This window comes from Caloenas nicobarica, chromosome 1 (assembly GCF_036013445.1).
Source record: "Caloenas nicobarica isolate bCalNic1 chromosome 1, bCalNic1.hap1, whole genome shotgun sequence".
In the NCBI taxonomy this organism is placed as follows: Eukaryota; Metazoa; Chordata; class Aves; order Columbiformes; family Columbidae; genus Caloenas; species Caloenas nicobarica.
This window is the reverse complement of record NC_088245.1, coordinates 87,877,875-87,995,584: the sequence shown is the minus strand read 5'-3', so window position 1 is coordinate 87,995,584 and position 117,710 is coordinate 87,877,875. Positions and strand designations below refer to the sequence as shown.

Genomic DNA, 117,710 nt, shown 5'->3' with positions numbered 1-117,710 from the left:
ACATTAGGACTTACACCCTCAAAGACTTCCAATATATTTCTGCCTCATTCTCAAAGAAAAGTGAGACTAAATGACTCTGCTGCCTAAAAATAAAGGCCGAGAAGGAAAGTATTGGACAAACAACTATAAAACAGATGATGTTGCATAGAACTTTGCCAGCTTGCAGGTTCATTCCCACATCTCCTTCCCACCTCCCATATATGCACAGCTTTTAAGGATGCAAGAGTATATAGTCATGTCAGCGCTGTAACTGAGCTCCAGTGTTCGCAAGATAGGGCCTGTATTTTTAAGGCTCTCTTCAAGTTCAGTGTTTCTTAAAGACTTATCACTAAATAAGAAATCCAGCTGGCAACCAAGCAAACCTTGTCATTTGACTGTCAGCCAATAGCTAATAAAAAATAAAGGTATAGTTGCAGCAGTTCTGCTTTCCTTATCTGCTTTTAAATGCTGTGTTACTACAGGGATGTTGCATTTAAACTTTTCTGAATACAACACTATGGCCAGAATCAATGGGATCAGGTATGCACCGCTGAAATGCAATTCACCTATAGAATCAATTCTAAAGGATCAGAAGGAAGGACAAAATAGGGTCACTGGATAGTTAACTGTCTCGTTCCTGAATGAGACACATCTTCACCCCCAACCCAGAGTGGTTTTAAGTGACACAACGTTCCCTATTTTAAAGAAAAAATGCAGAACTTAGTAACACAGACCAAAGGCCAGTGCACAACAGATGCTGCCTGTCAGCATTGTGGGAACAATGTCAAACCTGCATCTGCGTGCAACTCTGAACCAGTGCTGCTGGTGCTGAGTAGTTCAGAACAATACTGGCAGCTTCTTCCTTTCAGGTTGTAGTAGTTATTCCCACAAGCAGACCATGTTAACTGGTAGTTTAGCAAGCACCAGTTCAGAGAGAGTGCTGTCCTCCCAGCTCAGAGCTGGTTTTGACTGCTCCTTCCCCTCTAGGGCTGCTGAAGCTGTAGAAGTTCAAGAAAGATGCCAGTTTCTCATTGCATTTGAAAATTATTTTAATACTATTGTGGCAGTTGCAATTTCCCCCCACACGACCTGAGAACTGGTGTGGCAGTCGCACTGGTAGCTGGCCATGCCCCTCTCAGAACTGCAGCCTTCAATGGGGCAGTTAACGGCTCTTTGTGGAGACCCAGGGTCGCTGGGCAGGGTCGTTAGCAGAGGAGGGGCCCAGAGCGCCCACAGCCCAGAGAAGCTGAGAAGCTTCTCAAATGCTCACAGTTGGAGTGTTGGGGGGGCACCACAGAGAAGCCGAGAAGCTTCTGGAATGCCCACAGCCAGAACTGAACAGACTATAAATGGGGTTCCCGCCGAAGACCCCTTTGTGTGGTCTCCTTGGAGCTGCGGGTCTGCCATGCTGCCGGAGTCCCTCCCCTTAGACGGAGAAGCCGTCTAAGGTGACCTCCTGGGATGGGGAGCGCCTCACCTCCGTGTGTGGGTGAGTGATAAATTACTGAATATATGCTTTAATAAGTCCTCGCCTGGTAGGCAAGTGTGAATTCCACGTCTGGGACAGACGAGTGTAAATTCCTTGCCTAGCAGGCAAGCGTAGGTCCTGGCCGCAACAGGCTAGTGTTTCTCTCTTATGAGCAGAACGGGGCAGAGAGGGCTCTGGTTTTGTTTTCTTTTGAGTGCGTGTATGCACGCTGTGGATCCTCATTATTCTTATTTCGCTGCACCCCAAATAATGTCTTAACCTAATATCTGAACCTGTATCTTATGTTATCGGAGTGCTAACTAATTGTATAAACCCCGTTTCTAATCGGTTTATTGGCGGTACTTTTCCAGCCAGAATAAAGCTTGTTTTGGACCTTGCTGTCTGCCTAAATGTATTTTGGGGTGCCTCCGTGACAACTATAAAATTCATTTGTTCACATATTTTGTACAAAAAGATGAGTTCTTTACTCTTAATTACAGGAGAATCATTTCAACCTTGAGATCTCAGATAAGTAGGTCTGAAACAAAACAGGACTGGATTCTCCTGGTTCTGGAGGGTCCCAGTACAGCTCACCCAAGGTCTCCTTCCAGTTTGGCTCTCACAGTTATGGACCACCTTGATGGTAAATGCCCCACGTCATTGACTCTTCGGAGGCTTGTAGTGAATTCGGCAACGCTCATTGAATACCTGAGACACCAAAACAGAAAAGCAAAAGTGAATCAGCCCTTATCCAGGAGGTGAGCAGAACTTCAGAGATAGTTCAGGCAACCATCTCTTCACATAGCACCCATCCCAAGCTGCCCAGCCCTGCTCTACCAATAAATGGTACTTACCAAGGCATCTGTCTCCATTCACCCTCTCTCCTGGCTTTAGCGAATCCAAAGTCTGCAGCCTGATGCTGAGGGACTGCACAGCACTAAGTGTTCTCCCTCGGATACGGCAGTCTGTTATCCTCAAAGATGATGATGCCTTTTTTCTTTTGTTTTTTTTAAAGAGGGAGGGCAATTATCAGTGGAAGGCTCCTGACTGGCTGCACTCAGTAAGGTTCACTGTGGCACTGCAAGTTGGACACCGTATTCTTCTCTTTCTTGAGCAACCGCATTTTGCATTGTCATGCCAGCTAAGAAGAGGTGCAAGGGCTCTTGGAAGCCATGTTCACATTTTTAGCTATCTGACCGCAGATGGCGGTGCTGCCAGCACTCCTACGCAAAGGGCACACTGCTCTCGCCTCACTCGCCTCTGGCACCTCTCTGGGTGAAATTTAGCACACAGAACTAGAGCCTGAAGATCATGTTCATTTAGCTTGAACCGCAGGCCTTGTCAAGCAGACTTCTTGCCCTAAGGAGGACCAATAAATGTGACTATTTAAAAGAAAGCAATCTGAATCAGAAGTACAACACACAGGCTCACACCAAAGTTGCAGGTGCTCTTTCCAAGCAACTTAGTTATTTATCATTTTGGCTCCAAGCTCTGTCCAGTGCATGTCCTGAAAAGCAACACGAGCACCACCTAGCACCAAGTGGAGGCACTGGCAGATATTAGTGAAGTTTGCAGCATGCATTAGTTATAGCATTGATTCTTAACAATTTTGAGCCATTTTCGACTTATTTTCGAATGTAGCTTATCTGAAGAAACAGACACATACTACAAACTGCTTCGTATTGCAGAAAGAAAGCAGTTGTGATACAGTTTGTTTCACACACACAGACAGTCTGCCTCACTACATTACCACACACAATGGACAACTCTGGAAGAGTTAAGAGTATGTAAAGGTCTGCGATCTGATAAATGATAGAAGGAAAGTGTAGTAATTAAGAGCCACAAAGGGTTCGCCTTAAGAAGCATTTTAATACTAAACAAATTCTACCATTTTTGTCCATTGTCTGTCTAAGACACTTTAAGGGCATATATGTCTTCAAGGGTACTGGAAATACACTCTAAAACACTGCAAGGGTCCTTTGCATCAAACAGCACAAGAAAAAGTTGCAGCTTCCAGCTTGCTGTCATGCAAACTTTTAAAGCATCCTTAACAGTAGCTCTGCAGCCTGTGGCAAGAAAATCAATACTGCAATCTTGCTAATACTGCCTCCTACTGTTAGGACCATGGACCCAGAGATTTCAGGGTGTTAGTCAGGCCAGGTAACTCCATTGGTCTACTTGTGAAGTGCTCTTCTCATTTTTCAGACAGGGAAAACAGTGCCTGAGAAATGTTAACATTCATGTTACTGTGCAGGTGTCCTGGTTTTGTTAAAAAACAAGTTTCTCTTTTAGTGAATTTCCCTGTCAGCTAAAGCCTTCTAAATAACTGCAGTTTTCCTGAAAGCTAGATACATGTTTTGGTAGACATAGCAATGGAATGTGAGGTCATTGATGAGGATTGATGCACATCTCGTGAGAGCGGTGAACTGAAACAGGTGACCAAAAACCTGGCCAACTAAAGTATTCCATCCCGTTCACATCATACCTCATATAAAAGTGGGGGATCACGAGGATCTCGACCCTTTTTCCTTACGGGCCACATTGGGAGAGGACCTTGTGAGTTGTCCATGGGAACTGAGGCCTAATGACAGACTGAACACAGTTCTGGTTGGCTGCAGTGTCTAGTCCAGGACTTCAGGTGCCAGCCCTACACCTGCTGGAGCAGTTGCCGGGACTTCCAAGATTGGTTTTGTATATTTTATATTATTTTCTCTATTTTTATTAGTAGCATGAGTAAAACGTTTTTAATTTTTCCAACTCTCTTCTCTCTGTCCTTCTTTCCCTCCCAATTGCCTGTCCTTAGTGGGAAGTGGGGAGAGGGAGATGAGGCGCGGTAAATGACCTTACAACCTGTGAGATTGTAAAGCAGGTATGTTTATTCAGCGCTGGACACAGGGGAAATAATTTCCACCAAAGACATGTGCTAATTTCCAGTAGCTGAGAGCTTAGTTAAATACTGTGTTACATATTCATGTAACATATTCATGAAAGTTCTAGGAACGTCTATACATATTCATAACCTGTCCCCGAGAAGGCGGTTCTTATTACAATGAGTTCCGGGAAATCATTTCCATAGTCTCCACCTTTGGCCCCTCCTGGTTGCGCCTGCGCAGTGATCGTGAACTGGGGTCATCTTCTCTGTACACGTTCACCTCTGGCCTGGTGTGCTGAGTTGGCTGGGACTCAGACTGCTGAGTTGGTTAGAACTGGCGTATCTCCTGTCCTATGCCCAAGTTTCGGTTATCTAATCCACCCAAGGATGCACCAAGGATGCACCCAAGATTTTGTCTCCCTGCAAGGCCTGTAAAGTCGTCTATAAACTTTTGTTTCTCTTATACAAGGCTAAGCAAAGCTAGGCAATTGTAATGTGGGTTAAGGGTTTGCTCTCTAGGTGTTAGCTCCTTAAGTGTTAGTTCTCTAAGTATTAATTAGTTAATTCCCTGTATCAGTCACCCCTTTTCTAAGAGGTTAGTAAATTCTTTTACTAATATGATGATTCTTTATCTGTGTTTTCTCTGACCACAGGTAAGAAGGGTACTTCTACCTGAGAAAACCCATCTCTATCCTTCAAAGAACAAACAGATTTTAATGTTAATGCAAAAGTCAGGCTCCCGGTAGTTGTCCGCCATGCTGCTAAGCTCTTTTGGGGCAGTTGGTGATCATATGGCTGGTGCTCCGGCAGAAACGGCATCTTTTGGGCTGCGTCGGGAGCTTGCGTTCTTTGGCGTGGTGACCCCGCTCACTGCAGCTGTAGCATTTGTCTCTTCTTTTGGGTTTCTTCTTGCTGATGTAGTAAGTGCCCATGCCAATTTTCATCCCACCCGTGTGCTAAGGCTATGACCACAAGAAATACAATTTTCCAGGTTGCACCTGGATTACCCTTCATGGTGCTTTGCAGGCTTTCTTCACTTCAGAATGATGGATCCAGGCATTCTGTTCTTTAATCTTGATAGCAGTGAAGGATGTCAGGAGGACTTGAAATAGACCTTCCTATTGTGGTTCCAAAGTCTTTTCTGCAAGAGACTTCACATACACATAGTCTCCCAGTTGGATGTTATGTACTGGCCCATCCAAACTCCTGCTCCAAGTCCCAAACGTGTTTCCCAATTTTGTTAAGTTGTTTACCCGATGCCACCATGTAAGAAGTCATAATTTCATCCCCTATTTGTGTAGACATTCCCTTCTGTACACTATAGGGTCTCCCATACAGGATTTCAAAAGGACTTAACCCTTCCTTTGCTCTTGGCCTTGCTCGTATAAGCAAGAGGGCCAAAGGCAAAGATTGAGGCCAAGATAAGTTCGCCTCCTGCCCCAGTTTTACAATTTGTTGTTCAATTAGATGATTCATTTTTTCTACCTGGCCACTGGATTGAGGACGGTAAGGGGTATGTATTTGCCAGTCTATTCCCAAGTGCTGACTGACTTGCTGTATAACTTCTGAAATAAAATATGGCCCTCTATCAGAGGATATAACAGCTGGAACTCCAAACCTTGGTATTATTTCTTGTGCTAATGTTCTAGTAACCTCCCGAGCTTTTGCTGTTCTGGTAGGGAATGCTTCTGGCCAACCTGAAAAGGTATCAATCAGTACCAACAAATATCGATACCCCCCTTTTCTTGGGAGTTCCGAAAAATCAATTTGCCATTGTTGCCCAGGTCCATTTCCTTTCCCAATTTGACCCATTTCTGGCTTGGGTGTATTCTTGGGATTAGTCTGGAGGCAAAGATCACATTGCTGTGTCACCTGTCTTATGGTAGTACACAAATTTCTAGCTACCATTTTTTGATCAAATGTTTATATAGTGCTTCTGCTCCCCAGTGTCCCTTTCTGTGCTCTTCCCTTACTAAAGGCAAACTAAATAGGAGAGAACAATAAGTTTTATTATATGATCCCTCTAAATCTATAATAAGTTTCCGGTCTTCCTTAGTATACTCTGGCTTACCTTCCAAAGAGACCTGCCCATCGGGGACTAGGGCACTTTCTATTCTTACCTTTTGCTTAGCCGCCAATTTTGCCTCTCTGTCCACCAGCTCGTTCCCTTTTTCCAATTCTGCCACGGTTTTATTGTCACCCCGCAATCAAACCACGACAGCAGGAGTTTGACTTTGCTGTCTTTTATGCATTATTACAAACCACTGCAATGATAAACTCCAGCATGGAGGTGCTGTGCAGAGCCTAATGCAAGTGCCTTGTTTTGGAAGTCAATTCTTTTGTGGTATTTGCTATACAAAATTCTGCTGCCTGTATTTCTATAAAGCAGTATCTTTCTGTATGCCACTATTGTACAGCTACCCAGAGTGCTGGAAAATAACTTCCTGTTTCCTAATCAGATTTTTCCAATCAGTTTGCAATGGATTAGAGTTAAGTAAGTGCATAAGTGTTCTTTCCAAGTAAAAGTCTGCAACAGTAAAGAAGAGTGGAGGTCCTCTACTGCAAGCTAATAACCACTTCCTTGTAACAAATTGCATTTGGTCCACAATTATGACTGTGTCTAATTCCTTCAGTGAAATATTTTTTCAGGCAGCTAAATAAATGAGACTTGCATATAATAGCAGAGCTGGAGATAAAACCCAGAAACACTTTTGTCTTCAAGCCCCCTATAAATACCAGATGGCTAGGATGACCTTGTACTATGCATACCTCACTATGTATACACTAAATGCTCTACGTCTTCAGGAAATTGCACATTTCTGTCACTAGTAAAAGCTTAATGTAGCTACAGGAAAACACTAAAATCAGTGCTAACTTCGGTGCCAACTCTGGGCTCCAGAATGGACACAGTGTGGGGCAGGTCTTCCCCCTAGCCCTTTTAAATAAAACTGACAGCAGAGCTGCTATAAAATGTTTGCCACTGGTGGCCTGCAGCATGTTGTTAAGGCTGTGCGGTTGCTTAGTCATATCTGAGCTGGCTTTAAATTAATTAAGCTTAAGGACACACTTAGCTTTTTCAGACAGTACAGAGGCTGTACTGACAGCAAATCGTACCTTGAAAAAAGTGTAGATGCTCATCTGATCAACCTGCATTGAGCTGCACTGTGTTGACTAGACCTTGAAGAATACACCAGCTGTATAGCATTTATGCTGATGCAATCTAGAGGACTGAAATCCTGAAGCAGAGATTAAAAAGGGAGCTGCAGCTAGTACTAGCTCTTCGCAAAAAATTTTCTTTTGCATTTAAAAAAGGAGGAGGTTCTCTGTACAGAATTGAAAGATCTGAAAAGCTAAAATGAATGAGAAAACAAGATAGCATCTGGGACCATCAATCCAGAGAGTGATCTGCCCCCTCTGTTGACATAAGAGAGCCATGGCAAACCTGCCCCTTGTCACCTCCTGCATCCTGGTGAAAACCAACCGTGTCCTGCTTGTCTTTGAGGCAAAGATCCCCACGAGCCTCCACCGAAAGCAGTGGGGCCTCAACCTCCAGTTCCTCCTGGTTTTCTTGTGTACATTCGTGCAGATTGTCATCTGTGTGATTTGGCTTTACACAGCCCCACCATCCAGTTACCGAAACCATGAACTGGAGGATGAGATTATCTTCATCACCTGCCACAAAGGCTCCCTGATGGCCCTCAGCTTTCTCATTGGCTACACCTGCCTCCTGGTGGCCATCTGCTTCTTCTTTGCCTTCAAGTCTCAAAAGCTGCCTGAGAACTTTAATGAGGCCAAGTTCATCACCTTCAGCATGCTGATCTTCTTCATCGTCTGGATCTCCTTCATCCCTGCTTATGCCAGCACGTACGGCACGTTCGTCTCTGCCGTGGAGGTGATTGCGATACTGGCTGCCAGCTTCAGGCTCCTGGCCTGCATCTTCTTCAACAAAGTCTACACCATCCTCTTCAAGCCCTCCCGCAACACAATCGAGGAGGTGCGCTGCAGCACAGCCGCCCACGCTTTCAAGGTGGCTGCCAGGGCTACGCTGAGACGGAGCAACATGTCACACAAGCGTTCCAACAGCCTGGGGGGCTCCACCGGCTCCACACCTTCCTCCTCCATCAGCAGCAAGAGCAACCATGAAGACCCGTTTCCTCTACCAGCTGCCGCCGAGCGGCAGCGCCAGCAGCAGCGTGGCTGCAAGCAGAAAGTCAGCTTCGGGAGCGGCACGGTCACCCTGTCGCTGAGCTTTGAGGAGCCGCAGAAGAACGCCATGGCCAACAGGAACGCCAAGCGCAGGAACTCCCTGGAGGCCCAGAACAGCGACGACAGCCTGATGCGGCACCGGGTCCTGCTTCCCCTGCAGAACAGTGAGCCCCTCAGCGCCGAGCCCGGTTTCCAGGCAGCTTCTAGCCCGGAGAGCAGCTCACAGGAGTCAGTGGTGGGAGACGCCAAAGAAGAGGTACCAAGCGCTGAGGTGGACCCTCCTCTGCTGTCAGCTAACTCCCGAAATTTTATAGGCACTGGAGGTGGCTCTGTCACAGAGAACACGGTACATTCCTAACGAAAGAAGATCATGAGAAGCACATCAGCCCCCCGAGAGGAACTTGCTCACCTCTTGCTTCTGAATGGGAAAGACGACAAAGACATGCTCCTGTGACACAGCCCCACCACACTGCACTGTTAGCGCTGGCAGGGTCATACTCGTGCCTCCAGAGGAAGGAGTGTGTCTGGGGAGCCTTGGACTGAATTTGCATTTGCTTTCTTGAAACCGGGTCATCCCAGAAGGATGAGTGAAGATCTCCTCTGGTGGGGCTTAAGCAGAAGTCTGCATGCTGCCTTGCCTCTGTAAGCTTCTCCTGCCAGACTGCAACTCAGCTGACTATGGGAGGCATTAGGCAATCCACTATACTCTGCTTTTACATTTATGTATAATATTCCTCTTTCCCACTATGTATAATATTCCCTCTTTATCCAGTATATGTGATCTGTAACCATGTGCATCAGGACTCTCAGCTCTACAAAAGCAAGGTACACAGTTTCACTTGGGAAAAGTATGGTTGTGGGGAAAATTAAAAAAGCCCCAGCATCCTGCACATGTGTACAGCCGAGGGTGTGAACATGTAAAGTATTTATGTGACAGAGTGCCCTGCTATTTATATTTAGTAATGTCCCAATCTCTCCTTTCTGCCCAGCAGGAAATACTGGACAATACTCTTCATAGACTCCATTGCACTAGACCAAGCTACTAGGTTGCTACTGGTTTCGTCCAGCTGAGGTAGCTTTCCCTCCAGCCTACCTGCTTTGGTGGAGGGGGAACAGCTTGTAAATCCCCGCCTAGAGAACGCTGCGAGAGCACAATGAGATGTATCTGTGATTATGTCGCTTGTAGTTGTATGCTTAACAGAGTGTTGCTGCTGTAATATTCCACATGGCATACATGGCTAACCCCTTCACACCATAGTCAGTGTTGTGCTTTCCCATATTGATCTGCCTCACACCTGCACAGAGCATTGTGCTGGTCCTGATGACACTGGTGGGCCTGAAACACACCAAATGAAACAAGGTGAAATGCACGAGTTAGGGGTGGAGAAGTAGCCCCAAACGTGGTAACACAATTGCAGGAATGAGTGAGTATCTGAAGTGTGTGTGCTGACAGGCAACAGGAGGAGGAAAACACACAGGCCTGGGCTCTGAGACATGCACACACAAATGGGTAAATTGGATATGTTTTGGCTCCTACAGGCCACCTACCAGGTTATTTTCTTCTTGGCCCATCTTGAAGAGAGGGCGCCCAGCACAAGGAGGGCGGACTGTACCTAAAGAAAAACAGTATGAACTTCATCAAAGAAAACAGCAGAACTTCTTTATTCTTGACACTTTTTCTGCTCCCCCAAAAGCAAACATAAGTGCTCCTGGCTTTGCAAGGTATTCCCGCTTCTTCTCCATCCATGCTGGAAAGGTTGGAAGTAAGAGAGCCGTGAGAAGAGAGATTTATTTCCTGCAGCCTGGTGAGAGAAAAAGTGTCCCTCAACATCCTGGCAGGAGGGGGTACATTGCAGAATTTATTTCTCTCTTCCCAGATCTCATGTGCAAGAACAAGCATCTGGCACGAAGGCGTCAGTACCCTTCCTCATCAAACACAAAGGTAATCCAGACCGCTGCGGAAAGGTAGACGGGCCTGCAGCTTAGTGTGAGCAGAGACGGAATGACTGTGTGGATGCGTTGGGGAAAATGCCACAATTCTTTTGTTAGTGTTTTTGCTCAGTTTTTCTTTTGCCAGGGCAGGCAAATAAAACTTACAGGTGACATTGCTACATAAAAACTTGGTTTCACCACTTCTACTTGTTGCTGATGAGGAAGAGGAGTTTGGGCTTAAGAGAGCACAGTCAAAGTCCATAACCCCAAGGAGCATGGTGGTCGACAAGTTATTTTAGCCCTTTTCTTGACCTGTTATATCCAGCTCAGCATGGGCCCAAATTTTAATTACACCATGGAAGAACCAATCCAACTTTAACTGTAAGGCCTTCAGATTATAATATTTGATTAAAGCCATGGCACAGCTGGTTAAAAGAAAAAAAAAAAAAAGGGAGTTTGAAAACACAAATCCTGGTGGCCACAACTTTGGAAACCACATTCTACCCCTGGACCCAGTCGGAGTAGCTCATTGCTTCTGAAAAAACAGGTTCCTTCACCAGGCTGCTGAATGTGGCCTCTAGGTTTAGTTTAGGGGAATTAAGGAATTAAGACTCGCGGTCTCCTGAGTCTAAATGCATGAACAGAGATGGGCACTAGATGGCAGAAACGGCTAAAAAAAAAAAATACTTTAGTTATGGCCCGCACTTCCAAAAATAGCAGTAGCCAAATAGTTTTAGTGCTAGTGCATTATTCCTACGGGCCCAAACCAGAACAGTAACCCCTGAAGTGAAGCTGACAGCACTGATATCCTAGAAGCGCTTAATGAATGAAACAAAATGACAAAATGACACAGGATACAAACTGAAAACTCTGTGCTAACACATGCAACAAGAGAAACAAAGTCACCATCGGCTGCCTTGTTTGGAGAACAATATTCTCTGGCTATGCACACAGTAGAGAATGTTGACATTTGGGTGGTTTTCATTCTTTGGGCAGTTTTCATTCTTTGGGTGTTTTTTTGTTCTTTACATCTACTTAAAAGGAATGTGTGCCCTGGCACAGGATGAGGCTCCAACAGCTGCCATAGTTTTACAGCGACAGACCAGCTGTGCTCGATTTGCTGGGGAACCCTCACCCACCCCCACTGGACATGTACCCTGATCTCTGAGCCTGGAGCTCCACGCGCTGTGTGACAGCTGCTGCTGCAGCCTATTCTGGTGATGCACACGCTAGGTACAAGGGAAGCCCAGTGAAAAAGGACCCTCTTCGTTAAAGTGATTTGCAACCAAACCCTTTTTTCCATGCCCAGAGGAGAGTACATGTTCCCATCCTGCCAAGTCCAGGACAAGAGGAAGTTTGCTCAGACACCTGTCCAAAAGCCGGTCTGTGTTTCACACAAGACAATACTGACGAAGACAAGTTGGGTAACATCCTTCTTTCGAAAGCTCAAGCCTGCAAACTTCCACTGGCATGTCCCACCAGAAGCTGTCCACATGAACGGCTGTCCCACCCCATCCCCTGTAGCTCAAACCCCTACTGGAAAGCACCTGCCAATGTCGGTGTTTCCCAAACCACCCGGCAGAGAAGCAACAGCAGTGGGGACATGCGGGGAAGAACCCCACCAGGGATTCAGACCTGAGAAGGCGGAGGAAGAAATGCAGCCGACTCAGTATGAGTGATAAAGCATACTTCAGTTTATTAATAAGTGGCACACACTTATATAGTCCCTTAGATAATTATGCCTACTAGTCATTCAATAATTGGAGAGAATACCTAAGTAGCCCAACCCCCCTTGCGGTTTCTCTGGTATGCAAGCTCCTCTTCTTCCCAGAGCTAGTCCCTCAAGGTCGTTTACTGAAACTCCTCTTTGCCTGTAAATAACCCAGATTACCCTTGGTCAGTACTTTTCCATCAGCAGTTTCTGACTCTTGCTCACCGAGGCCTACCAAGGCCTACTCATGCTGACTAGAACAAGCTTTCCTGATACAGCAGATCACTGGACCCATGCCCCTTTTCCCGTAGCCATTCCCCAACAATTCCCCCTTTTTCTTTTTGGGCTAATAATACATCTTTGCGAAAAACAGATTAGATAACTTTGACACACATATTGCGGATACAAGATAAACAACAGATTCTAATACTTAATATAATAACGATAAAGATAAAACCGACCAACATTGGCCTTAAAAAGCTCAGTAACCAGCTTGGAAATCTTAGCGAAGCCCACCATGCTCTAAAAGGATCGTCCTCTACTTGTAACTTCTCCACGTGATCCCGCAACTGCTTTAGTTGTGACTGAATGGACTTGCTGTGATCAGAGATATTAAAGCAACGCATACCATCAAACTCTTCACACCCATGTCCTTGAGCTACGCAGCTGTCTAAATAATTCCCCCAAGCGCGGTTGCTTAACATCTTTGATCTGCGCATCTTCAATTCTCTGCAAAACGCCTGCCACATACAGAGAATCAGTCACCACATTAACAGCCTCATCCTTCCAAGTCCCCATAGCCCATACCACGGCAGCAAGTTCAAGGGTCTGCAGCGAATCCTCTGGAATTGCCTCCAGCAAGTGGTGGTGCCACTCACCGTTGACGTTCCAAGTAATGGCAGCCCTTCTAGATTTCTTGCCTGCATCAGTAAACACCGTCTGGGCCTTCTCAAGGGGCGACTCACTCCGGAGAGGCTTTTGCATCCACGATGGTTAAATCTGCCCCAGTGTCCAACAACATAGACAGTAATAAAAATTGGCCCCGACATTCCAGTCGCACGGTTGTATTCGGTCATCGATTCATGGGCATTGTCAGCAATGCTGCAGGTCCTGTAGATCCAAAACCCTGATCACCTCGCTCCTTCCGAGACGCTGTTTTCATGTCTCTTGTCAACTGCATTAGCGGTATCAATTGCGCAATTCTGCTGCCTCGAGGAATATGGATAGGTGGAAACAATGTCTGAATCATGATCTGTATGACACCCGTATAGTCTGCATCGATAAGTCCTGGAATAATTGTCAGTCCCTTCATGCTGCTTGAAGACCGCCCTATCAGTAATGCACCCTGTGGTTGACCGTTGATCACTAAAGGCGCTCTTACTGTTGTAGCTACACGTCGCGGTTTGGAGTCCGTTAAAGTTATTTCTACTGCGGTTGCCAAGTCCAATCCGAGGCTCCCTCTCGTGGCTGGCTGGAGGACACCTGCAGGTTGCGTGGCGCTGGTACTGGTTCCTCCCGACTCGCTGTTTGTCGCTCCGATGTCGCGACTGCAGGAGCTGCCATTTTTATCGGGGCGCGGTGGCTCGACGCGCTCATTCTCCCGTTTCCCGAGTAACATGCTTCTGAGCTGTGGTTGGTCGATCTGCAGTTCTCGCACCACACTCGAGTCGCTCTGCAGTCTCGACGGATATGACCCTCCCGTCCGTATGTGAAGCACTTATTACTTCTTCTCCCCTCAGTACTGCGAGGCCGGCTTCCAGCTTCCACAGCACCGGCACGGAGCGGAGCTAACGCAGCAAAGGCTTGTTCTTGAAACTGCGACTGGGCTGCTAGAGCTTGTTGCTGGGCCTGCAGGAGGTCTTTCCCTAACCTATCCATAGCTTCCACCAACATAGCCTGAGGCCCTACCGGAACCCTGCTCATTCGACCTAACATCAACTCAATCGTAGCATCTGCTGGCAACGTTATTAGAATAGACCGAGTCGCCTGATTCGCATTCTGAACTGCACACTGCCTCAATAACGCTGCTCTCATCCACTCAGGCACATCCGCCTGCTCTATGGCCGCGGTAACTCTATCTATAAATTGTGCGAAAGGCTCCTCTCTACCTTGCTTTATAGACATATAGGAAGGCGCTGGCTGTGCCGTCTTAACCTGTTCCACCGCTAGCCTCGCCGTTCGCATTGCCTCAATACACCTTTCCGGCCCCATCTGTAATTGGGCCCGTACTTCCAGGAACGGTCCTGTACCCATCAACTGCTCTACTGTAACGCCGTTCAACGGGTCATTGGGCCCCCTTCTTTGCTGCACCGATGCCTCGCAAAACCGCTGCCAGTGCGCCTGCCACAACAACAGCTGTGACTGCGTCATAATCATCCTCATGATCACCTTAAGGTCCTCCGGAACTAATACCGTACTTCCAAACACATAATTCAACATTTGCTTGGTCGGTTCACCATGCAAACCAGATTCCGATACCGTACTCCTGAGCTGAGATAACAACTTCCAGCTAATTGGACTGTACCCTGCTTGCATGTCCCCATGCTGATCCCTTTGAAACATCGCTGGAAACGCTAGAGGAGTAAAATCTCCAGCTTCTGCTGCATCTTCCATGATCCTTCTCCAGTTAAGCAACGTAGGACAACTACCCCGGTTTGATTTACCCGTTTCTACCTTTTTCTCTGGCTCCCTTGATTCGTCCCCCCTACGGCTATCTCCCTGCTCTCTTATTTCCGCTTGTCGCTTTAACTCCCCTCTTTCCGTAACTTTAACTGTTTGCCAACAAGGTGGATTAGGAACCCGACAACTACTAAACAACAAATCATTCGTCTGCGGCGGTGGTGCAGACCCCTCTGAAAAGGACGATATTCCAGCATCTAGTGGCGGAGCAGACGGCTCCATCCGACCTAACTTCTGAGACGCAACCGCCGCCAAATTTTTCTCGACCTTATGCCTCTTAATATTATTTATAACCTCACGCCACGGTTTCATTAACTCCTTCGCTGTTTTGTCCTCATCTATCACCATATCCCACAACACATCTCCTAATTTTCTCCACTCCGCTTCTTCAAATAACGACTCCGAATCCTGAAAACACCCCTTAGCTTTCCCTGTTGCTACTAGACCAGCTAGCTGTTTAACGCAACTATGATCCACCCCCCGCTTTTCTAAGAAGCTTTGCAATAAATCTAGGGCTACTTCTAAATCCATGCTACCGTTATTTATAGCCGAGCACGGTACCTCCTCCTGCGCTTTAAAGACCTCCTTGCAGCCCTCCTGTAGCCCAGTACGGCGAACTTCACTCGGTTCAGGCGTCGGAGACGATACACCGCAGCACAGTGTTCGATCGCTCTTGCCCGCCGGTCGCTGCTCCCGGCGCCGTTCCTTTCCCTATCCGCCACTCAGGTCCCTGTTTGGGCGCCAAATGCGGGGAAGAACCCCACCAGGGATTCAGACCTGAGAAGGCGGAGGAAGAAATGCAGCCGACTCAGTATGAGTGATAAAGCATACTTCAGTTTATTAATAAGTGGCACACACTTATATAGTCCCTTAGATAATTATGCCTACTAGTCATTCAATAATTGGAGAGAATACCTAAGTAGCCCAACCCCCCTTGCGGTTTCTCTGGTATGCAAGCTCCTCTTCTTCCCAGAGCTAGTCCCTCAAGGTCGTTTACTGAAACTCCTCTTTGCCTGTAAATAACCCAGATTACCCTTGGTCAGTACTTTTCCATCAGCAGTTTCTGACTCTTGCTCACCGAGGCCTACCAAGGCCTACTCATGCTGACTAGAACAAGCTTTCCTGATACAGCAGATCACTGGACCCATGCCCCTTTTCCCGTAGCCATTCCCCAACAGGGACAGAGGCAAAGAGCATTATCAGCTCCGTGGTGGGATTTCCATTGGCAAACATGGCCGATGGGCAGGGAACCATCCCAGTGAACAGCCCGATACTTCGCCTTCTGCTCACAAAGCCAGCTGAGCTCTGCCGGCCCAAAGCCCCAGCACAACATGTACTTGCTCTCCACAGAGGAGTGAGATGGTGATACCAAGGAAAAGAAATCCTTCTTCCCTGGTCTGTTTCATCCTTCCCACCATGCCCCCCTTACCAGTGCAGGAGGTTGGATCAGTATGGAATACCTGCTGTCCTTAGATGTAGGGCTATATTTACCAAATGTACCAAGGGCTGAAGGAAAGCAGGGGGAGGAAGGCAGGTTTTTGCTGTTGTTTTTCCAAGAAATCTGGGGGTGTGAATTGCAGCGAAGTTTAGCTAAAGACCTGAACGTTCAGAGTGCACTCTCACCAGGGGATTTCTCAAAGGCCGGGTGATTCACACAGCTTTTGGTTTGCTGGCTGAGAAACAGCAAAAGCAGCCCAGGAGAGGGAACGATGAACACGGCAAACGAGGGAGTTGTGTACCGGGAAACTTTGCACGTAGGCGACGGCTGCTGGAAAACACGACAGACTGGGAAAGAAAGAAGCTCATGAGAGCCCTGTCCTGACACACGCCTCTCCCAGAGGTGTCACCGCCGAGGACAGGCTGCAGACCTCCCGGGGGTCGCTCTGCCGGCAGCTTTTGTTGCACCTCTTGCTTTCAGCGTCTCTTCCTCCCGCTGGCGACCGCAGCCTGTCCTGGGGCGGGGCGCGCTCTGCCGAGCCCGGACAGGGCTGGTCCCGCCGCGCTGCGCTAAGACTTCCCCGGCCCAGGAGCGTCCCTGGGGACACCGCTGCTCCCGCCCCCCAGCTCGGGAGCCGCAAACGCCGGGTTTGAGTCACGCGTGGGGCCCGGCCCCGGCCCCGGTCCCGCCCCGCCGGCAGGCCCGGCCCCGCCTGAGCGGGAGGGCGGAGCGGGGCGGAGCGGGGCGGCTGCCATCATGTTGTGCGGGGGCGCCTCGGCGGCCCGGGCCGCCACCCGTGAGACGCAGCAGATCGCGGAGGAGGTGAGGGGGCTGCGCTGCGCCGCGGCCAGCCCGGGAGGGACCCCCGGTCTCCCGGGGCTTCTCCCGCCGGGCTGCTGGCGGTCGGAGCGGCCGGTGTGACCGGACGGCTGGGGCCTCGTCCCGGTGCAGGGGGTGGCGGGGACCCGGGCGTCGGGCCATTGCCCAGCAGCGCTGGAGGCGGAGACGCCTTTCCTCCCCGCTCGGCTCGAAAGCAGGAACAGCGACCGGGAGTGCGGTGAGCGGTTCCTGGCGCCCTCTGCCCGCTTGGCCTCGCCTGGTTTTATTGACCGCAGGCAGGGCAGGCTCGGGATTTTGGGGGGACGTTTGGGGGGATTTCGAGAGCAAGCGTGGGCCGCGTGGAGTGCTCGGGGTCAGCGCCGGTGCTCCGGCCCCGTTCCTGCTGCCGGTGTCTGTCCCAGCTACAAAAGGTGCGGGAGCTTGAGGAAGGAGCTCAGGAGGTTCTTGCAAAGTCTGAATCTTGTAGCCGCTTTTGTTGTTGGTGTTGGAGGACGAAGAAAACGTCTCCGCTGCTTCTGCTATTCCCCAAAGCAGAATTCGGCTCTACACGCTGCCAGCTCCAAACCCTGAAACTACTTCCAGGACAGTTAAATGACAGCCCATGTCAAGGAGCAGCGCGTGCTTTTGCTCTAAAAATGCCGATGTACAACTAAGTTCTTCTTTCAAAGCACGTGGTCCTGTTTCAGTCATGACTGAACTCAAGTTCCTTCTGCTTTTCGGTTTGATCAGCCAGGGTGCGTCAAGCCAGTGGAGAAAGACGAAAGACAAGCTCCCTAGACTGCAGCAGTTACTAAACATGTACAGAGCACCCAAAGGCACAGTCACTGAAATTAAAGTTTAGCTTGTAGAATCTGATGATCTTGCATTCCAAAAAAACCAAAGAGATGTGCATCTCCTCAGCCCTAACCTGAGTCTGCAGTAATGAGTACCCTACTGAGAATTGCCGAGAGAGTCATAGTAATTGTTTTGACCTGGAGAGGTCTACATGTCGTGTTAAAGATAACATGAGTGTGCAATTAGTGTTGCATATGGACTGAAAACTAGATTTGTTTTAAATCCTGAATTTCCGTTCTGTGGCGGGCTGTGGTGGTTTAGTAGTCCAAATATAAGATGAAGAGTAAAAACAAAACCCATCTGGAATCAGACGTGAAGGGAATTAACAAAAAATCTGGCATTTTCATTTAAATTACCTAAATATTTCAAAGTTTATCCAGCTTGTTTTGACTGCCAGCTTGTATTACTTTATTTAAAATACATAGAGAAACTCAAAACTGAAAGTTGCCTGTGCAGTTATATCTGTATCTGGATACGGACTGTGAAGGAAACATTCGTTTTCTTAAATCAAGGTAGACCTCTAAAATTACCTCGCTTGCTTAAAATCAAATCTTTGCAGAGATTTGTTAGAGCCTGCCAGTTTATTTGCCATAAATACATTTCCCATTCCTGCTTTTCCAGTTCTTGCCTCCATTTTACTGCTTTGTAAGAGCGACAGCGATGGCTGAGCATCCGTCAGATTCGTGGACCTGGCGAGTACTGCTGCTTGCCCAGAGCAGGTACAGCGGGAGGCAGAGCAGGACAGCTTCCCTCTGGCAGTGTCTGTGGCTCAGGAGTCCCACAGGAACGGCCTCCCCACAGCCAGGATTTCCACCCAGGCCTGTTCAGTCCTTGGCTTCTCGCTGGCACCTGTGGCAGAGGTCAGTCAGGGTGCTTTTTGAACCATCTGCTTTTCAGTAAGTGCTCTGGGAGTAAGCAAACAGGCCACGCAGAACAACAGAGAACCTTCATGGCATGATGGAATCACAGATTTTTGGGTGGGAAAGGACTGCACCTCCTGCCCAGCACAGGGTCAGCAGCCCCAGGCCACTCGGGGCTTTGTCCAGTCAGGTCTTGAAAACCTCTGTGGACAGAAACTGCACAAGTTCTCTGGGCAGGCTGCTGTACTGCCAGTGTGGCCTCATGGGAAAAGCTCTTCCTTATACCCAGTCTGAACCTCCAATTTCAATTTAGGACCATTGAGTCTCACTCTTCTGCTCCTCTGTAAAGATCCTGGCTTCTTGTAAGGACTGGAAAGCTTTTATCCAAGCCTTCTCTTCTCCAGGCTGAGCAAGCTAATTTTCTTCCTTTCCTCACAGCACGAGTGCTCCAGCCATCTGACCTCGTGGTGGCCCTCTGCTGAGCTGGCTACAGTTTATTGACATCTTTCTTGTACTGGGGGCCCAAAAGTGGACGCAGTATTCCACATGTGCTCTAACAAGCACAGTAATCGTTTGCCTCTCTCTTCTGGCGAGGCTCCTGCAGATGCAGCCCAGAATGCTGTTACCTTCGTTATCACCAGGGCACAGCGATGGCTCATGTTTGGTGCACCGTCCGCCAGGACCTCCAGATCTAGACTGACACGATGAACTAGTATGGTGGGCAGTACCGGGTCTTTCAGAGAGTATTTCTGGGCTCTCCCTCTCCGTACTGCATCAAGATGCCCATTGTCACGTGCTGCGGTGAGTCATTGTCACAATAACACCCTGACAAGCCGGCAGCCACGTGTCACCCCACGCTGCCTCCGGTCACGGAGCCCAGTGTTCGGCTTTCTGGTGGAAACACAAAATGTGCTGAGCCAGGGCAATTTGGAGACCTGAGAAACCAACCTTGCACAGCACCTAGGATTGCTAAAGGAGCACAGGACAGCATAGGGTCCGTGGGATACCTATGCCCACCCTCTCCCCTGCTGCTTAAAATTTGTAATAGTAGCTCTAGTGATGGAAACTGAAACCACTCAGGGAGGACGGAATCACTGCACTTTCTGGGGCTGCGCACTTCCTTGCATCTTCAAATGCAAAGTTGCCGAGTGCGCTTTGATTTCTATATGGAAAAAAAAAACATGTACAAAGGCATCCAAACATCATTATCGTACTTTTGATGTACTATCCATAGCCTGGAAGAAGTGTAGAGGGTATGACCTCTGAGGGATGATGTACAGTATGGCCACAGCTCTCAGCAACAGGACAATCACCGATCACCTGTCTTGGAAAGGCACCAGAGTTTAGTCCTGCGCCTTCTCAGTGGGAGGACATACCCTGTGGCAGACATTTTCTGTTCCTGCTTCACCTAGAGCACCTGAGCAGTGGCAAACTGGCACTTGTTTTCCTCCAAGGAAGCAGGTGGAGCTCAGGCAGGATAGCAAATATGTTCATTCCCCTTGAATTTAGGAAGAAGGCGAAATCCACCATGTAGCTGGAAAGAGAAAATGACTCACTGCTGGTACTGTTGCACTGGGAGTGGAGGGAGGGCTACCTAATGATGTGGTGCAGGAGGTAAGGCCTGGGTAGACCTGCGCTTGCAGCAAGGACTCCCAAGACTAATTCATATTGCCCTGATAAACGAAGCCTGAAATCTTCTGCTTCCCTGACCAAGAATTTTACCATATAGCCACAAGGTTCTAGAGAGCCAAGTGTGGGAAAGATGAGCTGCACCTCTGTGAGTTCCTGCCTCCCGCTGAGGTACTGGACAAGTTGTTCTGACTTCTTGAGCACAGGTTTTGCACTCTGGAAAGGGGGATGATAGCTCGGAAGCTTAATGGTGCAATTATTTTTTGGAAAATATTTGCAGTTTGAAAACATTCTAGATTCCAGCAGACGTGCTGGAAGAACTGTCCGATTTGTGTTGTGTTGTAGGCTTGGGTAGTTTGCTCTGAAAGCTTGATTTCTGGATGGCTGTCTGTTCTGTGATGCTGGGTCTGTAACAACTTGTTCTGAATTTGAAAAGGGAGCTAATGCTGAAGATGGGCCTTTTTCTTGTAAGAATGATAAATGTTAAAAACTTCTCTTTAAAAAGATGTATAGTCTTGTGCATGTGGGTACTGAATCACTTCCCATTTGTTGTTAGATATACAGAACAGAAAGGGAAGCTGAGACATCAATAGAGGAAATAATTTGTCAACATAAACCTTCTAGAATACCCACACAGTTCTCTGTTGGAGGCTCCAGATTCGGTGTCAGTCTATGATGACTGAATCACACCACTCTCTTGGCTTTGCTGCCTCTTTAGATTTCTCGTCTTTCTTGAACACAAAACTTAACATGATTCATTTTGATAATTTAGTAACTTGGAAAAGCAGCAGCTCTGTGTCTGGGAATTCAGCAGTAGTGACCTAAAGGGTGCAAAGGCACTCTTATAGTGTGGGCCTTAAGTCCTAAGTAACTTGAATCTTGCATCAGTCTTAAATACTCTGTTGTTTTGTTAAGGTGAAACCTCAGCTAGAAGAAAAAGAAGGGAAAACCTTTGATGTCTTCACTGCAGTGGAGTTTAAAACTCAGGTGGTTGCTGGAACAAACTACTTCATCAAGGTAGAGGACACTGGGCAATGTTGGTTGGTTGTTTTTAATTAACACGTATAATATTTGGAATGGTGGGTTTTTTTCTTTCCTTACCTAGACAGGGATGCTTATGATTTGGCCTTAATAAGAAAAAAATCTATACATTAAAAAAAAATCCACCCCCCACCTCCCAGCCCACCTCCCTGTATTACATGGAGATGAGAGTACTTCCCTGTTTTAATAATGATTTTTACTTTTCGGTTCTTTTATGAAACTTAGATTTGGGGATAATTACACATCCGTGATGCTGAGCACTAACATTGCATTAAGTGAAGTCCAGGTGTGTGAAGATACAGTGAATTGTCAAACCCGCTGTGATTCTGCCTGTAGTGATGCCACACACAAAACCAAGCACCTGTGATGAAAGCATTGAAGTGCTGCTTGTGCCAGACAAGATTAGAGCATTTTACATGTATTTAATAGATTACTCACTTCTGTGCAGCCCTGGTTCCCTAGATGTACATTCCCTGTCTCAGGCATAGGGAGCATTAACAAGCATAGAAGGATTAGAGGGTCATAAAGTCATAACTCCACAAAGTCAGAACTCTCAGTCTGGTTTTTTCTTACCACCTCTCTGCTTCTACCATCCTCAAGACACACCAGTCTGACCACCCCTCTTGCTGAAGGTTGCTGTTACTCCGTGGAACTCACAGGTTTTTATGTTTTGCAGGTCCATGTTGGCAATGATGAGTTCATGCACCTGCGGGTGTTCAGGAGCCTTCCTCACGAGAACAAGCCGCTGAGTCTCCACAGTTACCAGAGCAGCAAGACTAAGCAGGATGAACTGGCTTTTTTCTAGCAAGCTTCTGTCTTGTGCATTTTCCTGATTGGTTCTGATGTGCATTTTCTATAGGGTGCAAAATGTTGATTCCTGTGCCTACAAAGGAGCAAAGTAAATGTGTTGGGTTTTTTTTAACTTCCCGCTGGAAAACATCAGTTGCTTTTATGCCATTCCATTCCTGTGCAATATCTAAATTTTAGAGTCACACGGTTCTCCTTTCACCTACACTAACGCAAATCCAAGTAGCTGCACTGACTTCAGTGCAACATAACTGGAATACTGCGGCTGAGTCCTGTTTGTGGACTTCCCTGGTTTAGAAACTGAAAGGGGAGTGACACTGGCATTCTGTATTTGCAGCAAGGAGCGAGAGGAAAACCCAGATCTCTTCTGTGCTATTTTGCAACTGTGAATATATCTGTAGATTTAAATTGTGCTATGTATTTTCTTGGCAAAGACCTGAAGAGAGATCAGAGCCAAAGTGGTTTTGAAAGCAAGAGGAGGATTATTGTCTTTTGAAACAAACATTCCCGTGGTGATCATGTTGATCCTCTTGCAGCAGCAGGATATGATGTCCAGTAGAGGGGGTATGCGTTTAAAACCAGAACTGAACTCAGTTCTCAGTCCTAAGGAAAAGTCCTGGAAAGGAACTTAAGCTGGACAAGCATTTCTGCATTAATAACAATAAACATTTCTCTTGAATCGAAAGGGCATATTTGACTTTGAGTAGTGTTTCACTGTTCTCTTTTCTGGTTTTCAATATTGGTTATGTTGCTCAGATGTTGTTTTTTTTTTTTCCATGAGTGTTTTTCATATTCCTTATAACCTTAGGTTTATTCCAGTCTTTTAGTTAGAAATTAGAAAGGAACACCAAGGAAAATGCAGTCCCTCTGTGCTGCGTGGAGCAGGGCACCTGCTAAGAGAGGGCATGGGAAAGGCTGAGGCACTCGATGCTGCCTTTGTCTCAGCCTTTATTGGTAGGACTTGCCTTCAGGAATTTGAGGTGCCTAAGATGAGCAGGCAAGTCTGGAGAAAAGAAGACTTTCCTCAGCAGAGCTGGACCAGGCATGGGGCACACCTAAACCAGACTTAGGCAATGCCATGGGGTGTGAGGGGATGCATCCATGGATGCTGAGGGCCAGTGTCATTGCAAGGCCACACTCAAGGACCTTTGAAAGGTCATGTGCACTGGGGGAGGTTCCCCAGGACTGGAAGCAAGAAAACATCACTTCTATGTTGAAGACGGGCAAGAAGGAGAACCTGGAGCACTACAGGCTCATCAGCGTCACCTCAGTCCCTGGGAAGGCGCTGGAGCAAATGGTTCTGGAAGTCATTTCCACACATATTAAAGACAAAAAGGCAATTGGAAGTAGTCGGCATGGATTTACAAAGGGGAAGTCATGCTTCATCAACCTCATAGCCTGCTATGATTAGATATCCATCCTCTCTCAATTTGCCAAGATGTTTGTTGTTTACTTTGGTAAGGCTTTTGATGCTGTTCTCCATAACACCTCATAGATGAGCTGCTTAAGTATGTGCCAGAGAACTGGACTGCAAACTCGCTGAACTGCTGTGCTCAAAAAGTTCAGCAGCACAAGGTCCAGCCAGAGATCAGCGACCAGTGGTGTAGAATGAAGAAATGGCAAGCAGCTTTGAGAGGAGAGAGCATGGTGACCTTACCTGTGTGTTACTGGGCTTTTTGTTGCAGGTGTGCTCTGTGGGAGTGTGTAACCAGCATTGTTTAGAAGGAGCATGTTCTGTCTCCTGAATATTAAGGGGTCTTACATGCTTTTTCTCATAGCAGCCCAGAGAGTTCCCACGCAGACCCCCCCCAAACAGGGAAAAATTGGAGACCCTAAGTCTGGCTTATTATAGCACTTCCTCTGCCTGTCAGCATTTTGGAAAGAGGAGCTGAAATGCGTGTGCTCTGTCTTACAGCTCTAGTACCTCAGGTGGCACAAACAGCCTTGAATACTATTTCAGAGCCCACTTGAGCTTTAGCCAGGCAGCAGACCTAGACATGACACGCAGTAGATGAACAAATAGTTTTCAAAACTTATTTTATTTCCGTGCATTTACTGACACAGGTAGAATCCACACACATATTGCAGAAGTGAGGCACCATTCCTCATTGTCTCTCAGAAGTAGGTCAGAGGATCATCTCTGGTTTTCCCGGTCTGAAAACTGACAAGGCTGGGACAGTCGTTCTCAGCAGGGAGGCCCTGAAACACCCTTAAGTGGACATAGTTGTCATCAGAATCTTGGACCTAGAAACCAAAACAGTGGGAAAGTGAGGATCATGGGTGAAGCAGGTTCAAACAACAGGAAGAATATCTTTGCTCAGGAGCTGAATTTTAGGTTTCTCTCCCCTTTTACTTCAACAGCTCTTAACCCATCTGGATAGTAACTAAGTGGTGCTGGAAACTCTATACACCTGTAGAGAACTGTAATAAAAACCTTCAGACTCATGCAAATGGAAAATGGGCAGCACTGCTGGAGTGTGGAAGCACCAGCAGGCACAACGGGAGAAAGGTTTGCAGGGCACCCTATTCAGGTCACAAAGATCCCAGCACATCAGCTGACAGCTTCTCCGGACACTCAGAGTAGGAAACAAGAGACACTGAGTAAATTTTAATGACTCAGGGCTGGGGCAAGGTGCAGAGACAGTGTCATCTCCCAGAAGGCACAGAAAGATCTAGCCACAGCCAGCACACGGTCCTAAGAAACCTGAAAGCCAGGATCTCTTGTCTGCAGAATTACTGCAAACACATCGGTGCCTGAACAGACAACTTGACACATCCTGGTGCCTCTCAGAGTAGGGCGAGTGGCTGAAATAAATAATTTTTAAAATAAACTCACCTTCCCCTCCAGCAAGTCCTCCCACTAAAGCTTGCTACTACAGAGCTGTGCATGATTTCATACATACAGAGCCAAGCACAAGTTTTCTCGCTGTTTGAGGCATTAAGGGAAAGTTTAATGCCTTAGGCTCCAGGAGGTTTTTGCATGCCTTCTGGAGGCTGCACTGTTTCTCTTGGTCTGGATTATATCTCATCTGTAAGTCTGTTGGTAAAATTTAGCAATGTGGAGAATTCAGAAGGATAAAAGAAAACAATCTTGTGAAAGAGGTCATTCCAGCTACCGCTAAAGTGAATAACTGCTTCCTGCCACTTGCAAGATTGGGAAAACGAGACCCATCATCAGTTTTCAGTGCTATAAAATGGATTTCTTCCAAGTTCACTAACATGTCAGTCTTTATTTCCGAGTAGTTTGCTCATGAGGCTCAGCATGGACAGCAAACAAGTATCTTATATTGCCTGAGTCAGCAACAGGATGGCAGTAAGTGAAGAAATGCAATTAGACGTGACTTCTGGTTTCACTGCAGCCTTCCTGTAAATTGTTACTCTGTATCACTCAGTACCTTGTCCACAAAGCGAAAGCGCATCTCAGAGGAGCTAGGGAAGGATAAACGCCATTTATGTAAGTAAGACTTGCATTAGCCATAGAATACGTACTCGGTCAGTACAATCCCCTGGTGCCCAGAGAGCAGAAATAACTGTTCAAGAGTTGTTTTAGCAGTGTCTGTCCTTCCTGGGATCAACTAAGTATGAGAAACTTAGAGCAAATGCTCATAATGTCTCTGCAGAACTACTAAATCCCAAACCGACTCTTGTCGAGGGAGCACATCCTACCAGGTGTAAGTCTGTGCACATGTGCGGTTCAGATACAGCAATCGCATCCAGTGTTTGCTCTGCTGCCAGAAAGCCAGCCTGCCACTAAGCAGTGCTTTCCGGCCTTCACTTGCAAAATAGGCCCAGCAATTACTTGGAATCATTTGAGCTGATAAGGCAATCTACAGTCTTTGACTGTGATGATCCTAAGAAAGTTATCATTCACATCCGAAGCAGCACAGTGCATGTTTTATAAGTTTCTATGTTCCTGTTGTACAGTAGCGCCAAACAGAAGAGTTTTATAAGCACCTGGAGATAGTCCGTAACTCTATTAGTCACATCAGATGGTTTTCTACTACAAAGCACTCCTTCCTATAACATATACAAACCTTAATAAAGTAGTTTGTCCCAGCAACCACCTGAGTCCTATATACTATGGCTTTAAAGATTTCACATGTCTTGTTTACTCTGCTTTCAAATTGTGGCTTCACCTGTAAAAAGAAAGGGAAGAATGGTTGGCAGGTTCATATTTAGGCTCTACTTTCACAGCTACCACTGTAATTTTCATCCTTTCAAACACACACCCTTAATGAAGTAAACGCCGGAGCCCCAAAATAATTCCATTCACACCAAGACCCCCCAGCCCTCTTTCCTAGCATTGCCTCCAGCATTCTTTAAAATCCTGTTAGAGTTCCTAGCTGATTTCCCCCCAACCCAAAAGCTGTCCAGTTAAACTGTCTCCTGCTCGGTATAGGGAAACAGCTACCTGCTGCCCTTTTAATTTGTTGTCAAAGGAGCAAAGTACCACACCATGCTCCACAGCATGTCAACCACACTGTCACACAGAGGTGCCAGTCAGCCCCCCTCACCTGGAACACCTGCGCCCACACCAGCTGGCCTAGGAGGCTGCAGCCCCGTTTTGTTTTGCAGCCTCAGAGCTGCACTCCATCTGGTTTTCTTTAAGGACTTGAAATAAGCAGGGTTATTTGAGAGCATCAAGACAACCACCTGATCAAGTAGCTCCTGTAAGTTATTCTAGTGCTGGCGGAAGGCCTACGGCTAAAGCTATAATTTAAACTAAGTAGGCCCTTCAGCATCTAGAACCATGTAACATACAAACAACTGTAATAGTTACAGTGGTCAAGGACTAAACTCAGTACTTCCACCTCCGAAAGTGGAAGTACGGCCTTTAAATTGTGAGCCAGAAATCAACTCCAGACCTGCATAAACATAATCAGTCTTTCACTATGTAGCAGCTGCAGGTAATGTAGTTCCAGAACAGACAACGCTCTGTACTGGCAGCATTCACACTCACAGCTCAGGTAGATGTGTTTATGCACAGTATCCACTTTAAGCCCTGTGGATCTTAAAAATATGCACAGCTCAGACACCTACAGACCGTTCACATACATATTTTAAATAATTTTTTTTAAAGTGTAACAGCTTTTCCTGAAACAAACAAAGTGTAGGGCAAGTTTGAAGTTCAGCAGCAATCACAGTGGTACCGTGTCCTCTCAGAGATGAGGTATGGGTATAATTACAAGGCAGAAAGGGCAGGGAGGTAGTGGAAGTCTGGCCAGGTGTCTGAGGCATCATAATAATGTAATAATAGTGTAATAGTGGTTTACTCTAGACATTGGCATCCAATGACAGGAATTCCCTACAGAAGGGCAGTGAATGTAACCCAACAACTCCTTTCTGTCATCTAGAAAGCATAAACCATCTTTTGCAGGCTGGGTAACAGCCTCACCTCTGCATGTGATGCCCATGCCATCAAGGCAACAAAGAAAACTTTGTGGTGGTGTCTACTGCAGGCCACCCAATCAAGGGGATCCTGCTGACAAAGCCTGCTCACTCCAGCTACAGGAGTCATTGCACTCACAGGCTCTTGTTTTGCTGGGGGATTTCAACCACCTGACATCTGCTGGGAAAGTCACACAGTGAGCTGTAGGCAATCCAAGAGACTCCTGGAGTGCATTGAGGATAACTTCCTAAGCCAGGTAACAGACAGCCCTACCAGGGGAGATGCGATACCGGACCCGATAGTCACTAACGAGAGTGAGCTAATTGGTGACATCAAGACTGGAGGCAGCCTGGGCTGCAGTGATCATGTGTACATGGAGTTCACAGTCCCGAGGGATGTGGGATGGCTGAAGAGTAAAGTCAGGACACTGAATTTTAGGAAAGCCAACTTGCAGTTCTTCAAGGAGCTGGTCAGCAGGACCCCCTGGGAAACTGCCCTGTCGTGGTTGAGACGGACAAATGACATAGACCAAGTTCTTCCAGGATGAAAGTAGTAGATGCCATTTATTGCCACAAGTGCATTTTTATACAGTTTTACCAATTCTCTTCACTATTGGTTACAAGTTACAGCAGTAACATCTCATTGGCTAATTTTGCTATCATCAATGTTACTCTTCTGCTCTCATCTCTCTCACGGGTACACCTTAATATCTCCAGATACTCCTTTACTCCCATCTCTCTCACGAGTAGGCCTTAATATCTTCAAGCCTGATCTCTGTTCCCATGCCCTCTGTCAGGGAATCCACGGACCCATCGTAGTCCTCCACACTGTCCTCAGGGACAAGGGAGCAGAACACAGCTGGCAGATCTTTAAGAACGCTTTCCATAGAAACAAGAGATCTCTCGATCCCCAGGTGTAAGAGTATAGGGACACTGCCCCGCTGTGCAGAGATGGGGTCAGGAAGGCCAAGGCACAGCTGGAGCTGAACTTGGCAAGAGACACAAAGAATAACAAGAAGGGCTTCTGCACGTCAGCCAGATAAGGAAAGTCAAAGAAAGTGTGTCCCCCCTGATGAGCAAGACTGGCAAACTGGTAACAACAAACAAGGAGAAGGCCGACGTACTCAACAACTTCTTTGCCTCAGTCTTCACTGGTAAGCTCTCTGCCCACACTTCCCGAGTAGATGAACTGCAAGAAGGGGACTGGGGAACAAAGTCCCTCCCACTGTAAGAGAAGACCAGGCTTGTGACCAGTTGAGGGACCTGAACATACATCAATCTATGGGACCTGGTGAGATGCATCCCAGAGTCCTGAGGGAACTGGCTGATGTAGTTGCCAAGCCACTCTCCATGATATTTGAGAAGTCATGGCAGTCAGGTGAAGTCCCTGGTGGCTGGAAAAATGGAAATATTGCACCCATTTTTAAAAAGCATGGAAAAGAGGACCCCGGGAACTACCGACTTCTCGGCCTCACCTCTGTGCCTGGAAAGATCATGCGACAGATCCTCCTAGAAGCTGTGCTAAGGCATATGGAGGACAAGGAGGTGATTCAGGACAGCCAGCGTGGCTTCACCAAGGGCAAGTCCCACCTGACCAGCCTAGTGGCCTTCCATGGTGGAGTGACTACCTCACTGAACAAAGGAAGGGCTACGGATGTCGTCTATCTGGACTTCTGTAAAGCTTTTGACGTGGTCCCTCACAACATCCTTCCCTCTATGTTGGAGAGGTATGGATTTGATGGGTGGACTGTTCAGTGGATGAGGAATTGGCAAGATGATTGCATCCAGAGAGTGGTGGTCAAAGGCCCAGTGTCTGGATGGACACTGGTGAAAAGTGGTGTCCCTCAGCGATCCGCACTGGGACCAGTAACTCTTTAACATCATCATCAATGACACAGACAGTGAGACTGAGTACACCCTCAGCAAGTTCACGGATGACACCAAGCTGAGTGGTGCAGTTGACACGCCTGAGGCACAGGATGCCATCCAAAGGGAGCTGGACAAGCTTGAGAAGTGAGCCCATATGATCCTCATGAGGTTCAACGAGGCCAAGTGCAAGGTCCCGCACCTGGATTGAGGCAACCCCTGGTATCAATACAGGCTGGGGGATGAAGGGATTGAGAACAGCCCTGCAGAGAAGGCCTTGGGGGATACTGGTGGATGAAAGATTGGACATGAGCTGGCAATGTGCGCTTGCAGCTCAGAAGGCCGATTGTATCTTGGGCTGCATCAAAAGCAGCATGGCCGGCAGGTTCTGGGAGGGGATTCTGCCCCTCGCCTCCACTCTGGTGAGACCCCACCTGGAGTCCTGTGTCCAGCTCTGGAGCCCTCAGTACAGCAAAGACATGGACCTGTTGGAGAGGGGCCAGAGGAGGCCACAACAATCATCAGAAGGGTGGAACAGCTCTCCTGTGAGGAAAGGCTGAGAGAGTCGGGGTTGTTCAGCCTGGAGAAGAGAAGGTTCCAGGGAGACCTTATTGCAGCCTTTCAGTACTTAAAAGGGGCCGATAAGAAGGATAGGGACAGACTTTTTAGCAGGGCCTCTTGCGACAGGACAAGGGGTAATGGTTTTAAACCAAAGGAGGGGAGATTCAGACTAGACACGAGGAAGACATTTTTTACAGTGACAGTGGTGAAACACCGGCACAAGTTGCCCAGAGGTGGCAGATGCCCCATCCCTGGAGACATTCCAGGCCAGGCTGGACGGGGCTCTGAGCAACCTGATCTAGTTGAAGATGTCCCTGCTAATTGCCAGGTGGTTGGATTAGGTGACCTTTGAAGGTCCCTTCCAACCCAAACTATTGTACGATTCCATGCCGATGGCCCGAGGCAGGGCAGAGGCATCCAGCAGCCCAGCAGAGGAGCGCAGCGTCACTCAGGAGCCTGCTCAGGCAGCCCCTGGGAGGGGCCAGCAGCGTGTCAGGGCTTCTCACCACTCACCTGTTCCACAGAAACACACAGAATTACTTGGCTTTCTCAGCACATACACCTACAGCTGGCTGCCACTCCCAGGGCATTCCCTCCCAGCAGGCGAGGCCCAGAAATTGCCCTAGAAACATCCAGATCCACTATGTCCAGATAGCCAGAAATGATCATCTTACTCAGGCTCTTCATAAACTCTTACTCTGCTCTTCTTCCCAGCAGCTTCCGTGGGTTTTCTATCCCAGGGGAGCAATAGCAATACTTTTAGCTCGGGAGCTGCTAAATCCAGCAAACCAAGGAAAGTTCAATTTCCAACCTGCTCCAGCAGGCTGGGTCTGAGGGCTCCTAGGATGATCCTAAGCGGCATTTTTTGGTACATATTATTTCTCCCTCAGAACAAAACCAGGCCAGTTCTCTCCCTTTTTACCATCTCTCCCATCCTCTGGCCACTACATCCCCCACTTGTTATTTATGGACAGAGCCTTCAGTAAAATCAGGCAGGCAGACAGCTCCTTAATCCTCAGATGGAAAAATGTAAGATTCCTAAGCTCTTATCTAGCAGCTCCTTAAACCCAAAACCTTCCTCCATTTTAGGCAACAGCTGCGTAACAAGGAGACTGAATAAATAACATGCCCCAGCTCACTGACTATAGACAAGGCACAGGTATAATCCAAAGAGCAGAACAGATGTTGGGCATCCCAAGGTCTGCAGATGCTCTTCACAACTTCACTCAAATCACATGAATTGCTCCTCTGCTTTGCAGAGCATAAAATCCCACAGAATTGCATTATGAAAGGGTGACACTGTTATCTGGTGGGAAACACAGATAAGGTTTGTCTCCCTAAGAATATTTTGCTTAGAGAACTATACCGAAGGCTCTGTGGAAGGGAAAGACAAGGGGGAGTTCTCTCTCCTGCTCTCAGCACAAGGCAGAGATTTTACCTTGCGGAAAACAAAGAGCAATGAAATAATTTGTTTTCATTTTCTTGAAGTTACAGAGAATGGATGAACACCAAAATTAAGATTGCCCTCTTCTGGAATCACCACAAATACTTTACAAAAACAAACAAAAGAATTTGGAAGACAACAGCGGGCTTGAGCTAGCCTCAGCATGTTATCTTTCCTGGTGACTGAGAACGCCCAGCGTCATGACAGTGAGCTTATTCTAAAGAACAGTAATGGAGATCATATCTGTATTGTGATTGAAGTGTATTTTGCAATTGCTTTATTTTGCTAAGAGGAACCTAAATCAGAAACCTCATGTAACACCAAATAAGTCTGATATTAAACATTATACCCTCCATGTGTGGAATATCTAAAAGAACCTGGTCAGAGAATACTGACTCTGGCATCAGCCTCCGCAGCCCCTTTACAGATCTCTCCTGGTGGCTCAGCCCAGCTCACCTTAGCCTGGTTTTATCATTGCCTGGTCTCAGCCTGCAAGCTCACGGGAGACGCGGATTGGTACTTGTCCTGGTTTTGGCTGGGATAGAGTTAATTTTCTACCCAGTAGCTGGTACATGGTGCTGTGTTTTGGATTTAGTATGAGAACAGCATTGACAATACACTGATGTTTTAGCTGTTCTTAAGTAGCCAAGGACTTTTCAGCTCCTGTGCCAGGTGCACAAGAAGCTGAGAGGGCACACAGCCAGGACAGGTGACCCAAGCTGCCCAAAGGGACATTTGACACTATATGACGTCATGCTCAGCATACAGTTTGGGCAAAGCTGGCTGGAGGAACTGCTGCTTGGGGACAGACTAAGCATCAACCACCAGCTGGCGAGCAATTGTATTGTCCATCACTCATCTTGTATATTCTTTTATCTTTGGGGTTTTTTTCTCTTCTGCTGCCTTAGTAAACTCAACCTCAACTCAATTGCAAACCAGGGGGTTTACTTTTTTTCCCTCTTTCTCCCTCCCATCCTACTGCACAGAAGGGGGAAGCAAGTGGCTGCATGGTGCTTAGTTGCCAGCTGGGGATAAACCATGCCAGTGCTGGTGCAAACTCTGTCCTCTGTGGCGCAGCAAAGGAGGGACATGGGAACCCTGCACACACAGGAGTGTGCAGCAGTATTGGCCAACATGTTCAGCCCCACGACTTCCTATTTTTGTTTCCTCAAGGAGGGTTTAAGTTCAGCTTTCTGCAGTTGCCAAAGGGGGTAGAGCCCATCTTTCAGAGCTGGGAGGGTGAAGGGGATTAGTCGGGTGGGTAAGAACACAAGATGGGAGACACAAAAGCAGCTTTCCCATGCCATGGTGTCCCCCTCTGGCTTCTCGGGATGCACTTTATACCCTTGGAAGAGCTGCTGCACTGCAGGGCTCTAGAGGATCTGCAGAGGTGCTGTTTACAGAGCTACTTCCAGGACAGGAAGTGATTTACCCATAGCCTCGTGCTGTATATATCTTGTTTTAGTGCCTACTACCACATGGTTTGTACCATCCATGACCTTCAGTGAGGAATTAATTCTACCAGGTACAATCTTCTCCCTGCAAATACACCACCTTTAATTTCAAACAAGCAGCCTCAATGCTGGCATAGTAGAGTTGGCCTTCCAGCTGCACCCAAATGTTAACTGGAGGTAGCCAGCTATGGTTATGGACAAGGATGAGACAGAGAAGTGCCTTGTCTCAGTCTTACTGGCACACTGCCTATGCAGAATGCTGAGAAATACTGGCTGGCAATCAAAGGGATTCCCATTTTCCGCACAAGCTTCTTCAGTTTAAATGCTGGTTCAAAATCACCACCTGGTCTCCCAGCCTTTGCACAAGCTTCAAGACTCGACCCTTTGCACACAGAGACTTTATCTTTTGATAGGCTGCAACTCACCTTGTCAACAATTTCCTGCACTTTTGGAGTAGCAGGCTTGGTCTCAGATAAGCCCCCAGGCACTGGCATCATAGTGGCAGGAAACTTCTCCGAAGTGATGGTGGTTCTGAAGAGGGAAGTTCAGCGCAGTCTGAGCAGAGTCACCAGACATCTCGTACATATACATATACATGTGTCATGGAATCATGTGACTTGTAACATATGGAACGTACCATTACTGAACTAGAGAATGAGAAAAACAGGGAAAACGGGGAAAAACTATGTAAAGCACTGAAAGTAATACTAAATGTAAGAAGCACTTTAAAAAATCTTAAGTGCATGTAGTAAATCTGAAGTGTATATAGTCTTCATGTTAATAAGAAAAGCCAGCAACAGCCTCCAGCCACCCACATCTTAAGATAGTTGGTTTGGGCTGAAACCAGAACCTCTTGCTTCTCCACCCATGTGCAGATGACTAGTCTGTGTGTTAAGGAAGTGGATCAAAATCACATCCAGTGTTTCCCAACACTATTCAAGATCAGAAGCAAGCAGGCAGTGATTTCCTGGTGCAGATCCCATTCAACTTAAAATTGCATTGTCTCCATATCCTTCAAAGCGGGAAACAGAGGCGTTTTACTTTCAATGACTTTCCTTCCCTCTGCCCGACCAGACAGGTGCCAAGGTAAACACCAAAACCAGAAGGGGAAAAAATAAATCCTAGGTTCAGGTAAGTACTGCAAATAAGTTATTTCTGCTTCTTTCCTATCAAACCTAGAGTTGTATTCAAGCAAGCAGAATAACAACTGAATATGAAGTACCATTTACTTTTTTGTTGCAACTCCAGTGCCAGTTTCCTGGAAGACAAAGTACGATCCCTTGTACTACAGTAGTTGTGTGTGCACAATAGCTGTTCTAATTTCAAGGTACTTGTATATCACACACTGCTAAAATATCTAACATGCAGAGTATATAGTCAGAAGTATTCATTCTGCAGTTAGAGTTGAACAGACAACATAGTCACGTTCCTGACCATATACGAATGTTCACAGCTCAAAACACACGCAACCTACTGAGGAAAGACCAGCAACTGTTAGCAGCCCGACCTGGTAAGGGAGAGCTAACACTTCAAGACCACAAAAAAACCTGCTTCCCTTCAGTATTCCTGCCATCTCCCTCCTCCAGCAAATGGGAGGAATGTTGTTCCAGAGAGGTAGCAACAGACCAGACAATTTTTAGTCCCTAGGGATGACTACATGGGAGGGGGTGAAATGACAATACGTGCAGCACACAGGCAACAGGCATTTCTGCTGGAATCAGCACAAGGAATTAGCTAGAAACAAGCCTGTTCACAGGCACAGAGATGGTGACTGTGTAGCGCAGATTTATCAGTGTCGTAACTAGCCTACTGACGCTCCTCACAGATGACAAGTGATGCAATAGACAGCGTGGCGCCTTGAGATAACATCTTTCTGAAGAATAACGTCCCCAGTTCTTGGGAATAAAGGGAATGGGAGGTGTTAAAGCTAGAAGTCTGCCATTTTCTCCAAATTCAGCACTCCAGATGCAGAGTTCCTCACAGCTCAATTCGTGGAGTTAAGAACAATTCAAGCTGAAGAGCTCGCACTCCTTTTGCACAAGACCCTGCTGATTCACTCAAATGCTCATCATCTGCCGCCACGTTGCTACCATGCCTCCTATTCACACGGCAGGACAGATGAGCTGACTGGAAGAGCCAGCTCACCTTACTGAAGCCAGAATTCACAGAATGCATCCAATAATCATACAGCACTAGTGCTAAACCCAGATATTTTATAAACTCCTCCACTCACCAGGATGCAGATCTCACTAACTCCTGTGGCAAGAGATGTTGCTAAGATCCCCGAAACAGCATTACCCCTCTGGAGAACTCTGGCTTCTGATTAGTAAGAAATACCCAGAGGAGCAAGTCTAGGAGGGTTAAGTTGTAATCTTTAGAAAACTCTAGGTATGAAACTAAAGACGTTAATGTCATGCGGAAATCATTCATGGGACTCCATATTTCTGGGTTTGCTGTTTTTTTTACTTCAAAACATAAGAACTTTTTTCCCCCTAGACTGCACAGAGTTGTGCAGAAGGGAAGGAATATTAACACCCATTGTCAGCAAGCTGATGCTAGAGTTTACACAGGCAAATCAGTCTGTTCTCTTTCTGTGGGAGTGCTAATGGCTGTTCCAAACCCCAGTGATATTTGTAAGACTGGGATCCAGCACTCATCCTGCATACATAGTTCATGAAGTCACCTTGAAATGCTGATGTTTCACAGACCTGCTGTCAAAGATAATCAGTGGCAACAGACTGTCCCAGGCAACCCTCATCTACACCTCTCTCCATTTAAGCTTTGCATGTAATCAAAACAGCATTTGGCCGCTGCCTTGACAAGAGCAGCCATCCCCGTGCCTTTCAAAATGCTGGTCTGCAAAAAAGGTTTCCCCTCCTGCTACCCACCCTGATTTCAAAATCACAGATGAGGCATGATGCTAGAATGGACAGGCGTCAGCATACACAGAGGTTTTACCTGCCTGCGTTTAGTATGGCCCACAGCTCACACTAATGCTGCTTACCTACCATCGCAAACCATCCCACTTCACAGGCGGCTCTTAATTCCTCAATAAATGGCAAAGCCTTTTTCTCCTTCCCCGTGCTCCAGATCATGGCATGCAATTCCAGTGACTCACCTTAATGTTCCAGCAAGTTCAACAGCAGGATTCAAACAGCCTCTGATTCATGTAGCTTGCCGTGAGCTGAAAGAGATAGTCCTCTGTGTTCAGAGCAAACTCAATAGGAGTGATTCAACCTCTTAGTGCAACCTTCTGTATACAATCTGCAAACACCTGAGGAGGGCATGTTTGGGACTTGGAACTGTCTACTGTCTTCTTCTGGTGTCAGAAGCTTTTCATATACAGGTGTGTATAGATCTACTTGTTTGGCCTTATATTCAAATGAAAAATGGTGCTACGTTGGGGTTTGGTCCTTTTTCTTTTTACAGAGTTTTCTCATAACAAATGCTAAGCTGGGCTACTGTAAAAAAATAAAGAAAAATCTGCATATGTATCACATCCATTTCACAGGTCATTTTTCACAGCATCTGCTTAAGTGAAGAAGTTTTCTCACAACAGCTGAGCAAACATCTGGATGGATAGAGGACAGCGATTAATTATCATTACAGTCTCTAATTTCTACAGAAATACAAGATTAATTATTTCAAGACTATTGAAGTTGACTCTATACACACTGGCAGGCTTGTATCATACAATTGGCTTAAAAGGAGAATTCATCTCCACAGTTTTAGATCCAGGCCCTGGAGATAACAAATATTTTAGACACCTATATTAGAGGTCAGTATTAGAGCACCAGCTTTGAAATCAAAACTAACTGTTCTCAGCATCCCATCAGTGGACCTTCTCCTGTGAAAATTAGGTTATAGCAACTCAGCCCACAGTTCTGAGCAGTATTTGATTTCCACTTTGAGGATAAACAATTATAAGAATTTAACAGTTGAAGAACAAACATGTTTGCTGCTTTCAGACTTGCAGAAAAACAATGAGTGCTCCAACTGCAGTAAAGTTCTGCTTAGAGTAGTTGCAGTACTTTGGGAAAAACAGAAAACCAACAAAGTTTGAACATTAGGACTTACACCCTCAAAGACTTCAAATATATTTCTGCCTCATTCTCAAAGAAAAGTGAGACTAAATGACTCTGCTGCCTAAAAATAAAGGCCGAGAAGGAAAGTATTGGACAAACAACTATAAAACAGATGATGTTGCATAGAACTTTGCCAGCTTGCAGGTTCATTCCCACATCTCCTTCCCACCTCCCATATATGCACAGCTTTTAAGGATGCAAGAGTATATAGTCATGTCAGTGCTGTAACTGAGCTCCAGTGTTCGCAAGATAGGGCCTGTATTTTTAAGGTTCTCTTCAAGTTCAGTGTTTCTTAAAGACTTATCACTAAATAAGAAATCCAGCTGGCAACCAAGCAAACCTTGTCATTTGACTGTCAGCCAATAGCTAATAAAAAATAAAGGTATAATTACAGCAGTTCTGCTTTCCTTATACTTATCTGCTTTTAAATGCTGTGTTACTACAGGGATGTTGCATTTAAACTTTTCTAAATACAACACTATGGCCAGAATCAACGGGATCAGGTATGCACCACTGAAATGCAATTCACCTATAGAATTAATTCTAAAGGCTCAGAAGGAGGGACAAAATAGGGTCACTGGATAGTTAACTGTCTCGTTCCTGAATGAGACACATCTTCACCCCCAACCCAGAGTGGTTTTAAGTGACACGATGTTCCCTATTTTAAAGAAAAAAATGCAGAACAAGTAACACAGACCAAAGGCCAGTGCGCAACAGATGCTGCCTGTCAGCATTGTGGGAACAATGTCAAACCTGCATCTGCGTGCGACTCTGAACCAGTGCTGCTGGTGCTGAGTAGTTCAGAACAATACTGGCAGCTTCTTCCTTTCAGGTTTTAGTAGCTTATTCCCACAAGCAGACCATGTTAACTGGTAGTTTAGCAAGCACCAGTTCAGGGAGAGTGCTGTCCTCCCAGCTGAGAGCTGGTTTTGACTGCTCCTTCCCCTCTAGGGCTGCTGAAGCTGTAGAAGTTCAAGAATGATGCCAGTTTCTCATTGCATTTGAAAATTATTTTAATACTATAAAATTCATTTGTTCACATATTTTGTACAAAAAGATGAGTTGTTTACTCTTAATTACAGGAGAATCATTTCAACCTTGAGATCTCAGATAAGTAGGTCCAAAACAAAACAGGACTGGGTTCTACTGGTTCTGGAGGGTCCCAGTACAGCTCACCCAAGGTCTCTTTCCAGTTTGGCTCTCACAGTTATGGACCACCTTGATGGTAAATGCCCCACGTCATTGACTCTTCGGAGGCTTGTAGTGAATTCGGCAACGCTCATTGAATACCTGAGACACCAAAACAGAAAAGCAAAAGTGAATCAGCCCTTATCCAGGAGGTGAGCAGAACTTCAGAGATAGTTCAGGCAACCATCTCTTCACATAGCACCCATCCCAAGCTGCCCAGCCCTGCTCTACCAATAAATGGTACTTACCAAGGCATCTGTCTCCATTCACCCTCTCTCCTGGCTATAGCGAATCCAAAGTTTGCAGCCTGATGCTGGGGGACTGCACAGCACTAAGTGTTCTCCCTCGGATACGGCAGTCTGTTATCCTCAAAGATGATGACGCCCTTTTTGTTTTGTTTTTTTAAAGAGGGAGGGCAATTATCAGTGGAAGGCTCCTGACTGGCTGCACTCAGTTAAGTTCACTGTGGCACTGCAAGTTGGACACCGTATTCTTCTCTTTCCTGAGCAACCGCATTTTGCATTGTCATGCCAGCTAAGAAGAGGTGCAAGGGCTCTTGGAAGCCATGTTCACATTTTTAGTTATCTGACCGCAGGTGCTGGTGCTGCCAGCACTCCTACGCAAAGGGCACACTGCTCTCGCCTCACTCGCCTCTGGCACCTCTCTGGGTGAAATTTAGCACACAGAACTAGAGCCTGAAGATCGTGTTCATCTAGCTTGAACTGCAGGCCTTGTCAAGCAGACTGCTTGCCCTAAGGAGGACCAATAAATGTGACTATTTAAAAGAAAGCAATCTGAATCAGAAGTACAACACACAGGCTCACACCAAAGTTGCAGGTGCTCTTTCCAAGCAACTTAGTTATTTATCATTTTGGCTCCAAGCTCTGTCCAGTGCATGTCCTGAAAAGCAACACGAGCACCACCTAGCACCAAGTGGAGGCACTGGCAGATATTAGTTCCCCCACCAGCACTCCTGCAAGAGCATGTTTTGCCAAGCTGTCCAGAGACTTTTCAGTCCAAATGCCTGTGATCTTCAAGTTGTCAAGTTTCGTGAACGCTCCCATTGGCTTCACATGCAAAGTGAGTGGTCTCCTCATTTAGAGGAAGTTATGCATCACTTGATATGAACACATTATTTTAAACTGTATCTTCCTAGAATCTTCTACAGCTGATCTCCTTAATCAGTGTTCAGAACCTATGGCAACTTCAGCAAATGTGAAGTTTGCAGCATGCATTAGTTATAGCATTGATTCTTAACAATTTTGAGCCATTTTCAAATTATTTTTGAATGTAATTTATCTTAAGAAACAGACACATACTACAAACTGCTTCATATTGCAGAAAGAAAGCAGTTGTGATATAGTTTCTTTCACACACACAGCCTGCCTCACTACATTACAACACACAATGGACACCTCTGGAAGAGTTAAAAGTATGTAAAGGCCTGAGGTCCGATAAATGATAGAAGGAAAGTGTAGAAATTAAGAGCCGCAAAGGGTTCGCGTTAAGAAGCATTTTGATACTAAACAAATTGTACCATTTTTGTCCATTGTCTGTCTCAGACACTTTAAGGGCATATATATCTTAAAGGGTACTGGAAATATACTCTAAAACACTGCAAGGGTCCCTTGCATCAAACAGCACAATAAAAAAATTGCAGCTTCCAGCTGGCTGTCATGCAAACTTTTAAAGCATCCTTAACAGTACCTCTGCAGCCTGTGGCAGGAAAATCAATACTGCAATCTTGCTAATACTGCCTCCTACTGTTAGGACCACGGACCTAGAGATTTCAGTGTGTTAGTCAGGCCAGGTAACTCCATTGGTCTACTTGTGAAGTGCTATTCTCATTTTTCAGACAGGGAAAACAGTGCCTGAGAAACCTTAACACTCATGTCACTGTGCAGGAGTTTGACTTTGCTGTCTTTTATGCATTATTACAAACCACTGCAACGATAAACTCCAGTGTGGAGGTGCTGTGCAGAGGCTAATGCAAGCGCCTTGTTTTGGAAGTCAATTCTTTTGTGGTATTTGCTATACAAAATTCTGCTGCCTGCATTTCTATAAAGCAGCATCTTTCTGTATGCCACTATTGTACAGCTACCCAGAGTGCTGGAAAATAACTTCCTGTTTCCTAATCAGATTTTTCCAATCAGTTTGCAATGGATTAGAGTTAAGTAAGTGCATAAGTGTTCTTTCCAAGTAAAAGTCTGCAACAGTAAAGAAGAGTGGAGGTCCTCTACTGCAAACCAATAACCACTTCCACTTAACAAATTGCATTTGGTCCACAATTATGACTGGGTCTAATTCCTTCAGTGAAATATTTTTTTCAGGCAGCTAAATGAGACTTGCATATAATAGCAGAGCTGGAGATAAAACCCAGAAACCCTTTTGTCTTCAAGCCCCCCTATAAACACCAGATGGCTAGGATGGCCTTGTACCATGCATACCTCACTATTTATAAACTAAATGCTCTACGTCTTCAGGAAATTGCACATTTCTGTCACTAGTAAAAGCTTAATGTAGCTACAGGAAAACACTAAAATCAGTGCTAACTTCGGTGCCAACTCTGGGCTCCAGAATGGACACAGTGTGGGGCAGGTCTTCCCCCTAGCCCTTTTAAATAAAACTGACAGCAGAGCTGCTATAAAATGTTTGCCACTGGTGGCCTGCAGCATGTTGTTAAGGCTGTGCGGTTGCTTAGTCATATCTGAGCTGGCTTTAAATTAATTAAGCTTAAGGACACACTTAGCTTTTTCAGACAGTACAGAGGCTGTACTGACAGCAAATCGTACCTTGAAAAAAGTGTAGATGCTCATCTGATCAACCTGCATTGAGCTGCACTGTGTTGAGTAGACCTTGAAGAATACACCAGCTGTATAGCATTTATGCTGATGCAATTTAGAGGACTGAAATCCTAAAGCAGAGATTAAAAAGGGAGCTGCAGCTAGTACTAGCTATTTGCAAAAAATTTTTTTTTTTTTGCATTTAAAAAAGGAAGGAGGTTCTCTATACAGAATTGAAAGATCTGAAAAGCTAAAATGAATGAGAAAACAAGATAGCATCTGGGGCCATCAATCCAGAGGGTGATCTGCCCCCTCTGTTGACACAAGAGAGCCATGGCAAACCTGCGCCTTTGCACCAGGGAACATCAATCTGGGCCTGCAGAAGCTCCATCAGGTAAAGGTTTGACTTCTACAGCCCCACCTTCCTCTGGCCTCTGCTCAGAAGCACGAGCAGTACCAAACACAGCCAAATTGGAAAGACTCATCCCCCTGATATTGTTAGAGACCCAGCAAAGCTTTTCAGATAGGCTACCAGAGAGAAGTCTACAAAGTCCTTAGCCACTGGGCAAGGAAAATAGAGGGATCTACACAGGAAGTACTCCACAGTCCTACCTCCCCCCTAAATCAAATGCTTGTCTTTCCTTTGCAGTGCAACTGAAAAGTTTTGACCTTTGCATCCAGAACTGAGGAAATAACTGACCTGAAACTCTTCCTCCAGCACTGCCCTCACTTATTTCTAATTAACTTGCCTCATAAGGTACCGGTCCCACACCTCCAGTGCAGGACTGTCTGTTGTGACAGAACATCACCACTATTTTAAATGACTGAGTACCTTCCAGCTTCTGTCGTTTACCACTTCTTCAACATTCAGCTCCGACTGCATCAATTTCAACTGTAGAAAGTAAGAGACAAAGAGGTTATTGTCAAACAGGCCTCTCTGCAGCCTTCAGTAACCATTGTAACTTTCTAGATCATAACCCAAGTACCAGGTGTGCATCCCCTCCAGTGGTGCAAACTGAAGGGCACAATCCTGAAAATCTGGCCCTTCCATTCAGCCAATACTGAGGGCAGATGGAAGTCTCCAAGGGCATGGTGAAAGCATACTTGCAAAGCAAGCCTAGCAGAAGTAGCTCCTGATTACTAATGCTCTGTTCTTAAATATTGCCCATAAAGACTTACTAGCAATTAACTGATTAATGTTAATGGCTTCACAGACAAAAATAGCCATGCCAAATTCAAGCACTTGGCACAGGGAACGCCAGTGCCAGGGTTAGCTCTGCAGCCTAGAGTTTAACATCATAAGGAGATCTCCTCTGCTCCCTTTGCTGCTGACAGTGCACTGACCAAAAAAAATACGGTGCTACAAGAACAGATCAATTATGTTCATGCTATCTGAACCAGTTAATACGTTATGTGACCACAGTAGGACAAATCAGGTTTACACACATGCAAAAGCTCTGGCAATAACTACCACAATACACAGTTCTTGACCACTCACTCGACCCGTGAGAAATTAAGAATCTCTTTGTTTTGCACCTGTGACTGTTGTGTTCAGGTAAACTGCAATAATTTGACCCTGCTTTGAGGCCCTGAAGCAACAGTAGGAGAGATGAGAACCATCTGCCATTTTTGCCTACATTTAGGACGTATTTTTGTTGGCTTCTTTAACACAGACTAAGGATCAACACATTGATTTTAAGCACCTGGTTCCAATTGGAGAGGTGAGCAGGTGCAAGCCGAGACAGCAATCCCATTAAAAAACCTTCCAAGATGTCCAGATACATACAGCTAATACAGCTGTTGGATGAACTTTTTGCTACTCAACAGGACTGTTTGAAACAACAATCCAGCATCCACAGGGTGACTAGATGACCAGGATTAGTGTCTACAAAATAAACTTCCTGCTGGAGGATGTGAATAGGTTTACAGTGATCTGGACTGTCACACTAATTGCCTCTAACACCAAGCCTAGTAGCAAAACTACTATTGTAGCCTTTTCATTAGTGTTGCAGACCTGAACAGTAATATAATTAATGTTAATCAACACTGCTATGTACAGTGGGGTTTGTTGTTGTTGCTTTTTTAAAACATACTCTGATATTTTAACAAGCCTCACTAATTTTTCTGATAAAGCCAATAATCATTATGCTGTATGTTTTGGATTTCCATAATTTATCCGGTTGGCTATTTTATGACACTTCATTCAAGTAAACTAAGATGATAAAAAATTAATACAATAATCAAATGATGGCATAATGTAAGCGGACTAAAAGTATTGGCTGTTGGGTTGACACTACTCCAAGTTTTCTTACTCAGTAAACCATAAGTAGTAATTCTGGATAAAGTCCTCCAATTTGTACCATTAGCAGGATGAGAGAAACACAAATCAAGATAAAACAGAACTGTATTGCAACCAAGTGAATAAATATTTGAAATGCACAATCTCTAACTGTAAGATGTGTCCTCTCAAGACAGCTTGAGTTCTAGAAAAAAAAACAACTCTCATGGAGAACAAAGAAAAAAATAAAGGGGACTACCTCATAAAGTCCAAGTGCAAATTTGAGGTCATCTCATCAAAACATTTCTGGGATGTTTCCAAATCATGGGTTCATTTTAACATTTGAAATTACTTCTAACCATGAAATATTATCATTGTGATCCTCCTGATGGTTTCAGTGATAGGTTTGGGGCTCAATAACTAAATTATTTAAAGAATTGGCTCTGCAAACAAAATTTCTAGAAAATTGATTTTCCAGACTAATATGGATGTTTGCTGGCCATTCTGTCAGTGAGGCTTTGAGAATAAAACCACTCGCCTGCCACCTGTTTCTTCAAATCTAAGCTCAAAACAGAGCGCTTGTCTGAAGAGCACATGAATAAACAGTTCACTCAGTGCCTGGGAAAAATTATCCCCCCATCAGGAAGCTTTTTTACTACAGCTGCATCAGCATCCAACTGCTCTTTGAAACAAAGGCTACAACAGGCTTCTCTTGAAAGTACAGGGGTGAGTGGATTTTGAGGAAGTTCAGCACCACAAAAACAAAATTTCAAGACTGATCTCTTCAAGTCTTATAGTATTGCAGCAGGGGAAGCTGTACCCTGGATATAGGACACCATGTGATGATGGAATGTCTGGTTGTTATGAGAAGAACTCACCATTACATTGGAAATTCAAAGGCACCAGTTTAGAAACCCTGCTTAAGATAGTCCTCAACAGAGGAAGGCTCACTTAACTGCTGAACACAACAGGCACACCTAGCCAGTGTATGCGAAAAAGCAATAAGCAAGCAGTCTTTTTTGGTATGTGCTGCAAGCATATGGTGCGGGAAAAAAATGTAAAGTGACCACAAGCCACACAGAGAAGACCTGTAAGATAAATCAATGGAACAGTTCACATCCCCGCTAATCTCCACTCCTAGAGCTACACACGCAGTACCTTTGGCTCTGCAAAGGAGGCCCTGGAATAGGGGCAAGAACTTCAGCAGGGTTCCCTTCTCTACTTCTGATACTCTATCTAGATCACCTCTGTTCACCTCTGGTGAAGCACGCTTTCCATCCAGAGACTAGAAGGTTGAGAGGGCATCTGCGCAATAAAGCTCCTTATGCAAACCCAGAAGTCTCCCTTATACCATCACAAGGTACTAAAAAAAATTAATCCAAGAAACACTAAACAACAAAAACGTTGGTTAAGTAAGTGGAATTCAAGATTGCCTGGCAGCTCCTTGTAGAGGACAGGAACTCCAATTAACACACCGAGTAAGAACGACGCTTCTCAGGGTGATGATGAAAAGGGACAGCTTTAAGGCTGCATAACCATGTGGTGCAAGAGATACACACAAAATCTGTATTTCACCATCTTCTGGTGTTTGCATCTTGGCACCCATACTTGCTGTTTGCAGATAAACTAGTTTTACAACATCTTGAAAAGGCAAAATGAATCTTCAGGTACTTTGACGGTACTAAGCAAGCAACGGGTAAGTTGTATGCTAAGTGCTATTAGTCAGTGAAGGCCACCGTGGGGAAGGATGCACACCTTTCTACAGCATTTGTGCAATAGGATCTCAGAAGATGCTCCACTTGCAGGTTGAAAGCAGTTCTGTCCTGCAGGCTAGGGGAAATGGTCCTCACAAACCCAGCTGACAAGAACCCCAGTACTGCCTGAGTCAAGATCCACTTCGGGTTCTCTCCAGCACACTGGTCTTTCCACTTCTTTCCATTTCTTCCTCCCTAAGTGATCTCTGAAAAGCTCCATCACTCACCTTTGTCTGCTCTTTCCTGAGCTGCTTTAATAATGCTACGTCATCCTGGGCCTTTTCCCTCTCTTCTCTGAGAGTTTTCACTACACTGGAAGTCTGAGCGATGCAGTTTTTGATGATTCGCTCTCTGCTGGTGTGAGCTTCCATCAACTAAGTGGGGAGAGAAAGAAAGTCACAACACTAGCTCAGCAGAGAATAAAAGCATCTGAATTACAAGTTTAAGAGAGATTTTTCCAAAGTCAAGGTATTGCTGTCCCTCTAGAAATGCTTTTGACTCTATAATCCACATTTGGAAGCAGAAGTGCTTTGAGCAGCAGCTACCAACTTGATCAAAAGACAAAGACACACGAGCAGCAGTCTTGCGAAGTAATGCAAAAGTGTGCTAGCACCCATTTTTAAAAGAAAGAAGTGGGCTGGCTAATGCCATCCACTGAAGCCTGAGGTACACCTCAAAGGATCGGTATTGCAGAACAAATAAGTCCCTTGAACGGTTTTCAGCTGAAGTAGATATTACATGTGTATGGTTTACCTGTGTAGAGAAGTCAAGCGTGTCAGTTACAGATACATGTAGCACGATTTATCAAGGCAGTGGTTTCCTTAGAGACTGAGGATGCTTTACTGGCCATTGCACATCATAAAACATCTGGAAGAGCACAGAAAGTCAAAGGAGCACACACTCACAGACTGGTACAGCTCTTTACACGTCTGGCTGGCATCAATTTTCCCCACAAAGGAAGCTGTTGGAATTGTAGTGTTTAATTCGTGGACGATTCTGTCATCGATTGTCCTCATCACCCTGAGCAACTCCTGTATTAAAACAAAATAAAACCCTTTGCTCGTATCTCTGAGAAAAACCTACTGGGGAAAAAAAAAAAAAAAAAAAGCATGAGTAAGTATTTTGATAGAAAATTAAACAGATTACTTACGAACGGAAACAAACAAACAAACAAACACACACCAAACGAACAGTTGCCACATGCAGGAGCATGTGCTGCACAGTAACTAGTTTCCTTAGCAGCAAACGCCAGAGGGAGGGGGAGAACCAAGCAGGGCCGCGTAACCAGCATCCCCCCGGTGCCCGGGGGCCCTCGGCAAACCCGCCTGCGCCGGGGCCAGGCCGGGGAGCGCCGGCCCAAGCCCCGGTCACGTTTCCAGGCAGGAAGGAGGGAAACAGGGCACCACCTGCCGCGATAGGGCCAACTTCGAATGAAAAGACAACCAAAACAAACAAAAAAATCAATAAAAAAGGCCCCATAACCATTTTGGGGGCAAGGCGTTTAGGAAACAGGCCAGGTGCCAGCACCTCGGCCGGCCCACGCCGCTGAAGGTACGTGGTATTTCACGCTCCAGTAAGCAACGTGAAGGCGCCCACGGAGGCTCCCACGCCGCCGGATCTTCCCCGGGACCCCAGGAGGGGGATCCCCCGCCCCGCTCCCTGCCGGAGGGCACGGCGCTCCCGCCGCAGCGGGAAGGGAAAGGCCGACCCTGCCCCCGCCGCCGCATCCCGGCCGGTGCGGGGACGGGTGACCTCGCCGCCCCTCCCGAGGCGCGCGCTGCCCCGGGGCCGCGCGGCGTTGCCAGGAGACAGCGGGAGCGCGCCGAACGCCAGCGCGGGGGAGTGGCGGGAACGGCGCCCCGGTCGAGCTCCCCGCCGCCCAGCCCCGCGCGGGTTACCTGGAACTCGGCGAAGTCCTCGCAGCTCGCCGCTCCGCTGGGCGCCGCCATACTGGAAAGGCCGAGGGCCGCGGCGGCGGCCAATCCAGCGGCGAGGCGGGATGACGCGCGGGGCGATGGGCGGGGCGGGCGCTGCCTGAGGGCGGCCCGTGGCGGAGCGGCCGCTACGCGCTCAGCTCCCTCGGCGGCGCCTTCGCCGCTCGCAACTGCGGGAGAAACCCCGGCGGCCCTCCGGAGGTGGGCCCGGCCCCGGCGCGGCGCCAGCGCGTCCCGCCGCACCGCTCCAATCGCGGGGCCGGGGCGTGGCGCCAGTCAGCGGTGACATTGAGGGGCGCCGGGCACGGGCAGCGCCGCTGGGGCGGCAGGCAGCGCCATGTGGGGCCGCGCCGGTGAGTGACCGCGCCGGGCTCGGGCCCCCGGAGGGGCTGCGCTGCCTCCGCCGGGGCTGCCCGCCGGTTCGTGCTCTGCCCCGTGAGGCGGCGGGCCAAGCAGCGTGGCCAGCCCCGGGGCGGCCCGGCGGGCCCCCGGAGGTGCCGGACCGGAGCGGGGATCCGCGGGCGGCCCCGGCCCGGCTGCGGGCGGCCCGGAGGCGGCAAAGCGAGGCCGCAGCGGCCTTGTCTGAGGGGCACTCACGGGTGGCACCCGGCGGCCTCCGAGCTGACAAAAAAAATGGATTTGTGCCTTTTTTCCCTTCCCCGAAGACCTCGAAAAGGGTTTGTTTTCGTTTGGGGGGAGGGACGGGAGGCCTATGAAAGTAATTTTTTTTTTTTTTTCAGGGCTGGAATGTGTTATGTCTAGAAAATAAAGGCAAACTGTTTCTCATAGGAGAGACATTTTTAGCCAATTTATATTTTTACAAGTGCCCTTTTGCCTTTTAAAGTTCTCTTTTTCCTCTCTGAATTTTTTCATTATATTAATGAATGAGAAGCTCTCTCTTGAGAGTATATTTTAATATATAAGATGCCCTGTCCTTTTCTAATACACTACAAAGTAGATATCTCAATACTACGAGGTCTTGCTTTTTTCCTGGCTTTTTCTTTTTCTTGACTCTATCAAGTCCATGACTTAATTTTGGGATGTGACAAGATGGGTAGAATGCTGGTGTACGGTCCTTGAAACAGCACTGTCCGAAATATAGCTGAAGTGTGTGAATAGATAAATTAATTAAAATTGTGATGTGCATTGTGTGCTGGAAATTGTTTGTAGGCTGTAATCTTACATTTCCATTTTTCTAAATAAGGTTAACGAGCAATCTTGAATCATAGCTTATAGCTAAGCTTTAATTCCTTTGGCCGGCTCGGTTACAACTAAACCTGGTGTTTCTTGCATAATGTTAGATTCATACCTATTGTTTTGCTTTGGTTTTTTTCTCCTGTGTTTAAAAAACAAAAACAAACCTTCCATTTGAAAGCTAGTATTCTCACTTTCTACTAGTCTGAGTAAGATTGGGTCCCTTTGCTTCCCCTGCTTTCTCTTCCAGATACAGCTATTAAACTGCTGGGAAGAAACATTCCCTCGATTGTGAGGATGACTAAAGGAGTGGATCTGAAGATAAGCAGAAGACTTTGCATTAAACCCCAGGAAGAAAGTAAACTTCAGCCAAAAAGTAAGAATTTTTGATGAAGATCACGTGATGTTTCATGCCATGAAATATTTAGATACCCAAGTTGCAACCATCCGAACAGGAATTTGGCTGACGTAGATGTTAATATCCATGATTTTGTGAGAGGGATTTCTGATGGTTAGACTCAAAAACTGAGCATTAAATTTAGCAATAAAATCTTGGTTTTTAGCGAAGCCAGGGGTCAATATTTCTTCATGTGACAATAACACAGCTTTTACTTCGTAGCAGGCCACTGCCATCTTATCTGACATGCGGCCCTTCAGCTGTGCTCTAGAACCGACTGTTCAACCCCAATGTAAATTATTTGTGTTTAGGAATGTCATGCAAGCTAAAATACTTCTGTGGTTTTCCATAGTAGAACCAGCTCCAGCTGTTCACAAAATTGAACATGTCTTGCAGGAGAGAGTCAGTCTGATGCGTTGGCTTAGTTCATGTTTAAGGGTAAAGCTGGCCAGGTAAAGCTCAGGCCATTAAATATTTTTTCACTGTATATGGGACAGTTATGATGCTCTGATGAGAGTCCCTGTCTAACAGATGTGAAGCATTTTGCCTGCTTCTCTGTTAAAGGCAAAATGCAGCTGTACTGGGCAAGACCAAAGGTCTCCTTAACAGTGTGATGTTTCCAGTAGTGGCCAGTAAAGGAGGTCCCTTACATTTTTGTGAAGACTGATAGGAATGGTCACCAATTGCAAGGATCTAAGGAAAGGTATAGAAACAGGGCAAACATAGTGTTTCTCTCTAAACTGCTGTGCCAGAGGTGGCATCTTTGTGTTTAATGGTCCTTACTGGATTTTTCTTTCATAAATTTGCCCAGTCTCTTGAAGCTGGGTGTATTTTTAGTATCCACATCCTCTGGGAAGGAGTTCTTCAGCTGAAATGTGCTGTGAGAAAACAAGCAGAGACTTGTATTTGTTTTTGAACCTGGTGCGTGCTCTTTCAGTTGTTCCTTTATTCAGTACCCCATCGAAAACAAGACCTGTTCATTATAACCCACACTCCCAATGTCACTTGTGATTCTGGTGCCTTCTGTTGTACTGAAGGGAGCTTCAGTTACTGCTTTTCCAGGCCAAAGGTTTCAGTCTATGATACTGGGTTTTTTACAGTGGTCATTCCATACCTGTGGTTGTCCTTACCGGTTTTCTTTGTACCTGTGCTCTTTCAGCTGTTTCTAAGGTGAAAGATCGGTATTTCACATGCTTTTCAAAACACTGGAGTCGTGGTTTTGTACAATGGCATAATAATGATTTTGTGTTGGTCTGTTTTCCTAAACATGGCTGGTAATGCTGCTTCCCTTTCTGACTGTTACTGAACACTGTGCCAAAAGCTCCGTGAAACCCTGAGGGCCTGCTCTTCAGCAGTAACGGCTGAGTTAGAGTCTGTCTTCTGCATGTGAACTGGAATTGCTTCCTGTTAATGTACATGGGTTTTCACTGGCCATCCCATTGACTCAGGATTCCGAAGCTCTGCGGCTTTTCACACCTAGCCTTTTTCTTTATGTTTCTGAATAACGTAGTGTTGTCAGCAAACTGTCTATCCACTCTCTTTCCTAGATAATTCAGGAATGCACGAGACAGCACACATCCATACAGGATACCTCCCATTGTTTAAAAAAAAAAAGAAAAAAAAAAAAAAAAGCTGTGTATCTTTGCACTTTGTTTGCTTGACTATTGTATATGAAAACCTTCCCCAATTAAAATCTGAATATTTTTTATATGGAGTTTGAAAGACCAAGCTCAAAATTAAGGGTCTAATCTTTGCCTACGGTCATCTGTTTGTTTATACCTCCAGATAAGATAAAATCTTACAGTCCCTGGAAAAGTTAACATTATGTGATGCAATAGTGCAGCATATCAGCATTTCTGTAGCAGTTCCATTTGATTTATTTTATTTTTTAAAGTAATTTAAATGTAATTGGAAAATACCACAGGTGCTTAGGAAGCTTAGATGCTGGAGCACGTTCTGCAAATTCAGAGTTACAAATATAGAAGTCTTGAGTGAGATTTGGCTTTCCTGACATGTCCTCGGTTTAATCCATATTTGCAGGTTTGTTAATCTGTGATATACTTTTTGTTCCCTAACCAACTCTAGCATTTTTACTTAAAATTCTGCATAGCTCACCCTAACTGGTTTCATTACAGCTGTGGCAATTCAACTTCTCTGACTGTTGGTTTTGGTGATTTTTGTTGTTGTTGTTGTTTGTGTGTTTTGTGTTTGGTTTTTTTTAGGTGGTGCTCCTTTAAAGGTGCCTGGACACAGGCCTACAGACTGGGAGAAAAGATTTTTGTTGTGGGCAGGCAATTTCAAAAAACCAGAGGATATACCAGAGACTGTCTCGTAAGTGCCAATTTTGAGGCTGTAAAAGAAACATTGTCTATGCAGGAATAAGTTACTTGACTGCAACTCCAGAATAACTTTCTGAAATGAAACGGGTTTTCACAGCTGAAAAATCTTACACTGCTGTATTTGGTGTATTGTCTTGTAGATGAGAGAACCTGAGCAATTCTGTATTGCTGAGATACTATTATATCCCTTTTGATTTTTTTTTTTTTTTTCTGAAGGGATGACCAGCATCTATCAGTTGGTTCATTAGAAAAACAGTTAATTTTTATTCTTCTCTCCCAATCAAAAAATATTTTGCAAATATTAGTGTGAGTTTTTTCTAGTGTTTATATCAGTGTCCTATTGTGTGAAACTTTCATGGTATAGCTATAAAATTACTGAAACTTGTTTAAAATATTTATTAATGAATGTCTGTAGGGCATGGGCCAACTTCCTTTACTCTTGGAATTTAAACTAACAAACAGTGGGATGGCTCCCTAACAAAAAATATATATAGTCAGAATCTCCCTGTTGCTGGTGGAGTCTGAAAGTCAATGCTTTTCCCTGTGTGAAAAGTGGAAGATAAAACTGGATGTTCTAGATTGTCTATCTAAAATTAAGATCAAACTTCACAAGAACAAAAGACAATTATTAGTTTAAAAAATTCCTGGTGACAGTATAGTTATCTTTTAAAATATGCTTGTAATGATTTAAAATATATGTATTTATTTAAATAAAAAAATACAGTAAATCTTGTACTACTTGGGTAAGCAAACAATGTAGCTGACCTCTGAAGATATTCTATTTGTTTGGATGCACAGTATGGGAACTGAAAATCCACCCATGTTTCTAAGTTTTTTCTAAATGTATCACAACGGATACATATTGTTAAAAATAAATTCTTCAATTTTGTACTGAATAATTTTTCTTAAAATTGCACTTGAGATACATAAAGGTGTAAATTATTAAAATGTATTATGTCAGTTCATATATTTTTGCATACCAAACATTTGTTATGAGTCTTTTTAAGAAAACAGCAGAGTGATTGAAGTAATTTCAATGGTTTATTGAAAGGACAAACCAATTTCTGATAAAAGCTGACCATTTTTGCAAGTGCATAAGAAATTATTGTTTTTATTTAGGCATAGTTCAGCCAAAGGTGAGAAGACGATTGAGAACTATAAAAGTGCAAAAGATTGTTTTCCTGTTCTAAGCTGAATCAAGAATGGGTTGTAAGGGCTTGTGGTAGAACTCAGTAATCTTGCAAGATGTGGTGATCAGAAGTAACTCATTTATTAAATGAATGTTAATCTTAGCCACTGAATTGATTTAAAATGCAAATTATCTTCAGATAACTACCCTTTCCTCCTGTATATTCTAACACATCCAAGGTACTTCCAAAATTAACTAATAAAGTTTTTAAATCCTACTTCTGTACATTTCAGCTTAATTGCAGCCTGTGCCCAAGTCATTCATCGCAGATGATTAGCAAAAACAACCTGGAAGCTAAATTTAACTCTTAGTTTCACGATAGATGAACATGTTCCTTATGATCAGAAATCTTGTATTTGGATCAATACTGTGAAACAGCAACCAAATCACTCTTGCCCTCCTCTTCAAAAACAAGACCAAAACTCTCTTCAGTTCTCAGGTCCTATGTGATTTAACCATGTTAAACTATCATGGATCCCTTGTTATCTTTTTTCCTCTAAGGGTCAACATCTTGTAAAAGATTCCATATTCACGCATGTTTGTGTACAGTAATAATTTCCCAGTTCCATTAAATCTACCGTCCATGTTAGTTTTGGGGTATAATTACCCAGTTTGATGCATTTATTCTTTCATCACATGTTGATGCTTTTCTAGTCATCTGTAATTTTATAATATGTCAAACTTCATCTGTGAGACCATTGGATCTCCTTGAGAATGGAGTCAACTGCTCTAAATTCTGCAAGGAGAGTTAAATATATAGGGTACAGGTCTTTGGTTCTTGTGGAAAGCACATCTAAAAGCATTATGCTTCACTGGCCCTTCTTGCATTGGTATCTCTAAAACAAACTTTGAATTTGCTGTAACTGGGATGTAATTTGGGCTAGAAGGATTTCAGAGTTTAAACCAACTTTAAATAAATGACTTTTTGTTTTAACTCATCACATATACAGCTGGAAGGCATTAATAATCGTCTTCTTGTGGAAAATTTCTGGTTTTTAAAAGACAACAGCAGACTAGGCAACAGGTTTCCCAAAGGAGTCATAGCTACTGGTGTGGCTAGATAAGCCCCCTGAAATACAAAAAAATATTTAAAGGAGTCCTCTTTCCAAAGCTGGTGTTGGAAAGCTTACAGTCCTCTGTGCTTCTTTAGTTTCTTAAGAAAACAGATTATTTTAAGACTACTCTAGCAGGAGGGAAGAGGTAACCACTGGTCTTTTAGCAAGTCCTGTTTGGAATTTCTGAGTAGTATTACATGCAGCAGCATTGTCAAGTCCTGTAGCAGAGGAGGCCTTCTTGCAGGAAGATAGACTGCAATGGAAAGTTTGAAGTTCAGGCAGAAAGAATTGCTAAGACGTGATAATGCCTTCCTCTGCCGAAGAAACCAACTATTAAATATTATGTATTTTATTCCTGCTGACAGTTTTTTTTCGCGTGCTTGTGCTATTGAGGGCAAGTGCAAGTTTTACAATGTTAACTACAGCAGAGTTCTAATATGGATGAGGTACTCACTGGCTTTGCAGATAAAAGAAGGTGGTAATAAGCAGAGAAGGAGCTAACATTATGAAAAACTTTGTATTAGTAGAAGTACCCCGCTCTTCTTTCATGTCCTCCCATATTTAAATACTGCAGCCTTCCTCCTTTGTGTTGCAGTCAAGTAGTCTAGAAAGGCAGTATTGTCTCCTAACAATGAAAAAACCAAAAGTCAAAAATGTTGGGTTTGTTTCCAACTTTGAGAGGAAGGCTCTCCTTTGCAACCACAAATCTCTCAAGGTAACTGGGGATCAGCCTTTCCCATTCTTGTAAAACCTTTCTGTGAAAAGAGCAAAGTATGGTTAGCATTATAGGGTGCCAGGAGAAATCGTAAACAAGTAGCTAAATGATTTATTTTTGTCTCTGATAATGAGTCTTTTATTATTGTTTCCTGAGGATTGAAACAATCAGAGCAGCAAAGACCACACTGCGTGTGAAGTTTTGCTATGTAATGATTGCCTTGACAATACTGGGATGCATCATCATGGTGATTAACGGGAAGCAGGTAAGCACAGATTTTTGGCTGGTGAGTGCAAATCAATCTTCACATAGACTCCTCAGTTCCTCTTATGGATTGTTACACTGTTTCGTTTTGGGGGTTTTCTTTTTATCACTGAGCAAAAGTTATAAATAAGTCTTCCTAGTTCCCCAGAAGTGACCCTCATTGATTAATTCCCAAGTCAGAAAAGGGGGGTGTCACTGTTAAGAGTGCATATGCATCCTTTAAAGGGAAAAAAAAAATAGTCCTTTTTTTTCTCAGTGCAATACTTAATTTTAGCTTGTGGTGTTTTAACTCCTGAATTTTGCTGACAGACTGAGAGAGTCTGAAAGGAAAATGCACCTTCTGTTCTGTGGATCTGGTAGGTAGGTAAATGCTCCTTGGGCCATGGGGTCCATACAACTCACTGTATGGGCCTATTACAAATGCCCCTCTGCACACTGCAACATTGGTAGAATCAATATAATGGAAATATCAAATGAGTATGTTTCTCCACAAAACAGACTTGAGAATTCTCAAGTCTTTTTAAACAGTGAGGAGATGGTCAGTAATAATTCTGTGCTCTTCAGTTGTGTTGGAAAATAGTCTTCATTTAGTGTGGATGGAATAACTTTTCTCAAATCATTATTGTTTGTTGAATCAAAAAAACTATTTTATAGAAAAGCTCCCAAGTCCTGTAGATGCTGAGTATCCTTCACTTGCATAGAATTTGGCAAGATATTGAAGAAGTTCAGCATATGGCAGAACTAGGTCTATGATTTAATTTGCATCTAGGATTCCAAGTGCAGCCAAGGTTAGTCATGCCTTAATTGTATGCATTTTTAATGTAGCTGGTGAACTATTAACTTTGTGGTATTTCTGTAAAGAAGCAAGGAGCACTTTTGGGGTACTGAAGCCAAGCTAAAGCCTCTCAGCAGCACTAGTCTTAAAGTTAAGGAATGTGAATATAATCTGTGCAGCTTATTGGCATGTTGCTTTTGATGAAAAGCATTGTGGTAACAGAAACACAGTCCACTACATTCTTTTAAGGATGACTGGAAACAGAAAACCCTGAGCTTAAAGCAGCTACATGGGCAGAACCTCATTTTTATGCTGCCTTTCTCTGAAGCAGTTCTGATGATGATGTTCAGATCTTGTTTCTATAGAGTACTAAGTGTTAGAATCAACCCCAGCACTGTAAACTACTGAAGAGTCAAGTGACATTTCTACGTGTCAGCATTCCTCTATCAAAATGAAAAGAATGCAGCACTCTGAAACAAAACAGTGGGAAGGTTTAGCACTGACAAATCCCTGAACGTTTTCATGTTACATTGGAATAGTATGAATGCAAACACTGGAAAGAAGGGGACAGGACAGCTGCCTTGGGACCCTTGTTTTCACAGCAGCTGGAATCTATTATGTTCAGCTCTTGATTTGTTTCCAGTGCCTCTGACTTGTGAAGACCAGAGATTAATATTAAATAGTGACCAGAAGCACACAATGTATCTTCCAGTGCCTTAACGAAACGGTTTAATTTATTCCCAGAGAAGTAATGAGTTTAAGCCAAAATAGTCTCTGGATGTTTTATTTTAACCCTCTCTCTTCCTGGCATTAAAGCTGACAGAACTGTGCCTTGATAAGTATAGGCCAGGTATTTTGTAAACTACTGATTCAAGTTTCATCTCTGTGGCCCTTTAGGTGATATTTTCTGCTCTTGCTTTGTCATTATGTTGTAGGCTGTAAAGCGGCACGAATCTCTTACAAGCATAAACTTGGAGAAGAAAGCTCAGTGGAGAGAGGAAGCTCTTCAGAGTACATCTGCTAAACCTTAGGAGGAAATGAAGAGACAAAGGACCACAGAAGAAAAGCTGAGTCCTTTTCAGCACTGGAAGGAGAATACAGTCACATCTTTCCTGTATGTTAGTTCTGTACTGTCATCTTCAAGAAAGCATGAATACATTATCCTGTAATCATTACAAAACAGAAATATCTGGGTTTTTTTTTCCTAACAGCCTCCTCTTTCCTCCAAACTCTCTTTGTTAGTGGAACAGGGCAAGTAAGTAAACTAGATAGAGAGAGTAGTTGTTTCCCACATGTGCCATGCACAAGACTAAGCATCCTTCAAAAGACTGCAGGAGCTGTACCTGCATTTGTGGTACCAATCTCTTAAGTAAGAGCAAAAGCCTTTGTAAAAGAGTACTTTCCAACGTAATTATTTTAAGATCATCAAGTCAAACACTTAAACTAACACTGCCACGTCCACCACATCTACATATATTTTAAACACCTCCAGGGATGATGATTCAACCACTTCCCCGGGCAGCCTGTTCCAATGCCTGACAACCCTTTCAGTTAATAATTTTTCCTAACATCCAATCTAAACCTCCTCTGGTGCAACTTGAGGCCATTTCCTCTCATCTGAAAAACTTGTTACCTGGGAGAAGAGACCAACAGCCTCCATGCTACAATCTCCTTTCAGGTAGCTGTACAGGGTGATTAAGGTTTCCCATCAGCCTCTTCTCCAGGCTAAACAGCCCCAGTTCCCTCAGCTGCTCCTCATCAGACTTGTGCTCCAGACCCCTCACCAGCTTTGTTGCCCTTCTCTGAACTCCCTCCAGCACCTCAGTGTCTTTCCTGTAGTGAGGGGCCCAAAACTGAACACAGTATTTGAGCTGCAGCCTCACCAGTGTGGAGTACAGGGGGATGATCACTCCTCTAGTCCTGCTGGCCACACTATTCTTGACGCACATAAGGATGCTGTTGGCCTTTTTGGCCACCTGTGCACACTGCTGGCTCATATTCAGCCAGCTGTGAATCAACACCCCCAGATCCCTCTCTGCCAGGCAGCTTTCCAGCCACTGTTCCCCAAGCCTGTCACGCTGCCTGGGGTTGTTGTGACCCAAGTGCAGTACCTGGCACTTGGCCTTGTTAAACCTCATAAAACTGGCCTCAGCCCAACGATCCAGCCTGTCCAGATCCCTCTGCAGAGCCTTCCTACTCTTCATCAACATTCCCACCAAACTCTGTAATCTGCAAACTTACTGAGGATGCACTTGATCCCCTCATCCAGATCATTGACAAAGAGATTAAACAGAACTGGCCCAAATACTGAGCCCTGGGGAACACCACTCGTGACCAGCTGCCAGCTGGATCTAACTCCACAGCTCTCAGGGCCCAGCCATCCAGCCAGTTACCACTTAAGAAAAGATAACTGGGACACAAAAGGCCAGTCCATTAGGTTTTCACTTATAGTCACACTAGCACAAACAAAATACTTTGCTGGCAGTCATTCACTATCACTGATGATTTCAGGTTCCTTTAGGAAGAACGGTGCTATATGTATTTAATATTATTACAGGCTGTCCAAAGTATTCCATATGTTCCTCTTTGTGTAAAAGAGAACAATTATTAGGGAAGCCCTTCTGTCAGGAAGAATTGTATCACCTGCATTAACATCATCAAAATGATCCTAAGTTATTACAAAGTCTGCTTACCTGTTCAAGGTCTGATATATTCTGGCTGCATTTGTTTATGTCAAGGATTACTTTTTGTGAAGAACCGCCTTCCTTTGATAAAAATAGAAGGGGGAGTAATAGTGAAATGGCATTCCAGAAAACCAGTGTGTTGCAGATGACAACCTAGTGGTTTTTACACCAGAGCCGGTTGTGGGATGAGAGAATGTCCAAGCTAAGGGAACAGAGATGAGTGCTTCAAGGAATACTGAGCAACAGCTTCAACTTACGCTATCAGATTTACTATTCAGAGGCATATGAGTATAACAAAGCCAGTCAGGCATTTCTGCTCTCTGCTGCTGAGCTCTTTTTTCCAAACTTTATTTGGATTTATTTGCATTTTCCCCTCTTTAAATCATCATCTGTGCTTTCATGATACTAGCCTACTTCAAGATCATCTGCCTCAAGTTTTAGAAGCAGCAGACCCAGTAATACCTGCAAATAGCAGGTTCCTGGCATTCATCCCCGACGAGTCACTGCAGCAACTGGAGACCAGTATTTTTCCTCCTCCTTTCAGTTTGTTTGGAATTAAATGTAGATTGGGAATATCAAGACTGTTTGGAATTGCGTTAATTTGCAGGACTGCCTGCTAACTGGCCACTGGGGGACACCACAAACATGAGTATGTGTTTGACAGATTTAGTTTGTGAACTTCCTGACAGTAGGAAGCAGATTATTTGTATTTTTCTTGTACTACTAAAACTTAGTGCTATTGCTGTAAAAAATTAAAAGCCCTAAAAAATGCGAGGTAATTCTTGTCCTTATACCTGGAAAAGAGAAGCAATAAGGTATCCAGTGCAGTCCTCTCTAGTACCTTGTCATTAACTCCAGAGCTAGAAAATAACTGCTGCAGTCCACCTTTCTATGAATTGCATTTCTGGTTACCACTCATATTGACAAAATGTAACCAACCAAACAAGCTGTGCAGTCATTCTACCATAGAAGTTATAACCTTCAGGTGATGCCATGACCTGTCCTCAGATTATCTGTAAGGCAATGATTGCAAGTATGCTGTTAACCAAGCAGAGCAGGCTTCCACAGATGTGTCCACTCATTTTAGCACTAAATGCAAGTCATGCTTAATTCCACTGCAGGTATGTCGACAGGCCTTCCAGGACAGCTCTGGTTCTTTGCCACACCAGAGGGCACACAGTTTGGAACAAAAAAAAATAATCTTCTCAGATCATGTGCCTGTGCTCATATGTATATTAAATGAGACCAGAAAGGAGAATGTGCACTTCTGATAGTATTTCAGGTTACTATGGAGAGAAACTTGTGATTTGATTTATGCTTTGTGATGGCAGAGCTTAAAATCATGCATCTCTCAAAAGTATCCCCCTTTCAATAAGCACCTGTAAGCGCACTCTGTGAACAGAACTGGCAGGTACCTAGTTTGGTAAGTAAAACTATCTGTACTCACCCATTTGGTAAAGTATTTCAAATAAAAATACATAAAATACCATTTAGAAAGCAACAACCCAGGGCAGCAGTGGTCACCCATTTTTCATTTCACTTAACTTTTAATAAGCTTTATGCCGTTAACTCAAAAATTGAACTCTGGTCCAGTGTTTTGACAGAAGGTCCACGCAGAAGTCACGTATCCTCTCCTATCACTCTGGTATCTCCACTGTTTCAGGATCTACCATAAAATCTGTTAATCACTGTACACATTTGTGTTTTCTTTCAGCTTCCATGTCGGTTCCAGAGTCTCAAATAACAAGTAGTTGGGTCCTAGAAAAATGATGTAAATCTTTCTCAGAGGGGCAATGAAAGAAACCACCTCTTTCCAAGAAAGCGCTTCTAAAAGCAGAAAATCGTCATAAAAAAAGCACACGTTTCTGGCCTAAGCAGCCAGTCTAGCTGACTGGAGAACTTCTCAATAACACCCCAGATCACACAATTAGCTCATAGCTTTAGCCTACAGCCTTTTAACAGTGCCAGATGGAGAACATAATACAAATCCTTTAAACAGTATTTAATTTTCTTTCTCTGATTTGGTTTGGTCTTCAACACCATTCACGCTTATTCGAAAATGCCAAATTGTCAATCCTATGCCGCATGCCACATTGCTGTACCTGTTCCAGGGGCAACAGATACTTTTCAATGCAATGATCAATCTGACACCTTGACCACCACCTCAAAAGAGCATGCAGGAGCCCTATGGACATGGCCATAGCAGTACAAAAAAAGGTCCTGCTTATTTTGCTACTAAGACTCAGGCACCTGAAGAGAGACCCTCACATCTACTACCTAAAACTGGTATGGGAAATGATTAATGATATGCTGTGCTGATCCCAGAAGCAAAGAAACTATACTGGAAGATTGGGAATTACTTAAAGCTGGCAAGAGACGTAAAACAGCTGTTCTGTAAATCCTTAGGGAAGCACAGCGGTACCTCACCAGGAGCATCATCACATTTAGGACTTGGTGGTGGGACTTGGTTCTTAACAGTCTTGGTGCTCATAGTTGTAAAAATGCAGATTCAAGAACACGTAGGTTTTCAGGGGCCAGTGCCTTCCTCCCTTCCCTTATGACTAAGCGAAGGGACTTTGACCACCAGTAGTTGGTTGACATCAAGGAACCAATGCAGGAATTTAAGAACTGGCTCAAGTCTCTAGGTAGCATTTGCCTCAAAGGATTATTTCCATGCCTGGTGTCTTCCCAGGAACCCCAAGCATTGGTCCTGGCTTAGTTATTGAGCTTTCAGTTACGTTCTGTCCCATCCATCATCTGTTGAATCCTCCTGCATCCAAGTGTGACCCTGCCCACAATGTCCCACTGGGAGCTTTACCAACAGAAAGAATGACAACTCCTGTTTGCTGCCCCAACAAATACACAACACTTAAAAGGCATTCCAGGTCTGTGGACAGGATGGCTAGATAACAATAGCAGGCAGTCCCACATCTTCCTTTCTCTAACAGCCAGTTTAACTGATGCTGCAAGAACACCTCTGAGATTCTTGTTCTCATTAGTCTTTTCACCTTACCAGTTTGTGGGGCTTTTGGAAGGTGCTTAGATCTCCGCAAGCAGAAAGAAACAAATGCATTAACTTCCACTTTCAGGACAAAGGCAGAAGAAAAATATGTGAGCTCACTTTTCTGGCACTACACACTGCATGGCAGAGCTAAGAAAACCCCAACAGCTCCCTGGCCAGCTCTCTATACATGAGGCCACACTGCCTCCATCTTACACACAAAACAAGAACAGATCAAAACACAGTGTGACCTTCACAAAAGTGGAAGCTAGAGGCGTTTTCTGAAATGGTTTCTCTTTGAGCAGCAGCCCATCCTTCAGGAAAGCAGAGAGTACTGGTTTCAATGTTTCCAGCAGGGAACATAACCTTTGTTACTTTCATGTCAGTCTAACATTTAGTTACTCTTTGAGGGTAAAAAGTACCTTGGCTTCTCATCTGAATAGAACTTTCAACATTTGAACAATCGTTCCTGTTACCAGTTTTTTAGCATCCTGTTTTGTTGCAGACAGCAATATTGAGTGTGCTCCTGTAAAAGAAGTTTCACCAATGCCGAATATAAAGCTAATATAAATTCCCCATTTCTACTAGAGATTTTTTTTGTCTCTATGAGCATTACACCAGCCACACAGAACTGTGTTAGGAACTAGTGTTCAAGTCATAACATACAATGATCCTCATACTCTTTCAGATGCACTTTTCTTCCAAAACAGAGTCCTTCACCTGTGGCCTGAATGTTATTTATTAGGCAGGTAATGTTACACTACACATCTATTAAAATGCAAATAGTTTACTTGACCTTGATTTACCAAGTAATTCTGATCAGTCTGTATCAGTGAGCTGTTCCTTTCATAATTCACAAGTCTGATCTCCCTTCCATACTCACATAATTTGCAGCCTTTGTTAGAAGCAGAATTTGTTTCTTTTCAACTCATAAAGAAGGCTAAGTAAAGCAAGGCCAAGAACAGGTTGCTGGAAGATCCTGATGGAAATACACTCAATTAAGCACCATTTAAAATTAAACTGAGACCTATGAGTTAGCCACATTTTAATCCATTTAATGTGTGCCATGTTGATTTTTGTATTGTTTTAGTTTTCAGTCAAAATATTATGCAGTACCAGTCAAATTCCTTACACAGTCTAAGTATATATGACAACAATATTACCTGTGTCAACCAGGCCTGTCACTTCAAACAAACATACCAAAGTTAAAGATTTATACTTATCTGCTCTGAATTCACATATCCACTGCAAAAGTAACAAACACTGGCCAGGCTCCTTACACAGGAAGGCACACCATTCAGCTTAAATGGACTCTTTTTTAATTCACTCATTGAGAGGCAATTGTCATTATTTTCTTGAGGGGCAGGGGAGGGAAACGCCAATGCACCACATTGTTTTCACTAGCCTGGAAGAGAAAACACTCATATATATATATAGATATATAGATATATAGATTCGTATATATATACACACATATGTATGTGTGCATATATATACACGTGTGTGTGTGTATATATGTATATATACACGCTAGTGTATATATACACAGAATATACATATATGAATATACAGAATATATGCACACACACTTTGTTCAGATTTGTTTACAAAATATGTAGCATTTTTATACCATCCAATAAGAGGTACATGATTTTAAACAAATCTTATAGAAATGACATGTTATTGGAAATTTACACGTAAAAAAATCCAGCACAAAAAAATCCAAAAGCTAAAACAAGATTTTGCTACTAATCAGTGCTTCTATCACCCTTCAAGAAAAGAGAAACACAGTTATTTATATGTGATGTAAAGGCAACATTGAGGGGTTTTTTGCTTTTTTTAAATTAACCACCAAATTTAACCCCATAAAATTACAAAGAATTGAAGTCCATTTACAGATCAAGTGCAGTAAACTAAATGTTCCTTCAGCACAAAGCAGCACTAGAGAAAATAACTGGGAGAGGGAAAGTGGAGGCCAACTGGCTTAGCTAAGGAGGCAGCAGGTGGCTTCTGCAGTGGCCATACAGGTCAGAGTCTCCATCCTGAAGCACAGACAGAACTGAAGACTATTTAAATAATGGTCACACAGAGCTGATGTTCAGGCCTTTGCCTAGCTTCTTTCAGCAGTTTGACAAGTGATTTATATTTTTATTATTTTGTATCCAATGGGCTGTTTTTGCTTTTGCAGTGGCTTGTCACTAAGAGGAGTCAGAAGTAGGATCTTGCAGACAGTTCTGCCACTAACACTTACCACACGTACACGACACTGCAGTTGTCAGTGGCAATTTTGAAATGTTTACACTGGACAAATGTGTGTTCCAAGCATCCAAAACGGCTTGAAAGAACATAGCCCGATGCAGGGGGGAGCGGACGGCCTGAAGAATCCATTGCATTCACAGAAAACGGAACCACCACTTTCAATCATGTGGCATCTCCCCAGGTGTGTGAAGAGCTTGGTGCCAATGTCAGCTGAACTCAGTGAGGATCGGCTGGCCTTTGCATCAGATGTCTGTGATCCAAGCAGGCTGCGGAGCCAAGAACATGCTGCTAGCAGAAGGGCAGTCTACAGCTGCGGGCAACAGCTGTCATGCAGTCAGTGATACCTTATGGATGTCACCTGTTGGAACCACGCATTCCATGCTAATTCACCTGAAGTCCCATAAACAGCAAAAGGAAAAAATGAAATGAAAGGGCCAGGCGGATCCGGGTGTAATATTACTATCCTTTGAATGTAGTGTCATTTTAGTTGTTAAATAAGGGGCTTGACCAGGAGGACTCTATTTTATCAGGTGAGCTGGAGAGGAAGCTCTTGTCTCGTGAAAAAGTAAAGGAGATCTAACGCTCCTTGTGCTAAGTTTTAAAATTTAAGATTCCTGTACTTGGAAGGTAATTTTTCAGAAGATAAATCTGTTCAAGTCACGCTGTGTAAAAATATAAAGAGGCAGACAGGAAATTTTCAGCCATAACTATAATACCAACGACCAGACTCTGGAGCATGAAGTCAGGAAGGGTTTGATTTTTAAGGAAGGCCCAGCTGGATCATACTGTGCTGGAAAGCAGCAGTGGGGGTAGTTTCTCCATTCTAGAAGTGGGTTTGGAAAGTCATTTCTGGGGAGGCACTAAGAGTGACCTATTCACACGGGGTTTTTTTGTAGATGGAAACACTGGGAAGGTATACAAATCTCCGCAGTAGTCTGCAATCCAGCTTGGGAGCTGAGTGTTGAGAAGGGATGGGGCCAGATGTGTTCAGTATTCTTAAGAACCAGAAAACATGTCCTTTCCAGCCTGTTGTTGCAGGGGATAGAGAACTTATTCCATTATTTGTAACGTGTTCTATATGCCAATAACCCCAGCTGGCACATACAGCAAAGTAGATACATTGCATTTGAAGATCTAATGCATCTCCCAGCCATCCAAAGAGGCATCCAGGGAAGAGTATGGGGAATGAATTCAGCCATGTTCTCGGAAAGTCTGAATGTCTCCCTGGACTGCAGGCACACACTGCAGCAAATCCGTGAGAAAGGCAACCTTATCTTGGATGCCAGGAGTGTGGGGGCTAGTGGAAGAGGGATTATTTTCCTGTAATAGGAGCAGGGAATATCTCAAAGTATAGAAAGGTGCCTCAGCTCCACGAAGATGACAGTGGAGAGATTCAGAATCTAGAGGAGAAGGGTGATTCTGGTGACCCCTTGCCAAGGAGGGGGCATCCTGCCATGAAGAGCCAAAAGTTTTCCAGACGTATGTAAGAGCATGTGCACAAGGCAAGCGAATGAGCGCAAACAGGGTTATGGAAAACATTGAGAGAATCACTCCACGGGTGGCTTGTGGCTCGACAACAGGACTGACTAGGTAGAGAAGCACACAGCACAGGGGCACCTCAGAGCTGGAAGCCTTCCATGGGAGCCTCACACTGCTGGAAGATGTACTGTTGCTGGCTGAGATCCACCTGTGGGGCAATGCTGCTGTCTTCATCCTCTGTTCCAAAGTAGTGCTCAATCAGATCAAAGGCCTTCTGATAAATCTCTTGATTCTCGTGGCTCTGCAGGAATTCAATTTTGTCCAGGCCTGCAGAGAAAAGAAGTAGGTAAAAGTTACAGCTTGGTGAAAGCATATGATCAGGATCATTTTCAGTCTGTTATGAACATCAAGTTCCATGACCATTCTCTCCCACGTTCAGAAAGAGCAGATCCTACTATGGAGACTCTTAACTCAACTTGTACTCTTCACACCCAAGGCAATACAGGTTCAACTTCAGAGTTCCCTGTAACTGCATGAATTGGGAATTGTAGTGGCTTTCTTGTCTGCTCCTTTTACTGTGTATCAAGGCTATAGATAGTCTCTAGACATTTCTGCAACACTGACATGAAAAGATAAGTAAAAACCTAGAATCAGGCAAGAAAAAGTCCTATTCTGCTATAACTCTTCTCTGCAAGTCAAGGTAACCGTAAAGGGAACCACGGTTGAAGAAATCATATTCAGAGATACTATCCTCTTCTATACTGCTTTTCATAACCGATTTTTATTTTGCTTAATAAGCACTTACCAATCGACAAGGAAACTAATCTTAAGACCAGCAGTACCTCAGAACTGGGATGAAATGATGCTGGTACACACCAGAACCTCAGCACAGAACAGGCAAACGAGGAAATTTGCTGCTGCTGCCATAATTCTACAGGGCAGCAGAGAGGGAAGGGAAAGCTTTGAAACCTGAGTGACAGAGCAGTGCACCTGAACTGCTGTGAAGGGAAGATACTGAGGCTGAGTGACACCCAAAAGGCTCCCTCAGGGTCAAAAGAAATTAAGAAGAAAAGATCTGCGCACACTGTCTCCAATCTACATACGAAGATGGAGTACATCAGTAAATGCAGACTTGTCAAAGAACAGTTAATTTTCACATAATAGTGATGAGGAAATTAATAGAATTTGGTGTACTGAAACTCTAATGGGTTTGTGATCATTGCTTTAAGCTCTGACTTCCGCAGATGTTTGGCTCATACCATATGCTTCTTCAATAAGAGCACAGTAAGGATTGATGCCAGCGCCGCTGCGTTTGGATTCCTGCTCTCCAAGCCTCAGGATGTTCTCCAGCCCATTCAGTGCTACCTGAACAATCTTTGAGTCCATTACTGTGAGGAGGTCACAGAGTGGTTTGATGCAACCCAGTTCTACTAAATACCTGAAAAACACCACATGGAACACAGTAAATTGTCCATAAATTGTAACTGGTGTAGCCTTTTAAGCACTCAGCATGAAGGCCTAAGAACCAAAACAATCAGATGAAATATCAACTCAACTGGAGAAATTATAGACATCTATTTGTATCTAAGCAATTCTGCTGATACAACGAAAATATATATGAATATATATGAAATAATAATTTAATCTTATAACTTGAATTTATAATTCTATATTAATATCTTCTTTTAATATTTACTATGTTAATTTAACATATTTATACATTATTTAAAAATATTTAAGCATAATGTACTGTTAGAAGTCAAACAGGTAAAACAATCCACACAATGATGCCCTTGTCTGAGGGGCTCAGCTATTCGTCTCCAGATTGCTAATGCATTTCATTACACTCTACAATGACGACTAGGAAATGAGTTTAAAATATACATTTAATTTTTTCACATAAGAGAAATGGCTCAATTAGTGAAGTACGTATTACAGCTGAAATTCTAATGTGTTTTCTCCCTAAAGGAATTAACGGCTCATTCATAACTTAGAACAAAGATGTGGTCACTCTGGAGACAAACACTAGAAGCATACAGAAAGGTTTTCCAGTTTCCAGGTTATTAGTCTGATTTCTTGCACAAACATTAATTCACCCAATTGCATTGAAAGACTTGAACTATTTCATACTTGATCTGTTCAGCAGAGCCTCCAGATGTTGCATTTGTGATTGCCCAAGCAGCTTCCTTCCTTGTCCGAAACTCAGCTGTTTGCAAAATATTTATAAGAGCTGGAAAGATATGGGCATCTATGACTGTCTGCAAAAAGAAATGACATGTCAGGGTTAAAATAAAAATTAGAAAAAAATTCCTTGTCCCAACCTACTTTAATGTCTATGCTCAGCACAACACACTTAACAATGAAGCGTTACTTATCAAAGAGCAAAAATCAGCTTTCAGCTTTGCATTCAAAACCCTAGTTATCACTGGGGTCTGCGCTTATCCCAAAAGAACTCAAAACATGTTCAGACTGAAGTTATTGCCATATATAATGTGTTACTTAATCATACTTTGACAGCAAAAGAATGCCACACTTCCCTTATTTTTTCAGGTAGTGAACCACTCAGCTATTAAGTCAGTAAACCAGTAAGTCATTACGATCCCCTAAATAGAGAAAAAAAACTTCATAAGCCTGTGTGTCATCCTATATTTCCACTGGGTGAGACAACAGAGCAAAGAGAATATGTTGTAAGAACTCCACAAAACAAGCAAGCACCAATATATGCTTCCCTGGTTAAATGACGAAGCAACGGACAGTTCAGTAGTATTGGTTAACTGCTTAGCCCACCAAACTCATGTGAGTCAAATGAGTATTTAGTCAGCAGCTCAAAGTTTCTAGTAAATTCCTCTGGAAAGAACCTTTTGCAGTAAGACACAAATGAAATGCAGTTTAGTTACACATGTATGACAAGGATCTGAAACACTTTTGTAAGGCTTAGTCAAAGAACCAAGAGTTTAGGATTACATTCTTAAATTACCATTTTACAAATGTAAGTCATCACAGAACTGGTAAAGACAAATTCAAAGAAAGCCAGAGATCCTTTTCAAGGAGCTCCACAGAAGAAAACTAACAAGTTACATACAGCAAAAAGCTATAGTCAATTCACGGTGTGGATGGTTACCTAGTGAAAAAAAACCCAAACAACTGTTTGATATTTCTTTTACCCTTCCAATCTGTCTGGGCATCCACACTGGATCTACTTTGTAAATTCATATCACGCATCAGTTGTATAATATCAATAGTCTCGTGAACACTGTCTCCTTTACCACAGAATCTGCACTTCTTGTACAGCAGTCTTCAGCCCTCAAGGAAAATCACTTATACTTCCATCATGCCATGTTATAGTAGATTTGTACTTTGCCAAGAATATTTGGCAAAAAGCCCTTAACTGAAATTTTTGAACATGAATGATGGAAGTGGTAGATCATAAACAGGAACCAGCTACTAAAAAAAAAAAAAAAAAAAAAAAAAAAAATCTTCAAAAAAGAGGATGCCTTTGCCCCCCACCCCCCAACATATTTTACTGGGAAAAAAACACAATTTAAAAAAACATACAAAAAGTAACACACTCTAAGGGTATGCAGAATGCAAGAGTATCTGCTTCATTGCGGTTATCAGATCAAGGGCCTTTTCAGCTCAAAGGGAGATATAAATAACAGGAAAGTAATAAATAAAACAGTAACACAAGTCTGACAAGACAAGGGATAAGAGAGACAATCACAAAGAGGGAAAGTCTCCAGTCACTAATTAATGGGCCATTAAGAAACTACAGGCACAGCTTTGCAGATAGCCAGCCTGGACTTTTTAACTGATGAGACAGGGACAAGTGAGACTGTGCAAAACTTAATAACTCATCTTTTCTTAACCATCTTACCACATAACCCTGCTCTCTAGCCCGTGGGAGTGCTGTAAGGCTTAGGTACTAGGAACTGAGACTGGCATGATTGAATTTGGGCCAGCAACCGGATCAAACCTCGGGAGAAACACCCATATCTCCAGGGTCAGCAACTGGAGTGGGTGGGGCTCTCAGGCTCAGTAGCTGAAGGGGCCATGGACTAGGGAGCATCTTTTTGGGGTGCCCATAAAGGGTGAATTGGGGGCCAGCAACTGGTGTCAGACCTTGGGTGAAGGGACCCCTGCAACTGGAGCTGGTGAGGGTCTCAGCACTGATGCTGGATCACAGTGCCTGGATGCCAGCTGGAACTCAAGATCTCGCATCTCTTGGGCGAGTGCTCTTATTTCTAATTCTACTTACTTATATTCCTATTTATTTCTATTTCTTATTCTATTGTATAAAAGGCTATGGGCACCTTGTTTACTTTCTGCTCTATGGTGAAGTCATCCATTTTTACCCAAGGAGAACAGGGTAACACACCACAATGAATTGCAGCCTCTCATAAGGCACTTCACTGGAAGAGACTGGCTCAAGAGAGAAGCAGATTATCAGTCACTATATGTTTATGTTTCCTACTGCTTGACATGCAGTGTTGTCACCACCTCACTCTCACTTGAGTCCCAGTTAAAGGTACTTAACAGTCCCTCTGTAGCACAGCAAAGTTTTTCAACTAGCAGTCTGTTGACAATTGAAACTCTCAGAGCTTAGGGGTTTTTTTTAAAAAAAAAATACATTAAGAAAATAGTTTGCTTTAACTTTAATATCTTCATGAGATTTCAAAAGTCCAGTTAAGCTCAACAAAGGTGGAAACAATAAAGCATTAACACAAAGTCCTAGAAGCATCTGTTATTCACACTTCACATCTTGCAAGCAAACTAGAATGCCTAAGCATTCCTGCCTCTATGACATTTTACATGGGAACAACAGCTATCGTGGAAACAGGCCATGTTTCCCTTTCAGTTATATTCCTTCTAAGTGACAAAATAGTAAACTGCTGAAATAGAATTTGGTTTTGGTTGGTTGGCTTTTTTTCCTTGAAGAAAAGCAACCCCCAGGCAGAGCAAAACCTTAAAAGGACTGTGGTGGAATGAGGTACCTAACACTTTCTAAATCCTCAGAAGTTTTAATTCAAATTTCTTTACTTTTTTAGCATTTCTATACTGTGTGTGCCTGACACGTGGAAGTGTGTTGAAGACTAAAGTAATGCAGTGCATATAAAAATGCTCAAGATAAACATAGCTTTCAAACAAGATGAACACGGGGGATTTCAGTTCAACAAGAACTTTGTGAAAGAAATAAAAAGGAAATTAAAAATTTAAAAAAACATGTTGCAAACTAAGGACTGAGGCACAAACTACTGCAGTTCTCACTCTTTGTCACCTGTTCAAATGTTCCACTATTCCTTGAAAAATGAAAGGTGCCTGTGCCATCTATGAAAATAGCAGGTAACTGCCTCGTATGTGCCATAAAGTAAAGGATGTTTAAACATTCTTTCTTAGCTGCTGACACATTGTAACACTTGTGTTTATCTCTGCCCTCTAAATGTGACCTGAATTTTTCAAGGAGTTAACAGTAGGCCAACAGGATAACCAAAATTCAAAGAAACACTCCCAAACCTTTAACATTTTTAGCAGTTTTATATGGATTATTACAATCCAAATAATTCTCGTGCTTGCATGTAAAAGCAAAACATAACGCCCTGCTTCCAACAGCAGATGCACAGGAAAGTGTAAACTCTAGTCACGTTTATTTTTATTTTTCTCCTTTTAAAGTATTCACAGTCATAGCAATGAGTTCCAGTTTGACTACACCTGTACGAGAAGATGTGCTCATTTGTCCTAAATGCAGCACCTACTGATTTCTCTGATGCCTCTTCCTTCAAGGACCTTGCTCAGAAGATGAAGAATGATCATTCCCCTCAGTCACCTTCTCAGATGCCACCCATGTTTCTAGGGCATTCTGCCACATCTCCTGTCGCTTGTCCCATAGTTTACACAGTTGTTCCTCATATGAGATCCAGCTGACACTTTATGGTCCCTCCTTAACACCCCTTCCTACCATATCCTCTGAAGGTGGATCTACACACTGGGCAAATTAAACGTTTATACTAGAACCAGAATAAGGACTTCCCCTACCCCTTTTTTAAAAAATCTCTTTCCTGATGATTTCTAATATTCACATTGGTTTTAGGCAGCTAGTATTAGGCACTGAAGTGATATCTTCAAAATACATTAGAAATCTCCTTTCTGCATAATAGGTAATCCATTAAACTAACACTGAAATTTTTGCCCAGCTGCATCTATTCACATTTGTTGGAATCAAACTCTCTCTTGACTTGTAAGTACAAGTCTTTCAGGAAACTGAATTCTAATTGAAATTTGAATTCTCAAATATAATTTGAAATTAAACTGAATTGTAATGCTCAGTTCCTTCAGCAAATCCAGGCCTCATTTTTGAAGTGTCAACATTTTTTGTGCATTTGGTTTTGGTGGTGTTTGTTTGGTTTGTTGCTGTTGGTTTGGTTTTGTGTGGGTTTTTTGTGGTTTTGGGGCTTTTTTTTGGTTTGTGTTTGGGTTTTGTGTTGGTTTTGGGGTTTTTTTTTTTCTGTTTTCTTTTGTTCGTTTTTTAGTAGATGGTATCCCTGTGCTGTGGCCCTCCAAGACTGTTGCCTATCTCATGGAAACATCCTATCCTTCTTGTTTATTTTAATCAAGCTTCTTCACTTTATAGTATTTGATTTTTCAAGAGTGAACTAGATAGAAGTGAATTTTCAGAATTTAATTACATCTGCATATATGTTCAATCTAAATACATTCTAGTCAGTGCTGGGGAGCAGGTCTTCAGCAGCAGTATATTTAACAAGTATTTTGAGCCAGTCAATACCAAGTGAATTTTCTTCTCCTCCTTTGGTTTCTCACAAATAAATCACTTACGGTATGCAAAATTAAACATATACATTTAGCATGCATGTATCTACATGTGGTTCATCACATAAACATGAAAGCAACCAAGCCTTACAGGATGACTGTTTTCCTGCTCCTGCAGGCCCTCTCATTACCTTTAACAAATCAAGATTACAGTCACCACTCTAGCTGGCAGCTGTGAATACAGCCCTACTGCTATGATCTCCTCCTCCTGGCTGGAAATTGCAGTTCATAGACGCTTTTCAGTTACTTGTGTTCCAGTTACCCTGTTTACTGATTCAATTTAGAACGGCTTTTTAAATAACACAGCAAATATTTGTAAGCCAAAGCTACTTAACATGATGGCATGACTACAAAACCGCTGCCATCCAAGAGTCAGGAAGGAAGCACTTCAGATCTCAGTTCTAATGGACTTTTATGTTGTTGACACAGACACTTTAGCCTATATACTCCAAACTGTGTACAAAGCAAGCCTCTAGCTAGTGTACACAAGGTTGCTACTTCTGTCAGGAAGAACTTGCACTACAATGAACAGCACCTTGTTGAGCTGTCTCCAGCTTTAGGGTCTGTTCTCCAAAAAATGGTAGCAATATACATCACTGACTGCTGAGATTTTCCAGCAGAATAAAGGAACTAAAGGTGTTCTAGCTCTGCTGCCCTCAGTGGGGTATGATGCATGGGATTCATCACATGTAGAAGCTGGAAAACAGATGTTGTACTTAAACCCAAACTTACACCTGAAAAAGATCCATCTTTGACTTCTGTAGCTCCTCCAACAAATATGACCTTGTCAGCAACACCGTATTTTGCTCCTGAGACACTTTTTGAAGTCCTGCCACCACAAACATCACATGAAGATTTCAGACCATTCATGCAAGCTATGGCATAAACCAATCACATTTTAAATTTAAGTAATTTGATACACAGTTTGCCTCTGTAAACCCCGGCTCTGTGTGAATCATGTCATCCTTTTTCCACGTCCCAAGTGTTACTGTGGTCTTTTTGGAGAAGAGCTTCTGACAACTCTTAGCTTGTATCTTTACCCCGATTTGTAAAAATATATTTAATTCAAGAGTTTCTAAAACAGACAGGCAATGTATCTTTTGCTACACTTGCCCATGTCACACTTCAGCAAGGACAGGAAACCCTAAAGGAGGAAAAATACAGCACAGATCTTCTTGCTACCATACCTAGCCATACTCAGGTTTCTAGATGTTCTTGTGAGAATTTAAGGTATATTAGAAAAGAAGTGATAAGTTAACCTGTCAACAGGAGAGAACTCCTATGATGTCTTCACTGCCAGATATGGAAGATTGTATTTGATGTACTGCCTTTCACAGCTTTTCAGTGGCTTGCAAAGTTAGACACAGAACATTTTCTGAGGTATGTGATAGCCTTTCATACCCTTCAGAAGGGTCGACAAGTCAGGATTTAGCTTCAGTTGTGCAGCTCTCCTTCTGACTCCCCGGAAGATGTAGTTCCCCTTCTCCCTGACTGGGGAAGCTATCCACTGAAGTACAGCAAAGCTGTATACAAACTAGGAAATTAACAAACAAAAACTATACTTAGTGACAATCATGACTGCATCAGGATACACACAGCCACCCCAAACCTTAAAAGCACAGAAATAAAGAGGGGAAAGACTGCTGTATTCCACCACACACTTCTGTTGCCTTGGCACTGCTGCTAACACACTCTGAAAGGCTTTCACTTCCACCTTTGGTGGGGAAAAAACAGAACAAAACAAAACAACAATATCCTGTGCTTTAACATCAGCTAGAAAAGAAAGTTCAGCACTTACTTTCACACTTTTCATGCACATTAATTTATATTGCCTTAACAGCAGAAAGAGTTTACTTGATCGTGTTTGAGTGCAAATCTAATGGTGATAGGCTGCTGTCTTAGCTTTTAGAAATGACAGTGAAAGCCTTTGGAGTCTGCTACCAAACAGCCTTGTAGGCAGTATGAAAGTGGAAATGAATATAGAAGTCCTTCCCTCTAACTTTATGTTTCTATACTTCAGAGTGGGTGGATGGAGGGAGTGTAACCCAATGCAATCTTAACACTAAATACAGTTCTGTCTGTTAATATTAGTTAGGTAAAATTCCTACTAGATTTACTGAAATATCTTTTTTCTTGGTGGGCAGAAGGGATTGCTAGATTACGACTTGAGCACTACCCAAAGTTTCTACAGTATTCTAACATCCCGACTGCTCTGGAGCAACAACCCACTAGGTAGATCAGGTGGTAAATTGCACCGATGTGGCTTATTATGCAAGGCAGACATTTCGCTTTCAGGAAAAAATTACCACATGCTGAAATTACTCTTGTCTTGATTTCTGGCTAAATACTGTGCATGTTCAAAATCCAATTAGTGTCATAGAGACTGGAACAGATCTGGCTACAGTCTGTGACCTCTAGTAGGAACTATCGAGCAATTAGGAGAGACTGGGGAGAAAGGAAAATAAGTTATTTAGTTTCAAGCTGCATCTAGAATTTTAGAATCCCTTCTGTAAGGAAGAACAATTCTCAAGAAGTAATGTTTTAATTTATTGTAATGTGAAATTAATTTAGAGAAAGAAAAAAAATACCTCAACCCACAGATGAAATGGGTTCATCCATGAACTTAGTTAAATCAGATATTCTCTCAGAAGGGAATTGTCCTTTGTCCTCACTGCTACTGAAAACAACTAGACTTTTATTCTCCATTTTAGCATATGACTATCCTCAAGTAATACTACCAAACCACATTTTCCAACTTTAGAAATTATTCTAAAGTGTTTTTCAGCTCAAATATTTACAATGATTTTGACATTGAGTAGGAGTTGCCTGAAGTAATACCTTAGAGGAGTTTTCTGAGAAGAGCAGACATATCAGCTCTGGAGATGAAAGCAGGTTTCATCACACCTTGTATCTCACATGACATTCTCTAGGTTGAGAGTAAAGAATTAGATCCGTTCTGGAATTTGTTACGCGTTTGTGATGAGACTTGCCTTTCAACACAACATAATAATTGCAATTACACCTGCAATTGCCAATTTTACTTCCAAGAAACAGTGGCCTCAAGATGTCCAATCCAGCATGTTGTAAACATTCTCCAGTGTCCTTTACTTTATAGCTTTTCCCTAACAGGCCGCCTCCTGCAGTTCCAAAAATCTAAGCCTCATCACAGACATGATTTGCTATATCTCATAATTCCCAGGACAGCTATCTCCTGCTCAGAATCATAAACACTATTTTTTTAATCTCATTTTTATAACAGCCAGTATAGATTAAATTAGGTATGCACTTAGGGCAGTCAGTGTTTCACTATGTAGCATGTGTGTGCTCAAAGGCAGCTCAATTATTCTGAATGGGGCCTGAGAGAATATTAAATGAACTATAGCTTTCACTTTCGAGAAGCTGCTTCTCACATTTTTTTCCCTAGACTTGAGTAATGCACCAACATGCTTCCAACCTTGCCTGTGACACATACTAAGGCAGCTGCTTTAAGGCGGATTCCTTTAAATCTACATGTATTTTAGTGTTTTGGTTGACACTGTTTTCTTCCTGGTGTAAGAATCCTGAAAAAGAAAGCTCCTACCCACACAACTGCAACAGAGTTAAAGGGGTTTTTGTACTTTAAAGAATCATCTGCTAGAAATGAAGGTGCAATACTAATGGCTCACAGCATTAATTTCCCTCTCCCTGCCTTCCCACCTTTCCAAGGCACAAAGCAATTCTTATCTATTCTCAGTAGAAAGAGAGCAGATCCGAACTGGTGATAAGACACCCAAAAATCTTTAAAAATGACTAAACACACACATGCATAGATTTACCTAATTGTTTAGCTAGATTAGGCAAATGTTGTTTTAACAAAGGAGAGATTATTTTATCCTTACTTGTTTTCAAATAAAGATATGACAACAGTTTAGAAGACAGAGGATTACCAAGGGTACAATTAAGACTTTCCACCTAAAGCCTCACCTTTACACATCTGAGAAGTGGATACCAGGTATAAGAATACTGTAGCAGGTATAAGAATACAGGGACAGGCACTTCTTCACTTGAACAGGATGACATGGTACAGTGAATACTTATGTAGAAGTCACATAAGTGAATACACTATTGGAATAGCTTCTGGTGCACTAAAATTTAAGCTACCTCTAGGACTCTTCACAACCGCATTTTCAGTAGATCAAGAACATGAAAACAGAGAACCTGAAGTTTTGAAAAAATGCTCTAATAAAAATCTACTTTCTATTGCCACTTCCAATACTTATTTCTTTATGGAATGACCTGTACGGGTATCCGATTTTCTCAAGCTCTTCCTTTTTCTTACGTCTGCCACATTCCTTTATGATTGTGCATCCTAAAGCAGGCTCTCTGATAGACTTGGGAAAAAATACAAAGTTAAGCAAATGTATTGGGCTGGACTGTTCCTCAGAAAATACTCTCAGACTTCCCAGGAAAAGCAGAAATGGCCTTCTAGAGAGAAAATACTGCTACCCCCGCTTTTTAAGGTGGTAGCAGCATGGATAAAGCAACCAAAAGATTCTTCACTGCAAGAAAATCAAAGGCAAAAACATGTTTACCTTAATACAAGCAGTAGTAACTACTTTCTCTGCACTGCTAATTGCACAGAAATTACAATTACTGACGTGGGAAAAAACAGTGGTACAGTTGCTGATTTTACACAGCACTTTTTCTTAAAAAAAAAAAAATCAGCTAATCCACAGATTAACACACAAGCCACAATAAAGGCAGAATCAAAATACTTGGAACTCTACCAAGGTTAGACTAAGTAACCATATTGTTCTCGATATCTGACAAAAAACCCCATGATCTTTGGTGGTAGAAGTAAAATCTTGACTGAGAAAGTCAGAGGAAATACAACTGTAGGAGGTTTCTTTGCTCAGGTTCCACGGACGAGAAGGACCTACAGAGCTTTCCACCTCCATAGGTTTTATTTTCTTGCCTACCCATTTCCTAACATAAGCACCTCTGATGTTAGATGAGCATTCACTTTTAATTCCAGGAAGCTTAGCAGAGACTGAGTTATCTTCTACAAAAGTATTAACTTTATTTCCTGTGCTTTCCAAAATGAAGACCTCATTCAAAGCATTAAGACCTTAACACTGCTCATTCAGCAGCTAAATGTTCTTTGCAAGAAAGAATATATAACTGTAAGATTGCAAGTGCCACCTGCAAAGGATATAATACACTTTTTCCTCAGGAAAAACCTGCAAACTTTTTACAATCTCCTCAAGTTTTCAAGTAAATCCAGCCCTCAGGTGAAGACGGTTAATTAACCACTTCATGCTCATTCTGATCACATAGAATGAATAATTCAGAGCCCTCAGATACAAGACTATCAAGTGTCAGGCTACCTCCCAAGGAAAAGGATGTGGCAGAAAGAAGTACTCCTTGGCCACTTTTGTCAAGGTATTATAGGATTTGGTTTACATTCTGTGTGAATATGCATTGTTTCTGCCTGGTTGCTTATGAGTGAGACAAATATTTCTAATGCCTAATATTCCTGCTATTTATTTCTGTCCCTCAAAGAACAGACATCTCCAACTGGACTTCCACACATCCTCTGCAATCTCTGAAAATCCCCTCTGTACCCAGTGCGAGCAAAGAGCGTTGAGAAATGTAACTTCAGAAGAGTTTAATCTGATTTACATGAAGAGACTTTAATTCAACTACCTTGATGGGAACCTTGCATATTTATCAGATAAAGCCTGGTTTCATTATAAACTGTTTTTCCATCGCTTCTGAGAAAGAGAACTAATGAGGAACTGTCCTTGAAAGCCAAGCAAAAAACTCCCCTAGTATAGCTGTTCTGGAAAAATTTGGTTGGGGGTGGAGGGGGTGGGGGATGAAAATTTAGCAGTCTCTCCTTTATCTAGTCAAAGAAAAAAATTTCTCTGGGGGAATGTTCAATCTCTCATTTATACCATCTGGAAACAAGTCCTGGGACTTCTTCCTGACGGCTGACACTAAGTCCAGACTCAGAACAAAGATGGGGTCTTTTGGAGGCCTAATCGTAAAGACTGACACAAGGGAGCGAGACTTCCATTTACTTCTGTGTGCTACCACTTAACAGGAAGAAATGACAAAATTTGGTATAATCAGGAAAGATGAATCCCAATGCAATATGTTAGATATCCTCCATTATTGTTCAGTTTAATAAAAAGCAATTTCAGATTTGGCTAAGCACAACTATCCATATCAGGAATTATAAGAAAACATAAACAAGAACAAAGAAAATATTATACACTGTCAGTATCTGTATCTGGTGGTGAAATTAAGAAACTTGTAAAGTTATTTGATTCTCAAAGTTTTTAGCTTACTCCTTTCTTACTTAAGAGTTTCTGTATCGTAGTGATTGTCAAAAGCATGAAGCCAGTTATTTAAAACAAGGTTTTCTTGAGCTTGGTCTTATTTTGTCGTTCTCCAGCATGACTCTCTCTCCTCCCTTAAAATCTTACATAATTTTTATTTGAATTTGAGAGATGACTGGGCCACTGAAAAATTCTGATTATCCACAGAGCCTATAATATACTTCCACTTACATGTAATTATGTATTTGTGACTGTGTATACATACAAATATCCAATTTATACACAAAAAAGCAGTGTATCATCTGACATGTGTTTCTTCTATCCTGCAAGACAAAGATTACTGATCATAGCTGAAAAGGTTACCTGGATCTGGGCTCTGTTTCCAGCTGTTATATTAGATATTGTCCAGCACGCTTCCTTTTTGATAGATTCTTTCGGGCTGCTTAGCAAGTGCAGTAAACTCTGCAGGGCTGAACAATTCAGAATTACCTGAATACAAAAGAAATAAAAATAAACCACACCTTAGAGGAAAATTAGAATACAATGTATTAAAAAAAAAAAAATCTATAAAAAGCATATCCCACCAGAAGATATCAAAAAGAAAAAAAAAAAAACCAACACACCACAACCCACAAAAATCCACACACACCAAAAAAACCCCAAAACAAAACATAAAACTGCCAAACCAAAAACACGGAGCAAGAACCAAGAAATAAATGTTTGTATTTTATATGCAGGAAAGCTAATAAGCAACAGAACTGAGTAATTCAGACAAGAGATCACGCCTTCATTATGTTTTCAGTGCAACCTGAACACAAGAATATACTAAGCCCACTATAATGAAACAAAAATAAGATTACAGTATTTTCCTGTATTCTTTTTTTCTACATTTTTGTATACCTGGAAGCTCCAACTGCTTCTGCTTTCTGCATCAGCTGGCACAGTGGGGAAGACTGGTGCCAGTGTTCTGTCCAGTGACATTATGAATGGGCAAATGTTATTAAAAAACTGTTAAAAAATGCAACTGTACAGAGCAGAAAAGTTGCAGAAAATCTGCATTTACGAAATAAAGATTTTAAGTCCCTGAAGTAAAAGAGAAAATGCCCCAGAACAGGTATGTTACAAGATAGAATAATTATGTAGTGTTTGATAGCAAAGGGCTTTTTGACCCTCTGAAAGGGCATAACAAGATTCAATGACTGAAAAATAAAAAGAAATTTTTAAAAAAATTGTAACTTCTTACAAGTAAAAAAAAAAATAGAAGAGTCTACCAAGCAACGTGGTAGTTTTGCCTTGTGTGGCAAAAGCAGGCAGCTTAGAAACACAGTGTGATATAGAACTTTATGAGAATTTTTTAGGGTCTGTTCACAGAGGTCAAAAGAATGAGAGTGTGAAACTGAATCATGGTGATGACTTCTGATCTTGGAATCTGAATTCCCACACTCATCTCTTGCTCTGACTCCACACGTACTCCTAAAACCTTTCCATTCCAAAACTAAAATTTAAAAAAGCAAAGCTTATGGTTCAGGATTTTATCAGATATCTACTGGGACAAGAAAGATTTATTTTTTCCTCACACATAGTCTATGGTTTTGGCCATCCCCAAGCACTGGCAATTGTTAACCCCTAGAAATGAGAGATAAAGCAAAAGCAGCTTTGTGCTCTGAAGCTGTACAGAGAAGTTTTCAGGCAACTGTCTGGTATGTTGCTGACATACTCGGAAACATACCAACTGTCAAAGCTGGGCTCTTCCTTCTACCTCACACACTTGATTAAGGATTTTTATGTGAGTTCTGGACCCCTCTTTAGCATACAGTGCAATCTGCAGGCAGGACTATCAAACTATCCTACTTAAGCAGTTCTCTAGAATTTTAGGAATGCTTATGGTATGCTCCTCTTAAAAAAAATGTGTGCAACAAAAATGTTTCAACATTTTCTTGAATTGAAATCTAAGATTTATGCAGTATTTAACAACCTGCACTACATGCGATTTAGTGATCCCTTACGGTTTTATTTTCAATGAAACTATGAAATCACAAAACGCACCTCATTCTTATGACTGATCTGCAAAACAAAAGCTACTGAGAAAATACAAGAAAGCCTATGCAATTCAGCTAGAGAAAAAATACTGTAACAATCAGAAGACCATATTAACCTCCTCCAGCACTAATGACAATATATTCAGTGTCCTGCTGCTGCTGACTTACCTTTAACTCTAATCTCATTGTTACAAATCTCATTGTTACAGGACTACAGAATTCCAAATGTTATATTAATACAAACCAAAAAATAAGCATTGAAAGAAGCCTCAAGGTTAGGAACCTGGATTTTAACTTCAGTATAATTTACCTGGAAAAATTTAATGCTTTGATTGGGGAATCGTAAACTTTAAGCATCTACACCTCACACCTCTAACTGCTACACCACTGCCTCCTAGACATCCATTTCCCTGCCTTCACTGCACACACTTCCCTATTCACAGCAGCTACCACTTTCTGATTGCATTTCTGCCACCAGCTTTAGTAGAGTCAACAGCCCACCACAGTTTTTGAGCCTGTGATTTAAATCCAATCTGGTTGTGCATTTGTCAGACAGCTCTGTACCACGCAGCCATGCTTTTTAGTTTGCTAACTAGAGATGGAGGCCAAGAGACAGTAAAGTTTCAAAAGCAGTGGCCTACTCTGTGCTGTCCTTCCTCATATTACCAACTGAGCATCACAAAAGAGTGTCAGAATGCACAAAGTGGGAAAAATCTCCAACATAAGGTATATCAGCAGAAGCCCTTTACTGGAGCTTCTGTTCTATGTGTAAAGAGGGACTGCCACCAACAGGTAACACACGTATGCAAGGCACAGACTCTGTGCTCCCAGTTTTCAAACCGATGTGAGCTGCTGTCTCTTGCAAAACCTACCAATCAGCAGGATGACAACCTAGCACCTCTGAAGCATCAAGTTTCCTGGCTCCTTTAATTCCAATACAGTGGCAGAAGTCACTGCTTCCTACGAATGCTTCTCCAAGTATATGCCCAGACACAGTTACATACCATCCAAAAATCTAACCAGATACTCTTTTTTGTTATATTCATTATAGAGTATCAGCAGCATCAAATGTGACAAGCCTTTGATGGCCCTCCTATGACATACCATTCAGCATAAAATCCAGCCTAAGAGGCAGACTTGCTTTAAACAAACCAGAAAACAAACAAAACAATCACACCTTGAAGGGTACTACACAGCTACACACAAATCCCAGACATACCTATATAAGAATTACCGACAGTTCAGGACTGAACAGAAAAACCACGAAAACCACATGTTTTGAGGCAACTACTGTCATCAATCCTTTTACTTTCGAACTTCAAAAGGAACAAAAGGAGGTGCTTGTGAAGAGGTTACCACAACTAACAGAAAGCTGAACAGCAGTACAACATAGGAGAAAGTGAATCCATACCTGGGTCTGGATATCATCTCCTGTGACGATATTCCCAACAGCTCGTAAGGCAGGAGATACAACTTTGTAGTCGTTGTGCCTAAAATTACCAAAGACAGACCTAAGTCTTAACCATCCTGAAGCATTGCCATCTTTACATCCTCAAGGAAGGAACATCCATCAGTCAGGGGAAATCTTTCGTGCTAAATATGACTTAACTCTCCCTATCTCCATCAAAATACTCCAATCATAAACTAATAGTTACTCTTTCTAGGGTTTCTAATTATTTAGATCTTTAGGTATCATTCAGCAGCACAAAAATTTGAGATTAAAAGAATAAAAGTACTTCAGAGTATAGGCATACTTGGGAGGAAAAAAGAAATCAGCTTTAACAATGAAACACACTTAATGTAGCACGCACAAAGGCAGAGAATGAGACGGAAGCACAGACAAGCTGTGTTTAACTCAACCATGACCCTGCACAGCTGTTTGACCATCTTCTGTGCATTCCACTCCGATCATTGTTAAATCAGGCTTGGAATAGGAAGGGTGAAGAAAGCAATTATTTTCTCAAATGAAAACCTTTATAAAAAGTTACCTTAGGTAATACATTCTATTTGTTAATCCAGCATAAAATTTGCTTTAATCTTAAAAGCCTTAATAGTCTTTTTTATTTAAATCACTGAAAACCATTATTTCTTGTTCTTAGGTAACTAAATGCTCCAGGTCCTTCTCTTAGACCTGAAGAAATGGCTCAGAACAAGGCCAGTCTCTCTGACCCCAGTTCCCATAAGTACACTTTACTGACTGAAGTGTGCATGTACTCTTCTACTGTAAGGGTTTAGGAAATTCTTTACATTTCAAGTCCCTGGTACTGTAATTTCTAGTAAGCTTCACTATTTCTTACATTTCTACCTTTGATATCCTTCAGCAATTTCATTGGCAGGTAATCATAACTACCTCAATGGCACAGTGAAAATTCCAGTATATATTGTCGATTTTACAAAAATGCTGCTGCTAGGTGCTGGGGGGAAAAAAAGATCTCTTAAGAAATAGCAAAATTAGTACAAGGAAAATTCCATTGTTTCTGTTATTCGTGACAAATAAAAAAGACTAAACACAGGTAAAATTAAAACTCAAATCTTGCTTTTTGGAAATTATTATGTTTCAAGACATGTCTAATCAGACTTCCTATTGCTGGAACCTTGATTTTAGGGAAAAGAGCGGATAGTGCATTTGCTCAGAACATATTTCTTACATCAGCAATTCCACAAGTCTTCTGCAGACTCCTGCATCAATCACAGCCTGGATTTTATCATTGGGGCCATCAGACAAATAGGACAAAGCCCAGCAGGCATCAGCTAATACATCTGTATCATTGACAAAGAGCAGCCAGGAAAGCACACTAAGACAAGGTGAAACCTGCAAGACATTAAAAAGAGATACACACATTGTGAAAATAAAAGGGTTAGATGATCTATTAACATGTCAGTTAATTTTGTATGTGGCATTATAGTACTAGGCACTGGCACCTCAGGGTTCAATACTCAGAAGATTTCAGATGGAGGTAGCACTTCTGCGCAGAGCTGTAGCTACACAAATACGGAGGAGCCTGCCAGCAGAAAGGCACTATGAGAATTCTTCAGCCTCTACAGTACAATGTCTTACAACTTAAACTCATACTTGCCCACTAAGATGTGCTATACTTTGCACTACAGCAGCCAAGATGTTTTGTTCTGCTGTGGGATGGTCATCTCCAGCACAGTAACAAAAAGTTAGGAGGCAAAAATATAAAAACAGTGGTTGTGAACACTTGCCTAACGGACTAAATACATTCAAAAACATCATATGTAAGAAGCCCATACATTGTTTTGGATAAATTCTGAAATATTTCTGCTATTTAGTTTAAACTTCACAACCCTGATTTCTTATTTGGATACCATCACTTTGCAACGCATTTCCTTTCAAACCTTTCTTACCTTGGCAAAATCCGGAGGAGGATTCTTCCCTCTGCAGAGGTTGGATAGAGCCCATACAGCATTTCGAGTCATAGTGAGACGGTTCTGTTTTGAAAGCAATCTAAACCAAACAAAAGATTCCAGTCTTTGCTTTAAGTAAATAAATAAATAGAATCAAAGCCAGACAATGCTGTAGGGTCAACTGCATGAATCATTCGCATACACTCAGGCCTACATTTTTACTTATACCAGGTCAAAATATGCTAATTTTTTTCTGTGAAAACTACATCCCGAGAAAAAACACGCTTGGTGGCTGGATACTAACATACATGCTAGACACATGAATCCTAGTATTCCAACAAAAACAATAGCCATTACCCTAAAAGTATCTTCATTTAATTGCTTAGCTACTAACATGGCAGATGAACGTTCCAAAGGCGCAGGAACTGTGACAAAATTATTCTAAGTGGAAAGATGGGCAGGTAGTTCTGGAGAGTACCCTCTTCATGGAAATGCATTTTTATGTCAGTTGCCGACTATCAGCCCTACTTTTACATTTTTGTCTGTTAAGTTCACTAGTGAAGTGGAACAAAACCTACCCTCAGAAAACGCACATAAGGTTTAAGGTTTCCCCAACATTGAAGAGCTATGTATCTCACAGCAAGCACAGTTCACAGACTTCCTGTGCACACTGGCTCCAGTCCCAGCATGTGAGAGCCTTGCCCACTGAGTTCTTGTTAGGACTTGATCCTACAGACTACCCCAAAACAGTCTCCTTCTGCAGTTGTTAAGGGGTGGCATCCACACACCAGCTGTAGGGTTCAGCTTCTGCTCCGTAAGACACAGGAAGCCCAACAATGTGATGAACTGTAATACTGACATCTTCATGAGATCTGCACACCGAAACTGCTCTCTCACATTAGGACTGACCAAAGCTGCAGCAGCCACTGGTACACTGTGCGTCTCCTTCTCCTAGACCAATCCTAGCACTGACAAAGATGTCTGTGGAGTTGGTTAATTAAGACAAAAAATTGTGTAAAGCCTCTAAACAAGGCATTTTCCTGGCAGCTTAGAAATGACTAGACATAGTGCTCTTTGGCCTAGGAGGAATGTACTAAGGCAAAACCCAGTTTTTCCACAACTGTAACAGCTCAATTTCTTTTTCTCATAGCCATCCTACACTGTACCAATGTCTTTATGAAACACTGGAGAACTCCAGTGCTGCAAACAGAGTTTGCAAAGGACAGAGACTAAGTATTCCTAATTTAGACATTATAACACAATATGGTGTCGCTGTTTGAGCAATAATATGGTCCTTCAGCAGAGGACCATCAACATAATTAGTGGACTAGCAAAACAACACACAACTGGAGGGTTTGAGACCTGGATTTGTTCAGCCTTAGCAGGAGACTGTGTGAGAGGAGATATAACTGCTGCCTACAGCAGTTTAACAGGTGGATGCAGAAAAGAGGAAGGCAGATCCTTCTCAAAGGTGTGTAGTAACAGGACAAGAGGCAATTGTCACAAGGTAGAACACAGGAAATTCTGATTAGGTATCAGAACATTGTTTTTCACCATGCCACGGTCAAATACTACAACAGGTTGCCCCAGGTAGTTATGGAATCTACCTTTGACATTCCAAATTTGCCTGGTTAAGTAATTGAGCAATCTAATCTGATCTCACCTGCTATGAAGAAAGGGCTTGACTAGATGACCTCCAGAGGTGCCTTTCAACTTAAATTATTCTATAAGTCTATAATAAGCCCAGGCATCCGCCCACTCTGTAGAATAAAATAGTTTCAGCTTAGCTGTTCCTAAAATATGTTTCCATTTTAGCTCTATTACAAAAGCAGTTCTGGAGGCCCCATTAAAAACTCTAATTAGTCCACAATAAAAAAATCATTATTATTATTCAAGGCAAAAAACAAACTTCAGTCTTATCAGACACTCAAGCAAAATTCTGGAAAATATTTAAAACAGACTTACTGTAATAAAGGGGGCAGGATGTTACAGTCCAATACATAGTCTCTGCACATTGTGCTGTCTCCAGCAATGTTGCCAAGAGCCCATACTGCCTGCAATGAAAAGCAGAATTGTAATTGCTTTTATTGTCACAATTCAATCAGTTTAGTGTATGTATCAGAGTGGGAGATACTCTGTTCTCACTGTTAGATCCTGGACAACGTACAAAATGGGAATGCATTCTGGTTGAGTATTACATATATATACACCCAAGCTCATTATGAGATTTGGGAATATTTACACAGATCTAAGAGGAATATCAAAACAGTCAAAATGTATGTTTCCAAAGACCTGGCAGGCAGACATAACCTTGCTCTGTCCACAAGATAAGAGGCTTAGTAACACACTAATTCTACACTCCTCCTGATTCAGAGCTGGTTCAAGTCCAGATGTTCACGGTACAGGTCAAGCAAGTTTTTATCTACCCAAAAATCTTCGTGTAGAACAGCCCATATCAGTATTTCCTAAGAAGCCATAAAAGCATGCGTTGTTTACGCAGTCATATTAATGCGGACACCAACTAAGATGAAAACAAGAATCTATATGCAAGATAAACCGATATTCAGAATCAAAGAGTTCAGGTGGGCGTTGGCATATATTCTTTAAGAGAAAACTATACAAGACAGAACCAGTGTTGTCTATCAAGACATATGCATGACAAAATGCAAGGACAGATATTTTCCCCCTTGGACATTGGTACTACTGCTACCCTTAATTTTAAGAAGAAAAGATATAAAACACCAGAAGATAATTAAAGAAGTATGAAATCCATCTTCTGTAATATGATGAGAATAAATGATTTAATTGTTCTTCATTTATATGTTTGGGTCAAGTGGTCTTTTTGATATCACTGTCCACTAGTACGAGAGCTATAACTGGAAAAAATTAAAAATAAGTCTACATGAAGTATAAAAGCCATTTGATTAACTCCATGCGATTTACAGACAATATTTTGTCACACAAGAAATTGTATGAAACTCACATTTGCTATTTATTTCAAGGTAGCAGAGGGCTAAGTGTCACATCAAATAAACAGGCATACATGTTTATTTAGTAAGACCCATACAAAGTCTACACAACCATTGTAAATACTTCCAATACTGTACAGAGAGGATAAAAGCAATCCTTTTTATCATGGACAGCAGCTGCATGTCCTCCTCAAATTTCTCTTCAGTTGATGACTGTATTTATTTGCAGTGAAGTGCATTACAGTGCATAATTATTTCTCCAATTGAACACACATAAGTTCCCCACACAAAATAAACATTTTTCTCTCTGTATCTCTATTTGAAAGAAATTACCCATCTAAAGGAAAAAAAAAAAAAAAAGACAGAATAAGCCAAATTTGTTACCTAAAGGAAATTCTCAGATGATTTGAAATAAGCTCACTTATTCAACATCAATAGGATGTCAATTGATTTGTTGCGTTGGATTTCTACTGTAAGATGTTTTTAAAAGGTGGAAAAAAAGATGCTACTTTTTAAAAAACAGCCTCCAAAAATCTCCTCCAACCACTTGAGGCCTGAAAACACTAGTAAGTTTCTGCAAAATTAATACAGCTAAAACCAGATAACAAAATGTATATACAAAATGTAGATACAGGTGTCAGCTTGCTAGATACAAAATGAAAATAGTTCTCCTCTGTACCAGTATTACCAATAACACCATAGAGATCGATCAATCAGAAGTCCCTAAACTGCAAGTTGTTAAGAGATGAGGAGACTATTCTGGGGAAGGATTAGTTTGTTTTGTTCTCCTACTGTTTTCCAGTTTTCTACTGTCAGCCACAGGCAGAGACAGGGCACCAGGCTACACTGACCTTTGCTGTGAAAAAGCAAAGCCATTTACTATGCAATGTCCCCCCCTCAACTGATCTTCACAATAAAAACTTGTTTTTCATTCCTATTCTTATTATTTTACAATTGTTGTGACAATGTTTTATCGAAATAAAAGTATAATTTTAGGTCTGGAAGCCTCATGCACTCAAGACAGAGAAGGCAGCTACTGGAAATATTTCGTCTAAGAGACAGAACACATGCCACATCCTGCAAAATATAATTTGTGTTAGAACTGTAAGAAGCCACACTTGTTGCCCACTGCAACGCTTGGATAATATTTCTGCAGCAATAAGAAGCCTGAGGAATTAATCAAAGGTTTCAGCTAGTTCTAAACTTGTAGATCTTTTAAAAACATGTAAGGGGAAAAGTTAGAATTTGCAATTATTTCCTTTTATTGAACATGTGGGTAACTTTGTATGAAGATACAATCTTCTTGACTGGACACCCTTACACATGTTAAACCAGCCCTGGAAGCTGTATTTTGCTTGTCTGTGGACTTTGTTTCTGCCATTATAGTAATACCTATTTTTAGGGTTGACAACAGCGATAATCACTTAATCCAGGAATCCATTCTGACCCTGAATGACAGACTGGTTTTGCAACAGCAAATCTCACATCAAAAAGTCTGACCACAGAAGTCAAATAGCATCTCTATTGCTTTCCCCCTCTTGCTTTTTAAGGCAAGAGTAGTCTGGTATCACAGGACCAGTTAAGAGAGGATATTGTAAGAAATCCTTGTAATGCTAATGACTGACAATATACAAGATGCAGAGAAATTGAAATATCTTTAGAAAAATATGCACAGTTCTGTTTAACAAGGAAGATATCTTTCCTTAAGGAATTATTTCAGCTCTTCAGATAAGTGAGGAACATAAGTCAATCTCATTTAAACTCTTCTTGTCAGACACTGTTGTATATACAAAGCTTCATCATGACCCCCACAGAGGACATATGAACAATAATAAGTCTCTTCGGGGTTTTTCTGAATAATGTTCAATTACTTCCATTGCTTCTTTTGTTTTGTGCACTTCTTAAGATGCAAATGGCTTGCCTGCCATAACGTTTTGGCTCCACTCTACATATCCCAAATGTTTTTATCTTCTTTTCTGTATAGTTGCAAAGGTAAAAGGATATTTAATTCCAGTAAATTTCAGAGTTCGTTAAATTTTAAAAAAAAAAATTACTCTAAAAAATAATAATAATTTTAAAAAACCAGTACTTTCCAGCATCCCCATCCAGAGCTGAAGATGAAAAGAACCTGTAATTTTAAGATTTGTAGTCTGACTTTTTAACCAGCATCTTAGGTAGCACAGTTGTGTGTAAACTGAAAATGCCAATCCTGCCTTGTCAATTGACAGCATCCATTTTCATAGGCTGCTATAAATTTCCAGTTACTGCTAAGAGTGGAGTAGGGATTGTTGCAGGTTTCCAGTTTATTTTACTCATTATTAAACTGCAGTGCTTTTTACTGCAGTACTGAACAACTTCAGTAGTCAATAACAAGAAAGCGCAAGTTTTGTGGAGTACTATTGAGCTGTATGGTGCCTTCTGTGAATAATCCATGTGCTTTCTGACAACCCTCCACTTTCCCCTGGATTCTGATGGCTCTCAGTCATTACTTCATTAGACCTTTGGATATTTAAAGCAAGTGCTAAACCAACCACCAACAGTGTGTAAAGTCTGTGCCTCCTGGTGGAGAAGAAATACTAGGAAGTGAGAATCAACACTTTCTCTACTTTTGGCCACTGACTTGGGAAATGGATCTAATGCTGGGATGGACACTGTGAAGATCAGCTTGCATGCAAACATGACTGGATTAGCAGGCACAAGGAAGGATACCAGGAGGCCAGATTCCTAGCAGATGACTTCTACTAAGTCCCAATAAAGAAAATATCTTTCTTTCAGTGGCTGGTGTGATCATAGTTTCTTACTCTTCACATCTCACCCACCCAAACAGAGAAAGTAGCTCACACTCATGCCTCAACTGGCTTTCCTGATTTTGATTACTAAAACCTAGCTAGTAGGACAGCTGATATAAAAGCCAAACAGAACTTAGACACCAGACTCAGAGGTCACTGCAGCCAAACAAATGATGGTTACCAAAAGGAACATCAATACAACTAGAAACAGAAAAATACTGAGGGAGAAACAAGGTGGTTGCTTTAGCCGAAAATACAAACGTTCCCAAAGGGGAACAGGGCAGCCGTGGATGCTCCTGCCACCGGCTGTCCAGCAGAGCACAAAGACACACATCTGTCACTGTGAGACAATCTGATTCATCTCAGACAGGGACCATAAACCTTTGCATGTTTTTTGAAGGAAATTCAATGTTCACCAAGGAAACCCAAGTTGACATCTGGGTTTTAAATACCTCAGCAAGGGCACTCAAGGAAAGAACTGCAGCTGAGACACTGCTGAAGCTAGATCAACCTTAAGCACATCTAAAGGGCTTTGATGGAATCCTTCAATAGAAATTATTTCAGGCTGGCAAATCTAAATTCCAGAAGTTTTGGGGAAGAAAAAATTGTGATAAGTGGAAGAAGGCTAAGACAAACAGTACACCAAGAAGAGAAACAGGGTGGAGGGAGGGAGATGTAACCAAAGTGTTTTTTGTAAAAAATGAAAACATAGCTTCTGTCATAAACTCAGTTTCTTTAGTGGGAAAAATGGATGCCAAATGGTTTGGCCACTGATCACAGTGAACATCTGAGAAAGACTGATACACAATGCAAACAGTGAAAGAGAAGAGCTAAAGGATGGCAGGGTAATTAAATGTCAGCCTGCGTAGCTTAATGGGAAATGGATCTTGTAAAAAGACAAAAGATGCCATTTCATTAAAATACATGTTGTTAAATATACATAGTTATAAAGATCCCCTCACACAGATTTCTATATAAAGCCATTGATCTAGAATCACACTAGACTCAGGAACTAACATATGCAAAAGGAACAGTGCAACACATTAGATTAAAACTGGCTTATAAATATGAAAAATAACCTTTGGGAAAATCATGAACAGATAAAGTAAACTGGTATCTGTTCCTAAGCAACTGCTCAGGGAAGTATGAAATAAAAGATAAATTAAATGGTGCAAGTCTGTAAGACTTACTGTAAGACAAAAACAGTGGATAATGATTAGCCAGTAAGCCAAAGTAAAATAATATTTAATACGACTTTTTATTTTTTAGTTTATGCTATGATATATGTTCAAAATTGTATTACCACTTACATTTCCTTCTACAGAATTACTATCCCACCTAGCACAACAAATGGATTACTAAACACAGCCTTCAACATTTATTTTCCCATTCATCCTTTACTATATATTTGTAGGGCTAGCTTTTGGCCTATCTGCCCTGAACATGCAGTTATGTTTTCCATATTTTCCTGTATTTTTGTAATTTGCTGTAAAGGTAGTAACAGTTGCTTGCAAATAGTAATCTTCGAAGTAGTACTGTGAGAGAAGATAAGAATCATCATTTTGCAGGGGAGAAAACTATGGCCAAATATCTTCCAGTTTCAGAAATCCAGCTTGAGAAGTCCAGGACCAGATCTGCTCAAAACACACACTTAACTGCTAAAGTCACTTGCAAAAGTCCCGAGTTGTCCTCAACTACAAAACGAAATGCAAATATTTCACACTGAGCATTCAAAAAACACAGAACTAGTATCTACTTACTGAAAACTGATATAAGCGTACTGTCCAGCATGGGACACTAATTGGTAGATATATTTACCTCAGAAACCTGCAATTGCCTTAATCATACAAATCTCTTTCCTTTTCTCCTTCATTCACCACAATGTGTTCCAACTTTAACAAACAGGGCCACAGTTCGACAAATAAAAGCCTCGTTCACAACCCGCTGATTTGTTACCAAGCCAACCATCTGTAAATATACTAAACGAGACGAGTCATCTGGAAAAATACTATGCAACTGTGTACTAATGCTATCCTGTAACGCAAAAGTACAATAGCTAACATTTAAGTGCTTAATGCTTCTAATTTTTGTTTTAGTAGATATAATGGTGAAGTGTTTGGGGTTATTAAAAGCTGATGGAAAAAACAATTTCTTTCACGTTGGCCTGCCTTAAACTCAAAGTCAGCTGGGCACAGGGCTGCAACCTCTAGACCTGCAGCACAGAAACCCACCATGAAAAGGTGTAGGTAACACTTCACAGTGGTACATTTTCCTTCTTTAGCACAACTTACTACAGAGCAATTTGTAAGTGGTATTTAAAGACTTACTGGTAACAGAGAGATCACGGATTCAGCACCTCAATTACACAGAAAAATATTTTCCACTAATTATAACCCACTCTGCCTGCCTGCTATCTGAACTTAAACATGTCAGCAGTTTATTAGGAGGCAGAGGGAGGAGACAGATAAACTACTTAACTGTGGCCCTTCTGTTAATTCACACATCTTAATGCTGAAGGCTGCACAACTCATTGTAAACAGGTTTGCTATTCCCACCTGCTCTCTGAACATCAGCAGAGATGACAACAACCTAATAAAAAAAAAAATTAGCTCTTGCACAGAAGATCATTAGGAGCAAAAAATGGAGCAGCCCTCACCACACTCAAAGCACAAACCATTCTGCAGGAACAGCACTGTACAAGTGATGGCTGAATTTGGAAACTAATGCCATCAGTTTCAACGCCAAGTCTGGATGGATTTTCACATGGGCAGAACACAGCATTTATCTGTCATTTTGGCAAGATGCCTATTACATTTCTAGAAAGCTAAAAAAAATAGACAAAACCTCTCACTTATTTCCTTTAATATCATTTACTCAAGCACCTGAATTAAATTTCTCTGAAAAAAACCTTTTCCAAAATAATTCAGCCTGAGACAGACCGTTGAAAATGGAAAGTTGCAGAGTGGAAGAACTAGAAAGCCAAAAGCAACTGAGAAAAAAAAAAACCTGTCTTTCTGGTGGAAAATGTTAGGCAACCTTAAGTACAGATGGTACATTCTGAGCCAGCTAAAAGAGAGAAAGGCAAGTTACACAAAGCAATCCAATGCTCATGAGTGGGGTCTTCTCCAATCATGCATCTCAATACAGCCAAATGCAAGGTCAGACATCTAGGAACAGAGAACAGAGGTCGCACTTACAGGATGGAGAACTGAACCCTGGTAGTCAGTGATTCTGAAAAGAATAACGGATCATACTGGATGATCGGCTTAACCTGAGCTTGCAGCCAGCTTCTGTGGCAAAGAGTCTGCAAAGACGTCTTGGATATTTACACATCAAACTATCAAGTAGAAATGAAAATGAGGTACATCCTCCGAAAACAGCATTGCTAGAAGAGTGCTACTGGAATATCCAATGCTTGTAATTTCACCACCACAAAAAGATATGGAACCAAGAAATGTTCAGACAAGGGTCACCAAAAAACAAACCAACCACCACAGAAATACCTTCATAATAAGAATTCAGAGCTTAATTTCATGTGCTCAAGAAAAGCTTAAGCTATGGTCTGTAAACAGCTATAGGAAAAACCAGACAGCTTACTAATTGAGTAGAAAATGAAACAAAAGCAAATACCTGGACCCAAAGCTAGACAAATTTGTACAGTAAAAGTACATATTTTCAAGTTAGGATTAATATTAAGTAAAAATCTATTTGTTAATATGAATAATATTTCAACATCCTAAGTCTTGCTTTGAAGACTATATGTCTGAAATACATCCTTATTCAAACACAAGTTACGGACCTCATGTGGAAATTACCAAGTCAAATGTTTGGTCTGTGCTTTACACTGATCCCTTTGGGCCTTATTCATCTACTCTGTAAGGAACATAGAGCACAAACTATAATTTCCTCTGTAGAGAACAAACTATAATTTCCACTCATGCTTTACCTTCAAGAGCAACAAGCATGAACTTTCCACCTCTAAAGTAATGGTTTTTTAAACAAGGTGTCTTGAATGTCTCAATATACAGAAAAATATTAAACCATTAGAGATCAAAATGCATTACCCCATTGGCTGTGGTTAAATCTATCATCTCCAGAAAAAAGAAATATACAATACTTGCTTAGACATCTTAACAGATAATAGGTATGTTAGGAAATAGACTGCCTTAGCTCACCGAATTATTGGGTATACCATTTCTTATAGAACTTGTTTAGAAACTGCTTACATAGAATTCACTTAGCATAAGTAAATTGGCTTAGCATAACTTCTGCAAGCTGTGAACCTTTGAACTTTCTGCTTCCTTAACTAGAAAAGGCCTCAGAGTCTTCAAGCTAGAAGATAAGAAGAGCTGCGTTCCTGGAGGTCAGTAAAGGAACAGAACAGTGTCTAACAGAAGAATGTTTTGGCTGTTACAAAGAACTTATTTTCTCCAGCTGCAGGTGCAAAATAGCAGCTGAAGGTCAGAACTTTGACTGACAGCCTGCCTGACAAAAACAAAGAGATCCAATGAAGAACAGGGAGACCCCAGACTCTAATTTTGCAGTTGACCCAGAGTGATGCACAAGGGGTGGTGGCTTGGATTGTGGGGGTGTAATTGTCCAAGTTTCTTTCTGTTGAGGATCCCTCTTCAGGAAGAACCCAGCTCAAGCTGCTCTACACTGTACCTTGCAAATAACTTATTTATTCTAGAAGAATTCCTGGAATCTATACCTGAGTCTCTGCTATGGGAAACTTAGGGAAAATAAAATTCCATAACAGCTAGAAAGGGACTGTTGTACAAAACTTTCAAACACTACAGTTCCTCTAAAGGCTTTCTTTACATGATAGCCTTATTCCTTTCTGGGGAAGGCAAAAATAAACACAGAAAACCAAAACAAACCAAGGCAAACAGAGAAAACAAAGAAAACCCCAAACCAACACAACCCCACAAACCACCACACACATAAAAAACCTCAACACCATTCTCAATATTTACCTGTTCCTGTACATCTTCAAACTCCGAACTAAGCAGCTCTATGAAGATGGGGACAGCTCCTGCTTGGATCACTATTCGAGTTTGAAGGGAATTTCCCGAGGCAATATTTGTCAGCACCCATGCAGCTTCAAACTGGAAAACAGAATACAAATGAAAGTTTACTATAAGCCTTCTGTGCCACATCAAAACCAAAGACCAAATATCTTTTCAATACAAAAAGAACTGCCGTAGGGAAAGCATGAGACAATTTGCAAAGTGAGAATCAGAGTTAAGAGTTATCAATACCACTTGAAAACAAAAACTGCAGAAGTTCCTTATGAGAATAAGATCAGGTTTGCTTTCGTGGGTTTGTTTGTTTGTTTGTTTTCTATGGAATTATATACCTTGGGTCTGTTCTACTGCCTTTTGTGACTGGCTAAGAAACTATACACAAAAGATGGGCCTTCCCATAAGACATCCGACACCTCCATTCACTGACTCAGCAATGATATTCCTGAAGATGCACAAATAAAAACACTATCAACATTGATTGACAAAACTTGGTGGACATAAAGCAAATAAAAGGCTTTAAAAAAAAGGAAACAACAAAAGTATACAGGAATGGAGATTTAAAAAAAAAAAACACACCCACAACACTTTGTGATCACATTCTGGTAGAATTCTGCAACTACAGCAAAGTACTTCTCTCCAACTTTGGTGATCAGTACCACTGCCAAGAGTTATTAGTGTGATGTTTTTATTCAAGACCTGAAGCAAAACTGAGATCCTGATCAACACTGTACCTTTTGATTTAACTTTTTTTGTAATTTAATTTTATTTTAATCTCAACTTGCAAAAGTGTTGATTTTTTTTAGCTGAACTGCAAATTTTAACACTACCTGATACAGACCTCATAAAACTTTACCTGGTAGATTTCTGCATGCTTGTTAGTCCAAAAATTATTACACTACACTAGCAAATTTAAATCCTATCAGATACATCCAGAATCTAGAGAATTAAAAGACAGCTAAAAGTTGAATGAAAAGGCAAAAAAACCAACAAACAAAAATGTAAAGTTGTGTGCCATAAATGACTGATTTTGACATTACTAATGATTTTTATTAAAGCGATGCTGATCCAGCAGTATTGCAGTGAAAATCCCGATACACCTTCCAAAACTAGCTATCTCTGTAGAGCAGCACAGAATTATATTTAGGATTTAATCATAAAAGCAACTCCTGCTACAGAGACACAAAGAATCCTGAAATGGGCCTGAAATAATAACTCAACAATTAAGCCCAGGCTTGTAATGCTTTAATTTTTAAGTGCTACTATTAAGACTTCAGTTTTAAAAATACAATAAATCCTGCCCTCCTGACCAACTAAAAGAGAAACTATCGTCTGGTAAGATGTGATGAGAATAAACGATTCCAAAACACATCATTGTAATACACAAAGAGTATGGGCTGCATTAAAGCAGAAACACACCATGTCAAAACTGCACGACTCATCATTAATGAACTACAAGCAAAAGGTTCAGGGTAATGCTTAAGGTCAACATGAAATGTACTTGCTTTCCTGTAATTTTACTTTTCTCTGAAGCTAGTATCCATTGTTTTGTGATACGGTGTAATAGAATTATTAATCATCTTTCAACCACAGAGGTTTCTAACTTGCCTTTTAGAACTTGCCTGAGAAGAAACACTATTTATAAACAGACTAATCAAATTTAAAACCAAATAGCAGGTACTACTTCTCACTCAAATGTTTACTTCAACTATTTATAAAGTAAGTTTTGTTTATGAGCTAATCGTAAAATCTCCCGATCCTTTGTGCAACAAAGGTCTGTGAAACTGAACTCTTCCCAACATCTAACTATAATCAAGGCTGAATTAGATTACACCTTTGTGAGAGCACCACTTAACGTTTTAGACCGTGTAAGTTACAGAAAGGTTAACTGAGTGACAGTTTCTCCTCCTCTCCACTGCAGACATCTGATGCTCCAGGATGTATAAACTAAGGAACAGCCACATGCAAACGACAAAGCATAGAAAAACAAAATACTTTATGATAATTAAAGTTAATTAACAGGAAGAAAACCTCATCCAAGGGATGGTCTTGGTATTTGTTTAGTATTGTTCTTTCTCTCTCCCCATTAAAGAAAGATTTTGAACATGGGACAAAGTTTCATGTATGGTTTAAATGATCATGGAGAAAAGAGGAACTTTTGTAAGTCTTGAAATCGCTGAGAAAAAAACTGCACAGAGGAATTCCAGACAAATTAGGCCTTCCTATCACTGATAATAGAAGTCCAGTTTTTACTGAATATTCCATTGAAATAAAACAGAGCATAAAATCACATAAAGCTCCAAGTACACTAACATGGACGAGATTCCACATTCAATCCACCATACAAGCAGCTATAGTATCTGGAAAAAAAAAAAATACTTGTGTTTCCTGAATGAGTTGAAAATCCTTTCCTCCTACAGGTAGGCTAGAGCCAGGAATGCCTAGAATGGGAAGTCCAAAATCTGCCTGCAGACCCTCAACTGCCAAGCAGCCAGACAGATTTGGCAAAATGAAGGAAAATTAATCAATTGAAATGGAATATCAAGAGCAATGTACCTGGGTTTATATTTTCAATGCTTTGTTACAAACTCTTTAGGACAAGTTTGTAATTTTCAACTTTGTTTTTTGCTCTTTCCATGTAAAAATCAATACAATACACGTTATACCAGTAAGGCAATGAGAATTTGCTTGAGTCTATGATTGCCTTTGAAGTTTATTAAACCAAAGATTTATCTGCACCCTTCTTTCCCCTTCCTATTCAAATATGTCCTTAAAATATTACGAGCTTGTTTCCCTTTATCTGCCTGTCTTAGCTCTCCTGCTAGAGGCCCTATAAGTTTAAAAGACATTCTATTTTTTTAATATCAAGTTACTCTAAAACTTTCCACAGGAGCTGCAAACCAATAAACTGGCTTAAAACTGATACATACTCCTAGTTACTGTCCACAGACTCCTTAAAAGTAGCTAACGGACCTTTGGAATTCTGTGGGTATCAATTTTAAAAGTAATTCCTATAAACGATACCTTTTCTCTAATGTGTAAGAAAAAAGTATCTATTTTTTGCATATCTCCACTCATCAAGATTTGAATTTCATATGGCATTAACAAACTTGTTGCCTTATGCATTTGAAAGAACACTGATTATAACCTATATATTTTGTTTGATGGTTATCTGTTAACGTTTTTTTTTTATTTTACTAGACGATGCATTTTCTTCCATTTTCTGCTAGCCTAGAAGAACTCTGACCAGAAAAAAAAACAACTGGAAATGAAACAAAGCTCCAAGAAGTAAATCCAAGACAAATTAACCTCCACTGTAGCAGACACAATTTAGTTTTTCAAACCAAAGCAAGTAAGTTCCAAGTGCATTATAATTCTAATTCTAAACTTTTAAAAATCTAATTAAAAAAATCTAAGTCATAATTCTAAAGACTTCAAGCTGTCTCAAATTAGTACCCAAAAATCACTTTAGCTTAATAGCTTTTCATCTGTTGAGGTCCACATTTCAAACTCCGTTTTTGTTACATGAGAAAAATCAGTGTAAAGACCTCATCCCAGCCATCACACAATACAACTCAGAGGTCTCTCTTTTCTGTCCCCATCAGAGATCTTGCTAGAAACCCTGAAGGCAAAACAGCTTTTTTATACTAGTAAAGAAAAAGAGAGGAAAAACAGATAATTAAGCAAACCACTGATTTTTTTTCTACCTAATCTGCACCACCAAATGCCCTCATAATATAGGAAGATAAATATATTTTTATATTCGTATACCTGTAATGTACAGTTTTCTTTCCTCTTGAGGAACTCCACAAACCTGGCCACCACTCCTGGCGTGCTTATGACTTCATCTATTGGGGGATTTGGTTCTATTTAAAATAAAAAGGAAAGTTAGATACATACATTTCTTTGTAAGGAAGGTCTCAAATTACCGCATCAAAATAATATCCAATGAGATACCAACTCCTCTTTTCCGAGACTGTGTTCTTTTTCTACAATATGGCTTTGCCTTTACTATCTGTCACCGTAAGACAACTCCCTCTTGAATTCTGAGGTACTGAGGTAACATGATTCAACATACTAACGCACTCAGTAGTTTAGGCAGACCAACTTCACAGTGGCAGTTCTGCGAAGTCACTCTGGCGTGCACATGTGCAGAGCTCAACTTCAGTACATCAGTATATTTGAACCACAGAGACACTGCCTACAATATTTGAACTTACATTACAGAGCGGACAACGCATCTGCATTACAAATTTCAAGCACAGAAGTGACTATTACACACATCCAGCTGACATTTTGCAAAACAGAGCTTCATCCAGATATTTCTGTATGAAACTCAATCTTTATTACTATCAAAGTAAAAATGTATGCCAGGGACACTTCCAGATTTTTCTCCAGATAACTTCAGCTCTTACCTTTAGAAAGAAGCTTTCGGAATTTCTGAGTGGCTGAAAGCTGCTGTTCTGGACTATTGGAGAAAATCATCTCAATCATATCAGAGGTGATGACAGCACTCTAGGATTCAGGTGGGGGAGACAGAATAAGATTGATAGAGAGCAAGAGGGAAAAGAAAACCTGGGGTTAGTGGTAAAAAGGATGCAACGCCTGCTAAACTGGTATCAATTTTATCCCTTATTGAGCAAAAAACCTGAATGAGACCAGTATGGATTAAAAAAATAAGTCACCATACATATACATCTACATATGCAACATGATTCTTAAGTGTAGACTTTCTTCTCTGGAAGCCAAAATTCAGATTTTACTTAAACTATGGCGTGAAATTTACTCTTCAGAACCTCTCACTGGTATTCTCTCTCCTTTTTTTCTACCTCCCTTCAAAAATAAAGGTAAAATTGTCAGCTTAAACAAAAGGTAGTTGAAATTGGAATGGCTGTTATGCAAGAACACCACTTTGATTATGCTACTGTTTAGATTTCTGCAACGTGTACATTTTGAGTCACTCTCTTACACCAAAATGTGCAGGACCTGTCATTTTTAGAAGAGTTGACAAACTAATACTTGTCATTATAAACAAAGTATTACATTTTCTGTAATATTGACGGTTTCCACTAATACAGCTAAATTAAATCAGCAACATTTCTTACGCCAGGTAAAATCTGACATTTTCTTCATCACACATGTAAATCCATGTAAGGAAGCATAAGGAAAATCAGATTTTTTTCTTACACTTCTTCTGATCTAAATCCTTAGATAGATCTGATCCAAACCCTTAGATAGACAGGGAGACAGATGACAATGCTGAAAATACTGAAGCTTTGTCTGTAACAGCTAACAGCTCCATCTGAAAATAATGATATCTAAAACAGTAAACTGTATAATGGTAGTACCTATCTCAACTAGATAGGCTCCTTGCCTTACTTTTTAACCATTCAGTCACTCCATGTAAGCTTCCACACAAATTATTAAATGGGATTTACAACTTGTCTGATGTTTCAAGACTGTTTTGAAGAGTAAAACAATATATTCGATTAGTGATTTACCATATTGTTTATAGGCATTTCCCTGTTTCTCAATAATTTTCAAGGCAGGTATAACCACCAAGACAAACTCAGCCCAGCCTGACTTCTATGAAAACATCATTTTCATACTCTTTAATACAGACACAAGTGTGAAGATCAGTGGTCAGACTTTCAGTGAAGACTGCATTTTCCTTCATCCTCTCTGTTACAGCCTGAATCCCTGACCATCTTTCTTTCCGGCACAAGGACTGTGGTAAATAAACAAGGAGAAAGAAGAAAAGCTTAATTTCCACTAAAAGGCTTGGAATGGTGTTCAAGGACACATGCAAATAGATAAGGTATAGGTCTAGCTGTGTTTCCAACACTCTTGCTAAAAATTGTGCCACTTGAAAGTCTTCTAACAGAGAACTCTGCCCAGACTCTTTTTACTTTGTAAATTGCAAGAACACATTGCCTGGTTTGTATTTTCATGTTTCGAGCATTATGAATTTCCGATTTAAAAACTTTAATAACTCTGGGCAACAGTTGATAAAATCACCCATAATGGTGAATATCCAAACAAGGAAGTAATCAGCCTGCCTGGAATGATGAATTTAATTTTCTTGAAAGCATATCCACTGAGCAACCACTCACTCTATCCATAACATTTTCTGTCGTGTAATCTGTTTCAGGGCAGTTCACTGTGACAGGTGTTTAAGCGCTGTCCATAAGCTCTCTGAATTATGTTTTTCACGTTTTTCTGGAATTCCATTCCCTTGAAGTCACCACACAACAGGCCCGTTCAGTTTCAACAAACACTGTACTCCTTTCTCATCACTTACAGAAGTCATCTCCATGTTGTTCATCTGAGCCTCGTGGAAGCCACCATCTGACATCACTTCCTCCTCCGCTTCTTCCTCAGCTGTTGCAACATTTCGGCGTTTAAACAACTAAAGAGAGAAAGTATTTAATATATACACAGCATGTCATGCAAGGCTGCAATAAAAATTACATACACTATCATCTGAAAGAAACTAGTATACTGGGTACAGGACTCCTCCAGACAGTAAAGGGAGAAAGTTTAGTCATAGAGTAAATGAAAATAGCAATGTGCTAGAATGTTGATTCTCAACATTTCTGAAGAATTCTCACTGATATTCCCTCCTATTCTTCACTGTCCCCCTCCATCTACAAGCTATTTCTAGCTTCCAGGCAATCATGTTCTTGCAGCAGATGCTGGGGCTCAAAGACCTGAAGAAGTGCTGTGTAACAGATCTTTGTAGAACACCTGCAGAGGCTGGGGTAATTGAGTTACTGTGGCAAAGAGAGGGCTTTGGAGAATGATCACTTGGGATTGGTCTAAAGAAATCACACTGGGATGAACACAATTTGGTTGCTACCACTTAGAGAAGATACGCAGCTGGAGATGCCATGAGGAGAGCCAGAGAGCAGCTTCTCCCCTTAACCCAGCTGTCTCATTAGGAGAAACATGACAAGATGGGTTTGGGGTGCTGTGTTGAGTTCAGGAAACAAGACTCCAACATTGAACCATGTCAGATTTGCACCACTGCAGACATGCAAGACAGAGCCCAGACAAAGAGACGATGGGGAGGAAACAGTATGCAAAAACTGCTACAACTATAGCAACCCTAGGTGATAAACATCCTTATGGAATGCTGTTCCTTCTAGGCTACTGTATGATGTGCCCACTCAAGCTTAACAAATATGTGCTCAAATACAATCTTAAACTGAAATAAATATATTAGCAAGTTATGTGAAAATTCAGAGGCTTGAGGTTTTTGTGGGGGTTTTTGGCTTAACAAAACAAAACAAAACACCACAAATATGGGGAATTTAAGCAAACTTATGTGTTGAATACATAAAAAAGAAGTACCTGCACAGCTGCAAACTCTGCTTGCAAGAGTTCCACTCCTGTTCTACTGTTAGTCCAGTTAGGACTAACAATTTTCCTTAACAAAAGGAAATACTGCCACACACTTTATTTAGCCAGCCTGTGGTAATCAGGTCCAAGGGAGAGGTCAGAGTCACAGATAAAACAGAAAATGACTCATCATTTTCCTACTTTAGAAACAGCTTTACAAGTAAGACCGATTACATTGTGTGCTACCAGTACTCTGGAAATGCTACCTACTGAGCAAAATCAACAAGAAGTATTGCAGTTCCGCCTCAGAACTCTCACCTGACTTTCCTTGAAAGCATCTCATATTGACAATGTGAATGTGATATTAAACAGAACAAATTACAGACTTGACCTACCATTCCAAACACAAGTATATTACTATCTTCATCCTAACTCCAGAAACCTCAACATTGATGAAAGAGGCTTCATTATAACTTTATTTGAAATTGGACCAATTTCTTAAAGCTTCCAATGAACACAACTAAGAATAAGAGCAAGAACTGTCAAGTGCTACCTGTTTTTATCAGAAAACGGTTTTCATCATGTCTTGTCACTGCTGCCATTTTCCCAGTAAACCTGCAGAGCACCTGACAGCTTGCAATGTGAAGTAGTAATAACTAGCAACACACAAACAGGCAGAGCTTTGTTTCCAAGTATCTTTCTCAATCATTTTGCTTACAACATACTAAATGCCAGGGGAGGTTTAGGTTGGACATGAGGAAAAGGTTCGTCACCCAGAGGGTGCTGGAGCACTGGAACAGGCTCCCCAGGGAGGAGTCACGGTCCCAAGCCTGACAGTGTTCAAGAAGAGACTGGACAACACCCTCAGACACATGGTGTGAACTGTGGGTTTGTCCTGTGCAGGGACAGGAGTTGGACTTGATGATCCTCGTGGGTCCCTTCCAACTCAGGACATTCTATGATTCTAAATCAACTACTCAAGGTGCCAGCCTCATGAGCATAAACATAGCATGAACTTCTGTAAATTCATCAAGGAACTGAAACTTAAAAACAGAAAACTGAGATTCTATCAGACTAACAAATTATTTCTTACCTCAAGAAAATCATTACTGCAACTTACAAGGATTTGGTCAGACCTTCTCATCCTATTCTAGCTGAAATATTTCCTTCTATTTCACCCCAGCTTGCCACTCTTTGAACAGACATTAGAGCGACCACAACTCAGATAGGAGGAAAAAAACCCAAACAAACCACAAACAACAAAACACACAAACTACCACACCACCAAAACCAGACAAACACAACAAGGAAAGAAAAAACAAACCCATAACACCAAACCCACAACAGGAGCTTTGTTCAAATCACCTTTATTGCCAAGCAGCTCTGGCCAATATTACACTTGAGGGAATGAGGAGTGTCCATTCTAAGTTTTGTAGAGCCTGCAGAAGAGGCAATAAACTCTGCAGGTGACTCTGATTTCAGACTGACTATCTATGAACTTGGCAGGGCAGGAACAACTGACAGGGGTCTTGGGAGAAGCAAAGAGCCAGAGACAGTGCAAGAGGAGACTCTTTAAGGATTGGTTAGTTATCGCAACTACAGTACCTGTTCCTCCCTCTTTTGCTTCCGTAGCTGAAGACCCTCTTCCTCCCGCCTGCGACGCATTTCATCTGGGTTTAGAGATTTGTTCTTGTAGCTCTTCAGCCGGAAATTCTCTTTTCCTGAGGTCGTCATGATTCCTTTACAATGTAATTAAAAAGACAAGTCAGAAAACAATTACTTTTCATTAACGTGTTTTAGATTCTCTCTCCACCTCTTAATTTCTGTAGTCTTGCACTTTCAGCCACTGTCACCCTATATTCCATCACCTAACTTCCAATAACTTAGAAGGTATAAAGCAAAATTTCACAGAATTGTCACTTTGGTGTGTCAGTGCTTCGCATCAGATTGACAAACTTTTATTTTGCTCTCTGACACTACAAGACATGAATAGGTAAAATATTTTATTAAGAAAGAACCGAGATCTACAAGGCAGAGGATACAGCCTGGGCTAAAAAAAAAGCCGACTAATAAATCTTTACATTTCTCCATCACGGGAATTAGCCAAGCTAATTATATTTCCCTGTCCTCACTTTTGAGTGAGGGGGTCTTAGGCTGCTTTTTAGCTTCATTTACTTTGTTAGTCAATTTAGGGGCTTTTTGCACTTCAAATCCACATTTTAATTTAACACAACCCCATGCTCCTTCTATCCAGACAAGACCTACAAGAAAAATGAAATGGAGAGACAAATTTTAGGCGAGGATGGTTTAACCACCAAAAATGTTCACTCCTGCAAAGAAAGAGGCGCTATTCTTCCCCTTCTCTCCACTCAGCCTCTAATCCTGCCACCATTCATGCAGCAAGGCCTTTTTTCAGCCTAGGATTTCCAAGTACTGTCTGTCTTACGTAACTCGGTGGATCAGCATTTATAACTATCCATTATAATTTTCACATGTACAATGCTGCCCTTTGGAGTTCCTTATGAATAGCTATAAAACTGTGTGGAAAGACCACCACTCCCTTAAATCAATGGGCTGTGGATCAGCTCTTAGCACTCCACCTTGCTGCTACTTCTCTCTTTACATTCCCCTCTTTAAATCCAAAAAAGGTGGGTACAAAGTTCTAAACATCTCGGTATTCCCATACATCTTCACACAGATGCAGACTCTCCAATATGTTATAAATATATGTAACTCTGTAACACAAAATTTAGGAAACTTTACAGGGCTTGTAAAGGTCTCTTTCGAACGCCCTAATATGTTGTAGTAAATATGCTACCTACCTCAAATTCCACCAGGTGATAAATGATCTACTGTGCACTTTTTACTTTAAAAAGGAGCAACACAAGTGTATACATACTCTCAACAGCTTAGGTTTACTATTTAAAACACATCAAACATATAATCCAGTCTGCTGTAACCTCCTTTCAGTTAGCACAAAGAGTTTTAAGAGATTTTAAAATATATATATATATACACATATATAAAAATCTGCTTATTAGAGCCTTCTTTTAAGTTGCTGGTACCTGACAACCACTTATAAGGATTCTAATGTGAAAGTCAGTTCCGATCATAAGACATTTCAGGCATCACTTGAAGTGTTACTGTATTCTGCCAACTGAGATCTTAAAAACCGTTAAGGGACCCAAGCCTACTATATTCAAGGTCAGTCACAGATTACACTGAATGCAACATAAAAACTTGCGTATATAAGTAAGTAATTCAGCAGCCTAATTCTGCTGAAAAGGCTCTTCCTGAAATGGCTTTTTAAAAAAAATTTTAATAAAGGTCCTACAAAAAGACAAATCTCAGAATGCCAGATGTTCCCTACATCATTCTTAACAGCTTAGATACCCTTTTCCTCCTGTGTTTAGGTATCTGAACTTAAAGTGTCCATGTTTCTTGCAATATGCTTCGCAGTAACATTTTCTTCCTGGTTTTAGTTTCAGTAAGCGAGTATTACCTGTATATTAAACACACACTATTTGGGGAAGCCCTGGATTCTAACTGCGAACAAAGAAGTTCAGGCTAACAAATACTCTGAGTAGAGAATTCCTTTTGTTTCTAAAACATCCAGAAAGAAATATTTGATACATTTTAGAATTCAGAAAATTAACTCAAAGACTACATGGACAACCATGAGCTAAAAAGACATGCCTAACAGAAAAATGGCTTTGCAGACATTCCAGTCAATCTGCCCTTTAACATGAACACACACAGGCACAGACAACAGCCCCAATAAGATCTCGGGCCTTCCATGACATTATTAATAATTCTCCATTTTTATTTGAAACATGTCTTCTCAAACTCAGAAAATTACATTTGCTTTTATTTGGGATTTCAGGACTTCAACAGCTCCTGTGATCATTTTGCACCTTCACTTTCAGTCCTTGAAAGTTCTTATTTCAAAGAAATCCTTGACAGTAAGCATCTTCATTTTGTATTACACAATTTCACTTGATTTCTATTATGTCACCCCTCTGCAGGATGTTCCAATGTTTCTAAACATCAATGACACCATCTAACTTCATCAGCGGTAAGGTTCCTTTGCATATTCTTCCGTACTGTACTTATTTGCCTAGTTTCCCCTCATCTCCCAACTTGCATATAGATGTATTTCCTTAAAGTCAGAAGCAAAACTGGAAGGATTTTCATTTTCGTCTCAGAGGTCTATTTGCCATCTCCCAGTATGTTTTATACCACAATTTCATTTATTGAAAATACAGGTACAACAATTCTCTGACTACCTTAAGCCCTCACATTTTTCTCATTCTCTTTATTTCTATAACTTAAGAACTCTCTTTTATCTATGACAACCCTTACAAGCTTCAGCTGTAACTTCTGGCTGTGCTCATTTCTGACTTTCAAGATAGGTCACTTTGCTGACTAACCCTCTCTTTGATTTTCTGAGTAATCTGTACACTTAAAAACCTTTTCAAAACAGTGGTTCCCCAACTACTGGTGAAAAATTCAATGATCACACCCAGGATTTTATCTAGCCTGCATCCACTACTAGCATCTTTAGACCTATTCAGTGTGAGCACACAAATTATTTAAGACTAAAAATATAATAATCTTATGTTAGTTGCTACAGTCATCTAAGGATTGTTTCAGGATGTAGCCTTTTCCCCTAGACTAAAACCACAGAGGCAAAACAACTTCAAGTCGCCTCTCACTCATCTTCAGTAGCTTTGTTGTGGCTTAAGTGAAGAATCTTTCAATGGTCACTTTATGGTTCTTTTTTCATAGCAAAAAGTAAATCCTGGATCTTCTCTGCCCTATCAAAATTAATGCTACTTCTGGTGAAAATTTGTGGTGGTTGTCATGGAAATGTTCTACCCATCTTTTCTTTCCTAAAGATAGCATAGTGTTTTCCACAATTTTTGGATACTCCTGTCTACAGATAAAAACGTCTGTTGACCTGGTGAGGAGTTTTCATGGTGTATTCTTTGGCTTTTTGTGCAGCATCACTCAAACCCCATATGACACTTTCTTATCCTCAGTTTGGCAGACACAAAAACATGACTTGTAGTAAAATGAAAACCACCATCTATTCCTGAATGTCTGTGTTTCCCTAAGGAAATTACAATCCCCACATTTTTCACTGATCAAGACAAGTACCCTACCAAATGCGGATGTGTTCTAAGCACGCATTTCTAGGAGAAAGGAAAAAGGCTGCATTTCTCCTTGCTCTTCAAGTCAAAGAAATTCGGAGGCACTGGGAAACGTGGATTCAGTTACTGCTATGACCTACCTTGTCCCAAGCAATCATCTAGATAGGGCAAAAATGAACTCCCTGCCTTCTTAAATCAGATATCACTGACACTAGACTCAAGGGCTTTGCTAGAAGGAATGCTATGTGACTAATACTCTTGGATATTCCACACATCAGACACCCAGATGTAAATATAAAGGCCTTACAAATCAAGACCTGCATAATGGTATCTATAACCCAAATGACTAAGATTACCCAATACATTGCTGATTTAAAGACTGTTAGAGACAAGGTTTTTTTCTTTGGATTTAGGGGTGGGAATAAGAAAAAAAAATCTATTTCAGAACTGTACGCCTGCCCCAGAAATTCTACCTTCCAATGGAAATATACTGGTAGGGGAAGACTTGAAAAGGAAGGCAAACAAGGAGACTGAAACAAAACAGTGTAGGTGGATTAAAAAAAAGTTATCTTGAAGATCCATGACCCAACATACATACTACCAGTCTACATCTCCTAACAGAAGCAGTTGTCAGAAGGAAAGGATTCACTGGAGGCATACTTGTGTATTTGTGGCAGTACCATCAACCTGCTCTCTCTCTCCCTTTCAGATGGCTGCCAAAAAGATAGTGAAAAGATACAAGAGATACTGTCAACCCTTGAAGAACGACCAGTGTTGGAAATGGCACTGTCAAGACTGAACTCTGAGCAATGACAGAAGCTGGAATTATTCACGGTAAGAAATGGTTTGGCTACACTACGAAACCTTTATTTCCAAGGAAACTTTGTGTTTATTTATTGGCTCTGCCATGGGACTCTAAACCCCCTTAGAGAATTACATCGTGCTTCTTGATACCATGCCAAATAACTACAGCACAGCCTGGACAGATGTTCTAGCAATTCACTGATCTCTCATTACAGGATACATCATCTTCCGACACTCTTAGTGAGAAACTGGAAAACCTATTCAATCTTAAAAACCTACCCTGAAAGCAGCACTTAGTCAATCATTATTGTTATCAACACACTCCCAAATCCAAACTTTCGGCCACAAATGTGGCTTTTTTCTCCCATGAAGTGCAGATTTTGGGAAGGCCTTCCAATTTGCTTTTTTGGCAATTCTAAGGCAACACGTTCAGGAAGCTAACAGAAGTATTTGAATCTTGTGGAAGTAAATGTTCGGCTTTCTAGGAGATGAAAGACAACGAAAGGTCTTCATAATAAAACCATGAATAACACAGGGCATAGAACGATAAAAAATATCACCTCAGATTAATGCTATTTCCCTGGAAAAACTTCTAGAGCAACACCCTACAGTTGCCAACATCCTAGGGAGATGAAACCAAGTCTCTACACTGTTGACAGTGTTATCTGAGGGAAAAGAAGAAAATTCAGAAAAATTGGCAGACTGACTTCTCTCTTCACTGCCACCTCCTGTTGTTTGAAAAGCCAGCTCAACCAGATAAACATTTTGGTGAGGCTGTTTCTGCTTCTTTTGCAAAACTATTTGACAGAGCATACTGGATTACAGGGGTCTATGGGAATGCCCATCAGTAGAAACACCCATATCGCCTGACAGACAGTGGTGTTACTTCCTAATTTCAAATGTCTTCAGACTCCTGTAAAGCTCAGAACATCTGGAAGAAAGGGTATTTAACCATCGCAACTACAAAAAGCTATTGTTCAAGCACAACATAGCCGATTTCTTTGCTTAACTTGCTCTAGCTGTAAAATGTGATTGGGAAACATGTCTCACAGGCACTCTAAAAATCAACATTTACAGTATTTGTGAAGACCAGCAAAGTACTGGGTTTTGCCAATGATACATCAAAACCTACCACTAAGAAGGAAACAAAATGATCATGTGAATTTAATCTTCTGTGGCTGGGGAAAGCTGCAGCAGCAAACACAAGTGAGAGCAAACACTAGGAGAATGAGAGACTTCCGTTTATGCAGAATAGCAGAGACGCAGAGTCTTGTGTGATGGGCAACCACCACACAAGAATGATGCAGAAGAACAGGACCAACACCATCTGCTATCCAAAAGGCCCAAAGATTAAAGGAGCTTCAAACGGAATATAACATTCAAAGCTAAAACTGGATAGCCATTTTTAGAGACCTTCTGTCAAGAAGTGGAAGTAGCAAGAGGACTTCTTCATAGAATTGCTGCCCGTCTCCCTGTCCTTCAAATCTGCTTTCTTATGTAGGCTTGCTAGCCTCACTTAGGTTTTTTTTTCCATGCTCAGTAGGCCTTAATTGACAATTGTTTCTGTTCTAGCACCTTTATAAACACGTGAAATAGCAAAGCAAGTATTAATCCACTTAATCTATGGCAAATTCAACATGTTCTAGTTCTTTGTCCATTCAAAAGTTGGACTGCTACTTGCTTGAAACAAGGCCAATTTTAAAACTTATGACAATTAATACAATCCCTGAAAAGGCATACAAATTTACACAATATGGAACATGAAAGCATGAAAGTTCAATATCAACCATTTTTCTAATATAAAATACATGCTTGAAAGCAAACAAAAGGGAGAAAAGAAAATAGACTGCATTATCTGAACAATGCTGAAGACACCTGATGCAGGTCTGTAGGGATGTCACATTTCAACAACACAATCTCCTCATCTTCCACCAAAAAGGGGCAGCAAATGTGGTTAAAATAAAAATAATAACTATATCAAAAGTATTTTTGCAAAATTGCTAATCTTGAAGGGTTGATTTATTATACTCCCAGGTAATATTCAGAAAGACCTTTGTGCTCACAAAAATTAGGGTTATTTAAGAGACATGCCTTAAGTCAGGCCAACACCTGCTGGCCAGGCCTCTGATCTTTTTTTTTTTTTTTTTTACACTAAACAACACACATGCACACACAGAAACACCACAAGGAAGCATACTTCTGATTGAAGGAAAAAAAACAAACAAACACACTACTAACAGAAAGAAAATTACTTGCTGCTGTCTCAAAAACTGATCTGGAACATCAGCCTATACCATCAGTTAAGTGCACTGACAGCCATACACCTGGTCACATAAATCAATCTTTATAAGTTTAATGATTATGGGGTTTGGTTTTGTTTTTAAGATGCACCACTGAAAAGTTTAAGTAGTAATGCACTTACAAGGTTTATTGGTAAACAATTTTACCAAAGGCAGGGAGGAGCAGGAAATCGATAAAAGATTATACACGGTATATCTAACACTTCACCATAGATCTACTATCACCAAGGTATTCCCAAGATGTTTTGAGTTTCATTTTCTTTAAGGTCCATTTTGATTTTAGGTAAGTTTTTCAAAGTTCCAGAAAGCTTTTAACTTGAGCAAGAGTGCAAAAAACACAAACCAGGTCAACGGAAAAGGAAAACAAATTCATTAACTAAGCCTTTCTGATTTGAGTTACTGCATTAGAAGTCAATGCAGTGCCATAAATAAGTTAAAAAAAAAAAAAATAAAAACACCACACTGTCCTGATTTCTATAACCCCACAGTCCACAATCAACCTGAAACCAAAAAGTTCCCACAAGCCATAAAACAAAGCAGTTAGTGATGAGGAATTAAACTGCTCAGCCACACAGGATTATACTAACATTAAAAAAAACCTTCACTTTAACATGCCCATCTGCACAACATAACAAAAGCAATTATTCCTGTGTTCCAAACTAAAACATAAACTGTTTTTCTTTTAAAGCAGAGATTCATTTTTACTTTGATGAAGATTATAACACATCTTCCCTGCACAGAATAAGCTGATCCACAACGTATTTTCTGTAAGGTCATATTTAAAAACCAGATCATTTGAAAAACAACAGTCACATATCATTTGACACTATCCTCTTTCAGAAAAAAGGCATCCTAAAATGCCCTAAACATTCTTTACAAGAGAACAAGAGTGCACCTCTCAGCATTTTGTATCATGAAAATAAGAAATCCCAAACACTTTAAAACAAATTAGGTTAAAAATTAACTAAATTATTAATCAACTTTGTAGTTTCAAGTAACTTTTGTTTGGGGTTGTGAATGCTAGAATGCACTGAAACCAAACCTACTTCATGCTTCCCCGATGACAAATTTGCCTTCAACAAATTTATCGGTTGCTGTGACTCAGCATTATGGTAGATATGTGTGCAAAAGCACGAAATAACAGTAAGTCAAATTTCTACAGATTTCATACTAGCTTTGTACATCAGCAACCAAAAGAGTCACATAATACTAATGTATTGGCCACGTCAAGCCAAAAGCCACAGGAACTTTAAAGTTTGATGATGCTCATGCTGTCTCCCCCATCCCCTTTACACCCAGCATTGCCCTCATCCACAGCACATTGACAAAGACACCTCTTTTCCTTTCTGATCACTTTGCAATACAAAAAAAGGTAAAACAAGAACACACAGGCGTAAAGGACATAATTATGTGGAAGCTATACAAAGGAGTCCTGCATCTTTTGAGAGGCAATCCCATCCTGTTTCAGGCAAAAAACACATCACAACAACCTAAACAAATCACGATGTTATCTGACTTTACTGAAAAGTGAGTTGTGGTTTGTGTACCACCAAAACGTGGTTTGTTTGCCCAAATGATATTTTCCTGTATCAACAGGTGAATTTTCTTTCAAGTATAATCTTAGCACTAGATTTGGTAGGCTTAAAATGCCTTGTTTGGAGATAAGTACATTCAGGATGTTTAGCCACAGGATATTTATTCCTAAAATGAGCACATCATTTACATATAATCTCAACTTTATGCCCAGACTGTAAAAAGATAAAATAAAATAACATAAAATAACATAAATAAAATAAAATAAAATATCTATGTGTGTGTCAAACTGGTTAGTTTCTCACAGAACATATGAATCATCCTGCTCAGCCTTGCAAGCAGTCTGAACCACCAAATAAAAAACAGAAAAAGATAAAAGAATTACTCTAGATCTTAAGGAAGGTTGCAGCATCTGGTGACTAACTAAATCTTCAGTTTTGTAGCATACTCTTAAAATTCAGAGTGTATTACTCTCTATATACATGCAGGAACACAATCATATTTCTTTCAATTCTAACGCTTTTAGTTTCTGCCTCCTCATGACGTCAAGCATTAATTATGTTTCAACAAAGTATCCACTTCATCCCAATTTAAAATTTCTTCTATGTCACTGAACTCCATTTACTCCTGTCTTACATTAATGGATCAACATAAGTGACAATGCGATGTCCAATCTACCATTACTTCTTACCACTTTTTCACACCTTCTTAACATCCTTTTTAAAACAATTCTGGTGAAAGGAAATTTACTGTCTGTTACCTGCCTTAGACTACCTCCACTTTTTATCCTCATCATGATTTATTAACATTAAGCCTGCATAACATTTAAAGCAGTTCAAGACATTCTTGAATCCTTGAGTCCTACTGTTCTACAGATTTTATATTTACCAGAGGTTTTCACTTAGTGTTTTGTTTAAACTTACCTTTGTTGTTTTTCCAGAGTTCCTCAACCTTCCTCAAAGTAATCTAAAAGTACTGATATTTCTATAGGCTGCTGTCATTTGGTATCTTGAAAACCTCATATTCATTCTTGGAATTAACATAGAGCAGTTTAATCCATTACTTGCTTGACAGACTTCAAACACTGCAGCAGACTAAGGATGGATTTCTTCTTCAGAGCAGAAAAAAAAAGACTTGCTATCATATCGCTGTCTCTTATCTCCGCAGTTTACATCAGCATTTTTTTCATTAGTATTATTATATTTAAACAAGGGTTTCCATTAGGCTTTAGCTCCTTAGTGTGAATCTGAATAATTTTCACATCAGTTCAACTTTCACTCTTGTTCTCTGAAAAAAAGAGGTGGTCTGACCTTCTAACTTGTTGTTTATCTATTGCATCATACCAGAATCTCCTGTTTAGATATTTCAGCCACTCACAACATTTCACCAAGTGAGTAATTCCTTTAATGTCTTTTATTTTTCTTTACTTGCTCCTAGCCTACTATGCTCCCTCACACCTCTGTTCCCTTCAGCCTTCAGAATTATTTAAACAAATCCATTAAATTTAGCTATTTGCTGCTGCTGCTATGCTGCTGCTCTTATGTTTCCAATTTACATTAAACGCACATCACTTTTTTTTTTTAGCATGCTAGATATTATGCTTTTTCACATAGACTTGATTTCCATTTTTCTGGAAGGCACTGTTTAAGGTCCATTAACCTCTCACCTCTTCCCACAAAGTTATGTTTTCCAACCTAGCAACTTCTTTACCGTCGCCTTTAAAGGTACCGTTTCCTTTTGTGTTCTTAAGAATGTGAGTTAAGCCCCCCACTTTGCCTCCTCCAGGACTTGTAAAACAGTTTAGAAGAAAAATTCCACAATCTCACAGAGAGACAAACAGAAAGATATCAAAGCAAGCCTGCCAGATACAGGGCAGTCTAAAACAAAGCATACCATTCTGTTCACTTTAGCTTATTCAACAGAAGGGAAACAAAAAAAAAGAAAAAAAACCACCCAAATAAAAGAGCACTGTATTGAAACACTGAGGTTGAAATAAGACTATCAAACAATCTGGTTAAATAAATAAATAAAGCCTCTATGAAGAACCTTTCGGAAACTGCTACAACATCTGACTGTAGTACTTTTAGTTCTCATAGTGTCTTTGGTCAGTGCTGCTGAAATGGGCTGTTGCTGCCTTTCCCTTTCTAAATCGACTAAGCTGTGACTTCTCCAGGAACCAGCACTCAGTTGAATATACAGGACCACATAAACAAGCCAGATCTGAAGATGCCAACATGGAGAATGTAACATCAGAAAAAAAAAAATCAATAGAAAGAGCACTGAAAGCAGAAGGTAAACAACCTGGTGTAGTGTTAGAATGAGAGACAGGATATAACAAAGACTCTGGTCAGAAGTTTTAGAGTGGGGGAGGGGAAATCCCAAGCCCCCCAAACAGCCATGTTTCTTAGAAGTGAAGCTTCATTGCACCTATTTGAAAGATTATGACAAGAGAACCCATTCGGAGAAAAACCTCACGTTGCATGTCATCTTAAGTTACCATGCCTCAAGCTACTCTTCATTTTCCCTGTGCCTATGGGTATGTCTAAAGGGTAATTAAAAGGTGCAACCACAGTTCAAGTAGAAACAAACTTGTTTTGAATGAGCCAGCTCACATGTCAATGCACATGGTAATGTTGCAGGAAGAACAACATAACGAAGTGTCAATAAAAATAAGGGCAGATACACCAAAGATTAGTTTGATTCAAACTATAAATTTACACAGTGTTCTATTAACTATTCTATTCTATTAATTGCCACATGTATATACAAAATAGCTTTAAAATAACTAGTTTCTAGGGATAAAATTGCTATCCCATTTCCAGACAGCTCATAGACATATCCCAAATTTGTTAAGTCTTTCGTTAACATTAAGCAGTCAGAGCAGAAAATACACCAGCAAACAAAAAAAAAATCCAGAGAAATGGCAGCTTGAAAAAAAGGATAAAGAGACTATTAAACACAACCATTCAGCAGCATTTGGGAATTCTGCAGAAACAGCAGCCCAGTATTTTCACAGCTCATGACCTATCTTTTCAGCCTGGAGTTTCAGTTTTCATGAAACGCCCTCAAGAGGCAAGGCTTAAAATTCTCATTACATGTATTCTTGTACAAGCAATACAAATTCAAAGATTATGAATGGATGAGTTTCTACAGGTTATAAGGTCACCAGAGAGATGACAACTGGAAACGGCCACCATGGCCACAGAGAAAGCGCAAACCCTTCTACATGCAGCCAAAGATGTTATAGCTGGGATAATGTAAGGCTATGAGGTGATGTTTGCATGGAGAACATAAAGCTTCTGTAACATCAACTAAGATCACTAGGGGAAAAAAAAAAAAAAAAAAAGTACAAGCTTCGAAGACCCAGGAGAAAGTTTCCCTTCCCCTCCGAGGCGTTGCCTCTCCTCACATCCCGTCCCGCCGGAGGAAAACACGGCCGGTCCCGCCAGCAGCACGCAGCAGCAGCGAGGAAGCCCGGCCCTGTGGCACGGACTCCTCCGAGTCCCCACAGCCACCCCGCAGACTTCTAAAGCCGGAGCGCGGCGGTTCCGCGGAGGACGGCCCGCCAGCGGCACAAGCTCCGCCGCCCCAGCAGCCAGGCGGGGGCTGCCGGGGCAGGACCGGCCCTGCCCGCCGCCCGCCCGCTTGCCGGGAGCCCTCCCTCCTCCCGCCGCAGCCCGTCGGCTCTTCCCGGGCGGCCGGCGCGAGGCGACCGGCCCCGGCCCACGCGCGCGCGGCTCCCGCCGCGCCGGCCCCGCCCCGCCCGCGCGGCCCCCGCCTGTTGCACGCGCGCAGGCGAGGGACTCCCGCAGCCGGCGGCACCCGCAGCCCGGGCCGAGGCGCCCCTCGCCGGCCCCGCACGGGGACCCGTCCCTCCTCCCGCGCCCGGGCCGGCCCCGCTCACGGCCCGGCTGCCGTTATCCCCCCCCTCCGCCGGCGCGGCGTGGGCCCGAGACTGGGGCTCCCCGCTCCCGGCGGCGCAGCCCGCGGCGCTCCGCTCCCCGTACCTGCTCCCGGCCCGGCCCGGCCCCGCGCTGTCTCCTCTCGGGCCCGAGGCGCGCGAGCGCCGCTCCCTCCCTCCCTGCCTGCCCGGCGCTGGCTGGCGACAGCAGTGCGCACGCGCCCAGACTGCCGCGCAGCTTCCGGCCTCGCCGCAGTGCACTCTGGGAAGGAGAGCCCTTCCGGCGGCCCCGCGGGCCAGGCGAGGCGATCCCGGCCGGCGGCGTCCGCCGCACTTCACAGAATCACAGAAAGTTTGGGATTGGAAGGGACCTCGAAAGATCTAGTCCAATCCCCCCGCCGGAGCAGGAACACCCAGATGAGGTTACACAGGAAGGCGTCCAGGCGGGTTTTGAATGTCTCCAGAGAAGGAGGCTCCACAGCCTCCCTGGGCAGCCTGTTCCAGTGTTCTGTCACCCTCACTGAGAAGAAGTTTCTTCTCATATTTAAGTGGAACCTCCTGTGTTCCAGTTTGTACCCATTGCCCCTTGTCCTATCATTGTTTGTCACCGAGAAGAGCCTGGCTCCATCCTCGGGACACTCACCCGTTACATATTTATAAACACCGCGCAGCAGCGGCGCCCTCCACAGGACGCCGACAGCGGTGGGCCGCGGCCGCAGGGAAAACTACGGCTCCCGGCATGCAGGGCGCGGCCCGCGCAGCCGCAGACGGGGCGCGCCGCTCCGGTCGGGACGGCCGCCGTGCGCCGCGGGGCGTGCCGGGAGCTGTAGTGCGGCGCGCGGCGCTGCCGCAGCCGGGAGGGTCTGGGGCGGGGGAGGAGGCGCCGCCTCCCCGCCTGAGGGGCGGTGGCGGCGGCCGGGCGGGTCGCGGGCACGGAGACAGGCGGTGGCGGGCGGGCGCTACCCTGCTGTGGCGCAGCAGCCGCGAATGGCAGGGCGGTGCTAGGCGGCCGCGGGCCGCAACCTGCCGCCCGCCACCGCTGCCGCAGGGGAGCGGTGAAAGGCACAAAGTCCCCCCCCAGGGGCATTTACAGCCCGGGGTAACCTAACGAGGTGATATTTCCACTGTAATTAGTGCTTTCTGCGGTGCAGGGTACCTAGCGGTGGCCTCGGTGTCAGGAGGGGATGGGTGACGAGAAGCCATGTCGTGGTGTCGCGGGCGATCGTACAGCAACAGGCACAGCCGTTAGTGCAAAAAGCCACGGTAGCTGCCAGTCAGCCATGGTACGTGTTGAGATCGATACGTGCGTTATGTTGTGTGACAAAGGCTTGTCTGCACACCCACAAAGGAGCACAGGGGGACAACCCCACCAGCACCCTGCCGGGCTGCTCCCAGGACCTTCCCAGGAGCCATCGGCCCACCAAAGGCCCATCTTCACGTGCCCAGAGGAGCACAGGGGCACGATGGCACAAGCCTTTGTCACACAACCTAATACATGCACATATATGTATATTTATATATGTGCATGTATTAGGTTGTGTATATATATATTTATTTATATATATGCATGCTCACTAGCACACCTCATAGACTCTCAGAATCATTTCGGTTGGAAGAGACCCTCAGAATCATTGAGTCCAACCATAACCATAACCTCCAACCTGTTCAGCCAGAGGTGGGATGAGGCCACTGGCACTTTGTTCATGTGAGTGTTCTGTGTGGCTAGCTGCATAATCTGTGTGGCCATCCCTGAATATATATTTTAAGTGGTGTATATGTGTGTTTGTGCGTGTGCCTACTGGGAATACAAGCTCAGCCTGGCTACTTCTTGAACCTGGGGACATGGAGCTGTGGCAGCCTTGCCTCTCTCAGGCTACCAGATCTGGTCAAATTTTCCTGTATTAATAAATATTTGTATACATATCATATGCATACATATACCATATAAATATCGTATACATAGGTGTATTTCATAGGGCTTCTATATAGCACAGCAGTTCTATCCATAGAATTGAAATAAGAGAGATTAAATCAGACAGGTGGCAGCTTTTTCCCAAAGCATTTACATCAAAAAATAAATAACAGTGACCCTTTTCTTTCAGAGATTTCACATTTCTCACCCCCCACCAGTAAGCACATCTATACTGCAGCAGGAGGTCTGGTTGCAGAATTGGTTGACATTCCTGAGATACCTTGAATCAAATTAGCACAGGTGAGGGTGGCAGCAGAGATCTGCAAGTTCTCCTCTTTTTGCTGAGTCTGGTTTCAGGTGCAGCTGAGCTAATATAATGGTGTGCTGCAGGTACAAGAATGAACTCCTGTTTCCTGTTGTCATCACTCTTCTGCTCCCTTCTCTCCACCACGTACATGTTTGCAGGGATGGTGAACTACGTTCATTCTGCACTTCTTGTGACACCCTTCCCTAAAAGGCCACCACCTTTTTGCAGTACCGCCATCATCTGCAGGCAAGGATTTGTGAAATTTGAGGGGCTTGTGTTACATGAGGCCGCCCAGGACAGGCCGTTTGGGTCCGTGTGATCACTGAGCAACACATGGAAGCTGTAAAAAGTGCCACCAGAGTTCAGACTGTCTGGAAGTACAGAGATCTAAAACCAGGCTGACATCAGCTGCCAGTAAAATTAAGATAGAAGGTAGCTTCGTTTCTGACAACAACTACTTCTGAAGCCCTGAGTATTTTAGTAACCTGGGCTAATTCAGCTGGAGGGAGTTTACTCCTAAACCAATAATACAGAGTTTTTAGAATAATTTTTTACTTCATATAAAAGTGAGGCACACAAGCAGCATGTTTTTAAACACAGTCCAAAAGACGACAACAGCATTGAAAGTCGAAGAATGACCCTGAACCGGGAGTGAGGGGCGGAAGTGGAGAGGGTAAACTGATCAGCAGTCGTGTTGTGATTGGGTGAAATTCGGGTTTAGGTGTATTACCACTGGCCTCTG

At 42.3% G+C, this 117,710-nt stretch overlaps 5 protein-coding genes and 1 pseudogene across 6 annotated transcripts; 3 read left to right on the top strand and 3 right to left on the bottom strand.

The window, feature by feature from the left end:
* The first annotated feature begins 7,752 nt into the window (after positions 1 to 7,752).
* Positions 7,753 to 8,883, top strand: LOC135990190 (extracellular calcium-sensing receptor-like). Its single transcript, XM_065637699.1, has one exon. It carries the CDS (start codon positions 7,753 to 7,755, stop codon positions 8,881 to 8,883), a length of 1,131 nt encoding a protein of 376 aa, XP_065493771.1.
* Positions 8,884 to 17,005: 8,122 nt separating this feature from the next.
* LOC135994613 (cystatin-B-like) lies at positions 17,006 to 22,981 on the top strand. Its single transcript, XM_065645311.1, has 3 exons — positions 17,006 to 17,107; positions 21,364 to 21,465; positions 22,166 to 22,981. The coding sequence occupies exons 1-3, from the start codon at positions 17,042 to 17,044 to the stop codon at positions 22,292 to 22,294; spliced, it is 297 nt and encodes a 98-aa protein (XP_065501383.1). The 5' UTR covers positions 17,006 to 17,041; the 3' UTR covers positions 22,295 to 22,981.
* Positions 22,982 to 24,374: 1,393 nt separating this feature from the next.
* On the bottom strand, positions 24,375 to 36,169 carry LOC136000537 (cystatin-A-like; annotated as a pseudogene).
* Positions 36,170 to 38,082: 1,913 nt separating this feature from the next.
* MIX23 (mitochondrial matrix import factor 23) lies at positions 38,083 to 47,320 on the bottom strand. 2 transcript variants are annotated; one of them, XM_065645528.1, is made up of 6 exons: positions 47,203 to 47,320; positions 46,996 to 47,159; positions 46,003 to 46,128; positions 45,325 to 45,471; positions 41,898 to 41,957; positions 38,083 to 38,384 (listed from the first exon to the last, which is right to left on the bottom strand). In XM_065645528.1, exons 1-6 carry the CDS (start codon positions 47,318 to 47,320, stop codon positions 38,334 to 38,336), a joined length of 666 nt encoding a protein of 221 aa, XP_065501600.1. In that variant the 3' UTR covers positions 38,083 to 38,333. The 2 variants fall into 2 exon arrangements, with proteins under 2 accessions (XP_065501600.1, XP_065501592.1); XM_065645520.1 differs by lacking the exon at positions 47,203 to 47,320 and having other exon boundaries at positions 46,996 to 47,182.
* LOC135994710 (protein FAM162A-like) lies at positions 47,231 to 56,167 on the top strand. The gene is made up of 5 exons (XM_065645507.1): positions 47,231 to 47,384; positions 48,476 to 48,601; positions 50,845 to 50,953; positions 54,077 to 54,185; positions 55,895 to 56,167. The coding sequence occupies exons 1-5, from the start codon at positions 47,369 to 47,371 to the stop codon at positions 55,988 to 55,990; spliced, it is 456 nt and encodes a 151-aa protein (XP_065501579.1). The 5' UTR covers positions 47,231 to 47,368; the 3' UTR covers positions 55,991 to 56,167.
* KPNA1 (karyopherin subunit alpha 1) lies at positions 56,046 to 114,942 on the bottom strand. The gene is made up of 14 exons (XM_065645496.1): positions 114,856 to 114,942; positions 102,664 to 102,797; positions 100,019 to 100,126; positions 98,133 to 98,232; positions 97,489 to 97,583; positions 93,670 to 93,801; positions 84,901 to 84,989; positions 82,936 to 83,035; positions 82,215 to 82,378; positions 80,978 to 81,056; positions 77,891 to 78,016; positions 66,513 to 66,640; positions 65,642 to 65,820; positions 56,046 to 64,709 (listed from the first exon to the last, which is right to left on the bottom strand). The coding sequence occupies exons 2-14, from the start codon at positions 102,790 to 102,792 to the stop codon at positions 64,522 to 64,524; spliced, it is 1,617 nt and encodes a 538-aa protein (XP_065501568.1). The 5' UTR covers positions 102,793 to 102,797; positions 114,856 to 114,942; the 3' UTR covers positions 56,046 to 64,521.
* Between the last annotated feature and the right edge of the window lie 2,768 nt (positions 114,943 to 117,710).

What these genes read in the sequence shown, in the direction of transcription:
- LOC135990190 (XM_065637699.1), top strand. Translation starts at nt 7,753, where the DNA reads ATGGCAAACCTGCCCCTTGTCACCTCCTGCATCCTGGTGAAAACCAAC.
- LOC135994613 (XM_065645311.1), top strand. Translation starts at nt 17,042, where the DNA reads ATGTTGTGCGGGGGCGCCTCGGCGGCCCGGGCCGCCACCCGTGAGACG. An exon ending in CGCAGCAGATCGCGGAGGAG is followed by an intron (nt 17,108 to 21,363) that starts GTGAGGGGGCTG and finishes TGTTTTGTTAAG; the next exon opens with GTGAAACCTCAGCTAGAAGA. An exon ending in GAACAAACTACTTCATCAAG is followed by an intron (nt 21,466 to 22,165) that starts GTAGAGGACACT and finishes TATGTTTTGCAG; the next exon opens with GTCCATGTTGGCAATGATGA.
- MIX23 (XM_065645528.1), bottom strand. Translation starts at nt 47,320, where the DNA reads ATGTCACCGCTGACTGGCGCCACGCCCCGGCCCCGCGATTGGAGCGGT. An exon ending in TCAGGAAAGAGCAGACAAAG is followed by an intron (nt 41,958 to 45,324) that starts GTGAGTGATGGA and finishes TACTTTCTACAG; the next exon opens with TTGAAATTGATGCAGTCGGA. An exon ending in TAAACGACAGAAGCTGGAAG is followed by an intron (nt 38,385 to 41,897) that starts GTACTCAGTCAT and finishes TTGGTGTCTCAG; the next exon opens with GTATTCAATGAGCGTTGCCG.
- LOC135994710 (XM_065645507.1), top strand. An exon ending in AAGTAAACTTCAGCCAAAAA is followed by an intron (nt 48,602 to 50,844) that starts GTAAGAATTTTT and finishes GGTTTTTTTTAG; the next exon opens with GTGGTGCTCCTTTAAAGGTG. An exon ending in GATATACCAGAGACTGTCTC is followed by an intron (nt 50,954 to 54,076) that starts GTAAGTGCCAAT and finishes TTGTTTCCTGAG; the next exon opens with GATTGAAACAATCAGAGCAG.
- KPNA1 (XM_065645496.1), bottom strand. Translation starts at nt 102,792, where the DNA reads ATGACGACCTCAGGAAAAGAGAATTTCCGGCTGAAGAGCTACAAGAAC. An exon ending in TTGAAGATGTACAGGAACAG is followed by an intron (nt 84,990 to 93,669) that starts GTAAATATTGAG and finishes TTTTCATTGCAG; the next exon opens with GCAGTATGGGCTCTTGGCAA. An exon ending in CTCCTCCGGATTTTGCCAAG is followed by an intron (nt 82,379 to 82,935) that starts GTAAGAAAGGTT and finishes AATGTCTTGCAG; the next exon opens with GTTTCACCTTGTCTTAGTGT.